This window comes from Microcaecilia unicolor, chromosome 12 (genome assembly GCF_901765095.1).
Source record: "Microcaecilia unicolor chromosome 12, aMicUni1.1, whole genome shotgun sequence".
Taxonomy (NCBI): domain Eukaryota; kingdom Metazoa; phylum Chordata; class Amphibia; order Gymnophiona; family Siphonopidae; genus Microcaecilia; species Microcaecilia unicolor.
Genome location: NC_044042.1, coordinates 17,606,501 through 17,750,679, shown reverse-complemented (window position 1 = coordinate 17,750,679; position 144,179 = coordinate 17,606,501). Strand labels below are relative to the sequence as shown.

The window sequence follows — 144,179 nt, the reverse complement described above, 5'->3', positions numbered from 1 at the left end:
AATAGCGCATGGTTCGGGTTAAGGTATCTTTCAAAGATATCACCAAAACAGGGAAGATAGGGTATCCTGATAGTGAGGTTGCAAAAGAGACCGTAGTAGATCAGGTGTCCTTAAATAAAAATAAAAATCAGACAAAAGATTGTAAATTAATACTGTCAAGTACTAAGCATGATGTAAATAGGAACAACAAATGTACTATGAAATGTCTATATGCGAATGCCAGGAGCCTAAGAAATAAGATGGGAGAGTTAAAATATATTGCACTAAATGAAAAAATTAGATATAATAGGCATCTCTGAGACCTGGTGGAAGGAGGATAACCAGTGGGACACTGTCATACCGGGGTACAAATTATATCGTAGTGATAGGGTGGATCAAATTGGTGGAGGTGTAGCATTGCATATTAATGAGAGCCTTCAATCAAATAGATTGAAAATTCTGCAGGAAACAAAACACTTCTTGGAATCACTGTGGATTGAAATTCCATGTGTAAAGGGGAAAAGGATAGTGATAGGAGTGTACTACCATCCGCCTGGCCAGGATGAACAGACAGATGCAGAAATGGTGAGGCCCCACCTGGAGTATTGTGTTCAGTTTTGGAGGCCGTACCTTGCGAAGGATGTTAAAAAAATGGAAGCGGTGCAAAGAAAAGCTACGAGAATGGTATGGGATTTGCGTTCCAAGATGTATGAGCAGAGACTTGCTGACCTGAACATGTATACCCTGGAGGAAAGGAGGAACAGGGGTGATATGATACAGACGTTCAAATACTTGAAAGGTATTAATCCGCAAAAAAATCTTTTCTGGAGATGGGAAGGCGGTAGAACGAGAGGACATGAAATGAGATTGAAGGGGGGCAGACTCCAAAAAGATGTCAGGAAGTATTTTTTCACGGAGAGGGTGGTGGATGCTTGGAATGCCCTCCCGCGGGAGGTGGTGGAGATGAAAACGGTAACGGAATTCAAACATGCGTGAGATGTGCATAAAGGAATCCTGTGCAGTAGGAATGGATCCTCAGAAGCTTAGCCGAAATTGGGTGGCGGAGCAGGTGGGGGAAGAGAGGTTGATAGTTGGGAGGCGAGGATAGTGGAGGGCAGACTTATACGGTCTGTGCCAGAGCCGGAGGTGGGAGGCGGAACTGGTGGTTGGGAGGCGGGAAATACTGCTGGGCAGACTTGTACGGTCTGTGCCCTGAAAAAGGCAGGTACAAATCAAGGTAAGGTATACACATATGAGTTTATCTTGTTGGGCAGACTGGATGGACCACGCAGGTCTTTTTCTGCCGTCATCTACTATGTTACTATGTTAAAGGAAATTAGGGACGCAAACAAACTGGGCAACACAATAATAATGGGTGATTTCAATTACCCCGATATTGAATGGGTAAATGTAACATCGGGGCACACTAGGGAGGTAAAATTCTTTGATGAAATCAAGGACAGCTTTATGGAGCAGCTGGTACAGGAGCCGACAAGAAAAGGAGAAATTCTAGACCTAGTCCTTAGTGGAGCGCATGATCTGGTGCGGGAGGTAATGGTGCTGGGGCCGCTTGATAACAGTGATGATAATATGATCGGATTTGATATTAGCTTTGATGTAATTATACATAGGAAATCAAATACGTTAGCGTTTAACTTTAAGAAAGGAGACTATGATAAAATGAGAAGAACGGTGAAAAAAAACTTAAGAGGAGCGACTGCGAGGGTCAAAAATTTACATCAGGCGTGGATGCTGTTCAAAATCACCATCCTGGAAGCCCAGGCCAAATATATTCCACGATTTAAAAAAAGGAGGACGGAAGACCAAACAACAGACGGCGTGGCTAAAAAGTGAGGTGAAGGAAGCTATTAGAGCTAAAAGAAAATCCTTCAAAAAATGAAAGAAGGAACCGACTGAAAATAATAAGAAACAGCATAAGGAATGTCAAGTCAAATGCAAAGCGCTGATAAGGAAGGCTAAGAGGGACTTCAAAAAAAAGATTGCATTGGAGACAAAATCACATAGTAAAAATTTTTTTAGGTATATTAAAAGCAGGAAGCCGGCAAAAGAATCGGTTGGACCGCTAGATGACCGAGGAGTAAAAGGGGTGATCAGGGAAGACAAAGCCGTAGCTGAGAAATTAAGTGAATTCTTTGCTTCAGTCTTCACCGAGGAAACTTTGGGTGGGATACCGGTGCCAGAAATGGTATTCGAAGCTCACGAGTCGGAGAAGCTAAATGAATTCTCTGTAAACCTGGAGGATGTAATAGGGCAGTTCTACAAACTGAAGAGTAGCAAATCTCCTGGACTGGATGGTATTCATCCCAGAGTACTGATAGAACTGAAAAAGGAGCTTGCGGAGCTATTGTTAGTAATATGTAATTTATCCTTAAAATTGAGCGTGGTACCAGAAGATTGAAGGGTGGCCAATATAACGCCGATTTTTAAAAAAGGTTCCAGAGGAGATCCGGGAAATTATAGACCGGTGAGTCTGACGTTGCTGCCAGGCAAAATGGTAGAGACTATTATTAAGAACAAAATTACAGAGCATATTCAAAAGCATGGATTAATGAGACAAAGTGAACATGGATTTAGTGAAGGGAAATCTTGCCTCACCAATCTACTACATTTCTTTAAAGGGGTGAACAAACATGTGGATAAAGGGGAGCCGGTTGATATTGTGTATCTGGATTTTCAGAAGGCGTCTGACAAAGTACCTCATGAAAGACTCCAGAGGAAATTGAAGAGTCATGGGATAGGAGGTAATGTTCTATTGTGGATTAAAAACTGGTTAAAAGATAGAAAACAGAGAGTAGGGTTAAATGGTCAGTATTCTCAATGGAGAAGGGTAGATAGTGGGGTTCCCCAGGGGTCTGTGCTGGGACCGCTGCTTTTTAACATATTTATAAATGACCTAGAGATGAGAGTAACTAGTGAGGTAATTAAATTTGCTGATGACACAAAGTTATTCAAAGTCGTTAAATCGCGGGAGGATTGTGAAATATTACAAGAGGACCTTACGAGACTGGGAGACTGGGCGTCTAAATGGCTGATGACGTTTAATGTGAGTAAGTGCAAAGTGATGCATGTGGGAAAGAGGAACCCGAATTATAGTTTTGTCATGCCAGGTTCCACGTTAGCAGTCACGGACCAAGAAAGGGATCTAGGTGTCATCGTTGATGATACGTTGAAACCTTCTGCTCAGTGTGCTTCTGCGGCTAAGAAAGCAAATAGAATGTTAGGTATTATTAGGAAAGGAATGGAAAACAAAAATGAGGATGTTATAATGCCTTTGTATCGCTCCATGGTGCGACCGCACCTCAAATATTGTGTTCAATTCTGGTCGCCGCATCTCAAAAAAGATATAGTGGAATTTAAAAAGGTGCAGAGACAGCTGGGTGCAATTTTCTTTCTTAGATTTCCTTGTAAATGTGTGGTAAAATACCAATCCCTGTCATCTTCCCCTTAGATATAGATAAACTTATAACACCGAATAGTGTAACCTGTAAACTTCTCAAATCAATGTTCTTAGAAATGTATTTCTGTCTGAAGAATTCCATTTTCTATCATCTTGAATCTCATAATGTGGACTTGAGTGGGGATTTCAATTTAATAATTTTCTTTTTTTCTTTTTGATTTAGTTGTTACTTAAATTTGAATATATGACGTGAAATGTACCACTTTTCAAATAAGTTGAATACTTGATTACATGTGTAAAATTGCTATAAATAAATTTTTAAAAAAAGGTGCAGAGAAGGGCAATGAAAATGATAAAGGGGATGGGACGACTTCCCTATGAGGAAAGGCTAAAGCTGCTAGGGCTCTTCAGCTTGGAGAAAAGGTGTCTGAGGGGAGATATGATAGAGGTCTATAAAATAATGAGTGGAGTTGAACGGGTAGATGTAAAGCATCTGTTTACGCTTTCCAAAAATATTAGGACTAGGGGGCATGCGATGAAGCTACAATATAGTAAATTTAAAACGAATCGGAAAACATTTTCTTCACTCAACATGTAATTAAACTCTGGAATTCATTGCCAGAGAATGTGGTAAAGGCAGTTAGCTTAGCGGAGTTTTAAAAAGGTTTGGACGGCTTCCTAAAGGAAAAGTCCATAGACCATTATTAAATGGACTTGGGGAAAATCCACTATTTCTGGGATAAGCAGTATAAAATGTTTTGTACATTTTTGGGATCTTGCCGGGTATCTGTGACCTGGATTGGCCACTGTTGGAAACAGGATGCTGGGCTTGATGGACTTTTGGTGTTTCCCAGTATGGCAATACGTATGTACTTATGAGGTTAACAAAAATGTGGGGTCAAATGCATGCATTTGTATTGTGCATATTCTGAAAACCTGATCTGTATTCTGTTCATGGTCCTATGAAGAGCAAGGCTGAATATCCCCCCCCCCCCCCCCCCCCCCCCCGCAACATTATAACCCTAGACCACTTTCACAACCAGTTGGAAACTAACACCTCTTTCCCTTTCCCTAGATACTGTTTGGGGGGAGGGGAGACCAAGTCAAGCCAATGCTCAGTTCCCCAACAGAAGCCAGGTCATTGTCTGGTGAATTAGATCTCCCTTGTTAAGAGAGTCTCGGCTTTCTTTGCCATGTAATTGATAGAGGTCTCCACTTTGTTGAGCTTGGAACCAGACAGGTATCCCTTATCACTTGAAACTAATGGTTTTTGCTTGAAAGGTTAATTACCCTACAACTTCATGGCCTCTGGTCTTCCGTGAAGACAGAGCCCATCAGAAAATCACAGTGAGGTTGTATACTGAACACACTGTCAACTAACTAAAATAAAATTGAAGAGGAATAAAAGGTGAAAAATCTATCCGGCCGATAATCGGCCAGCGGCAGAGAGCAGGTTTTTTTTCTCCACCACCGGCACTAAAAACATTGAATTTCTGTTTTTTTAAACGCCGACTAGCGCATGACCGGTTAAGTTAATATTTATTTATTTATTTATTGCATTTGTATCCCACATTTTCCCACCTTTTTGCGGGCTCAGTGTGGCTTACAATACATTATGAATGATGGAAATACAGTTTGTTACAATTCGGTTATGGATTACATTGTGAAGAGTTATACGAGACAAAATCAAAGTATCGTTAAGGAATATATCAATGGAAAAGAACATTGAGACATTGGAAGGAAAACAGCAGGAAACTAGAGGGTCTGAGGACAATATATAATATATAATAACGAAAAACATATGGTATACATTTTCTGTGATTAAAGGTGTGAGTGTGGTGAGATTTCAGGATTGAGAATTCATAAGTGGATGTGTTGATGTATAACTGAACAGTGAGTGTGGATTTTATATGTTTTGGTTCTTTCCGTAGATTTTATCAAAAAGATGTGTTTTCAGTAATTTGTGGAAGTTGGTTTGTTCGTAGATCGTTTTCAGGTTGCGCGGAAGTGTGTTCCAGAAATGCATGCTCATGTAGGAAAAGGTTGACGCGTGTAGCGCCTTGTATTTCAGGCCCTTGCAGTTAGGGAAGTGGAGGTTGAGGAAGGTTCGGGATGATCTTTTAGCGTTTCTGGGTGGTAAGTCGATTAACTCAGACATGTAGGCTGGGGCTTCGCCGTGAATGATTTTGTGGACTAATGTGCATACTTTAAAAGTAATGTGTTCCTTGAGTGGGAGCCAGTGTAGCTTCTCTCGTAATGGTTTTGCGCTTTCATATTTTGGTTTTCCGAATATGAGTCTGGCTGCTGTATTCTGGGCTGTTTGAAGTTTCCTCAGTATTTGTTCTTTACAACCTGCGTATAGTGAGTTGCAGTAATCCAGATGGCTGAGTACGAGGGATTGCACTAGGCTGCGAAAGACGGATCTTGGGAAGAATGGTCTTATTCTTTTCAGTTTCCACATGCAGTAGAACATCTTTTTGGTTGTGTTGTTTGCATGAGTTTCAAGTGTTAGGTGGCGGTCAATAGTGACTCCAAGGATTTTTAAAGTTTCTGAGATTGGAAGGTTTAGTTTTGGTGTATTTATAGCAGCAAATTCCTTCGTGTTGTATTGGGAAGTGAGTATCAGACTTAATATTCAGACTTAACCAGCCTTGAGCTAGCACATAAAGATAGGGCAGCTGTTTATATCCAGTTCTTTATGCTCAGTGTGCGGTGGCAGCCAAAAAAGCAAACAGGATGCTAGGAATTATTAGGAAAGGGATGCAAAATAAGATCAAGTATATTATAATGCCATGGTGCAACCTCACTTTGAGTATTGCGTTCAATTCTGTTCAACATATCTAAATAAAAGATATAGTGGGATTAGAAAAGGTTAAAAGAACAGCGACCAAAATGGTAAAGGGGATGGAACTCCTCCCATATGAGGAAAGGCTAAAGAGGTTAGGGCTCTTCAGCTTGGAAAAGAGAGGACTGAGGGAGGATATGATTCAGGTCTACAAAATCCTGAGTGGTGTTTAACAGGTAGAGGTGAAGTGATTTTTCACTCTTTCAAAAAGTACGAAGACCAGGGGACACTCAATGAAATTACACGGAAATACTTTTAAAACAAATAGGAGGAAATATTTTTTCACTCAAAGAATAGTTAAGCTCTGGAATTCATTGCCAGAGATAATAGGAGTTAGTGCATCTGGGTTTAAAAAAAAGGTTTGGACAATTTCCTGGAGGAAAAGTCTATAGTCTGCTATTGAGACAGACATGGGGAAGCCACTGCTTGTCCCGGGATTGATAGCATGGAATGTTGCTACTAATTGGGTTTCTGTCAGGTACTTGTGACCTGGATTGGTCACTGTTTGATGCAAGATACTGGGCTAGATGGACCATTGGTTTGACCCAGTATGGCCATTACTATGTTCTTATGTCCTATGTATGTGCTAAACATGATCGGTTTATTTATTTATTTGGATTTACTAACTGCCTTTGTGAAGAGATTCACCCAAGGCGGTGTACAGCAGGTACAATTTAACATAAAACTTACAATTTTGTTAACAGCATAACAATAATAAAATGACCAAATATAAACATAAACCAGCAAATTGAAAGCAAATAACAGGACTACATGAAACAGTATCAAAAACATACACATTTAACAGCACTGAAATTCAAATAACAAATATATAATAGAATGCCAGCATAATACCAACAAAATATCTAGTAAGCACACATTAAAACATTCAACTAACAGATATGATGCTAAAGATTTTTTACAATACAACGTACCATATAGCTGAGGGACCAAGAGCAGATATATGATGGGAACAAGATGTGTGGAACAGAGTCAGTACCCTTCTCCACCACCGCCAACTCCAGGCTCTGCCCTTTCTGCCTCGCCTCACCCTATGCTTGGCATAAACTCCCTGAGCCCATACGTCAAGCCCCCTCCCTGCCCATCTTCAAATCCTTACTCAAAGCCCACCTCTTCGATGTCGCCTTCGGCACATAACCATTACACCTCCATTGAGGAAATCTAGACTACCCCAACTTGACATTTCGTCCTTTAGATTGTAAGCTCCTTTGAGCAGGGACTGTCCTTCTTTGTTTAAACTGTACAGCGCTGCGTAACCCTAGTAGTGCTATAGAAATGTTAAGTAGTAGTAGTAGTTAGTTAAAGTCAAGGCAAGTTTGTTGTATAGTTAAGCATGAGATAAGGAACTGATCTAAGTTACAGTGTGTGTAGCAAGCTAGTTCAGGTGAACAATGAGTGTATAGTCAGTCGCCCTATGTATTAAAGGCTTGGGAGAAGAGCCAGGCTTTCACTTGCTTCTTGAAGTAGAGGCAGTGTTGAGTTAGACGTAGCCCCTCTGGGAGTAAGTTCCAGAGCGTGGGGGCTAAGCCTGAGAAGCTATGAATGCTGGGAGCTAACCGGACTCCACCTCTGAAACACCCCCGGAATGTCCCCAATGTAGCCGGCTTTCACTTCGACGCTAATCGGTCATTTTCAGCACCACTGAAAAGGGCCAGATGGCTGCATACAAGCGAGTTAACCAGTCGGCAGCTGTTCATGGCCAGTTAACTCAGTTTGAATATCAGCTGGTATTTGTTTGAAGAGTAAAACAGGTGCAGGCTTGACTTCTACAGTCTGTGCCCTGATCGTGACTGAATAGATATGGATGGGCTGGAGTGTAAATTTTAAGGGGCTTCAACGTTAACTTCAGAAATCTTAGTACAAGAACAGTGCTGGGCAGACTTCTATGGTCTGTGCCCGGAGAATGGCAAAGACAAATCAAACTCAAGTATACATATAAAGTATCACATACCATGTAAAATGAGTTTATCTTGTTGGGCAGACTGGATGGACTGTTCAAGTCTTTATCTGTCGTCATTTACTATGTTACTCTTTAGGGTTCTACATGGAATGTTGCTACTAATTGGGATTCCAGAATCTGGTAACTCTTTAGGATTCTAGAATCTTCAGAACTTTTAGTACAAGAAGAGTCATGGGCAGACTTCTACGGTCTGTGCCCTGAGAAAGGCAAGGATAAATCAAACTCAGGTATACATATAAAGTATCACATACCATGTAAAATGAGTTTATCTTGTTGGGCAGACTGGATGGACCGTTCAGGTCTTTATCTACCATCATTTACTATGTTACTCTTTGGGGTTCTACATGGAATGTTGCTACTTATTGGGATTCCAGAATCTGGTAACTCTTTAGGATTCTAGAATCTTCAGAACTTTTAGTACAAGAAGAGTCATGGGCAGACTTCTACGGTCTGTGCCCTGAGAATGGCAAGGACAAATCAAACTCAGGTATACATATAAAGTATCACATACCATGTAAAATGAGTTTATCTTGTTGGGCAGACTGGATGGACCGTTCAGGTCTTTATCTGTCATCATTTACTATGTTGCTATGATCCAGTTGCTTGACAAATAACATATGAGGAAAGACTAAAGAGGTTAAAGCTTTTAGGTTGGGGAAGAGAGGGTTCAGAGGAAATATGATAGAGGAAGTGGAGTGGAATAGGTAAATGCAAATCGTCTTTGAAAAAAATCCAAAAACTAGAGGATACACCATGAAATTATAAAATGGTACATTTAAAACAGATATAAGAAAATATTTTTTCACTCGGCACAAAATTAAGCTCTGGAATTTGTCGCCGAAGGATGTGGTAAAAGCAGTTAATGTAGCTGGGTTTTAGAAAAGGTTTGGACATGTTCCTGGAAATGAAATCCATAAACCATTATTAAAGGAGACCCAGGGCAAGTCATTGTTTATTTCTGAGGGTGAACAGGATAGAATCATGTTACTGTTTGGGATCCTACCAGGTGCTTGTCAGCCTGATTGGCCATGCTTAAAAACAGGATACTGGAGTAGACGGACCTTTGCGCTGACCTAATACGGCAACTCTTATGTTCTTCGATAAAATGGACCTAGTTTGTTGAAGGCAGATAGGTCTCAGTACACCCGCAGGCTTTATATTACTCAGTATACAGGGAATAACAGAGAATTGCTATGTTGGAACTGGATTGGATTATTTTTAACCCACCCTTATTCAGGATGACTTATAAAAACAATATACATAAAATCACATAAAAAGAAAAAATCTTCATAATACACACACAAAAAAAGGAAAAAAAACAAAACAATGTCCAGGTCTCTCAAATAGATCGTAACGTAACATTTGCAGGCACATAATATCCCAGGCATAACAACTGTGCTTTCAGTAGGCGTTTAAATGTTTGTACTAGACGTTCATTTTGACGATAATTAGGAAACTTATTCCACAAAGATGGTCCTGTTATTAAGAAAATTCCTCTCCTAGTCGGGTCCAGGCATACTCGATTTAAAGCAGGCATTACAAGATCACAGGACATCAGTGATCATAACTGATGAGATGGTACATATATTTGAAGAGCATGTGTCAAATACATAGAAGATTCCTGATACGAGACTATTATGTAACAACAAAAATAGGTTAAATTTTATATGATAGGCAATTGGCAACCACTTCAAGCTTTTCAAAAATACTGTTATATGTTCAGATTTCAGTAGAAAGGTGTGGTAGCCATGTTAGTCCACTTTTAAAGGTAATCAATAGAAATCAAACAAAATAAAACATGGAAAAGAAAATAAGATGATACCTTTTTTATTGGACATAATACATTTCTTGATTAGCTTTCGAAAGTTGCCCTTCTTCGTCAGATCGGAAATAAGCAAATGTTGGTAGAAGACAGTATATATAAGTGAAACCTCAAAGCATTTCAGTGACAGTCTAACAGGATGGGGGTGGATAGGTGAGAGACAGGAAGAGTCGGGTGGATGAGGGACAGGGAGATATGCATGGAGATAGGAGGGTGGCAAAGCAGTACAGTAGGAAAAAGCACATTTGCTTATTTCCGATCTGAGGAAGAAGGGCAACCTTCGAAAGCTAATCAAGAAATGTATTAAGTTATGTCCAATAAAAAAGGTATCATCTTATTTTCTTTTCCATGTTTTATTTTGTTTGATTTCTATAGATTCTACATGGAATGTTGCTATTCCACTAGCAACATTCCATGTAGAAGTCGGCCCTTGCGGATCACCAATGTGGCCGCGCAGGCTTCTGCTTCTGTGAGTCTGACGTCCTGCACGTACGTGCAGGACGTCAGACTCACAGAAACAGAAGCCTGCGCAGCCTTCTACATGGAATGTTGCTAGTGGAATAGCAACATTCCATGTAGAATCTCCAATAGTAGCAACATTCCATGTAGAATCTCCAGTGGTATCTATTTTACTGTCATAGTAATGCTTGAATGTTTTCACTTATATACACTGTCAGCTAGCACATTTGCTTATTTCCGATCTGAGGAAGAAGGGCAACCTTCGAAAGCTAATCAAGAAATGTATTAAGTTATGTCCAATAAAAAAGGTATCATCTTATTTTCTTTTCCATGTTTTATTTTGTTTGATTTCTATAGATTCTACATGGAATGTTGCTATTCCACTAGCAACATTCCATGTAGAAGTCGGCCCTTGTAGATCAGCAATGTGGCCGCGCAGGCTTCTGCTTCTGTGAGTCTGACGTCCTGCACGTACGTGCAGGACGTCAGACTCACAGAAACAGAAGCCTGCGCAGCCTTCTACATGGAATGTTGCTAGTGGAATAGCAACATTCCATGTAGAATGTCCAATAGTAGCAACATTCCATGTAGAATCTCCAATGGTATCTATTTTACTGTCATAGTAATGCTTGAATGTTTTCACTTATATACACTGTCAGCTAGCACATTTGCTTATTTCCGATCTGAGGAAGAAGGGCAACCTTCGAAAGCTAATCAAGAAATGTATTAAGTTATGTCCAATAAAAAACGGTATCATCTTATTTTCTTTTCCATGTTTTATTCCACTCTTCCTGTATAAAGAAAGCAGGCTCGTTTTTGAATCCAAGCTTTGGAACAGGATTGACTTTTTCCTGGATCTTAGCGCAGAGTAACCTGCTGTACAGGGACAATTGGTCACTCTTATTTTAAGTGAGAGGTTTCCATTAGAAATGTGATTTCATTTGAAGTGAACTAAATGAAGTGTCATGAATTTTTCTTTTGTTTTATTTTCAAAGTTCCAGTCCTCCCTGCTGCCATCAAAACTGAAACAAAGTCCACCTTCCGGTCTTTCTCATATCACCCAGTGCCGGATACCCCAGCTCACCTACAATGACAGAGAACCCCCCAGGTGCAAAAACTACTGGTCACTCCTGATTCACCAGTGCAGTATTTCACAATGGCACCGGTTGGCCCAAGGAAGGTGACAGTTTTGTGCAACAGAATAATGGAGACATCAGGTCAGTCAATGCCATGTTAAAATATCTCACATGAAAGCAAAATAAAATAAATACCTCTCCTACACCCCTTCCCCCCTCCAGCCACCAACAAAATCAAAATGAAATTTTAAAAATCTCATCCTGAAGACTTCTATTCATTACAGGCTAGACCTAATGAATATGTATAAGATAGATTTGCATACCTGAAAGACCAACCTGTTTGTGATCCTCAAGGACATAAGACATAAGCATCGCCATGCTGGGACAGACCAAGGGTCCATCGAGCCCAGCACCCTGTCTCCGCCAGTGGCCAAAAGAACAAGCATTTCATCCTGCCCATCCCAGAAATAGTGGATTATTCCTACGTCCATTCAACAACGTTCTATGTCCTTTTCCTCCAGGAAGCCATCTAACCTTTTTTTAAACTCCACTAAGCCAACCGCCCCAACCTCCTTATCCGGCAATGAATTCCAGAGTCTAACCACGCGTTGAGTGAAGAAAAACTTCCTCCGATTGCACTATATTGCACCACATCATCTAACACCCAAATTCTTGTGACCAATATATCAGTAACTTAATGGTCTTATGACTAATAATAGATGTGTCCACGATACATATAACCACAAGGTCCTATGACCAAAAGCCATATGACCAGAAGGCGCTGTGATTAAAGACCCTATGGCCAAATGTCCTATGGCCAAGTAGATATGACCAATTGTCCTATGATCAATAGTCCGTACACCCAACATAAATAAAAAAAACGTCTCTAACTGTGATGACCCCTGACAGAAACCCAGGATTCGCCTAGTTAAATCAAGATTTTGCTTTTAAGAAAAAAAGAAGTGCTGATAGCCATTAATACTGCTAATTAATATTATTGATATCTGATCGTTGATTTCTGAAATTGATTCACCTGGTTCCTCTGAACTCCTAGAACAAACAGCATCCAAGATTTGGAAGAGTGTCATTAGATTCTTTCACCTGGAATGGGATCTTGGTTGAGTTTAAGTACCGAATGTGACGACCTTTGTACCACTTTGTTCTTGTTATCGTACTGTGTAGCTACAGACTCCCCTCCCCCCCACCACCACCACCACACACACATACATATACATTGGGTTCGTGAGGAATTCCAGGAGAAAAGTAGAAGATTTTAAAACAAATTGACTGCCACAAAACATTTTTAATTGATATAAGGTAGATATTTACTACATGGCTGTATTAAAGTGAAACATTGGAAGTCCACTGTATATGCAGGGGGATTGTATCTTATTACACAAGACAACTCTCCAGTGAGACAAAGTGGGATAAAAATATATAAAGGGGAGACTCCATTATACCCAAGAAGGATTAGTAATCCCTGCATGGTACAGGATAAGGTTCCTTCAGAGAGGCGCCGCAGTCATACACACCATTTCATCATCAATACTAGGGCAAGTGAGATAAGGAAAATTCCCTCCTTGTCCTTCCTCCTGAGGCTACTTAAAGGCTACTTGGGTCTTGACCTGCCCTCTGCTGACAGGTATGGCTTATTGCAAGGAGATTCACTTGTGCTTAGGAAACCGAGTGAAAATATAATTAGAGCTACAGAGAGCATGAAAGAATGTAAATATTCTGTACAAGACACTGACTGTTAGTTATCAACATACACATAAGGATATAAACATGATTTCCTGTGTGTTCTCTCTCGCATGGAGGGGCATTTTTGACAGAACGTCTAAATCAGAATTTGGACGTTTTACAAAAACGTCCTAATTCTGAACAGGAAAGATCATTTTCGAAAAAGATAAACGTCTATCTTTTGTGTTCGAAAATGCTGTACGTCTTGTGATTTGGACGTTTTGTGATTTGGGCATCCTTTTTTTTTTTTGGTCCATTTTCGAACAAAAGACGTCCAAATGCAAGACGTCCAAAACAGAGGAGGAGTGGCTTAATAGTGCACTGGGCTTTGATCCTGGCAACATGGGTTCAATCCCCAGCGTTGCTCCTTGTGACTTTGGGCAAGTCAAACGCACAAGGGACATTTTTGGATATGACATCTAAGTCTGAATTTGGACGTTCTTTGTAAAACGTCCAAAATCAGAACAGGAAAGGTCATTTTCTACAAAAAAAAAGTCTATCTTTTCCTTTTGAAAATGCTGTTTGGACAAATGTTTTGTGATTTGGGGGAGAAATTTTATGTACTTATTTAGTCATCATACTTATGTATTACTGTTAAACAACATTAATTATCTTAAGCTGTATTGATGTTACTGACATTTTAGTGTAACTCTAGCGATTTCTGAGCATTAAAAATGTTCAAACTAAAACACAGTAAAATAACATCATTAAAATGATACAATTAACAATGTGTCAGAATTTCTCAGTCACTATGAATGCTCAAAGTGTCCATCCCCAGCTTTAACACCGGCCTTCGGTCGCTTTGGGAAGCTCTTAGAAACATAGAAACATGACGGCAGATAAGGGCCGCAAGACCCACCCAGTCTGCCCTTTCTCAGCACCACTAAATTCTCCTCTTCCTAAGGGATCCCACTGCCTGCCCCACGCTTTCTTAAATTTTGACACAGCCCTCATCTCCTTGACCTCCACCGGGAGGACATTCCACGCTTCCACCACCCTTTCCATGAAAGAATATTTCCTTAGTCTCCTCCTAAGCCTCTTATCTACATCCTATGCCCTCTCATTCCAGCCTTGTCGATTTGTCCCTGTGGCCAGGGCCAGCCCACGGCAAGATGCCACCTGAGGCAGAGCTTGCATGCTGCCCCCTCATGGGCAGAGATGTCCGTTTCCCCCCCCCCCCCCCCCCCCCAAGGTGTTTTACCTGGTCACTGTGACTTTCCAAACCTGGCAGCTGCCGGCACCCGCCTCTTCCCTTTACTGCAGCTGCCTGAGCGAAACAGGAAGTTACTTCAGGTGGCCGCAGTAAAGGGAAGAGGTGGGTGCCGGCAGTGGCAGGGCATTATGGGAATCGCTGCTGGGTTTGGAAAGTCACCATGACCAGATAAAATGCTGCGAATCTGCCCCCCGAGATGCTGCTCTTAAAGAGTGCCACTGAGGCCCCCGCCTCAGGTGGCCTAATGGTCAGGCTGCCCCAAATCATCTGCAGCGCTTCCTGTGATGTCATTAACAGTAAGCTGCTACCCCAGGGTTTTTTTTTTATTTTTTAAATAATGGTAGTTTTACAGTGCAAACATTTTTGAACACATGAAAATCACTGTGTGGTTGCACTAAAAAGTCTGTAACTTCATCATGTTTAAATTTAATCTCATTCCACTCAGCACATAAATGTAGCTAGTAAGAACAAATAAAGCTGCAAAATTTCACTTTGAAATTCCAAGCGGTTGCTGAGAAAACAGCAAAAAACTCTAGGGGGTTACTTTTTTTCGCTTTACCCTGCACATTGAAAACTTCCACATTTTCTTGACTCTGAAGTTGTTATGACTCTGCCCCAGTATCATGCTCTCATTCATCTCGCCCCCTGGTGGTCAGACCTGGTGGTCGCAATGGACTGTCTGTTGATGGTTTTCCCGGTTCCAGAAGTCATGCCGGTCCGGTCCGGATTTTCTAGCCTGCCAGATGGTCTTGAGACTTTTTGGAACTATGCTGTTTCCATACCTGGTGAACTCCTTGGCTGTTGGCCTTTATTAACCACCTGGAAGTGTTTCTAGTTTGCCTTGCAACAGAGGTCCTCAGAGGTGTGTCTTCTGCGGTTGTTTGTTGCTGTGCTTTCCCTGCTACTTTCAGTTTCTGTCTTTGAACCTTTGTTTGGACCTGGACTTTGACTTTGCTTGCCGCCTGCCTTTGAACCTTTGCCTGAACCTGGACTTTGACTTTGCTTGCCGCCTACCTTTAAACCTTTGCCTGGACCTGGACTCTGACCTTGCTTGCCGCCTGCCTTGGAACCTGTGCCTGGAGCTGGACCTTGACTTTGTTTGCCTGGCCCCGGTTCTTCTGGGTTCGTGGACTATCTTCCTGCTCCCTGCTGCGGCTTCTGTTCTGCTGGGTGTTCCTCCTGCCGCTGCCGCCCTCGGCAGTAGCCCAAGGACTCACTACCCAGTGATTCGTGTGAAGCGTGACAGAAGTTATGGCTCAGATCTGATCAATAGGTCAAATCAGATCCTGCAATACTATATGTTTATTTACTAACATTCTTCCACTACTCATGATGTATTGTAAGCCACTTTGAGCCTGCAAAGAGGTGGGATAAGGTGGGATACAAATGCAACAAATAATAATAATAATAATAATAATCATCAATCAGAAGAGCTGCAATCAGTCATGAGCCGAGATGGCGTCTCTTCAGATAGGTAGAGACAGTGGCGTAGCCACAGGTGGGCTTGGGTGGGCCAGGGCCCACTCATTTATGGCTCAGGCCCACCCAACAGTAGCACATGTTCAGTGGCAACTGGTGGGAATCCCAAGCTCCGCCAACTGAAGATTTTCCCCTGATGGTAATGAAAACGCTACTCTCCATGACACCGGCACCTGCGCATGTTCAGTTTTCAGTGCATGCCTGCTGCCAAGGTGGAAAGAAGCATTTTCCCACCAGCTGAGATAATTTTTTTTTTTTGGGGGGGGGGGGGGGCTAGAACACTTGCAGGATGTCAGACTCACAGAAACAGAAGCCTGCGTGGCCGCATTGCTGATCTGCAAGGGAAGGCTTCTACATGGAATGTTGCTAGTGGAGGAGTAGCATAGTGGTTAGTGCAGTGGAACATCAAACGTTGCTACTATTTGAGATTCCATTGCTACTATTTGAGATTCTACATGGAATGTTGCTATTATTGGTTATTCTACATGGACTGTTGCTGAGTGGCCTAGTGGTTAGAGCACCGGTCTTGCAATCCAGAGGTGGCCAGTTCAAATCCCACTGCTGCTCCTTGTAATCTTGGGCAAATCACTTAACCCTCCACTGCCTCGGGTACAAACTTAGAGGCCCTTTTACTAGGCCACGTAGGCACCTACACGCATCCTAAGCACGTCAATTTTGAACTACCGCGTGGCCCAGGCGGTAATTTCATTTTTTTTACGCATGTCCACTAAGCACACCAGAAAATAAAATATAACCAGGCATTGTATGCCCGGTTAACGCGTGAGACTGTACCACTAGGTCAATGGGTGACGGTAAGGTCTCAGGCCCAAAATGGACGTGCGGCAATTTTTGGCCCCAAAAAAGGCCTTTTTTGCAGGTGCACTGAAAATTGGACCTGCGTGCATCCAATACACATGTCTACACCGGCGTAGGCCTCGTTTTGGCACACCTTAGTAAAAGGACCCCTTAGATTGTGAGCTCTCCAGGGAAAGGGAAATTCACAGCGTATTTGAATCTAAGTCAGCTGCTACTGAAACAAGTGTGAGCAAAATCCAAACAAATAAATAGTACTGTTTAAATATATTCCATACATTCAGCAATGTCATGCAGATATCTAGAAGCACTGAATACACATGGACAGCGGTGACTACTGTTGACTCTATGAACAGCAATGATATTCAATCGCTAGCAATATAGCTATGTGGTTTAAGTTAGGACTGAATATCGCCAACTATCAGTACAATTAGGCATTACATCTAGGCTCTGCCCTTGGTCCACCTCAGACAGTGTCAGGATGGTCTGCAAGAATTTCCGATCGGAACCACAGGAAGGGGAAAGAACACAACTGTCCCATGGAGAATAACAGGAGAAGGAACGGAGTGGGGACAGAGTCAGGCTCTTCAAAACAGACCACAAACGCAAAGATATCAATTAGAATCTTTATTGGAGGATGGCTCAACAGGGTACCGTGTTTCAGCACACACGGTGCCTTCCTCAGGAGTCTTGTTGTCTGTGTGTAGGAATATGAATTCTCGGTGTTGAGATCCTGAGTGGCTGTGATCTTTAAAAAGACCCTTGTGTAGATAAGAATACGTAGTTTAGAGCGTCACTGTTTGGCCATAATCTCAACACCGAGGATGTCTTTGCGTCTCTGGTCTGTTTTGAAGAGCCTGACTCTGTTCCCACTCCTTTCCTTCTCCTGCAAGAATTTCCAGCAGCACTATCTGGATAGGGCACTTATCTATAAGGTTGCTGCTCCATGAATAATTTTTTTTGAATATTGGCCTGAAAAAGTTTGTTCCATCACGAGACTAGCTGATGGGATCAGATGGCCAGCACATGATAAAACTGGTAAAGTACTGTAATACAGAATTTCTAAAGAGTCTCTCTGCCAAGTGACCATTAATTTATGTGGTGTAGGTATCATTGTTTACCATAGGAGCTCTTCATGGGATACCCAATAAGCAATGTTTTATTCTAATGAATATTTCATCAACAGTTCTAGGGGGTCTTTCACATCAACCTGAACCTTCAATATGAAAGTCTGTGAATTGGATTCAGAGCTAAGCTTGGTACGCTGAACCCAAAAGGAAAAAAAAGCAAACCGAGAAAGTGGTGTGTTAGTGAAAGCCAAAGAGGGAGAAGATGTAGTCGGAAAAAATATGACATTCTTGAGTCTTGTCCAGCTAGTGTAGGATAAAAATAGTTGGAAAGATTCTTGCTGCAAACTTGCCTTTGCTATGAAATCTATATTTTAATTAGAGGTCTACTTGGTAGTAATGGAGATGTGAAAAATGCTGAGAGAGCAGATGTTTTCTTGTTCCCAGCCTACAGGTTAAACTTTATAGACAGATCTAAGCCCCCAATGGTAGGCCGCACTTGACTGGGTCAGAACGAAAGGTTAGTTGAGTGGTACAAATGTGCTTTTAACCCCTCCATTTAAGTCCTCCCTCTGTTGTCCTGCCACTCAAGAATCCTTGCCGTGTTCCTGTAGCTTTCATTCTACTCGGGCTAATGCATGCAAGTTGCCATCACTGTCATGAGAAAATATCTTAGAAACTTCAAGCAGACTTGGTTCGCTGGCGCAAAACACACAGAGAATAACAAGGAAGAAATGAAGTCTATCCAATCAGTAGTTTAAGTTTGCCTTGCTGGCAGTCCCTCTCTCTTTCCCTTTCCCTTATCAGTGGTGTACATACATGCAGATTTCCTCTCCGACTAACCCAGGAGAGAAGGGAAGGATCCCATTGCCTGTGTAGGAGAGGCAGCCTTCATTCTTTGGGATGACGCTAGCTAAATTATATTCATGACAGTGTTGACTCCTTGTAGGATTCTTGTAAAAAAAACTGCGAGGCCTGCAACAAATTATGCATTGGACAAAATTTCTGCTGGACAGAGCTGAATATCTCTACAGGTCAACCTGAGTTATCTCTGTTTTCAACTATTCAACCATTTGTGCAACACAGAATTTTGTAGACTGGAGTTGTTACTGGTGTGCAGACAGGCTTAACGATTTTTTGCTCTGCTTGTTTACGTCAACTGTGCTATTTTTATCCATCCCAAGGTGCTCTACTGCCTCAGAGATAACCTTGGGGGGCAGGGGGTAATATTCAGGACTGGTTCACCAGGCAGTAGAGGATCCTACCCTAGTGACTAGTGTTGGTCAGGTCTACACCGGATGTTCAGCGGCACATAACCAGATAATACCACTGATTATCCCATCTTCACCACGACACTATCCGAGTGAAGGGCACTTCTATAACTAAGCACCCATGGTTATGCACCCCTTGCACATATAAACACACAGTATCCTAAACATTATTCTATAAGGGCATTGCATAAGTGCTAAAGCTCGTAACTGCAAGGCGGCATCCAAACGGGAAGAGTATGAGCAGGACATGGGTGAGGCTTCCACTTATGTAACTTACAGAATACTTTAAATGGTTTAATTCATTTCTGTCTCAGTGATCATCTAAGACATCATTAAATTCAGATGTTCACAACACTATTTCCTTTTTCCAGAGTTCAATCTTGTCAGACAAATTTTGTTCAGCCTCTTCGTTAGGCCATTGGCATTGTTGATTCAGCCTCTAGGTATCAGCAGTATTTTTTTTGTGTAGATGATATACAAAGTGCATATTTTCTAGCGAAAAAGGTGCCGGTACTCAAACGGCAGGCCACCCGTCAGGGGTGGGAGTGATCACTGAGGGACCCACCCCACAATAGCCAGGCCCCCTGCAGCCAGTAACTGAACCTATGATAAGGCAGAATTGTTGTGTAGAGCCTGAGCTCTTTCATTAAAACAAGGAGACTATGGGTCAATTTTAGCAGAGAATGGAAAAGGTACCCCCTCAAAAAAAGCCCTGGATATATATCTGATTACATATGTGGATACCAATGAACTAGACTTATCTGCTTTTAATAATTGTCTGAATGCAGGAACTTCTTGGCTGGAAAATAATTATCTGAAACTTAACCCAGGCAAATCTAAGGCAATGTGGACAGTCGATAATAACTTCCATATCTCCTATTCTTGCGGACATACACTTCCTTTAGTTTTATCCCTTAAGATTTTGGGCAGTTATTGGGATCCTCAGCTGCCATTTGAAACTTAGATTTTCACTACAGATACATTCTGTTTTATGGTAGCAATCAAACGATCCATTTGATTCTCAACATCTTGGCATTAGACATTGGTATTTGCTCTGGTTGTTAGTCATCCAGACTGTAATTCATTATATAACGGTCTGCCTGCATCTTTAGCACTGCCATTAAACTTATTACCTATTCTCATAAGTTTCACCATATCATCCAATACTTAGGGAGGCCCATTGGCTCCCATTTCCATACTGTATTAAGTTCAAGATTTTGCTATTGGCTCATAAGACTTTCTATTTTGGTCTCCCTAGCTATGTGTTTAATTTACTAATCCCATATGTACCTAGCAGGGCATTATGTTCTGAAAAGCACAATCTCCTTGTGATCCCTTCTATGGAACAATTCAGGCTTGAGTCCACTCTGCAGTCTGCCTTTTATCTTCTGGCACCTGCTCTGTGACGTTCTCTTCTCTCCTGATTCAGAACGGAGACTAATGCTGGCCAGTTCAAGAAAGACTTTTGTTCATAGTTAACTATAGTATGTAGCCTAGTGGTTAGAACGCTGGTCTTGACATCCAGAGGTGCCCGGTTCATATCCTACCGCTACTCCTTGTGATCTTGAGTAAGTCCCTCAACCCTCCGTTGCCTCAGGTACAAAATTAGATTGTGAGCCCTCCAGGGACAGGGAAATACCTAGTGTACTTGAATGTAACTCAGTATGAGCTACTTCTGAAAAAGGTGTGAGCAAAATCCAGATAAATATGCAGGGGGCTCAGTGGCATACCAAGGGGGGGGCGAGGGGCGGTAGGGCTGGGTGCACACTGCTGGGGGGGGGGTGTGCTGCGCGCTGGTCAGCGTCGTTCGTTTTCGTGCTCACTCTGCCCCAGAACAGGAACCTGTTCCAGGGCAGAGGGAGCATGGAAACGAACGACGCTGACCAGCGCCCGGCACCCCCCCAGCGGCATGCACCCGGGGGGGGGGGAGGGCGCTGTTTCGCTGGGGGGGGGGGTGTCCTTTCGCCGGGGTGGGGGTCGCACTGCACGGGGGGGGGGGGCGCTGCACCCCGGGGGCGGGGCGCATCATCGATCCGCCCCGGGTGTCAGCGCCCCTAGGAACACCACTGAGGGGGCTAGATGGCATTATGCATGGCCGGGACCATGGGAATAATTTTTTTCCTCTCTCTGCACTTTGTGCTTTGCTTTCACCCATTTCTTTCTGTTTATTATAAAGCCACATGTTTTGTAAGCCACTTTGATTGTTTTTAAATGAAAGGCAGTATAGCAACTGACAGAACAAACAATAAACAATATACTGAGGGGGAAAAAAAAAGTACAAATAAAGACCTTACAACAAAGAATGAAAAATTCTGCACAGATCTTCTCTGCCAGCTAGACAAACATACACCAGAAATCCCATCTAAGCAGGATGCTCAGAAGAAGAGGGTTGCACGGGGGAGGAAATTTCACCCATCTCTGCCCATCCCCAATGGAATCTAACCCATATCTTACATACCCGCTATTCCATCCCCACAATTAATCTCCTCCATCCCCACAGGAATTGATGCTATTATTTACTTCCTCTCAGCCCTGTTTCTTCCCAACCCCAACAGCCTCCTGTGGTGTTTTGGATGTTACTCACTCTTCAACCAATAAGCGTTCCAAGCCTCAGTCTGGTGTTCCAGCTGCCTCTCTGTACGTTCCGAGCCTCATTCTGGTGTTCCAATTGCTTTTGTTTTAATGCATTCCAAGCCTCATTCTAGAGTCACCATTGATTTTGACTATGCACCCGTGGGAATCCCATGGCAACTTCTTCCATCTGCACAGGAACCCCGTGGAACTTCTTCCATAGCCGCAGGAATCCCACAAGGTTCTGCAGGATTCCCACAATCCCCCGTTCCCGTGCAGCTCTCTACTCAGAAGTTAATGCTAAAGGACAATAAGGCATTTTACCATTTACTGTGGGTGCTACTAAGAATGGTATCTCAGAACTACAAATTAATGGCTTCCATGGTGAATATAAATTGATGTTGCTGGAGCCAGGAGTATTGTACATTCCTGGCCACGGCGACAGTGAGATAGAATTGGCAGCCACAGAAGATTTTTGTCTTTGCAAAGACGTACACTTAGAGGGGCATTTTCGAACGGGGACGCCCATCGCTAAGGGCGCCCATCTCTGAGGATGGCGCGGCGAAGGGGCGGGGCCAACCGTATTTTCGAACAAGATGGGCATCCATCTTTCATTTCGAAAATACGGTTGGGGGTGCCCAAATCTCAACCTAAATGCTGAGATCGCCGGATTTAGAGATGGGCGCCCTCGGATTTCCCCCATAATGGAAACCGATGGCGCCCATCTCAAAAACAAACCAATCCAAGGCATTTGGTTGTGGGAGGGGCCAGGATTCGTAGTGCACTGGTCCCCCTCACATGACAGGGCACCAACCGGGTACCCTAGGGGGCGCTACAGTGGACTTGGCAAATTGCTCCCAGGTGCATAGCTCCCTTACCTTTGGTGCTGAGCCCCCAACCTCCCCCCCCCCCCAAACCAAGTCCCTGCAACTAGACTACCATAGCCCTAAGGGGTGAAGGGGGGTACCTACATGTGGGTACAGTGGGTTTTGGGTGGGTTTTGAAGGGCTCCCATTTTCCACCACAAGTGTAACACGTGGGGGGGGGGATGGGCCTGGGTCCACATGCCTGAAGTCCACTGCACCCACAAAAACTGCTCCAGGGACCTGTATACTGCTGCGGTGGACCCAACTATGACATTTGAGGCTGGCAAAAAAAAGTTTTTCAAGTGGTTTTTTGAGGGTGGGAGGGGGTTAATGACCACTGGGGGAGTCAGGGGAGGTCATCCCTGATTCCCTCCGGTGGTCATCTGGGCAGTTCAGGCACTTTTTTGTGACTTGGACCTAAAAAAAAAAGGGACCAAAAAAGTGGACCAAATTCTCGCCAGGGACGCCCATTGTTTTTCCATTGTCGGCCGAAGCCGGCCATCTCTTAACCACGCCCCGGCACGCCCCTGTCCCACCTTCACTACCCTTCTGACAAGCCCCCGGGAACTTCAGCCGTCCTGGCGACGGAAAGCAGTTGGGGACGCCCAAAATTGGCTTTCGATTATGCCGATTCTGGCGCCCCTGAGAGAAGGGCACCCATCTCCCAATTTGTGTCGAAAGATGGGCGCCCTTCTCTTTCGAAAATGAGCTGGTTATTCAATAAAAAGTGCACACTATGGGCCAGAATCTGTAAACGGTATCTAAAAAAAGGTGCATTCAAAAATAGCACTATTCTATAAACTATGCCTAAAGTTAGGCGCGGTTTATAGAATAGCACAAAGGGCCGGGGAACGCGCCTACATTTCAGTGGAGCCATTCGTGCCACTGAAAACCTGGTGTAAATACCCGCGCCTACATTAGGCACAGTTCCCCTGAATTCTATAACCATGCATGTAAATTTGAGGGATACCCCTGACATGCTCACAGTCCTCTCATGGCCACGCCCCCTTTTCAGCTATGCACGTGCCTCTTTTTAGAATACGTCTAAAGAGATGTGCGCGTAAATTCCAATTATTGCCGATTAGTGCTGATAATTGGCTGCATCAGCGGGAGAGTTGTCAGGCAGATGAAGTTTGTTTCAGAGGTGAGGTGCTGAATGGTACAGTATTGTGAGGTGAAAAGGTAAGTTCACTCCAGGGGAACAGAGGCGTGTGCTTCTGAGACAAGACGGAAAATGTCTGAGCTCTTAGGGACAGAGTGACCAAGAAGAACACCTACAAGCAGGGCCGCCGAGAGACTAGGCCGGGCCCGGGGCAAGGCCGCCCCGCCTCTGCCCTCCTGCCGCTCCCCCCACCGCTGCAGTCCGCGGTCTCACCTGCCTGCCTCCACAGCTCCGGGCCTCCTGCATTCAAGGCGGCAGTCGAAGATCGCCTCTCTTCTGGCCTTTTAATGATGTGCAATTGGCGGATAGAAATAGGTTTAGTTTAGTTTTCTGCCAGGCAATTTTGTCAGTAGGCCTGTATTTCCCCTCTTTTCCCCAGTATATATGTGATTGTATGAATGTTATACTGTCCTGTTTTTAATGACGTTCCTTTCCGTGCTTTTGATTGTACATCGCTCTGGTTTGCATCTGCAGTAAGGGCAGTTTTACCAAGTGGCATAAACATGTGGGTACATAAGTACATAAGTATTGCCATACTGGGACAGACCGAAGGTCCATCAAGCTCAGCATCCTGTTTCCAACAGTGGCCAATCGAGGTCACAAGTACCTGGCAGAAAAACAAAGAATAGCAACATTGCATGTAGAACCCCAAAGAGTAGCAAGATTCTAGAATTCTAAAGAACAACAAGATTCCATGCAGAATTTCAAAGTGTATAGCAACATTCCATTCAGAACCCTAAAGAGTAGCAAGATTCCATTCAGAATCCTAAGTACATAAGTGTTGCCATACTGGGAAAGACCAAAGGTCCATCAAGCCCAGCATCCTGTTTCCAACAGTGGCCAATCCAGGTCACAAATACCTGGCAAGATCCCAAAACAGTACAATACATTTTATGCTACTTATTCTAGAAATAAGCAGTGGATTTTCCCCGAGTCCATTTTAATAATGATCTACGGACCTTTAGGAAGCCACCCAAACCTTTTTTAAACCCGCTAAGCTAAATGCTTTTACTACATTCTCCGGCAACGGATTCCAGAGTTTAATTGCACGTTGAGTGAAGAAATGTTTTCTCCAATTTGTTTTAAATGTACTACTTTGTAGCCTCATCGCGTGCCCCCTAGTCCTAGTATTCTTGGAAAGAGTAAGCAAGCGATTCATGGCTACCCGTTCCACTCCACTCATTTTATAGACCTCTATCATAACTCCCCTCAGTCGTCTTTTCTCCAAGCTGAAGAGCCCTAGCCGCTTTAGCCATTCCTCATAGGGAAGTCGTCCCATCTCCTTTATCATTTTCATCGCCCTTCTCTGTACCTTTTCTAATTTCACCATATCTTTTCTGAGTGGCGGCGACCAGAATTGGGCATAAGTACAAAACGTATCTTTTATTGAAAGCACCAGTACTGAGGACCTGACACGGGCTGTATTTCGATGGAAGCAGCCACCTGCTTCAGGGGTCACAAGTCAGGCTTTTACCAGAAGCTGATAAAGGCATCTGGTGCACAGGATCAACAAACAGATAAAACACTTAGAAGCTTAGTCAAGATCGGGAGGCGGGGCTGGTGGTTGGGAGGCGGGGATAGTGCTGGGCAGACTTATATGGTCTGTGCCAGAGCCGGTGGTTGGGAGGCGGAGCTGGTGGTTGGGAGGCGGGGATAGTGCTGGGCAAACTTATACGGTCTGTGCCAGAGCCGGTGGTTGGGAGGCGGGGCTGGTGGTTGGGAGGCGGGGATAGTGCTGGGCAGACTTATACGGTCTGTGCCAGAGCCGGTGGTGGGAGGCAGGGCTGGTGGTTGGGAGGCAAGGATAGTGCTGGGCAGACTTATATGGTCTGTGCCAGAGCCGGTGGTTGGGAGGCGGAGCTGGTGGTTGGGAGGCGGGGAAAGTGCTTGGCAGACTTATACGGTCTGTGCCAGAGTCGGTGGTTGGGAGGCGGGGATAGTGCTGGGCAGACTTATACAGTCTGTGCCAGAGCCGGTGGTGGGAACTGGGACTGGTGGTTGGGAGGCGGGGATAGTGCTGGGCAAACTTATATGGTCTGTGCCAGAGCTGGTGGTGGGAGGCGGGGCTGGTGATTGGGAGGCAGGGATAGTGCTGGGCAGACTTATACGGTCTGTGCCCTGAAGAGGACAGGTACAAATCAAAGTAGGGTATACACAAAAAGTAGCACATATGAGTTATCTTGTTGGGCAGACTGGATGGACCGTGCAGGTCTTTTTCTGCCTTCATCTACTATGTTACTATCCACCTTATAATTGAAAGAGAAGAACGCCTAGATTTCAACCCAAATTGGGAGATAGATGTTTATCTCACAAAAACGAATAAATCGGTATAATGGAAAGGCGATTTTGGACGTTTTCAACTGCACTCCATCGCGGAAGCGTACAAAGTTGACGGGGGCGTGTCGGAGGTGTGGCGAAGGTGGAACTGGGGCGTGGTTATCGGCCGAGGAGAGATGGGTGCCTTTCGCCGATAATGGAAAAAAAGTATGCGTTTGTAGCTAGAATTTAGGGCACTTTTCCTGGACCCTGTTTTTTCACGAATAAGGCCCCAAAAAGTGCCCTAAATGACCAGATTACCCCCAGAGGGAATCGGCGATGACCTCCCCTGACTCCCCCAGTGGTCACTAACCCCCTCCCACCACAAAAAATGATGTTTCACAACTTTTTATTTTCACCATCAAATGTCATACCCACCTCCCTGGCAGCAGTATGCAGGTCCCTGGAGCAGTTGTTAGGGGGTGCAGTGGACTTCAGGCAGGTGGACCCAGGCCCATCCCCCCCCCACCTGTTACAATTGTGCTGCTTAATGCTTAGTCATCCAACCCCCCAAACCCACTGTACTCACATGTAGGTGCCCCCCTTCACCCCTTAGGGCTATAGTAATGGTGTAGACTTGTGGGCAGTGGGTTTTGAGGGGGATTTGGGGGGCTCAACACACAAGGGAAGGGTGCTATGCACCTGGGAGCTCTTTTACCTTTTTTTTTGTTTTTGTAAAAGTGCCCCCTAGGGTGCCCGGTTGGTGTCCTGGCATGTGAGGGGGACCAGTGCACTACGAATCCTGGCCCCTCCCACGAACAAATGCCTTGGATTTATTCGTTTTTGAGCTGGGAGCTTTCATTTTCCATTATCGCTGAAAAACAAAAATGCCCAGCTCACAAATTGTCGAATAAAACATGGACGTCTATTTTTTTCGAAAATACGGTTCAGTCCGCCCCTTCACGGACCCGTTCTCGGAGATAAACGCCCATGGAGATAGACGTTTTCGTTCGATTATGCCCCTCCACGTTACTTGCCTACACTCCAATCTCAATACATAGACTGAAAAACACCATCCAAGTAGTGTCCTCTGTACTGGTGCTTTCAATAAAGGGTACCTTTCTACTTATGTCCATCACTGGTCATCATTGGTGTCTTCCTCTACTCTGATTTTATTGTTCATTGTGGCGTAGAGGCTTTTTCCTGTTTTTACTTTTGACCCTGCTCGCACTCCAATAAACCACAGGTCTGTGAAGTATTGCCACAGCAAAAACTTCACATGTACAATGTACTATGAATATTTTACATGCCTGCTCCAAAGCTGGCGGTAAATGCACGCCTGTACTTGCGGATTTTGTAAAATGCGCGTGTGCATTGCAACTCCACCCTCGCTCCGCTCTCACACACAAGGGTAAGCATTACACTGGCTGAGAATATGTCCCTGCTGTCATTCATAGCAGTGTGCTCTACTGCACCTGCAGGATACTCCGCAATCCGAGGGATAAATCAAGTCCGTCTAATTTCCTTTCCCTAAGGCAGTGTTTCCCAAGTCCAATCCTAGAGAACCCCTTGCCAGTCAGGTGTTCAGGATATCCACAGTTAATATGCATGAACTTGATTTGCATACATTGCCTCCATTATATGCAAATCTCTTTCATGCATATTCATTGTGGATAGCCTGAAAACCTGACTGGCAAGGGCTACTCCAGGCCCGGACTCGGGGAAACACTGCTCTAAGTCATGGCTTCCCAAACTGTGAGTTATGACCCCCACATGGAGTCACAAGCTAGGTGGGTGGGAAAAGCAGTTTCCTCAGCTTATGCCTCTCGATGAGGCAGCGCTAGAATTAGGCATTGTGGGCTCCACAGATGGCAGCGTTGGCCGTGACACTATAAGAGGACTGACAGCAGTGGCATGGATGGAAAGGTAGCCTTCCTGCAGTGAAATGTTTTCTGTGGCCAAAATAATGGCATTGCAGTCATAGATAGTTTGATAAAGAGTGTTCTAAGGTCATACCCCTGAGCTCACTCTCATTGTGAGGATAATATTTATATATTTTAATTATTTATTTATTTGTAACATTTGTATCCCGCATTTTCCCCACATATTAGCAGGCTCAATGTGGCTTACAAAATACCGTAATGGTGGACGTCAAGTACGGTAGGTTTTAAACAAATACAATTTTAAAAAGGGACAGGTAAGGTAGGGAGAAATGGGTACAATAAGGGACAAGGAAATAAGAAATAAAATGTCCATTGCAATGTATGTATAGATGCATTGTAGGGTTGAGGTAATTAAGTAGAATCAATAGGGTAGGCCTTGCAAAACAGGTAGTTCTTTAAAGTTCGCTTGAAGGTTTGATGGTCGTTCGTCGTTTTCACACTCTTTGGTAAGGCATTCCACATTTGCGTATTTAAGTAACAAAAATTGGATGCATAGGTTGATTTTGTATCTGAGTCCAATGCAGCTTGGATAGTGAAGGTTCAGATAAGTACGTGATGAACTGATTCTGTTTGTGGCTGGAAGATCTATTAATTCAATCATATATCCTGGGGCATCACCGTAGATTATCTTGTGGACCAGAGAGCAAATTTTGAAAGTAATGCGGTCCTTGATAGGGAGCCAGTGTAGTTTCAATCGAAGTGGTTTAGCGCTATCAACTCTTTTTTTGTTGAATATCAGTCTGGCAGCTGTGTTTTGGGCTGTCTGGAGTTTTTTAATAAGCTGTACTTTACAACTTTACAATATCTATTCGCTCACTCCCTTGGCCAAGTCAGTTATCTCGGTTATTTTTAATAGCAAACTCCTCTTGAATGATGTCTTTCCCCTTATCATTTGCCTCCCACAAATGTCTTCATCACGCTTGCAGTACATAAGTCTCTAAATTTCCCCCCTTGGTGACTTAGGAGGTTGCACGAATCCTCAAACGAAGGAAAAGCACGACAGGATGTTGGAATGTGTGCTGTCCACAATGATTAGGGATCCGATTCTGTTTCTAGGGCCTGCCGTCTGCATGATGCTTACAGAGTTCCATGCATGTGGGCAACCCCTTCCTGCCACAGGAAGCCCAGGCTTTCCCATTTAAAAGATATCTAGGTCAGGCAAGCTGAATGACATTTTGGTTGACGTTTGAGGGTCTTTTATTTCCAAGGGCAGCAGGCGACTGAAGAAACTGAACAGAACCTGTGTGGGGTGCCTTTGTGCACATGTTGACAGAAGAAAACAAGGAATCCTCCTGCCCATTACGTTAGCTGAGGAAAGGACTTTTTTTATGCTCCTTTGCTCACAAACCTACATTTAACAGAAACGCACAGTCATTCTTTTTCTGTAGCTGGCCTTGACCTCCGGAAGCTCTACCGCTTGAGCTTCAACAGGAAATTGATTATCTGACTTTCCAGAAGTGGGTTCAAACATACCTTTCCTTTTGTGTGCCAAGAAAAATACCCCTGTTTTCATTCCTTTTACACCTGCCTATTTACTTTGATCTGCTACAGGGGTAGTCACTCACAATGGGTCAGGTTTTCAGGATAGCTAAGAAATATGCATGAGAAGGATTTGCATACAATGGATGCTAGCGATTGTAAAGAAATCGTAAACCGCTTAGGTCTGGGCAGTATATAAATACTGACAATAAAATAAATATTAGGGATATCCTGAAACCTGATCTGTTGACGGCCCTTGAGGGCCGGGAGCAAATCCCACTAATCTTCTAAAAATGGCAGGCACTTTGTACTCGCTGGTCTATCCTTATAGTCAAACGTCCAAATAAGTGGAGGATGACACAAGTGACGACCAGCCGTGGGACTTAAGTCAGGAAAACTTTATTCAGAGCGCCAACAATAGACATGGGCCCTGTTTCGGTGGACACAGCCACCTGCGTCAGGGGTCACAAATTGCACTGTTTTTTTTTATACTGCTGTGTGCAGGAGCCCTTATCACCACCTCAGTGGTAAGAGTTATTCAAAGTCGTTAACTCACAACAGGATCGTGAAGAATTACAGAAGGACCTTACGAGACTGGGAGACTGGGCGGCTAAATGGCAGATGACGTTTAATGTGAGCAAGTGCAAGGTGATGCATGTGGGAAAAAAGAACCTGAATTATAGCTACGTCATGCAAGGTTCCACGTTAGAAGTTACGGACCAAGAAAGGGATCTGGGTGTCGTCGTCGTTAATACACTGAAACCTTCTGTTCAGTGTGCTGTTGTGGCTAGGAAAGCGAATAGAATGTTGGGTATTATTAGGAAAGGTATGGAAAACAGGTGTGAGGATGTTATAATGCCGTTGTATCGCTCCATGGTGCGACCGCACCTTGAGTATTGTATTCAATTCTGGTCGCCGCATCTCAAGAAAGATATAGTAGAATTGGAAAAGGTGCAGCAAAGGGCGACGAAAATGATAGCGGGGATGGGACGACTTCCCTATGAAGAAAGACTAAGGAGGCTAAGGCTTTTCAGCTTGGAGAAGAGATGGCTGAGGGGAGACATGATAGAGGTATATAAAATAATGAGTGGAGTGGAACAGGTGGATGTGAAGCGTCTGTTCACGCTTTCCAAAAATATAAGGACTAGGGGGCATGCGATGAAACTACAGTGTAGTAAATTTAAAACAAATCGGAGAAAATCTTTCTTCACCCAACGCATAATTAAACTCTGGAATTCATTGCCAGAGAACATGGTGAAGGCGGTTAGCTTAGCATAGTTTAAAAAGGGGTTAGACGGTTTCCTAAAGAACAAGTCCATAAACCACTACTAAATGGACTTGGGAAAAATCCACAATTCCAGGAATAACATGTATAGAACGTTTGTACGTTTGGGAAGCTCGCCAGGTGCCCTTGGCCTGGATTGGCCGCTGTCGTGGACAGGATGCTGGGCTCGATGGACCCTTGGTCTTTTCCCAGTGTAGCATTACTTATGTACTTATGTAAGGGGTGGGGGCTTTTACCAACTGTGGAAAAAAAAGGTTCTGGCGCGCAGGAAAAACAGCCCCCACCGCTGACACAGGACCCCTTTTCCCGCAGCTTGGTTAAAGGGCCCCATTTAACATATTCATAAATGATCTGGAAACAGGAATAATGAGTGAGCTGATCAAATTTGCTGACAATGTAAAATTATTCAAAGTTGTTAAATCACAAGAGGATTGTGAAAAATTGCAAGAGGACCTTACGAGACTTGATGACTGGGGTATCCATATGACAAATAAGATTTCATGTGAGCAAATGCAAAGTAATGCATTTAGGGAAGAAGAGCCCAAACTATAGCTACATGTTGCAAGGTTCCACGTTAGCAGTCACTTCCCAGGTAAAGAACCTAGGTGTTATTGTGGATGATACACCGAAACCCTCTACTCAGTATACAGTGACTAAGAAAGCAAATAAAGTGTTAGGAATTGTTAGGAAAGGAATGTGATTGGTGCTAATTTACTAGTTACTTTTGTTGCCACATTTTCACTACTCCTACTTGTTCAATGTGGTAAAAGCAATTAGCTTAGCAGGGTTTAAAAAAAAGTTTGGACACGTTCCTAAAAGAAAAATCCATAAACCATCATTAAGGTGAACTTCAGAAAACCCACTGCTTATATCTGGGATAAGCAGCATAAAATCTGTTTTACTCTTTTTGCATCTTGCCAGGTACTTGTGAGCTGGATTGGCCAATGTCCAAAACAAGATTCTGGGCTTGATGGACCTTCAGCTTTCCCATTATTGCGATGTCTATGTCCTTTACTTATGTATTTATTTTCCAGGGTATATTTCGTAGGTCTTCCTAGGGATGGAGGCTGGGCAGAGATGTTGCAAGATACACACATATGTTAGAAATACACATGTGACTGCACAAAGGTAGGCAGAAGAGTTATGCCCACCTTGGAGCCGGTGTGATTATTTTGTGGGAGTTTTTAAGGAAGCGATTTTTAAGGACACGATAGGCCCACATGTTGTCTTTGTAAAATTACCCTCTAGGTGTTGACTTCTCCTAGATCCCTTCTTCAAATGTTTTTCAGCTGTGAGAGATTTCTTACTTGGAGAGGCACCCATTTCCTTAACATTCCTCATATGTTACTTAAAACAGTGATCAGCAACAGACAGATGTTACTGGGTGTGTGTGAAGAGAGAGATCAGGAGGAAAGGGGAGGAGAGACAACTGGGAAAACCAAAGAGTCTCTTATTGGATACAATATGAGGAATTAGCCTACTCTGAAACCTAAAGTAGACGTATTACATAACAATGTTCAAAAAGCACTTATACATTCATCGCCACACTGAATATCTAAGTGCTTTTTTTTTTTTAAATTAATTAATTGTCTAAAATATGGCAACTACTAAGAGGCGTATGTGGCCAGGCTCACATCAGCTTAATGGACTTCTCCGTTATCTATCCTCCCTGTCTTTTCCTAGTACATTAGAGAATAAGTTGTTGGCGATATTGTAACATGTCTGTGCCAAACAAGCAAGCAGAAAAAGGAGTGGTCAACCTCACGGGTGGGGAATAGTCAGAAAAAGAACTGAGGTCCACTAAACGGGATATGCAAACAAGTCAATGTATTAGCAACAATCAAGGAAAGGTATAACAGTTTGTCATGTCCCCTATCTCAACGCAAGCGGCGTCCTCGGGCTGCGCGGGGTCCCGTCGACATGCACACTGGACTGGCACTGCCTGAGCCATGTGTGTGTAGTCCTCTCTGGGTTTGTTCAGAGCGGTGGTTGCAGGCTCTTTAATTGCTTTGCTTCCATGCACCTGTTTCTGCTCTCTCTCTCTCTCTCTCTCTCTCTCTCTCTCTCTCTCTCTCTCTCTCTCTCTGCCTGGCTTCCAGGCTCCTTGATTGCTTTGCTTCCACCCACCTGGGTCTGCTCTTCCTCTGCCTGGCTTCCCTTGCTTCTCTCCTATTGGTTCCTCCTTCCCCTGCTCTTGTCCTATGGCTGTGCTCCTTCTCCCTGCTGGTTCTTGCTGATGTCAGACACCGGCACTTTATCAGCTGAGCTCTTCCTGGACTCCATGCTTCGGCTTCTACTTTGGTAGGTGTTTCTAACTCTTTAGTCTGCTTCTTATCTACTGGTCCCTCGTTGCTGGCTTTGCCTGTACCTGGATTATTCTTATGCCTACTGCCTGCCTACTGACTTGCCTGTACCTGGATTACTCTCTTGCCTGCCTACTGACTTTCGCCTGCATCTGGATTACTCTCTTGCCTGCCGCCTGCCTACTGACTTTCGCTTGTGCCTGGATTACACTCTTGACCTGCTGCCTGCCTGGTCGATACATTCATCACCCCGCTTCCAGCTCCGTCCCGTAAGTCCTGCAGGCCGCCTGCACTTAGGGGCTCAACCTCTGGGGAATGGCGGTCAGCGCAGGTGAAACCCGGGGTTGTCCAGCCGCCAAGCAGAACCTGGTCTGAGTACCGGGCTCAGCAGCACTCTGCTTGGTACAAGAACTCACAAATCTGACACAGTTGGACTCAAATGGACTCGACACGGCTGTGTTTCGGGGATTGTGTCTGCGTCAGGAGTCAAACCATTTGTCCTTAGGGTCCACATAACACGGATAGAGACCTTGAAAACTGGAATGAGAGCAAAGAAAAGTGCTAATATAAGTCCCGAGTGCAGGACAGCTAGTCTAAGTCAGATAGCAATCAGTTATATCACCATTCAGATGGAAATCCTCTTCACTGTAATTTTGTTCTTTTACATATGTTTAGAATTATAGAGCAGGACATGTTTATTCACTCCTACTCTAAGATAATATTCAAGCGCCTTTCTGACCCCCTTTTTTTCTTAGGGGCCTTTTTATAAAGGCGCGCTGAAAAATGGCCTGCAGTAGTGTAGACGCGTGTTTTGGGCGCACGCAGAATCATTTTTCAGTGCACCTGTAAAAAATGCCTTTTAAGAAAAAGATAAAAGCAGATCAATAAGATAAAAATGGACTTTTATTCATGCAAGTAGCAATCTCCTCGTATACGAAAATGAAAATTGCCGCATGTCCATTTGGGGTCTGAGACCTTACCGCCAGCCATTGACCTAGCGGTAAAGTCTCATGCGGTAACCGGGCGGTAATGACCTATGCGTGCCAAATGTAACTTGTCGCGTGTCCGATATGCGCGGCAGAAAATAAAAATTATTTTTTTTTGGCCCTGCTTATCAGATGCGTGTCAAAAATGAAATTCCCACAAGTGCCACATGGTAGCCGTGCGGTAACTCCATTTTGGCATGCATTGGGCGTGCGTAGACACTTATGCAGCATAGTAAAAGGACCCCTTACTCCTGTTACTCTATTTGATCTATCTATATGTTCCATCTTTGCTTATACCCTATGCTGTCTATTAAAATGTTTTCTTGTGTATTATGCTGACATTGTAATGTACCATGCGATACTTTGTATTATTATTTGAATAGTTTTACTGCTGTAATTGTCTACTGCTTTTGTTTGACTTATTCTTGCTGTACACCACCTTGAGTGAATTCCTTCAAAAAGGTGATAAATAAATCCTAATAAATAATTGTATACTTTTATATTCAGCAGTGCTGCCTAAAGATATAGCACTGCTTAAAAAATACATATAATTTTGTATTAGATATTTCAAATTAAAGGACTTTTTGATAAAGTGTAATAGGATTTTGTATTTACTGCACTTATATAAGAACATAAGCATTGCCATACTGGGACAGACTAAAGGTCCATCAAGCCCAGTATCCCGTTTCCAACAGTGGCCAATCCAGGTCACAAGTACCTGGCAAGATCCCCAAACAGTAAAATACATTTTATGCTTCTTATTCTAGAAATAACCAGTAGATTTTCTTAAGTCCGTCTTAATAATGGCTTATGGACTTTTCTTTTAGGAAAGCAGCCAAACCTTTTTTTTTAAACCCTGCTAAGCTAACTCCTTTCATTGCATTCTTTCGCAATGAAGTCCAGAGTTTAATTGCACGTTGGGTGAAGAAATATTTTCTTGGGTTTGTTTTAAATTTACTACTTAGTATCTTCATTGCATTCCCCCTAGTCTTAGTATTTGTGTTTCCTTGTTGATTCAAACCGCAATCAGTGTGCTAGTAGGGGAAAGCCTGTGTGGTAAATGCATTTAACATAGTAATATAGTAGATGATGGCAGAAAAAGACCTGCACGGTCCATCTAGTCTGCCCAACAAGATCAACTCATATGTGCTACTTTTTGTGTATATCCTACCTTGATTTGTACCTTACCACACAAGACAGACACCTACCACACTAGGCTGTGTTACATGTCCTGGTAGATATCACAGATGCACCTGCATTGCCGGTGCCTATAATGTGGACCCTGGCATTGCCCCAACTTTACAAAAATTGAGAAAGTCATGGAGGCAACAGGTTAGCCTCTTATCCATCCAGTCCCCCGCCACAGTGCCACACTTCCTCAAAATACATCCCCCAACATCAGTTCCCCAACACTTGCCCTCCCAACAATATTACACCCCAACAGTACACCTCAACTCTCCCCCCCCCCAACCTTTCCCCCCTCATAGGGCTCACCTAGGTGTTCCCTGGTAGTCTACTGGCATGGGACATGAGTGATCCCCCTCTGCTCCTACCAGTCTGGCTCCTGGTTTTAAAAATGGCACTTATTGCCCCCTAGCAGTACTTTGGCAGTACTACTGCTAGAAGATCATCCTTCCATATAAGGGCAATTGCTAGTGGTTATACCACCACACTACTGCTACGGCCACCAGGTCCATTTTGAAACCTGAAGCCAAGCAAGGTGGGAGAGGAGGGGTCTGCTCCAATTTCATACCATTAGACTATAGAGAATGCCTGGGTGAATCCTGTGGGGGAGGTCAGAGGATGGTGGAGAGGGTCAGGGTGTGCTCGGGGACGGGGCTTGCTTGGGATGGGGTCTGCTGGGGGAGCTGCTATTAAGGGGTTGTTGGGAGGGATTGTGATACCGGAGATACCAGTACCTGATTCTGTCAGAAATTTAGGAGTACACATATGTACCTTTTTTTTTCCCCCAGCTGTTGAAAATATATCCATTTGGCAGCTGAGAAGAAGTATTCAATCTCTGATTTTGCCATTCCTCACCTCACCCCAGCCACCACCACACCCCTTCTTTGGCCTGGGAATTTCGAACTGTAAAGCTGCCCATTGCGTACTTGGTACATAAGCCAAACTATGCAGAGCAAGCTTAATATTAATTTTTTTTCTTGACCATGATCCCAGAACATTTCGCATCAGAAATCAAAGGAATCCAGGGAGCGTGCAGCACACTCTGCTGCAGACCTGTTCAAAGGTATCTATCGGTCACTGCTCCAGGGCGTTCCAGTCCACTTTGCCTGCATTTTTTTAATGCAATGGCAATGAATTTTTGGAGCGTCCTTTCTTGCTGTTACGCTTTCTTGCTGTTCCTTCAAAGACGGCTTTTGAAAATGTAATTGTCTTTCATCTGTCTTAGTGCCCCTAGACTTTATTTATTCATGTATCCATGTGCTGTCAAACATTTCAGGGGCCTGGAGCTCTTTTGAAAAGATGTCACAATTAAGGTAACCTTCTCATCACGGTTGTTTGGTTTCGGCATTGTTTATACATTAGAGCCTCAGCACTGACAAGGTGGTCCCAGCATCGCCTGCATTCTCCAGGTGGTATTCATTAGTCACGTTCCGATTCGCTCCACGGCAGACAATTTACATTTATATCCATAGTTCAGCAAGCGAGAATGCCGGCCTGCTTTTATTAAAAACAAATATTTAATCATTAAAAAATAACTTGAACTTAAAGCTGAAGTTCACACCGGCTGATCATTTTGTGACGTTACCTGGACCGCTGAATGCTGCTCAGGTGGTCAGTTTTTCTGAGTTCGGAGAATATAGCTTCGATTGAAGTGTATCAATCGGAAAATGATGCACTTGTCACAGTGTTCCTTACCGCCACCTACTAAACACTGGAAATGACAACGATCAAGCCCATTTCTTTGTGTACATTGCTAATGTTATATTTATTTAATTAATTTATTATTTGTTACATTTGTATCCCACATTTTCCCACCTACTTGCAGGCTCAATGTGGCTTACATAGTATCATAAAGGCGATCGCCAATTCCGGTATAAACAGTTACACAGTGATGTTGTGGTAGAATGAGGTTCATGTGGAACAGACGTATTAGGGAATCGTATAGAGGAAGAGTTATTATATGTCCATTACGTGCTTTGGTTTCGTAGTGTTGCAGGGTTCAGGCATTTAAGTTGGGTCGGTAGAGTATGCCTTTTAGAACAGGTACGTTTTTAGTGATTTCCGGAAGTTTAGGTGGTTATACGTTGTTTTCACAGATTTTGGTAATGCGTTCCATAGTTGTGTGCTTATACCCCGAATACTCCACCCACATATAAAATTACTTTACCTTAAGGTTTTCGTGCTATTGTTCTATCGCCCTATCTTTTCCCCATTGTAACATTCCATAGTTTCTACGCTCTAAATGTTGTTTTGACTTGACTTTGTCTTCCCACAACTCCTCATAATGTAACCCATAATTGTACTGTAACACATTGTATTTCCATCATTCACAATGTATTGTAAGCCACACTGAGCCCGCAAATAGGTGGGAAAATGTGGGATACAAATGCAATAAAATAAATAAATAAATAAATATGTAGGAAAAGCTGGATGCATGAGTTGATTTGTATTTGAGTCCTTTGCAGCTTGGATAGTGGAGGTTTAGATATGTCCGTGTTGATCCGGTTGTATTTCTGATTGGTAGGTCTATGAGGTCTGTCATGTATCCCAGGGCCTCGCCGTAGATAATTTTATGAACCAGGGTGCAGATTTTGAAAGCAATACGTTCTTTGATTGGGAGCCAGTGCAATTTTTCTCGGAGGGGTTTGGCGCTTTCAAATCGCGTTTTTTCAAATATAAGCCTGGCTGCCGTGTTTTGAGCGGTCTGAAGTTTCTTTATGAGTTGTTCTTTGCATCCCGCATAAATTCCATTGCAGTAGTCTACTTGGCTTAGTACCATTGATTGTATCAGGTTGCGAAATGTTTCCCTCAGGAAGAATGGTTTCACGTGTTTGAGTTTCCACATTGAGTGGAACATGTTAATTGGATGTCAGAAATGTGCCTTCTCTCAATATGGCTAAAATTCATGCTGACCTTGCTTCCTGACTGCCGCCTGCCTTGACCTCTGCTTGGACCTGACTGTGCTTCCTGCTTGCTGACTGTCTGGATCTCTGCCTCACTCCCTTACTGCCTAGTCTGGTTCCCTTCCTGGTAGTCCTTCCTGTCCAGATCCTCCAGAAGTCCTGCCGGCTGCCTGCTCCCAGGGGCTCAACCTTTGGGGAATGGCGGCTATCGCAGATGAAGCACTGGGCTTTCCAACTGCCTATTCTAGAACTGATCCCACGCCTTCAGGCCTGCTCTAGGATCAGCACAAAGGCTCACAACTGGTGGCTGTGCCCAGGTTGCTCGCGACAGCCCGTGACATCCTGCATTATTCTGAATAGCACCATAAAAATACCGCTGCAACAGCGCCGAAGAAGAACGCCCTAATGCTCAAAGCTAATGAGATGCAAATATAGGCGAGCTCACAGCTTTGAGCATTAGGCTTGTGATTGGTGCATGTGCAGAAGAGTTTGGCGGTAAGCTCAGCTCCCGTGCGAATGTGCCTAGTAAAACACAAATGTGAAGCAGACATTGGTGTCTGATTTCTGCAGTTTAAATCTAAGCGTTTTAATTTTTTTTCTTGACAAGGTGTTCTTTGGGTTTCTTTTTAAGCATGGCTGCTTTAAATTTAGATGCAGGACAAACATGTCAATGTGTACTTCACGTTCAGGTCTGCTGTTTCTCACAACCGGTGCTCAAGGGCTTGCATGAGCTTCCTTCTGCTTCTAAAAGAAATGAGAGAAGCATGGGAAATCTTCTCTTACCACATCCTAAAGCCTGCTCGGACCTGGCGTTATTTTGTATAGCTCCTTTCTGATCATTGGGGAGGAATACAAAATGACCTCATTTAAATGAGCTTGACTATATTTGCATGTTATCTGCCCTAAGACCTGCACGCCTGCTGTTTGCCATGCTAGACCCCTCTGATCATTCTGCGCTGGTACATATAAGTACATAAGTGTTGCCATACTGGGACAGACCGAAGGTCCATCAAGCCCAGTATCCTGTTTCCAACAGTGGCCAATCCAGGTCACAAGTACCTGGCAAGATCCCAAAACAGTACAATAATACATTTTAAGCTGCTTATCACAAACATCCATCTTAAATACTAAATAATAAGACTATACACGACCTAGACACAACCGAGCAGGTGGGGGGAAGAGGGGGTGGTGGTTGGGAGGCGAGGATAGGGGAGGGCAGACTTATACGGTCTGTACCAGAGCCGGTGATGGGAGGCGGGACTGGTGGTTGGGAGGCGGGAAATACTGCTGGGCAGACTTATATGGTCTGTGCCCTGAAAAGGACAAGTACAAATTCAAGGTAAGGTATACACATATGAGTTTGTCTTGGGCAGACTGGATGGACCATGCAGGTCTTTTTCTGCCGTCATCTACTATGTTACTATGTTACTATGAAATCTTATCACTTGACTGATTAACCTCTTTGCTATTAGTGAACAAGCACTATCACTTCTATCCTTATATCGAACATGGTCTCTCCATAGTCGATGACACACTGTATGTTATAATCCAATCATCACTCAGGAACCTTCATGCAATACCATAATGTATTCTTCTCTACCATGTAACATAGTAACATAGTAGATGACAGCAGAAAAAGACCTGCACGGTCCATTCAGTCTGCCCAACAAGATAAACTCATATGTGTATACCTTACCTTGATTTGTACCTGTCTTTTTCAGGGCACAGACCGTACAAGTCTGCCCAGCAGTATTTCCCGCCTCCCAACCACCAGTCCCGCCTCCCATCACCGGCTCCGGCACAGACCGTATAAGTCTGCCCTCCACTATCCTCGCCTCCCAACCACCAACCCCTCTTCCCCCCACCTGCTCCGCCACCCAATTTCGGCTAAGCTTCTGAGGATCCATTCCTTCTGCACAGGATTCCTTTATGCATATCCCACGCATGTTTGAATTCCGTTACCGTTTTCATCTCCACCACCTCCCGCGGGAGGGCATTCCAAGTATCTACCACTCTCTCCGTGAAAAAATACTTCCTGACATCTTTCCTGAGGCTGCCCCCCTTCAACCTCATTTCATGTCCTCTCGTTCTACCGCCTTCCCATCCATCCCATCCATGTATGTTATGTTCCATCTATGTTACCATGTATGTATGCACCTTAACGCAACACCATTTGTAATTCTGTTACCCGGAAATGGCAACCGCCATTACGGGAAATGTAAGCCACATTGAGCCTGCAAATTGGTGGGAAAATGTGGGATACAAATGCTACAAATAAATAAATAAATAAATAAATAAGCAGTGGGTTTTCCCAAGTCCATTTTAATAATGGTTTATGGACTTTTCTTTTAGGAAGGTAGCCAAACCTTTTTTAAACCCTGCTAAGCTAACTGGTAAATGCAGGCGCTAGTACGGTGCTAATGGCCCCTAGCACCCATGTTTACTTTTGATCATCAGCACATTAGAGATTTTGTATACTTTTATTTTTAGAGTTGATATTCAGCATGGTTTTTAACCAGGTAGGAGAAGCTTTCTCCTGGTTTAGCCACACCTACTGGGCCACGAGCATCACTCATCTGTTAGTCCAAGAAAACAGCAGAGGTGGTCCAGGAAAGAAGGAACTAACAAAGAGGCCTTTTACAAAATCACAGTGGGCCTACCGCCAGCTTGCCATTCGGCGATTCGACAGTAGTTCCGGCTCCCACCATGTGCCATTTCTGGCACTAGAAAATAATTTTGAATTTTCTAGTGCCGGGGGATTTTCTGGTGGCAATCGGGCACCCCATGCATTGCCTGGTTACTGCCTGAGCCCTTACTGCTTCCTAGACCCCTGACGAAAGCTACTGTCAAAATTTGATCGAGTAGTGAAGGCGGTTAGCTTGGCAGAATTTAAAAAGGGGTTGGACGGTTTCCTAAAGGACAAGTCCATAGGCTGCTACTAAATGGACTTGGGAAAAATCCACAATTTCGGGAATAACTTGTATAAAATGTCTGTACGTTTGGGTAGCTTGCCAGGTGCCCTTGACCTGGATTGGCCGCTGTCAGGGACAGGATGATGGGCTTGATGGACCTTTGGTCTTTTCCCAGTATGGCATTACTTATGAGCAGGGTCACTCTTCAACAAAAGCCTGTTTTTGAACCCTTTGTTAATTCTTCTTTCCTGGACCACCTCTGCTGTTTGTGTGGAGGTTTTCTCCTTTTTCTTTGCCCCGTACTCTTCAGTTAGTGCCAGGGTAGTCTGGGAGCAGAGTCAGGGTGGGGCAGAGGTTATCCAGCACCTCTGAGAAAAGGCTGTCCTGTTAACCAGGTAGCTCTGAAGTAATGCCGCTGAATATCAAAAATACTCCTGTAACTCCCAGCAGCTGACCTATACCTGGATATTCAGTGCTGGTACCCAGATAAGGACTGGCACAGAGTACCCAGGTCTAATTCAGCCAGAGGTGGCCATTTAAAAAAAAAAAAATGCTGACTGCCTCCAGCTGTTTTTAATGCATCTCTTAGGACCATGGTACCCATTCCAGCTGCAAACAAGCTAGCGCATGTCGACAAAGCTAATATGTAAGAACTCATGCAAATAACTTGGGAAATGATCGCCAGCAACCAATTGGCTTGATACGTCTGCCATCCCCCACGATATCATTCATATCTGATAGCCGTAGAGGATTTGGTGTCTCGGTGAATCCTGATCCCACAACGGTGTTCAGAGTTGTTTGAGGCTATCGTCAAGTGGTCCTTAAGCATCTTTCAGAAAGACCGAGAAGTTGAGATGCCCACCGTGGGACTCAAGAGATAAAGCAAGGAGGAGACATAACGAGAGGAACTAGTCTGTACCGTGACTAAGGGACCAGGGAAGAGTCCACCTGGTAAGAACAGAATGAGAGGACAGAACTAACTCCTACAAAGAAAGTTTCATTTCGCTTTCTTTAACTGGCAAACATACTTCGGAGAAGACACCGTGCTAAGAAGTAAATACATTCTATTTTAATGGCCATACTGAAATGCAATTTGCGCAGTCATTAATAAACATAATGGCTCTCTCCATGTCACTTGAATTGTATACTGTGGTCTAACATAGAAACAAAAAAACAAGAATTATTGGCTGAGTTGTACGGTGATGTTGTTACTGCCTTCTGAGAAGACATTACTCCATTAACCTGTGATTACGATTACCAAGTGACTTCATCGTGTAAGCTCCGCTTTTACTTTAATGCATGTACTGACTTGTAATCCTGTTTTCCCTTGGGCAATCTGAGCTACTGGCCCATGTACGTAGTCAGAATAAACCCAGGACTGGACCAGCCTGTTCTGGAAAACAGTAAAAGTTGGCAAACGTACCACCGATAAACCATGTGCTCTACGGCCTACTCGACGCATAGCGAACCAAGGGGATCTTTTTCTAAGGCGTGCTAGCGTTTTTAGTATGCGCTAGAGACGCCCATAGGAATACGTTGGCTTCTCTAGTGTTTAGCAAACGCCTATTTTTAGTGCGTGCTAAAAACGCCTAGCGCACCTCAGTAAAAGACCTTCATGTGACCAAGAACAAAATGTTGAGGTGTCAATCCTCTACTTATCTCCATATGCTATTAGAGATTGTGCTCACATTCGCTGCGAAGGTTCTAAATTATAGCAGGGCAGTCCGTGTGGCGTGTTACAGCAGATCTGGAAGTTGTGCGTGAGGCAGGTTGGAATGTGTGGTACATGTGTGCCGTCCGAGCCCATCCGACCAGTGGAATTTCCCTTTGGACATTTTCTTTTGAATTCTCCCCTCTTCTCTGGGCTGGCACAGTATAGGTTAACTGTTGTTGTTCGGGGTGGGGGGGGGGTTGTGTTTTTTGACAGCAAGGCTTCCAAAGCCTCAGCCAGCTTCAGCCAATCAGAATGTTGTTTCTTTTCTTCCCTCCCTTCCCTCTCTCTTTTTAGAGACCTTGGATCCAGGAGAGGTGAACAGTAGGCTATGTGCGCCTCAGTAGGAAAAATATAGCCCTTTAGCAAAGGAAAGGCCATTTCTGAAAAATTCTGGCTCACAAGTGTGGATTCTGCACCAGGGAGGCAAGGAAGGAAATTCTGGAAATAGTTCAGCAGCTTCTTGTCTTTTTTTTTCTTTCTTGGATGCTTTTGCTTCATTTTGAAACCTTGACCTGGAGTGCTGGGACACTAATCTGAAGGTCGAGCTTTTCTGTCAGCTAAGGTAAGTCCAATGGAGTTCCCACCTTCATAAATGTTTTGAGTCTATGAATTTCCCATCATGATCACCATGTATTTCCTGCGGTGGCGGCGATGAATGATTATTCCAGCCCGTGATAAAGTCCACTTTGGAGACGAATCACCTTTGGGTCATTTCAATGGCCAAAAGTTTACTTTCTTGAGCTTCTGTACCTATTGTATAATCTTATTAAAACAGAGACCGTGTGATAGGCTATGACTGTTTGCGTGTGAATTCCCTTTAGATAAAGCAATCTTACAGGGTCTGAAGTGATAGAAATAACCGTATCTAACATCCAGAGAAGGGGTCAAGTTGTCTGGGATTGATCTCTTCACCATGCTCAGCAGCCTGGTTCACAATGCGGATGGGGCACTGTCCTCTCTCTGGTTGGAGTGATTCTTTTAAGCACTCTGCTCTCAGATTTTGTACTTGTTTTCTTGAATTTGGTCGCAGTATGGAAAGTGGCAACTTGCGGTGAACACAGTCAGGATAAGCGAATGACTGGGTGCTACGTGAAGCGCAGTCACACTCAGTGTCTGCGGAGCCTAAGCCATGCAGGGCCGCTAGATTTTGCGAGCAAGCAGGCATGACAATGTCAGAGGGGAAAATCATATAGATTCATGCCAGCCCCCCCCCCCCCCCCGACACCTTTCCCTCTAATATTTGATGGACTGTGGAGTGGAGTGGAGTGGAGTGGAGGAGAGGAGGAGTGGCGGCCTAATGGTTAGAGTGGTGGATTTTGGTCCTGGGGAACTGAGTTCAATTCCCACTGCAGGCACAAGCAGCTCCTTGTGACTCTGGGCAAGTCACTTAACCCTTCATTGCCCCATGTAAGCCGCATTGAGCCTGCCATGAGTGGGAAAGCGCAGGGTACAAATGTAACAAAAATAAAAATAGATACTATTGGAGATTCTACATGGAATGTTGCTACTATTGGAGATTCTACATGGAATGTTGCTATTCCACTAGCAACATTCCATGTAGAAGGCTGCGCAGGCTTCTGTTTCTGTGAGTCTGACGTCCTGCACGTACGTGCAGGACGTCAGACTCACAGAAGCAGAAGCCTGCGCGGCCACATTGGTGATCTGCAAGGGCCGACTTCTACATGGAATGTTGCTAGTGGAATAGCAACATTCCATGTAGAATCTCAAATAGTAGCAACAGTGGAGGAGTGGCCTAGGGCTTAGGGTGGTGGACTTTGGTCCTGAGGAACTGAGTTTGATTCCCACTTCAGGCACAGGCAGTGCCTTGTGACTCTGGGCAAGTCACTTAACCCTCCATTGCCCCAGGTACAAATAAGCTCCTAAGCCACATTGAGCCTGCCATGAGTGGGGAAAGCACGGGGTACAAATAAATAAAAAAAAGTGCATTTGTACAACATTTTATGAGCTGAGTTCAGATTTGGATGCTACCAGCGCAAGTACAGTGGTGGAAATAAGTATTTGATCCCTTGCTGATTTTGTAAGTTTGCCCACTGACAAAGACATGAGCAGCCCATAATTGAAGGGTAGGTTATTGGTAACAGTGAGAGATAGCACATCACAAATTAAATCCGGAAAATCACATTGTGGAAAGTATATGAATTTATTTGCATTCTGCAGAGGGAAATAAGTATTTAATCCCTCTGGCAAACAAGACCTAATACTTGGTGGCAAAACCCTTGTTGGCAAGCACAGCGGTCAGACGTCTTCTGTAGTTGATGATGAGGTTTGCACACATGTCAGGAGGAATTTTGGTCCACTCCTCTTTGCAGATCATCTCTAAATCATTAAGAGTTCTGGGCTGTCGCTTGGCAACTCGCAGCTTCAGCTCCCTCCATAAGTTTTCAATGGGATTAAGGTCTGGTGACTGGCTAGGCCACTCCATGACCCTAATGTGCTTCTTCCTGAGCCACTCCTTTGTTGCCTTGGCTGTATGTTTTGGGTCATTGTCGTGCTGGAAGACCCAGCCACGACCCATTTTTAAGGCCCTGGCGGAGGGAAGGAGGTTGTCACTCAGAATTGTACGGTACATGGCCCCATCCATTCTCCCATTGATGCGGTGAAGTAGTCCTGTGCCCTTAGCAGAGAAACACCCCCAAAACATAACATTTCCACCTCCATGCTTGACAGTGGGGATGGTGTTCTTTGGGTCATAGGCAGCATTTCTCTTCCTCCAAACACGGCGAGTTGAGTTCATGCCAAAGAGCTCAATTTTTGTCTCATCTGACCACAGCACCTTCTCCCAATCACTCTCGGCATCATCCAGGTGTTCACTGGCAAACTTCAGACGGGCCGTCACATGTGCCTTCCGGAGCAGGGGGACCTTGCGGGCACTGCAGGATTGCAATCCGTTATGTCGTAATGTGTTACCAATGGTTTTCGTGGTGACAGTGGTCCCAGCTGCCTTGAGATCATTGACAAGTTCCCCCCTTGTAGTTGTAGGCTGATTTCTAACCTTCCTCATGATCAAGGATACCCCACGAGGTGAGATTTTGCGTGGAGCCCCAGATCTTTGTCGATTGACAGTCATTTTGTACTTCTTCCATTTTCTTACTATGGCACCAACAGTTGTCTCCTTCTCGCCCAGCGTCTTACTGATGGTTTTGTAGCCCATTCCAGCCTTGTGCAGGTGTATGATCTTGTCCCTGACATCCTTAGACAGCTCCTTGCTCTTGGCCATTTTGTAGAGGTTAGAGTCTGACTGATTCACTGAGTCTGTGGACAGGTGTCTTTCATACAGGTGACCATTGCCGACAGCTGTCTGTCATGCAGGTAACGAGTTGATTTGGAGCATCTACCTGGTCTGTAGGGGCCAGATCTCTTACTGGTTGGTGGGGGATCAAATACTTATTTCCCTCTGCAGAATGCAAATAAATTCATATACTTTCCACAATGTGATTTTCCGGATTTAATTTGTGATGTGCTATCTCTCACTGTTACCAATAACCTACCCTTCAATTATGGGCTGCTCATGTCTTTGTCAGTGGGCAAACTTACAAAATCAGCAAGGGATCAAATACTTATTTCCACCACTGTATATAATGCAAATAATACTGGGATTTCAAAAGTAAATGTTTCAATGAAAGTAAACTCTACATTACATTAGTTTAGCACATCATGTGTTTTAAATAATTAGAAAACAGCAGCAGATGCCAATAGTTTGGTTTCTCTGTGCTGCTTTATACCCCCTAATTAAAATGTGTCATGCTATTTTTTCTTCTATGCACTGCACATGGCATTCATGATCTTTCTTGCACATACATACAGATTCAAGGGAAGACTGAATGCCCACTACTCCCCGATTCAAATGTTTAACTGAATGAAATCGGGAGGGTAAGAAAATAGTCACTTAAAAAGGGGTTGTTTTTGCCAAGCAGGAGCTCTACCCACATTATGCCCCCCCCCCCCCCCCACTTTAGAACAGAAGGAATTTTGAAAGCTGCTGCTGCATCCTGGACAAGGAGATAGGTCAGTTCCAGTGATAAGGGTAGACTTGCTGGTGGGTGAAGACCTGCACTGTGGTGTTCCCCAAACAACCCAAGGATTTCACCCCTCCCTACTAATACGCATACCCTGCTAGAAGAAAAAAAAAACTTACATAATGTCTCATCTATGTGCGGCTAGTTCAAATAGTAGCAACAGTGGAGGAGTGGCCTAGTGGTTAGGGTGATGGACTTTGGTCCTGAGGAACCGAGTTCGATCCCCACTTCAGGCACAGGTAGCTCCTTGTGACTCTGGGCAAGTCACTTAAACCCTCCATTGCCCCATGTAAGCCGCATTGAGCCTGGAAAGCGCAGGGTACAAATGTAACAAAAATAAAATAGATACTATTGGAGATTCTACATGGAATGTTGCTATTCCACTAGCAACATTCCATGTAGAAGGCTGCGCAGGCTTCTGTTTCTGTGAGTCTGACGTGCAGGACGACGGACTCGCAGAAGCCTGCGCGGCCACATTGGTGATCTGCAAGGGGCCGACTTCTACATGGAATGTTGCTAGTGGAATAGCAACATTCCATGTAGAATCTCCAATAGTAGCAACAGTGGAGGAGTAGCCTAGTGGTCAGGGTGGTGGACTTTGGTCCTGAGGAACTGAGTTCAATTCTCACTTCAGGCACAGGCAGCTCCTTGTGACTCTGTGCAAGTCACTTAACCCTCCATTGCCCCATGTAAGCCGCATTGAGCCTGCCATGAGTGGGAAAGCGCGGGGTACGAATGTAACAAAAAAAAAAGCAGCTGTTAAAACCTAGACGGATTCCATATCTTCAGACGTTTGCTGAAGACAGCTTGTTCTATGCAGAGTGAGAAGGTGCAATCGTGTTTTTTGTCTTATGTTTCTTTTGCTCAGGTGTCCCAAATCAGAAACGTGGTGCCCTTGAGCGCTTGGGGCAAGTGTTTACGTGCTACACCTGCCCTGGTCGGGGAGGCGCTAGGACCTTGTAGGCGGTGGCCCGACTTATGAGTCAGACTAGGCTTGAAGCTCCCTCAGCGCGGCTGGGAAGAGTCAATGAGGGGAGACATGTGAATGGCTCACCAAGGTTTGAATGCAGTTCGTGGACTGGGCTGCCAGAGGCTGGGAACCAAGTTGGAAAGTGGGGATTTCACCTTTGGGGAGCCTGTCAGAAGTGGGAGCACAGCAAGGTGAGTAGGTCTTCTGCTTTTTGGGCAGCAAGCGTCGATTTTAGAAATTAAGCCTTTTGTTGTTATTTATAGGGAGTGAGACTTGTTTAGGTTTGGGGGGTGGGGGTGGAATGATATGAATAATAGCAAAAAAAAAAAGTTTATAATGCTGAGTTGCAAGCTCAGAAAACAGGTGGACGTGTTTGGGAAAAAAAACTGCATTCATGTACAGACATCACGAGGAGTCGTTTGTTCCCAGGTCCATTTGGGGCTGCTGTGGAAAGTGGCTACAGAAAGATCCCTGAAGGAGTTGCAGGGTTTGTTTCGTTCCCACATTAAAGGTGTGGTGAGCCTGACAGAACAGCAGCACTTATGGCTGCTCAGAGAGCTCAGGGCAACTGTCTGCCAAAGCCAGTCTCCTAAGATCTGGTGCATGTGCCCTCCAGCCTGATCTCTTGCCTGTAGGCAGCAGCCGAGTTACCGGACTGAGACTCTGCTAGAGGCACCTTCAGACTAGTCCCTTTGCTTTAAAACAATTGCAAGGTCCCTGAGTTTGCAGACTGGGAGCTGTCAGGGACCTTGGAGGGAGCGACGCAGCTCTTAACAAGAGAAAACACCCAGGAATTATCTTCTTAAGAAGTATTACCTGGAAGCCACTTGGGTGTTTAGGTATAAACTCAGGGAAAAGTGCTCGGCTGCTCTGCTGCCCTCTCTCCATTGTACCATAGGAGCCAACTTTTTCAAAACGATTAGGAGTGCTAAACCCAACAATTCGGGGGGGGGGGGGTGCACAAGCACCCACAGAGCTGCTTCTGTGGCTGTTTTGATCAACCCTTTTTACCTCTCCCTCTTATCACCTAACTTAAGTGGTTAAGACATTTCTTTTTATGATTCTTTCTCGGTATGGAAGGACTAAATTTGAAGCTTGAACCTGCTTGAGCATCCCCAGTATTGAGGAAAGTCCATTACTTTGACCTTGTATTGAGTTTACCCCCCCCCCCCCCCCCCAAATATAATTTTGAAAAGTTGACTCCTATGCAGTGCACTGGGCCAATCTCTCCTCCTGCAAGTGCACGGGTACATTGATTTATTTTTGGCAGGAGGGCTATAAAGAAACCCCTTCTGATCAAGTGAGTGTTTGCAAAGCTCCCTATTCAGAGCATGGCAGCCTGGCTGGATCGCAGGGGTTGCCTGTTTGAATTACTCTTTCAATGACTCTCAGCCCGAGCCGGGGAAACCTCGATGAGTAAACGTGAGAGTGGCTTGGGGGAACTTTCCTACCCTCTGACTAACTCTTATCCATGCATTCACTCACCAGTGATATCCTGGCCACTTTCCCTTCGGGGATGCCGTTGTGGGTTCGTTGTGAGTAGGTGAAAAGGAGAAGCAATCGGGAAAAAAAAATTGTTGAGTCGTTTGAGATCTCTTTGTGCCGGCGTTGGCTGCCCATGGGGGTTATTTGTCTCCCCCACCCCCGAATTTTAAATGATTTGTAAGCATTTCTGTGACTTTGTTTTTATCCAAGCCCTGTTTTCGTTTTAATATTGTTCATTCCCTCCCAACTGTGCTAACTTGCTGTTTTTCATCCTAATAGGCTGCTCTGTATTGCAGTAAATCTTGGCTTTTTTAATTAGCATCTATCCTATTTCCAGAGGCCAATCAGAACTGTGATTTTCTCCTAAATTGTGGGGAGGGGGGTTAGGCTTCCAATTATAAAATATTGTGGCATTCTTTAGAACTCTGGCCCCTTTCTCCCCTAAAATGTCATGGAATCTTTTAGGGATACTGGCGGACCCCCTGTTGTGTGCCTGACCACTTTCTGTAAAACTCTGGTACCAGGAATTGTAGGAAAAGGGGTGCTCTCCAGTGGCCCAGACTCTTGATGGAACTGTGGTAGAGAACAAAAGTTGAATCAGGTTTTTTTTATTAGAATTGACTGCAAGTGGTTTGCAGCAAGTTCTCAAACCCTGCTGACCAGACTTTAGAAAGCAAGGTATGGATTCAATTTACAAGCGATAAGAGGGGGCTGCTGTAATTTTGTGACACATAGAGATGTAATTATAAAGCGACCTGCATTTCTTGTTAGACTGAGAAATAAATCAGAAAGAGAAAAAAAATTGGTTTTACTATTTATGAGCCATAAATTCTAGTTAGTCCTCTCTGTCAAAAGATCTGGGTATGTATCATATTACAGTTTAATATTTACTGCTCAAGAACAACAAATGTGAGCCATGTGATTCGTTATATCGTAGCATTCATAGCACAGCCTCCTGAAATGTTTTTAGAAATACCATGGCGAAGGTATTGTGGCCAGCTATGAAATAAGTTGCATCTGTTCTCCAAATGTAGTGACATGAGCCTGCAGTTGTAAAGCACAAATATATCATTTTTTTTTAGCAGCAAAAATCTTTGCTCTGTGGGACCTTTCTATGCTGTGTAGACTGACTATCTCTGCAGAGCAAGTTAAGCCAACAGTGACCTCTACTGGCCACTGTCGCCCAACTCGGTAGAAGTATCTGGTAGATGGACATGGACATGCCTAACAGAATGCAGGAATTTGTGCCAAAAATGGATGCTAGGAAATGAAATATTTTTTTAACATAAAATACACGCAGCACTAAAAGCCACATCCCTTTTCAGATTAGTCAATGACTACATGTAGGTTTCTTAATTATGTTTAAGGGGACTAAAGTTCCAAGGATTCACACTGACGTGCTGACTTGTGACCTTGGGTGGGAGAGAGGGGGGAAAAGGAAGAGACATAACCCGGGAAACAAATCCAGGACCCATTGCAATTCACTGAGCTACCAGGCTGGCCTTTAAAATGTGTTGGTCCTTTTTCTGTTTTGTAGTGTAGAAAAACCTCTCTAAGGATTGAGTAATGCATCTGTGCTTTCTATAAACTTCAGTCTCTTCGGCACAAGCAAAAGGGCAATCGCTTAATAAGTGACCTAATGTTTAGGCATCAAGTATGACAGAGGTTGGGTTTGGGTATTCATGCTTTATGCCTCTAGGGTTGGGATGGGAACCCAATCTCTGAAGCTTGGGGCTGGATTTTAGCTCAAGTTCTTGGAAAAGGTGCAGCGAAGGGCGACTAAAATGATAGGGATGGGACAACTTCCCTAAAGGCTAAAGTGGCTAGGGCTTTTCAGCTTGGAGAAGAGACGGCTGAGGGGAGACATGATAGAGGTATATAAAATAATGAGTGGAGTGGAGCAGGTGGATGTGAAGCGTTTGTTCACGCTTTCCAAAAATATTAGGACTAGGGGGCATGCGATGAAACTACAGTGTAGTACATTTAAAACCAGAGAAATTTTTTCTTCACCCAATTCATAATTAAACTCTGGAATTCGTTGCCAGAGAACGTGGTGAAGGCGGTTAGCTTAGCAGAGTTTAAAAAGGGGTTAAACGGTTTCTTAAAAGGACAAGTCCATAAACCACTATTAAATGGACTTGGGAAAAATCCACAATTCCAGGAATAACATGTATAGAATGTTTGTACGTTTGAGAAGCTTGCCAGGTGCCCTTGGCCTGGATTGGCCGCTGTCGTGGACAGGATGCTGGGCTCGATGGAACCTTGATCTTTTCCCAGTGTGGCATCACTTATGTACTTATGTCCTCTACTTGGCTCACTTTTATTACATAGAGCAGTGATTTAACCTATTGTGATGTCATAGTGGCTCATTCCACCAATAAGAGCCAACCTCATTAGTGATGTCACAATGGCTTGATTGTATAGAATGTACGTTTGGGAAGCTCGCCAGGTGCCCTTGGCCTGGATTGGCCGCTGTCGTGGACAGGATGCTAGGCTCGATGGACCCTTGGCCTTTTCCCAGTGTGGCATTACTTATGTACTTATGTACGGAATCTTCCAGGTCTTCATAAACTCTCGGATGGCAGGTCAAGCCCCTATTCTCTTCACTACCCTTTCTGTCCACCACAGTAGTAGTGGCAGTTCTTAACATAAAGTTGGAGGAGGGGAAGATTTTGCTCCTTACATGTTTGTTTGAACTGTAGCTCCCCTCGACCAGTATGAGAAATAAAAGGGAAAGGACGCAGAAGACTTCGGGATCATTCTATCTACCTGTGAATTACATTAGATTCTATTCTACCAACTTGTACTTTAAATCAGTGTTAAGATAAATAGTTTGCAAACCATTCGTGGGCGTGAGAGATCTGCAGGCAATTTTCCAAGGGCTTGTAGAATTCAGTGAGGACTCTGCCAGCCAGTCGGAAGCAAGCTTTGAAATACTCATCACAAACATTAATGGTGATCTGGAATATTTACAAACAAGGAAAAGAGCCCTAGGGTAAACCCACAGAGGTAAAAGATGTAGGAGGGAGGGGATGATGATCACCAGTCACTTTGGAACCCAACCTTAAAGACCTAAAGCACTACTACTACTATTTAACACTTCTATAGCGCTACAAGGCATACACAGCGCTGTACACCATACATGAAAAGACAGTCCCTGCTCAAAGAGCTCACAATCTAAATATGGAATGTTGCTAGTGGAATAGCAACATTCCATGTAGAATCTCAAGTAATAGCAACATTCCAGAATCTCAAATAGTAACAACATTCCATGTTCCACTAGGCAACTCCTTCACTACCAACATTCCATGTAGAAGCCTACCCTTGCACATCAGCAACGCGGCCGCACAGGCTTCTGTTTCTGTGAGTCTGACGTCCTGCACATATGTGCAGGACGTCAGACTCGCAGAAACAGAAGCCTACGCGGCCGCGTTGCTGATCTGCAAGGGCAGGCTTCTACATTACTACTACTACTTATCACTTCTATAGCGCTACAAGGCATACGCAGCGCTGTACACCATACACATAAAGACAATCCCTGCTCAAAGAGCTTACAATCTAAATAAGACAGGTAAAAGAACAATTAAGGGGTAAGGGGAATTAAAGAGGAGAAGATAAAAGGTACAGGCAAGTGAGCAGTGGTTAGGACTCAAAAGCGGCGTCAAAGAGGTGGGCTTTTAGCCTGGACTTGAAAACGGCCAAAGACTGGGCTAGACGTACATGCTCGGGAAGTCTATTCCAGGCGTGTGGTGCAGCGAGATAGAAGGAACGGAGTCTGGAATTAGCAGTAGAAGAGAAGGGGACAGACAAGAGAGATTTGTCAACAGAACAGAGTGCTCGAGTGGGGGTGTAGGGAGAGACAAGAGTACAGTGTTCTGCCTTTCACCCTCCTCTTACATGTACCGTCTTGCCTCTCAAAGTAGCCAGATGAGAAGGTGCAGCTGCAAAAGCCATGTCCGACACAGAACGGTAATTACCGAATGAGACCTGAGAAGCCCCCTTGCCTCAAAAACTGAATGCGTTAAGGGTAACTAGAGCTGGTTAATCCCAGTGTTTAGAGAGTATAGTGTACTTGATATAATTCTTTACTCTTGTTGGAATCCAGGAAGGTTTAATATCCAGAGATCATTTTTAAGAAGAAAGAGCTAGAATAGCAAAGAATCTTCCCTGTGGGGGGTACTGTGCATGGATATGTTTGTTTTTTAAGGTGGCAACTTCCTGAGTGTCCTAAAAGAAGAATATAGGAATCCTAAAGACTCATCTGAAGGCTATCGTACATGTGGCCATAAAATAAAAAGGCTGGAACAGTAGGTCCACTGTGGGTGGGTTTGGCTATTTGGGATCGCTTGACATGGAGTCAGAGGAGCCGGAAAACGACGTGCCCGTCACCATCTGGGACGTGGGCGAACAGGACAAGCTGCGGCCCAGCTGGAAGAATTACCCGCAACCCAGCCAGCAGCAAACAGCAACCAAGGACAGCACAGCACATCCCCCAACCCCCAAGCAAAAAACAAAACAAAAAAAGACACACATCAACAACCTGCACACACACCGCACCCTCACACACACACACACACACACACACACAAAATAACTGTGTGACACATACACACACACAAAAAGACACATGCTAGCGCCCGTTTCATTGGTTTCGGAAACGGGCCTTTTTTACTAGTTTCTAAATAACAAGACTGATCACGAACTAGACGGAACAGAACTCTTATCACTTGACTGACTAACCTCACTGCTATTAATGAACAAGCACTACCACTTTAATCCTAATGTTTTCTCTTAGATTGGATTGTAACATATGTTGAGTCATCAATTAATTACTCAGGAACTTATATGCAATACCATAACATATTCTACTTTGCCATGTATGTCCGCACCTTATGCAATTCCACTTTAATCCTTATGTCGAAAACGATCTTTCTATAATTGATGACCTAACATATGTCACAATCCAATCTACCACTCAGGAACCTATATGCAAAACCATAATGTATTATTCTTTACCATATATGTACGCACCTTAATGCAATACCATTTGTAATTCTGTTAACCGGAAATGGCAATCGCCATTTCGGCAAATGTAAGCCACATTGAGCCTGCAAATTGGTGGGAAAATGTGGGATACAAATGCTATAAATAAAATAAATATATATATCCTGATTAACTTTCCGTTCTCTTTGTACAGCTGTAATTTGTGTGCAGCATGTGAAGGCCATTAAAAGAGAAACGTAACAAATTTTTTATAGAGCGCTTTTTCATTTTGCAAACATGGACTGTTTACAGAAAGGTGCCTTAAGTGTCTTAGGGCCAGTGACTTGCTGTGCAATAAATCTAAAATGTAAACAGGATTATTGATTGAGGTGCAAACTTCTTTCACTCATTCTCCCTTTAAAAAAAAAAAAAAAAAGGTGTGCGTGATAAATCCCTTTTAGGGCTTGTTTGATATTTGCACTGGACATGCATTTCCCACCCACAAGAGAGATGCTTCCCAATAAAACTGAATGAGCCAATCGGATGTGTTTGTTTGGCATTTTTCCCAGCATGCCTAGGCCTTCCGTGCCAGAGCCATATACAGGGCCGGCCTAACCATTAAGCAAGACTAGGTGATTGCCTAGGACAGCCTGAGCAGTAAAAGAAAATAAATCAATGGTCTTGATAGCCACACAGGCTCAAAAGAGCCATCACCCTGTACTTTACACACTGGGAGTGAACTCGGATTTCCAAATGCCCATTTATGCAGCTAAATGGTTTTGGAGATTACCTTCCTTACTGCATGTATATATTTAAATGTATAATGCTCAATTGTGCTTTTTGTTTTATGACCCTGGGTGAGTCAATTAACCCTCTAGGGACAGAGAAAGTACCTGCTTCATAGACTATGTAATGATCCAGAAAACAATGTGCTTCATAGGAAAGGAACTCCATTGATATTTATTTTATTGCATTTGTATCCCACATTTTCCCACCTTTTTGCAGGCTCAATGTGGCTTACAATACATCAGGAATGGTGGAAATATATTAGGAAATAGACATTTAGTGTTACAGAAGAATCATGGGTAACATGATAGTAATACAACAAACAGATATTATAAGACAGTTCTGACTATATGTGGAGGAGTGGTGTGTGTTCACATTTGTTGATCTTTGTGGTATGCTTTTTTTTTTTGTTTGTTTGTTTGTTTGTTACACTTGTACCCCGCGCTTTCCCGCTCATGGCAGGCTCAATGCGGCAATGGAGGGTTAAGTGACTTGCCCAGAGTCACAAGGAGCTGCCTGTGTTTGAAGTGGGAATCGAACTCAGTTCCCCAGGACCAAAGTCCACCACCCTAACCACTAGGCCACTCCACTGTGGCTACTATTTGAGATTCTACATGGAATGTTGCTATTCCACTAGCAACATTCCATGTAGAAATCGGCCCTTGCAGATCACCAATGTGGCCGCGCAGGCTTCTGCTTCTGTGAGTCTGACGTCCTGCACGTCAGACTCCCAGAAACAGAAGCCTGCGCAGCCTTCTACATGGAATGTTGCTAGTGGAATAGCAACATTCCATGTAGAATCTCCAATAGTAGCAACATTCCATGGAGGGTTAAGTGACTTGCCTAGAGTCACAAGGAGCTGCCTGTGCCTGAAGTGGGAATCAATGGGTCTTCAGTAGTTTTCGGAAGTTGGTTAGTTCGTAAATCGTTTTTAAGTTGCGCGGCAGTCTGTGTACTCAAGTAGGTAAAGTTCGACGCATGCATTAATTTGTATTTTAGACCTTTGCAGTTGGGGAAGTGCAAGTTAAGGAATGTGCGGGATGATCATTTAGCATTCCTGGGTGGTAAGTCTATCAGGTCTGACATGTAGGCTGGCAGTTCTCCTTGAATGATAAGGATAGGCAGATAAGCATGCCAGATGTAATAAAGTATTTCTAAACATTAGCATTGACAACAGGTGATGCCTGCTTAGCCCTAGCTAGCTCCGGTCATTAAGACAAACGCACGTTTGCCTGCCTATCTTATCATATCAATTGAGTTCCTTTCCCATGTGTTTTTTTTTTTTTAAGCCATTGAGGTGGTGGTAAGGGCTCCTGGCGATAACCGCGTAGCACATGGCGCTGCCCAATTACCACCGGGTTACACCATGCTAAACTATGGGCCAATTTTCCCTAGTGCGGGAAATGGCACATATTGACGCCTGCGCTTGCCCGGCGGTAGGTTCCAGATTAGCATATGGTAAAGCCCATGTTGGGCTCAAATTGGCTTTTATAAAATTGCATCACACTTTAAAAAAATGACACGTGGGACTAGGGGGCCCTTTTTACTAAGGAGCACCAAAAAATGGCCTGCGCTGGTGTAGGCGCTTGTTTCGGATGTACGCGGGTCCATTTTTCAGTGCGCCTGGGGAAAAAAGGCCCTTTTTTTTGTGTGGCCAAAAATGGACATGCGGCAAAATTAAAACCAGCGCATGTCCGAGACCTTACTGTCACTCACTGACTTAGCGGTAAGGTCTCAATAATAATAATAATAATAAAGATGCGTCTAATATAGAAACTATCTTTTGATTATTATTCTTGTTCTTATACAAGCATATAGTTTTACTTCTGCTAATTAATCCCAATATTGTTGTTTGTATTTTTTTTTCTAATCCTTTTTGGTGTCTTTTTAACCGGTTTTGGCATCTTGACCTTGTAACCGACTATTTCCTTGCACATAAGCACCGCCACGCTGGGAAAAGACCAAAGGTCCATCAAGCCCAGCACTCTGTCTCAGACAGCGGCCAATCCAGGCCCCAAGAACCTGGCAAAAACCCCAAATTTAATAATGATCAATGGACTTTTCCTTCAGGAATCTGTCCAGACCCCCTTTGAGCTCAGCAAGGCCAGCTGCCGTCACTACCTTCTCTGGCAATGAGTTCCAGAGTCTGTCTACGCGCCGAGTAAAGAAAAACTTTCTCCGATTTGTTTTAAACCTACCACATTCTAATTTCATCTTGTGTCCCCTGGTTCTATTATTGTTACTTATTTAAGAATGCCGATTAATCTATTTTAACATCCAAGAGTGCTCTGTATGATATTTACTGTGGTGTCCCTCGTAGACATATGAACTTTTCATTCAAACAGCTGACACTGTTGTCAGATTGACCAGATACTACTCCCTGTGGAGCTAACTTCTAGAGGTAGGCTTTACATACATGTCTGTTCATAGCACATTCCACATCTTGGTATATTTTATTACGTTACTGAACCTGGTGACAACAGGGCGTCAATCTATTCAGAACGTTTCTTCATGTAAGTAAAGATGAGCAGGATTCCTTGGTATTGTTCATACTTTGGAACAATATCCCCAGCATTCTATATATCGCACGGAAATCATCGTGTATTCCATAACCATGCACATAAGTTAATTGGTTAACAAGCATTGATAATTACATGTTAACCAATTATCAACTTAATTGGCAAAACATGCTAATCAGCATTGATTAGATGTTAACAACCAATTAGCACTAATTGGCATTAATTAGAATTTAAGCACGGAACTAAGTCATGTAGTTGAAAAGTGGGCGTGAGCATAGAATGGGCAGGTCATGGACATTTTCTAAAATCTCTGCACATTGTTATAGAATACACCTAGTCCACGCATAATATGGCGTAACTGCCTACGACTAAATTTAGTCATGTGGAGCAGTGCTTGGCGTATTCTATATACAGTGCAGAAATTTAGGTTTATTTTATAAGGTATACCTAATTAAGGTGTACTTTGTAGAATATATTTAAGCAAATTTCATTTTGGTGCTGATTTTTTTTTAATGTTTGATATATAAAATCTGGTTGTATGTGTGCACTCATTAAAAAAAAAAAAAAAAAAGTTTAGTAGACTGGTTTCCTTATTTATTAGGATTTATTTGCCATCTTTTTGAAGGAATTCACTCAAGGTGGTGTACAGTAAGAATAGATCAAACATGAGCAGGAGGCAATTAGAGCAGTAAAAATATTCGAACAACAATACAAAGTATGGCATGGTATACTACTTGCAATGACAACATAATATGTACTAGAACATTATAATTGGTAGTGAAGGGTAAGGCAAAGTTGTAACATACAGATGAGTAAGAAAGTAGGAAGAATTAGAAAGTAAGGTGATGGATTTGAAGAAAGTTGCACTTGAGGTCAGAGAGACGGTTAAATATTATCTCAGCTAGGGTAGGAGTGGATAAACATGTCCCGCTGCAGTATGTGCAGCCCAAGTCAATCCTTGTGTGAGTGAGACTAACAAGTTAGTTACTTATTGTGTCTTGTCCCTTTTACTCATGTAATACACTCACTATTTATATATATATATTTTTTTTAATACTTTTTCATAGAAATAAAAAAAATCATGTTTTTTATGTGTACAGTATGGCCGAGTTCCTACATTGCACTGACTGCACTCTTTCATACTATTTTATACTTATTCGGTTATCTTTAATATGTTTGTATGATATTTATTTATATGTGCTGTTTATGTATAGTGTTTGTGACCCCTGAGGTGAAACACAGCCCATGCCAGGTCCTTTTTCTGGTGAGTCGTCATTGTATCATCCTCTACTCCTCCTTGGTTCGTGTTGGATTCTCGTAGAGGCTTCTTTTCCTGTTTTCGTTGTGGATGTTTTCTGAAATCCACATCGCCAATTAACACCAATAATAGCACCCAATTATTGGTGCTAATTAGCTCATTAGGCATTTTAGTTGTGTGTATGCAAATTTGAACACCATTTATAGAATCCAGGGGATGATGTAATTAGACATAGACATGTAAGCGACATTGGAGTAGACATATTCAGGGAAGGAGTCTGGACAGAACATCAGTGGAGTTGACAATTTACATATGAAGTTTACGTGCTAACATTTACATCTGCTCCTGAGCAGGTGTAAAATGTCGACACCTTCATGATTTTCTGTTGAATTTGTGCTATGATTTTATAAATAGGTACCCTCCTGTCCAATAAACCTAGACAGCCTCCGGGTGCAGCACTGACAATGTATTCTGTCTACAGAGTTTGTTCAGTTACTGCATAATTTATTTATTTAGATTTTGCTCACACCTTTTTTCAGTAGTAGTAGCTCAAGGTGAGTTATATTCAGATACTCTGATATTTCTCTGGGACAGGAGGGCTCCCCAGGAGGGCTCACAATCTAAGAAGCAGCAGTGGGATTTGAACTGGCCACCTCTGGATTGCAAGACCGGTGCTCTAACCACTAGGCCACTCCTCCACTAGCAACATTCCATCTAGAATCTCAAAAAGTGGCAACGTTCCATGTGGAATCTTTAATAGTAGCAACATTCCATATATTTATTTAGATTTTGCTCACACCTTTTTCAGTAGTAGCTCAAGGCAAGTTACATTCAGGTACTCTGGATATTTCTCTGTCCCAGGAGGGCTCCCATTCTAAGTTTGTACCTGAGGCAACGGAGGGTTAGGTGACTTGCCCAAGATCACAAGGAGCAGCAGCGGGATTTGAACTGGTCACCTCTGGATTGCAAGACCGGTGCTCTAACCACTAGGCCAATCCTCCACTCTCATCTGAGGGCAAGAAGACTCGAAATACTCGACCTCAACTACCTACCCTAATCATCCAGTTCATGAGAATGTCTTTACTTCTCCCGTCTATGTCCTAAGACTTGCACGCTAAACATTTACGTCCCAGCGTAGGACTGGCTCTCTTCCAAAATGCACACAGCTCTTCCTCAGGCTGCAAATAGTATACTAGATTTATGGCCATGTAAAAGTTATCAGATAACAAAGGGCTTTATTCAGCTGACGTGATTTCATAGCTTCTCACCCACTAAAGAGATGAAAAGCCATTTCAGACATAGCGACACGGTAGCTTTCAAAGCCATAAAAGTGGTGGTTTACTCACAGAGATGGGGGGAGGGGTGTGTCTGAAAACTTCCCACCCTGTAATGTTGCATCATAGTAACATATAGTAACATAGTAAATGACGGCAGAAAAAGACCTGCACGGTCCATCCAGTCTGCCCAACAAGATAAACTCATATGTGTTACTTTTTGTGTATACCTTACCTTGATTTGTACCTGTCCTTTTCAGGGCACAGACCGTGTAAGTCTGCCCCGCCTCCCACCACATCATCATTTAGGAAATGTATTTTTGTTATTCGTGAACATAACAAATGTATATCAATGGGCATCCTTGGTTCCAGCTTACCTTATTCCTCTGGTCTGAATGCTTAGTGGTCTCCAAGTCTGCTATGTTGATTCTTGATAACCATACATGAGCTGAGCCAGTGGCTGCCATGCGAAAGTGCTCATTTGCTTCTAAGTCTGGATTCTGCTCTCCAGGCCAACCAGAGCTTACGGACAGGGCTGACCCTAAGGTAATGTGGGAGCTGGGAAAATCACCTTCTGGGTGCACTCATCTCCCCTCTTGGGGCAGGACACTTCCCCTAGCAGACAGCAGAATGTCTTTTGAACTGAAGTTTGAACTTCATAGGGCTGGTCAACCTCATTCAGACTTTAAAATTGTAGCTCGCAGAGGAGGCAGTTGCGGGTAAGAAACATTGCTCACAGATTTCTCCTGTCAATGAAAGGGGCTTTTGACAGTGCCAGGGACTGGAGGGAGAATTGTACTTGGGGAAGAGAGAGAAAGAGGCTGCCGGTGATACCATGTATCTGCAGCACCCCAAGGAGAGATTTTGCTATGAGCGAGCAGCAGCTGGTTGGTTTTTTTTTTTTTTTTTTTTAACTTGTTGGCTGCAGCCCAAAGCTAGTAATGTGGCACATGGAATCCCAAAGTGCAAAGCCTGGAATAATTGCCCCATTCTTCCCTTTAAACCTTCCTTCCAGCCTTGGGGTTGAGGAGGGGGAGTCTCCACCACTGCAAAATAACACCTCGTAGCCAAATTGGAGTGCAGGTGTACTAGGTTCTGGAGAGAATTGTAGTGTGTGGTCTGTAGTCTAGGACCATTACCCTGATAGTTGGGTTCAAAAGGAGAATGTTATAAAGCAAACATTGAGGAAAAACCCAAGACGGTTGCAAATGAAGACTTAACGTCCCAGGTCCCGGAAGAGACTTGTTCTAATCCAAGCTGAAAATCTAAAGGATTAGGAAAAATTTGCCAGCTCAAAAAAACAAATATGAGAGGAGATATAAGGTGCTGTTGGGCTCTTGATAAGCTTGTGGTCTGCCTCGTCCTCTGTGACTGAATCTAGACTAAACGTTGCTATTACTGAAGGGGGCTGAAGTGCTGTAAGACGGTACTGGTCCCACAAACTGCTAGAGAAATCTGTTTTGCAAAACTGAGTGTCCATCACAGTTTGCATGTAATCTTTTTTTGGCCTTTATAAGAAGAGTCAAAACAGATGTCCAACAAGTGGAATTTATTTGTGTGTAGGGGGGGAGGATGATATCATAAAAGTGGCAACATCTGGAACTTTTCTATGGGTCGTTATTGCAGCATTTGTATAAAAAGCCTCTGCTGTTTAGTTCCACAGGGGTCCCTGTGAAGATATCAACGCAAAAGGCGGGCTTCCAGCTGAATGGGGCCATGATTAAGGTGGTTCAGCACCTTGACTGAGCGCGTTCGCCTCGCGATTGGCCCTGTAAGTAGTTTAGTAACTTTTCTAAGCTCATTTACCAAAACATTGTGTAGCCATCTAGAGCATTTCAGCACAACCAGCTTATGGATGTGGTACACAAATAAGCTGCTAACCCAAAGACAGACAGCACAGAGTTAATTTTTCTATTTGTATCCAGATTTATGGCTGCCTACCAAGGTACTCGTGTCTTGGAAACCAACAGCTAAGTAGGTCTCTGTTAACCTTTTTTTTTTTTTCCTTTTGGTAAAACAGATTGTCTCATGCTGAAATAATGTGTTGAAGGCCAACGGTCAGTTGTGAAAGACACGTCCAGTTCATGCCGTCATTGTCACTATATTGCAGCGGTGCGTGGCCTGATATTCAAAAGTGCTTATACATAAATGGGGTAACCTAGTATAGAGACACTAATGTTTACCTGTCCATTACACATGTAATGCGGCATTTGTGTAACTGCCAAATTTATGCCTTTAAATGCTGTTCTGTAATCCTTCTTAATTAACTTAGTGCGTATTTGGAAGAGGGTGTGCACATGTTCAGAACTCACACATGGTGGTGAAGGCGGTTAGCTTGGCAGAGTTTAAAAAGGGGTTAGACGGTTTCCTAAAGGACAAGCCCATAAACCACTACTAAATGGACTTGGGGAAAAATCCACAATTCCAGAAATAACATGGATAGAATGTTTGTACGTTTGGGAAGCTCGCCAGGTGCCCTTGGCCTGGATTGGCCACTGTCGGGGACAGGATGCTGGGCTCGATGGATCCTTGGTCTTTTCCCAGTGTGGCATTACTAATGTACTTATGGGTAACACAGAATACTACGGAGTCCGATATCCAAAGTGGTTTAACTGGCCAGAAATGGCTCCTGGCTGGTTAAGTCGCCTATTCAGGGCTAAGCACTAATTTTCAGTGGTACTTAACTGGTTAGCAAGGCCACCTTAACTATTGGACCGAGTAAGGCTTTGTCCCAAGGCATCGGTGATTAAGGGTGCCAAAATACCCAGTCTCTGATCTCCCCTGGTCTACAAACGACGATGCCTAAATTAGATATGGACTGGGTGTATTGTATAACTACCGCATAGATGTTAGAAATGCCCATGACTGCCCATTCCACACCCGTGGCCATGCCCCCTTTCAACTATACAACTTAGAATTTACGTGCATCACATTACAGAGTACGCTTAAACAGTACTGCGCATAAATTCTAATTAATGCCAGGGAAGACAAGGCCATAGTACCAGGGTCTCTTGTATCAGCGAGTGATCCTCCGATCTGCTATGATGACTAGTCAAGTTGTGTTCCGAATATCGCCCCTCAATAGAAGAGACCCTGAAGGGTCAGTTGACTCGCTTGTACCATGGGTGCAGCATTGTGCAGAAAGCTGTCGTGGGGGTACACCAGTGAAGAAACCACATCCAGACTGGTACAGTTTAAGGTTACTGTTACGTGGCTCTGGTGCGACTCAGTTGGACCTTACGTACAGGTGAAAGTTTTTGAAATTCCAGAGACTTTTTCTCTCTGTTTGTGCTGTCCTTCTGTCTATGCTTTTGTTTCAGATCCTCCGGAGAGGAGAACCTTCCTGCGAAACTTGCTGATTTTTAGCTTTTTTTTCATTTTTATAATCGCTAATCCTGTTATGCTGTTAATCCTGTTTGGAAGTTATGACTGTGAGAAAGTTGTTATCCTAGTCAGCGATACAATAGAGTAGTGAGGTGTCCTTCGTTCCCAGGCCTGGAGGGCATAGCAACCCCCATTGACCCTAAGTCAGTGGCTCCCTGACTCTTCCTCCTGTGTACAATCTCTCCCCACTGTTTTCACAGACTTGCTGCTGGCATACTTACGTTATTCTATTTTAATATCTGTACCATGCAGCACTCGGTGAGTTTGAGCTAAGAGCTGTCCAAAGTTGTACAGTTGTACAGTGTCCTCACAAGACACAGAGAGCACTGCAAGCTATGTGGTGCCGGAAGGCAGGGCCGGTCTTGGCAATTGTAGAGCCCTGTGCAGACCAGTTCAGTGGGGCCCCGCACCTGCACCCCCTCTCCTGCACCCGCCACCATAAGCCATAATTTATCAGAGTTTTTAAAAGGAGGTTTAGAGCTCTCGGAACCCCACCTCACCCCATACCTTGATGTGTATCCACCACATTTCAGTAGAGAGTGGCAAACAGCGGCATCGATTTTCATATCCTGTCGCCCAGATCCTCCTCACTGCTGCATCTTGTCATTGTGGAAGCAGGAAGTGACATCAAGAGGGGGCGGGACGCAGCAGCTGACGGGATATGAAAATCGCTGCGGCTGCCTGATGCTCTCTACTGAAATGTGGATGCACATTAAGGTGCGGAGCAGGGAGGTGTTCTGAGACAGGAGGACAGACGTGCCAGAGATGCGGGGCCCTGTGCGACTGCCCCTGTCGCCCATGCCTAAGACCGACCCTGCTTGGAGGGGGAGGGGGGACAGAATAGCTGTTCAAAAGATTGGAACAAGATGGTAGACGGTGACAGGTTGTCTGCCTCCTTGTCTGGTAAAGGTCTTGGATCTTGCATAGAATTATTTTCGTTTTTTTTTTTACAAACTGGCCCCCCACTTGAAAAATAGTGAAGATCTGGAGGAGTGGCCTAGTGGTAAGAGTGGTGGACTTTGGTCCTGGGGAACTGGGTTTGATTCCCACTGCAGGCACAGGCAGCTCCTTGTGACTCTGGGCAAGTCACTTAACCCTCCATTGCCCCATGTAAGCCGCATTGAGCCTGCCATGAGTGGGAAAGCACGGGGTACAAATAAAAACAAAATCTCTGATATAGTGGATGTCCTTCTGTTCAAATCTATTGTAGTTGCTTCCTTTTTATTTCTTGTAATTTGGCAACGGCTTAATATGACCTTTATGTATCGGTTAACCCTGTTAATTACATTTCTTGTGTTTTTACTCGTCCTTATGGCACAGGTTCAATTTTGGAGACTTTAGCCAAAAATGTTTGTTTAAAAATTCCATCATATTCCTGGGGGAGGTTGTGGTGGGAGTCACTAAACTTCCCCTTTAATTAGAATGGCCCAGTTATCACTGTCTCTGGTAGCTGTAAGTACAGTGGGAGTTTTAATGTTAAAAAAAAAAACAAACCTTGTTTTATAGGGGAGGGATTAGTAATGGCAAAAAAAGGTATAACAACTCACGGGGCAATATTTAACCAGTAACAGGACTGTGTTTCATTAAATGTTGACTACATCAGTCTGAAGTAGATGCAAATATTCAATGTTGGATCCTATATGGGACAGTGACGTAGCCAAGAATTTTCAGTGGGGGGGGGGGGGGGGGTGGTGTCTGCATTTCCTTCCCTTCTTCCTCCTGCTGCATCTGTCCCCTCCCAGCCCAGCAGCAAAAAGATCTGGCAATTCCTTCCCTCTCTTCCCCCCCCCCCCCCCCCCAGGTACCTTAAAATCACCTTCAGCGGCTGCCTCCACCCTGCACTGGGGCTTTCTCTGAACTGCCCCACCCTTTGCGGCATCAGAAGGGGTAGGACAGCTCAGAAAGAGGGTCCCAGTGCAGGCTGCAGGCAGTCTATGAGTACCCCTGGCCTGCCCATGAATGGAGGTGATTTTAAGGCATGGGGGGGAGGGGGAGGGGGGGAATTGTGAGATCTTTGCCAGGCCGGAAAGTGAAGAGAGATGCTGCAGGAGGGAGAAGGGGGGGACTGAGAGGGGGTGCGTACAGAACACACATACCTTGATTGGATATGCTACTGGTCAGGGGCAGCTACTGGGAGTTACCCAGGTACCACTGACAATCAGGGCTGGTACTCACGGTAACTTTAGACAGCCTTTTTAGATGAATGAGATTAGCCAGAAGTACAGCTTTGAAAGTCTATTTGTTCCTCTTGCCCAACACATGCCCCAGGGCTAAGGGGTGAGGTGTTTTTAGCCCAACAGTACCCCAGGGGCCTTGTAATATCTGTTAGATAGTGCTAATTGTTTTAGTGAAACACCTCTCCAAGGGCCAGATGTGCTAAGCATTTTTCCCAGAAATACAATTTGCAAGAAATCCCTTAGTGCATCTGGCTCTAAGTCTTTTCATCTGTTTCATGGTCCAGTTGAACCTGCAAACATAACAAAACTCACAATTACATTGCATCAAGGAGATCGAAAGGGACGGAAATACTTGGCTGTAATCTTTCATTGTATATAGCTGGCATAGATAATTATTCTCTTGTACATGCTACAGGGTAGACTGTTATGTTTTCATACAGTGAAAGCATCAATTGCATTGACAGAACATCTGAATCAACTGCTCTCCTGATGACTTTTTTTTAGTTACATTTGTACCCCGCGCTTTCCCACTCATGGCAGGCTCAATGCGGCTTACATGGGGCAATGGAGGGTTAAGTGACTTGCCCAGAGTCACAAGGAGCTGCCTGTGCCTGAAGTGGGAATTGAACTCAGTCCCTCAGTTCCCCAGAACCAAAGAGGCCACTCCTCCACTCAGCTTCACTGAGTATGTATAGTCCAAAAGTAATTCATTTATTGCTGCACTGGTATGATTGCCAAGACACTGCTGGTTTGTAGTAGATATTCAATTTCTGGTTTCACTAGGGGATGCGCCAACAGATCGAAAAACAAAATCGTGTACAGTTTTTCTTATGGAGCACATCATTAAAGCTGTAGAATCTGTTGCCGGAAGATGTGGTCAAGGCGATCAACATTGTGGGATTCAAAAGAGGACTGGGCAACTTCCTGGAGAAAAAGCCCGTTAAAAAAATATTAGCCAGGTACACTTGAGAGAGGCATTGTTCATCCCTGGAAATGAACTGTGGGAGACAGATTTACTTCTGGGACCTGACCTGTTGAGTGTTGTTTGCCCAGACTGGCCACAGTTGGAGACAGGATGCTGGGCCTGAAGGAACGTGGTCTGACTTGGTATGGCTTTTTCCTGTGTTCTTATGGAGGAGTAGCCTGGTGGTTAGTGCAGTGGACTTTGATCCTGGGGAACTGGGTTCAATTCCCACTGTAGCTTCTTTTGACTCTGGGCAAGTCACTTAACTCTCCATTGCCCCAGGTACAAATAAAATATCTGTATATATTATGTAAACCGATTTGAATGTAGTTGCAAAAACCACAGATAGAGGGTAAATCAAGTCCCTTTCCCTATTTGAGATTCTACTTGGAATGTTGCTACTATTGGAGATTCTAGATGGAATGTTGCTACTATTTGAAAATTCTACATGGAATGTTGCTATTCCACTAGCAACATTCCATGTAGAAGCCTGCCCTTGCAGACATTGGAGCTGACTCTGTGGGTGCTGTGGGTGCTTGAGCACCCCCAATATTGAGAAAAATTCCTTGTATGTGTCCAGGGAGGGGTAATTTTTATTGGGCTTAGCACCCCCAATAATTTGAAAAGTTGGCTCCTATGCTTGCAGATCAGCCATGCGGCCGCGCAGGCTTCTGTTTCTGTGAGTGACGTCCTGCACGTATGTGCAGGACATCAGGCTCACAGAAACAGAAGCCTGCGCGGCTGCATGGCTGATCTGCAAGGGCAGGCTTCTACATGGAATGTTGCTAGTGGAGGAGTAGCCTAGTGGTTAGTGCAGTGGACTTTGATCCTGGGGAACTGGGTTCAATTCCCACTGCAGTGCCTTGTGACTGTGGGCAAGTCACTTAACCCTGTGTTGTCCCAGGTACAAATAAGTATCTATATATACCATCTAAACCACTTTGAATGTAGTTGCAAAAAACCATAGAAAGGCAGTATATCAAGTCCCAATCCTTTTCCCTTTTTATGGAATTTGCCAGCCTTTCCCATTGGGGGGAGGAAACTGCTATACTGATGAATTCGGTGGGCCCATGGTACCATCTAGTACAGTTTCTCTTGAAACATTATTGTACTCTAATGTACTTTCCATTGCGAGAAGAGGGCTGTCTCATTCTTCAGCACTTCTCAAACACAGGCATGTTCTGGACCTTTCCCTTCACCTGGACACTTGGCCTCTTTTATAAATCCGGCTGCTGAACATTTTGTTGCGTCTTCAGGTAAGTGCGCTCATGTTTATCGGCATGTGGCGAAGTCCTCGTCTTCACCGTGGGACTGCCACGTTCTCAGCAATTTCTCACTCATGCACTCGACTGACCCCATTTAGAGATTTGGTTTGGCAGAATGAGTCACAGAAAAAACTGAGCGTATAAAATAGTTTATAAAGGCCTTGGATTATTCAATTAGTCCCTCAAATTTTGACAGCATTGTTCAGTACCGGTACAAGCTAATTATGATCTTGGCACCGTGGCAGGGTTTCTATGGTATAACACGATTTACCGTGACCGAAACTGCATTGCTTCCTTTGAGAACAATGACTTCCTTTCTAAATCAATTTAACGTGCTGTGTCGCAGGATAATATGCTGCATATCATGCTGATTTGCTAATTGCCCCTTTGTCGCCACTGTAGATCTGATGACCTCTGCGCTCAGAATACTGTCCAGCTGTGAAAAGACTCTATTTCATAAGACTCTGGTGTTTTAAGGGTTTTTTTGGTACTTTTTCTTACCATTTCAAATCTATTTTGACCCTTCTTATCCTAACATCTAATTCTAGCCCATGTAGCTTTCATGTGTGTCTTTCTCTAATCCCGCTTGGCATTTTCTCGGTTACCTCTCCCCTGTGCTTGCTAGGCCCATTCGGATCTGACGGGCTTGGGAAGGTGGCCAGAAAGTGTCAACTGAAGGAGACATTTGACTAGTTTCTGCTGTTGAAGCAATGAGCCCTTTTCCTGATTGTTGAGGTTGTCTGGGTCTTGCAGCGTCTGAATAAGTTGAACCGGCGTTTCAGCCATCCTGCTGTGGTTTTCTTCAGGGTGTAACATCATGACAGTTTTAACAGCAGTTTGTGCTGTCTTGACTTCTCCTTGCTGTACACAGTTCATTAAATCTGTTGAGCTAGCGCTTCCATTGCTGGCCTTTGGCAACCCTGACAGCCAATAGGAAGGAAGAGGCTGTCTGCATTTTATTTCAGCTCTCATCCCTAGGCCTCTATCCTTGATCAGATAGGCCACAACTAAAGCTGGCTCCAAGTTCTGTGAACCTGTTGTTTTTCCCTGTTCAAACACCTGTCAGGAAATCACATGTTCACCCGAAGTTTCCAGAGAGGGTAGAATCCTTTGGAAACAGAAGGCAAGGTAGGAGTGTTTATGATAATTTGGGGAAAGGTTTGGTGGTAGCAGTTAACCTTTCCCCCCCCCACCATGTGTGCTCTCTGCTTGCCTGCCAAATTTGTCTTGGGTTCCATCTCCCACCTTTGACCCATACCAAGAGGGAGAGCCAGCCTGATGCAGTAATCCTGAATGCAGAATCAGCCTGTTATACTCCCATGGGTTGGCATTTATAAAGTACTCACTAAAGGATCAAACTTGAAACCCAGTTGCTGGCTTGTTTTGGCAGGACGGTTTGGGGGGAACCTTTCCATCCCTATGTAGTCTAGGGAAGGAGGATTCATGCAGGGTACCTGTTTTAGTTATCTAGGCATCCATAGCAGGCAGGAGGAGAAAGGAACTGTTTATCATCTGATAATTTCATCACTGCAGAACCACATTACTTAGGAGCCTGTAAGTGTTCACCAAGCAATTAAATCTTGATCACGGTTATCATCATTTTAAGTGTACCAGCAAGTGAACTGTGTAAAGCCAAGCCCTCACCAAACCGGTGTGTGGCTTGAGTAACAAGGAGAATAAAGCTGTAATTTTTGTGCTTGATTGGAGGAGAGGAGAAAGCTTGTATAAATAGTTGGCCATCTCTGTTGAAGCACTGGAAGCTGTACCCTCATCAGTTGAAGGACAGAAAAAGTACTGGTGTGGTCTCCATCATTGTGTGAATTCAGGTGCGAAGCTTGCTCGATTTCCTAAGTAAAATCTAGTCCCTATAAATTTAGTGTGCACCCCTTTTCGTCTACCTATCCTAGGCATAGTCTAGGAAGCTGTACTAACCACATATAGGCAATTATATGATGCAGTCTTGGAACACAATACCACAACGTCTTGCCAATAGTCTGAAGAGTGGTTTATTATCATGCAGTCTAGACATATCCATTATTCCATACATGATTAAACCAACAGTCCAATGATATTGTTAACTTTTTAATTGCTAATATCATATTAACTTAAAAGATGTCGTCGTCCCCATTGATATACATAGTACCTATACTCATAGCAAATGATATGAATATGATTTTTTTAAATAAAATGTGCATACTTGATTCCGATCTGTCTTGTCCATAGATTCCTGTCTCATCTCTCCATTAGAACCTTTATTTTTCTGAGGTTTTCCAAATAGTTTTGTGTACGTTCTGAAGTTGGCACCTCGGTGAGATTCAGGTTACACTATTGTATTTATGACTATATTGAAGCCCTCTTAAGAGTTGTGACTTTTTTTTCCTCTGCTGCTTTAAATGCTTGTCGTACCATTGGATGGACCCTCTTGAATAGCACAATTTAACACGCAGTAGCTAAAATTTCTGGCAATATAATCGTTGCAGGAAAAGATTCTTCTGAATTTTTTCTAGGCATGAATAATTGCTGAGCAGCAAGGTAATCTTCATAGAAATGCCCTTTTCAGCAAAGTCTTTAGTAAAAGACTACCCCAATGATTCAACTTAACTAAAGCCTACCCACGTGATTTGTACCGATGATTGTTATACATTGACCGTGTCTCCCATTCTCCTTATTGCTACCCCCTATCTTTTTCAGCTCCATCCTCCCTACGCCTACCTTCTAATGTTTAATTCCTTCTACATTCAATTCCAACTATGTTCAATTTACTTATTCGTTAACCCCATTATTATTACGTTTACTACAAATTGTAATTCTTCTTAAAGACTGTAATTCTTTTTACTGTTACTATGTAAGCCGCATTGAGCCTGCTATATGTGGGAAAGCGCGAGGTACAAATGTAATAAATAAAATGATTTTACACATTCTTTAGGAACCGTTTTACCTGTAGAGAATAACTGAATAAACTTCAGCAGTCTCTTTGACTTTCCTCTGAGTTTTCACAAGTTTGACGAAGAAGGGCAACCTTCGAAAGCTAATCAAGAAATGTATTAAGTTATGTCCAATAAAAAAGGTATCATCTTATTTTCTTTTCCAGGTTTTATTTTGTTTGATTTCTATAGATTCTACATGGAATGTTGCTATTCCACTAGCAACATTCCATGTAGAAGTCGGCCCTTGTAGATCAGCAATGTGGCCGCGCAGGCTTCTGCTTCTGTGAGTCTGACGTCCTGCACGTACGTGCAGGACGTCAGACTCACAGAAACAGAAGCCTGCGCAGCCTTCTACATGGAATGTTGCTAGTGGAATAGCAACATTCCATGTAGAATCTCCAATAGTAGCAACATTCCATGTAGAATCTCCAATAGTATCTATTTTACTGTCATAGTAATGCTTGAATGTTTTCACTTATATACACTGTCAGCTAGCACATTTGCTTATTTCCGATCTGACGAAGAAGGGCAACCTTCGAAAGCTAATCAAGAAATGTATTAAGTTATGTCCAATAAAAAAGGTATTATCTTATTTTCTTTTCCATGTTTTATTTTGTTTGATTTCTATAGATTCTACATGGAATGTTGCTATTCCACTAGCAACATTCCATGTAGAAGTCGGCCCTTGTAGATCAGCAATGTGGCCGCGCAGGCTTCTGCTTCTGTGAGTCTGACGTCCTGCACGTACGTGCAGGACGTCAGACTCGCAGAAACAGAAGCCTGCGCAGCCTTCTACATGGAATGTTGCTAGTGGAATAGCAACATTCCATGTAGAATCTCCAATAGTAGCAACATTCCATGTAGAATCTCCAATAGTATCTATTTTACTGTCATAGTAATGCTTGAATGTTTTCACTTATATACACTGTCAGCTAGCACATTTGCTTATTTCCGATCTGACGAAGAAGGGCAACCTTCGAAAGCTAATCAAGAAATGTATTAAGTTATGTCCAATAAAAAACGGTATCATCTTATTTTCTTTTCCATGTTTTATTTTGTTTGATTTCTATTGATTACCTTTAAGAGTGGACTAACACGGCTACCACACCTCTCTACACAAACATATAATCATGGGATATTTGGAATTAGTGGACTGATCCTTGACTGTATATATTGGTGTAATAATGTCTAAAACCCTCCTTCCCCCCCCCCCCTTTGTTCACATGGTGAAGGGGCCCCAGGACTAGATTAGTGCGAGCAGAGGAGGAAGGTTGCCTTTCAGGCCCGTGGGGTTTATTCTCTCAGATTTGAATAAAAGTCGTCATGCACCGACTTGTGTTCCAGATCAAAATATGTGATAGAAAATGTAGTCTGTGCCAGACTTGCAGATGTCTTTCTTTCATTCACACAGTCGCAAAACTCACTTACCGGATCCCCTTGGCTTGCAGGATTTCTCAATAGATGGGCTTTGGGATATCCTGGTACCTAATCTCTAATGGCCATTTTTTTGCTTTTCAGCAGGATGATCTCTTCTGTCCCCTTTGTAACATGCACGTGTGTGTGTGTGTGTGAATGTATATATTTATGTAGCTTATTTACTTTGATCAATTTGGCAGTGTATATATAGATTTTTCTTTTTAAAATAAGCCATTCTAAGTGGTTCAACAGTATAAAGCAAAACACAGCATCTGGTTGGCATCGTAGCTGCTGAGAGGAGGGGCAGGGGAGCAAAATTACCTGGGCCTCCGGGGGGGGGGGGCAGAGGCTGGCACAGGGGTCGCTGTCTCGCTCCTGCTCCTGACGGGACCTGGGTGATTGCGTCCCGACACGAGCAGGAGAGAGAACTCCGGCGCCGGGCCCCCCTTGCACTGCCTGCCTAGCAGCCGCTGGACCCTCAGGCCGCGCATCCTCAGGTTTGAGACTGATCATATGCGAGCTGAGGAAAGCAGGGGCAGGCAATGCTGGGCAGAGGAAGGAGCCATGCCTCCTGCAGCTGGCGGGGCCAGCCAAGGTACTTTGGGTGGGAAGGAAGGGCGGTGGCGATGACGACAATTATTTGGGGGAGGGGGCGGCAGTGATGACTATTGTGCCCCGGGCCCAGCTCAGTCTCTCGGTGGCCCTGGTTGGCATCAATATCTTTCCTCCCCAGTTGTTAGAATGGCTATGTGGTCTCAACATCAGACTTGTGCACTTGTCTTTGAGTTCTTCTCTATCCTTGACCTTAGAACTGCAAAGAAAAATAAATGAAATGTATTTACAGACTCCTGACGTAAGCAGGAACAAATACAGAATGAACTGCTTTAGTTCCGCCTGTATGACGGACTGCAACTTCCAGCAGAGAGTGAAACTCTCCTCTTGAAAACTGTAGGGGTCTGGATATATTCTGACCAGCTCCCAAAGGGGTGGTGTTAGAAACGGACCATACCACCTCCTTACTAACAATGTTGCATTTAAAGGGGGCATGTTTAACTTAGCGGGCAATGTAAGCAGGACTGTCGGAAGGCATGAGTGAGGTTGGTGTAGGGCTGATGGTCTTGCATGCTGCTTGTAACTTGTAAGTGTATGATCAAAGGTGGGCCCTGGGGATCCAGTCCTATCCCATATTCCCCACCACTAGTAATCCCACGACTGCCTGGTTGACCAAGTGATAGATAGGAATCCTACAATCATAATACAGTATGGCTCTCGAGGTGTGCTCCTATTAAAATGCAGAGATCCACCTTAGAAGACAGCCATCCGCATGAAGTTCTAACCTCCTCCTGGGAATGGTCAATGAGTGGAGTATTATTACCAAAGGGAGAACTGGGAGAATGCAGAAGTCAGCCTGACAAAGATATCAAAGTCACACCAAGCATTTCACTTGTGTCTTTCTGACTATTCATAAAGTGCAGTGTCCTGTTTTTCATAAAATTATATGAGAAACTTTTATCTCCTTTATATTAGAAAAAAAAAGCCCTTAAGTCCCACTGTACTGTATAATCCCAGAGATGCCAGAGAGAACCATCCCACAGAGTGAGACTTTCCACCCCAATGAGTGATGTGTTCAGATGGTGCATGCAGGGTATGAACCTAGAAAGATTTTAAGTGTGTAATACTCAGGGCTTTTTTTGAGGGGGTACTTGGGGGTACTGAGTAATGGCACCTTTTCCATTGTCTGCTAAAATTGACCCATGGACCCCAAGATTTAATGAAAGAGCTCAGGCCCTGCATGCCAATTCTGCCTTGTCATAGATTCTTTGACTGACTGGTTGCAGAAGGCCTGTCTGTTGTGGAGTGGGTCCTTCAGTGATCACCCCACCCCTGAAGGGTGACCTAGCATTTGAGTACCGGCACCTTTTTTGCTAGAAAACATGCACTGGTAATATTGCTTTGTACGTGAAAAAGCAGCATTACATGATATCTGTTGTTCTTTGGAGCCTCTGAAAGGCAGTGCATTTTTTCTTTCAAAAAAGGTGTTGGTACTCAAATGCTAAGCCACCCTTCAGGGGTGAGGTGATCACTGATGGACCCATCCCACAATAGCCAGGCCCCCTGCAACCAGTCACAGAATGTATGACAAGGCAGAATTGGTGTGTATAGGGTTACCATATGTCCGGATTTACCCGGACATGTCCTCTTTTTGAGGACATGTCCGGGCAACCGGGCGGGTTTTGCGAATCTGCCTGTTTGTCCGGATTTCTGGACAAACGGGCAGATTGCTAGCCTCCCCTTAGTTACTACTGCAGGGCAGCGCTCCGGGCAGGAAAGAGGGGGCTCTTTCCTGTTCCGAAGAGGTCACTAGACCTTATGAGGAAAGGCTAAAGCGGCTAGGGCTCTTCAGCTTGGAGAAAAGGCAGCTGAGGGGAGATACGAGAGAGGTCTATAAAATGAGTGAGTGGAACGGGTAGATGTGAAGCGTCTGTTTTACGCTTTCCAAAAATACTAGGACTAGGGGGCATTCGGTGAAGCTACAAAGTAGTAAATTTTAAAACGAATCGGAAAGAGGTTTTCTTCACTCAATGTATAATTAAACTCTGGAATTCGTTGCCAGAGAATGTGGTAAAGGTGGTTAGCTTAGAAGGGTTTAAAAAAGGTTTGGACGGCTTCCTAAAAGAAAAGTCCGTAGACCATTATTATAATGGACTTGGGGAAACTCCACTGCTTATTTCTGGGATATTGTACTATTTGAGATCTTGCCAGGTATTTGTGACCTGGATTGGCCAGTGTTCGAAACAGGATGCTGGGCTTGATAGACCTTTTGGTCTGTCCCAGTATGGCAATACTTATGTACTTATGATTGACATGCACCATGAGGGCCTGGGCTGAGTGATGGGTGATAGTAAGCACTTGGGAGTACCCTATCTTACAATCGGTTAGTTACTACTACTACTATTTAGCATTTCTATAGCGCTACAAGGCATACGCAGCGCTGTACAAACATAGAAGAAAGACAGTCCCTGCTCAAAGAGCTTACAATCTAATAGTACTGCTACCTCTCTCTTAGCTGTGACCTCATTTTCTTTTCTTTTAAGTCTTCCATATTTACTTGGAAGAGAAGATTTGTAGATCTTGCTATTATCCTTGTCCCCCAACATTTATGACATCTATTTTGTTCTACATCAACTCTGGGTTTTTTTTTGTAACTTCTTTTAGATACAGAAACAATGCTGACGGAATAGTTAAGATTTACATTGCTGCACTGGAACCACTTTCTGCAGATTCTATTGTCATTCCTCGAGGTGTTCCCCCGACGCAAAGTTTGCATGCTCAAGACGAGGCGTTCACGTCAACGCCAGGTGTTTTTCTGCAAGAGTGACAATAAAAAAAAAAGAGGAAAGGGACATTACAGCCTCCTTAAAAAGTCGATGAGATGCTGTTTCATGCTTTACGAAGGCGGAAAGTTGAGGAGAAACTGATCCTAGAAGCAAGCTTTATACTTGTTTTTCTTTCTATTTCAACATTTGTGTGTCTGGGCAGCAGTTCTTTCTTTCAGTAGAAATTGGGGACTTAGCTGAAGTCTGCAAAAATAAGGATAAAGAATAACTATCTGGATAATGAGAAATACGCACCTAAGAATTGCCAGAATGACTCAACCTAAAGATGTGGAGGGGCATAATCGAACGGAAACGCCTATCTCCATGGGTGTTTATCTCCGAGAACGGGTCCGTGAAGGGGCGGGCCGAACCGTATTTTCGAAAAAATGGACGTTTTTCAGCTGGGCGTTTGTTTTTTTTTTTAGCGATAATGGAAACTAAAAACGCCCAGCTCAAAAACGTCCTAATCCGAGCCATTTGATCGTGGGAGGGGCCACGGATCGTAGTACACTCGCCTCCTGACATGCCAGGACACCAACTGGGCACCCTAGAGGTCCGTGCGGTGGACTTCAGACAACGCTCCTACATGCATAGCACCCAACCCCCTCCCCCAAAACCCACTACCCACAAATGTACAACACTACCATAGCTCTTAGGGGTGAAGGGGGCACCTACATGTGGGTACAGTGGGTTTTGGAGGCCTCCCATTTACCAGCACAAGTGTTACAGGTAGAGGGGATGGGCCTGGGTCCACCTGGCTGAAGTGCACTGCGGTACCCACTAAAAGTGATCCAGAGACCTGCATACACGCAGGCCTCTAGGACTGGTTGCTGCTATATAACATTGGCACACCAGTTGACACCTTAAGACTGATCTCTCCAAAAACGTCCTTTATTGGAATAACCACCTTTACTCACAGTTAACTGCAGATCAGAGGTTGTGCCCCACTGGCAATGAGTCTCCCTGGTACTGAGATTAGCAGTAGGTCAGAGCTGGCAGAATGCTGTACAATGCCCTCTTTCAGCCACATTCAAGGTAAGAACTAAGTTGTCTAATGTGGCTACCACAGGAAAGGGAACTAAAACTGGCTTACAAAAATGGCCACTACCGCATGGACTACAACAGGAAACACAAGAGGGCACACTCTGACCCAGTAGGCAGGGGGGAAAAGCACCATGGGAGAAGAGCCTACCAACTACCAACATCGTGAGACTGTAACACAAGCTAATGAAATCACGGAGCCCAATACCCTACACCCACCACAATGCAATGCTGATGTGACCCTGTAGTGTACCCGAGAGCCACATCTGACCCAGGGAAAGGCTGTGAGAGGATCGAACATATTCTGCTGTCATGGAGGTGGGTACGGCATTTGAGGCTGGCATAGAGGCTGGAAAAAAGTTTTTAAAGTGGGTTTTTTTTGGTGGGAGGGGGTTAGTGACCACTGGGGGAGTCAGGTGAGGTCATCCTCGATTCCCTCCAGTGGTCATCTGGGCAGTTAGGGCACTTTTTTGGGACTTGTTCGTGAAAAAAAAGTGACCCAAAAACGCCTTTTTTTTTTTTTTTTTCGATTATCAGCTAAAGACGCCCATCTCTCCTCGGCTGATAACCATGCCCCAGTCCCGCCTCCACAACGCCTCCGACATGCCCCCGTCAACTTTACCCGTTTCCGCGACGGATTGAAGTTGGAAACGCCCAAAATCGGCTTTTGATTATACCGATTTGGGCGCCTTTGCGAGAAAAACGCCCATCTCCCGATTTGGGTCGAAATATAGGTGTTTTTCTCTTTCGATTATAAGCTAGATAGTCAACTGAGCGTCTTGCTTTTGACCAAGAATTTAGAGGGTGTGTATAAGCTAAGGGGGCCCATCCCACTCTCTTGGCTGTATACTGCATGCAAAATCTCTTCTTGGCTCTTCATCTGCCACCCACCCCCAAAAAAATAAACAGATGGAGCATCTGCCTGTTCAAATCATGGTCCTCTTTATCCCATATCCCCTTTCTTCCAAATCAAATGCAGACTATGAGGTAAATAGCCGGTGGTGGTGAGCAATTTTTTTTTTTAGCCGCTGTCTGCTTTTATTCTCAGATTTTCCATGCCAGGCCATGTGTGGGCACAGATATCGACTATCCAGGTATGTGCGGACAGGCGGCATTTATCTGGTTAAGGCCATTATTCAGCCCTTAACTGGATAGTGGCCTAATGGTTAGGGTGGTGGGCTTTGGTCCTGAGGAACTGAGTTTGATTCCCGGCACAGGCAGCTCCTTGTGACTCTGGGCAAGTCACTTAACCCTCCATTGCCCCATGTAAGCCGCATTGAGCCTGCCATGAGTGGGAAAGCGCAGAGTACAAATGTAACAAAAATAAAATAGATACTATTGGAGATTCTACATGGAATGTTGCTACTATTGGAGATTCTACATGGAATGTTGCTATTCCACTAGCAACATTCCATGTAGAAGGCTGTGCAGGCTTCTGTTTCTGTGAGTCTGACGTCCTGCACGTACGTGCAGGACGTCAGACTCACAGAAGCAGAAACCTGCGCGGCCACATTGGTGATCTGCAAGGGCTGACTTCTACATGGAATGTTGCTAGTGGAATAGCAACATTCCATGTAGAATCTCAAATAGTAGCAACAGTGGAGGAGTGGCCTAGTGGTTAGGGTGGTGGACTTTGGTCCTGAGGAACTGAGTTCGATTCCCACTTCAGGCACAGGCAGCTCCTTGTGACTGGACTGCCCATAACGTATCTGGTTTCAGCTTAGGTGGTTGGAGGGGTTATTGAGCGGCACTATTCAGTGAAGTGCCATTGACTATTGGTGGACAGCTCCGCACTGGGCAGGAGAGGCTCCGCTTTGAATAGCGACCCCAATGTAAATGAGCGCTCCTGTGTTGATGCAGTATTACCTGAATCCCACTGAAGTTTGGAGAATCCACCTTGAGTTTTTTAATTCATTCAGCAAGTTTGGTTGCAGTGCTGTATCTCAGGGAGGCTCTAGTATTCCTGAGTGAGATCTGCAGCAGCTCATTGAACTTGCCCGTGAGAGGTGATTGTGTTACATGCACAAGCACGAACACAGCTCGCACTGAGACAGGTGGAGCAGTCTGCATGCAGCACACACCCATCCCCTTCTGTGAAATCGTAATGCTCCTGGGCTAACACCAAGGAGTTTTGTTTTTGCCTGGTCTTCAGAGTTTACAGTATAGTGTGATTTGCCAAGTCCTGGAGGTCTCACTGCTCCAAATCCTCCTGTTTTTTTTTTTTTATACAATTTCCAACTCTATAATTACAAAAATCATTTCATCACAGTTACTTTACGCTTTGATTCCCATGCTGAAAGGAACCCAATAAAGTAAACTAAACTGTTATGTTTGTTTCATTATGAAGCAGCTCACCTAAACAGATTCCTGAACATGTCAGCACCTCCGACACCTCTGGTGCTCATAACCAGATAACCACTGTTTTTTCACAATGGTTATAAGTGGAACTGCCGAACAACTCCTAAACGAAGCAAGGAGGAGCATGGTAACACTACAGCGATTATGGTTTTAAATTTTATTTGATATAATGCCCTTTCATGGGGACATAGCAAGACATGAACGGTCAAAACTAAGAGTAAGGAAGGGACTTCCATTATTTCATAGAGGAGAGATGGTGAATGCTCAGTTTTTCTGAGGAGACGCAAACGCTAAAGAAACACAAGGTGGGCATTAAAATTGACAAGTTTAATAGGCAGGGGTAACTTCCTCCTGGAATCCCTAGTGCTACAAGGACTACTATTAAAGGCCTTGACTACTGCAACCTACTCCTCACTGGCCTCCCACTTAGCCATCTATCCCCCCTTCAATCCATTCAGAACTCTGCTGCACGTCTTATCTTCTGCCTGGACCGATATGCTCATATCACCCCTCTCCTCAAGTCACTTCACTGGCTTCCGATCAGGTACCGCATACAGTTCAAGCTTCTCCTACTAACCTACAAATGCACTCAATCTGCAGCCCCTCATTACCTCTCTACCCTCATCTCCTCTTACGCTCCTACCCGAAACCTCCGCTCACAGGACAAATCCCTCCTCTCTGTACCCTTCTCCACCACCGCCAATTCCAGGCTCCGCCCTTTCTGCCTCGCCTCTCCCTATGCTTGGAATAAACTTCCTGAGCCCATACGCCAAGCCCCCTCCCTGCCCATCTTCAAATCCTTGCTCAAAGCCCACCTCTTCAATGTCACCTTCGACACCTAACCATTATACCTCTATTCAAGAAATCTAGACTGCCCCAATTTGACTGACTGCACATGTTGTCCTTTAGATTGTAAGCTCCTTTGAGCAGGGACTGTCCTTCTTTGTTAAACTGTACAGCACTGCGTAACCCTAGTAGCGCTTTAGAAGTGTTAAGTAGTAGTAGTAAATGGGTGGGTTTTCAGGGCTACCTTAAGCTTAGGGAACGACAGCATAGTGAAGGCGGCAGTGCATTCCACAGGGATGGAGCAGTAAAGTGGAAAGCAAAGATTCTTGAAGAATATAGTTGAACCACGAACAACCGAAGTTGTCTAGGTGGGGCATAAGTATCAAGGGTTACCCGTATGAAAGACTTTAGGGACTCCTTTTCAAAGCACTTCGACTTACAAAGTTCCCTAGGTTACAATGCAACCTTTGTAAGTCTTACGTGCTTTGAAAATACACCTCGCACTTGTGTCAAATTGAGAATTTTGTACCGAATGGATAATGCTATAGGGAGCCAATGGTATTTAATGAAAAGAGGGAGTTATGTTCTCTGATTTATGAGCATGTGGAAGAAGTTGCTATGCTGTGTTTTGGACTGATTTTGGATATGCCAGAGAAAGGTTTGTGGCAGACCGGAGTAAACAATGTTACAGTAGTCCAATTGTGGCTTGGCCTAACAGTTTAGCTTCCTAAGTGTCGGGTGTTTAGACGTCTGTTCTGATTGTGAGGGAGGGGACTAGAAGGTGGTGTTTTGGAACTGACAACTCATCACAGGACAGATACAGGATTTTCTTGGCTGCCTGAGCAGTGAAATGTTACTTTGTACTTGGTCATGGACTCTGGTACAGGGTTCTGTGCTGCTTTTGAAAAGTAGATCGTATCCCTACTGGTCAGAAGTATTATGCAATACGCCTGAAGCCAAATCCAGCAGAGATGGAGAACCTGCTGACCTGGGAAAGTTTCTTCTCCCCCCCCCCCCCCCCCCCCCGCAAGGTCCTGGAGCCCTTCATTACACTTGCCTCAGTTCAATCCACTTTAGCTCATTTCTCAACATTCTAAACTGAGCTAGTGAAAGAGAGATTGATTGATTGATTTTGTTACATTTGTATCCCACATTTTCGCACTTATTTGCAGGCTCATTGTGGCTTACATAGTACCGTAAAGGCGATCGTCAAGTCCAGTATGGAAACAAATACAATTTGATGTTAGGTCGGGTAGGTTCAGGTACATAGGGATCGAGGGTTGGAAGGAATATATAGTGTCCAGTACAGTCTAAGGTTTTGCTGTGTTGCAGAGTTTTGATGCATCTAATTTATGTCTGTGGGGAATACTTTTCTGAATAAGTAGGTCTTTAATGATCTCCTGAAGTTTAGATGGTCGTAGATTGTTTTCACGGACTTTGGCAGTGCATTCCACAATTTACCCACTCTGAAAGGCAGCCTTCATAATCCCCAAGATTGATTCTTAATAGACCTGTTCTTTGGAGAGCCACTCAAAGAAAAGAATATATTTAGGGGGTAATATTCAGCTTCCCTGACTCCACATTCCCCCCCCCCCCCCCCGATCACCCTCACATTAACGGGATACTACCATGGTAGTCTTTCTTTCTCTCTTTCTCTCTAATAGACATGTAGTTCCATTTTACAATGAGAACTACACTTGTCTTCTCTACATTTTTTTTTCACCTGTTCAGAGGCATTGCACAAGTGGCAGTTTAAAGCTGGGGCAAGTGTAAAAGCCAATGGCATTGCCCTTTCCTGACACCCCCCCCCCCCCCGGGTCTAGTTGTGGGCATAGGAGCCAACTCTGTGGGTGCTTGAGCACCCCCAATATTGAGAACATTCCTTGTATGTGTCCAAGGAGGGGTTATTTCCATTGGGCTTAGCACCCCCAATAATTTTGAAAAGTTTTGGCTCCTATGGTTGTGGGCAGAGAGGAAGGAGAAGCAATCCCTAGTCACTGTTGGGTGCTTAGATTCTCTGACCCCTAGTGGGAGTCTCAAGGTACTACTGCTAGGAATCAAGCTGCCAAAAAGGGCTGCACACCAAAACAGAAAACTAGACAAATTTTTAAATGGGTAATCATAATAATGTCTACAGTGATCCATGGAACAAACCCATCTCCCTTCCAGTAAATTCCAGTAATATGCTGGCAAAAGGTACAATTTTAACTTTTTTTTTTTTCTCTCAAACATTCACAAGATTTAATTCAGCCCATATGTGAAATGGCAGAGAATTCTGCAAACTCAGCTCTGCAATTGAAAATGCTCATCCACGTCTTTCACATCACGTTTGGCAAAGGCACGCATAATGGACAACTTTGGATGGATCGCAAGGTTCTTGGTGACACATACCATTGTAAATGGTCCTTCAATACTTAGATTTTTGACAAAGCGCCTTCTTAAAATTAGAATGATGAACTTAAACTGAGCACTCCTGCCTTGCCAGGCACTCTCCCTTCCTTTCATACCTTCCACTATTCTAGCTGCTATATTTAATTTAACTTAATTTAAACTAGTTACTTATAATCTGCTTAGTCATTTAATTCAAAGCGGATTACATAAACAAATGCAGTATTAATAATATGTAACATAAAAGTTCATCAATTTATAGAACATTATTCTTACATAAAACAGTATCATTAACAAAGAAGAAAAAGCACTGCAAAAAAATCCCTTGAATTCAAAATTTCAAAAAAGAACTTTCTGACCGATTTATTCAAAACCAAATTAACTGGTTGGGAGTGGCTGCCGACTGGTTAACTCACTTGTTCACAGCCATCTGATCATTTTCAACGGCGCTTGACCGGTTAGCCCTGAACTTCAATCTGGCTATGTCAGAGGTGTTCCTGTGGGGGGGGGGGGGGGGGGGGGGGGGAGTCTAGTTACATCCTGATATTCAGACATAACCAGCCAGATTTAGTGAATAAGACCGCATAAATAAATATCCTATCTTTATCCACTAATCCATGGCCAGTTAAGTCTGAATATAACCGGACATATGCTAGCCAGCTTGAAAGAAAAAAAAAATGGAAATTGAATGCCGAAGCCTGGGAAATTGTTTTTAAACTTGGGGAAAGGTAGACTTAGAATAAAATAGGAAACCTCGAGGACTTTATTTTAAGGACTAGTTTTTCTTAGCATATAAAGTCCCTGTTACAGTTCTATAGTCTAGCATTTAAGGGGACTATTTTACAGTTACTATAGTATTGGTATAAAGCATAGCTAATAGGCACAGGAAGCCTAGTTTAGGGGTAAAAGGGGCACTCGGGGAAGACAAGGCCATAGTGTAGAACAGTAGTTCCCAAACCTGGTCCTGGAGTCACCCCAGCCAGTCAGGATTTCAGGTTACTCGCAGTGAATATTCATGAGAGAGATTTGCATACAGTGTAGGCGGTGCTTGTATATCTCTTTCATGAATATTCACTGTGGGTAACCTGAAGACCTGGCTGGGGTGACTCCAGGACCAGGTTTGGAACCACTGGTGTACAGATTAAATGAATTCTCTGCTTCAGACTGATCCCAGCGCCAGAAATAGTATTCAATGCTGATGAGTTGGAGAAAGTGAAACAAATTCCTGTAATCATGGAAGATGTAATGGGGCAATTTAACAAATTGAAGAGTAGCAAATCACCTGGACCAGTTGGTATACAATCCCAGAGTACTGATAGAATTTTTTTTAAAAATGAACTTTCAGAGCTATTGTTAGTAATATATAATTTATCTTTAAAATCAAGCATGGTACCAGAAGGTTGGAGGGTGTCCAATGTAACGCCAATTTTTAAAAATGGTTCCAGAGTTGATCTGTGAAATTTATAGACCAGTGAGCCTGATGTCAGTGAAGGGCAAAATGGTAGAGAATAAAATTACCGAGCATATACTTAAACATAGATTAATGAGACAAAGCAAAATAGATTTAGTCAAGGCAAATCTTGCCTCACCAATCTACTACATTTCTTTGAAGGCGTAAATAAGCATGTGAATAAAGGTGAGCCGGTCTGTGCTTGGATTGCTGCTTTTTAACATATATATGATCTACAGATGGGAATAACTACTGAGGTAATTAAATTTGTGATGACGCAAAGTTATACAAAGTAGTTAAATTGCAAGAGGACCTTATGAGACTGGGCATCCAAATGGCAAATGTTTAATGTGAGCTAGTGCAAGTGATGCATGTGGGAAAGAAGAACCCAAATTATAGCTATGTGATACAAGGTTCCACATTAGGAGTCGCCATCCAGGAAAAAGATCTAGATGTCATCGTTGATGATTCTTTGAAATCCTCTGCTCAGTGTGCAGCGGCGGCTAAGAAAGCAAATAGAATTATAGGAATTATTAGGAAAGGAATGGAAAACAAAAATGAGAATGTTCCAATGCCTTTGTATCACTCCATGGTGTGATTGCACCTTGAATACTGTGTGCAATTTATTTATTATCTCATTTGTACCCCACAGTTTCCCAACAGTGTCAGGCTCAATGTGGCTTACAATGCACCATAGAGGCAGACGCCAATGCAATAAAACGAAGCTAATACAGCAGAAAACCTACAAGAGATAATGGGGAAGAGTAGGAATGGACGGAAAGTGAAGGGAAACTTTGAGGGAAGGGGGATGTGTCCAAATGTCTCTAGATCGATGCACTTCCAGCAGTGGAGACACTGGAAGAGGCCGTGGGATAAGCACTGGTCACATCTGAAAAAAAATACAGTGGAATTAGAAGAGGTACAGTGAAGAGCAATGAAAATGATAAAGGGGATGGGACGACTTCCCTATGAAGAAAGGCTGAAGCGGCTAAGGCTCTTCAGCTTGGAGAAGAGATGGTTGAAGGGAAATAGGATAATAGAGGTCTATAAAATACTGAGTGGAGTGGAACAGTTAAGACATGGGTTGCTGGCTTACTCTTTCCAAAATACTAGGACTAAGGGACATGCAATTTAAAACAAATCTGAGCAAATATTTCTTCACTTGGTGTATAATTAAGCTCTGGAATTCGTTGCCGAAGAACGTGGTGAAGGCGGTTGGCTTAGAGTTTAGAAAGGGGTTAGACGGTTTCCTGAAGGACAAGTCCATAAACCGCTACTAAATGGACCTGGGAAAAATCCACAATTCCAGGAATAACATGGATAGAATGTTTGTACGTTTGGGAAGCTCGCCAGGTACCCTTGGCCTGGATTGGCCGCTGTCGTGGACAGGATGCTGGGCTCGATGGACCCTTGGTCTTTTCCCAGTGTGGCATTACTTACGTACTCAGTATATGTGTTTCCTTGTACCAATCCTCTTGGGGTAAATTTCTCCAAATGGGTTTGCTAACAACAAGTCTCTGAAAGCCCTTTTGCATGGTCACGATGTGGCAGGCTATGCTATTCGAGTGGAGAGAAACAAAAACTGGATACTTCTTTTGCCCCCCAGGGGTTCATTTTTTTTTTTTTTTCCTGTGCTCTACTTTTGCTCAGACATAATCAGTGAAACACCCCAGTGTTTTCAATGGAGAACAGCAGCAACACAAAGCCGTCAGGGAATGTTTACACTGGAGCAAAAACTGAACAAAAGCATTTAGAGGAAAGTTCCCTCCTTGTTCTTTTAATCACAATTTTGATATGCTGCTGCGTCAAGTTAAATGAAACTGCCTGGGCCTTTGTGTATCAATTGACAACTTAGCAGGGCACAATTAAGAAAAGTGCTCAAATGATTATTTAAAAAGTTCTCTGACCCATTTTCAGAGGAAGGGGATCTTTCTACAAATGCACCTCAACTAGGCAAACACATTCCTCTAAAGGAGACTTAACTACAGACACTGCACTTAAACAAGAGAGAGGATATGCAACACCACTGTCCTGCCCGGAGAAATTCAACACATTCCATATCTTCACTTTTCAAGCACAACATGTATCCTGTTTTTGAAAGGAGCCGGCAAAAAAATCACACTCTCAATCAAAACCCCAAAACACAAACTCCCTCTACTCACCCCTGGGCAGAACGAAATCTTCAAGGTCTGAACCAATAACTGGCTGTTGGGATCAAGAGGATCATGGAAGCTTGCGAATTACTCATGAAGAAAAGGTAACACAGTAGATGACGGCAGAAAAAGACCTGCATGGTCCATCCAGTCTGCCCAAGACAAACTCATATGTGTATACCTTACCTTGAATTTGTACCTGTCCTTTTCAGGGCACAGACCGTATAAGTCTGCCCAGCAGTATTTCCCGCCTCCCAACCACCAGTCCCGCCTCCCATCACCGGCTCTGGTACAGACCGTATAAGTCTGCCCTCCCCTATCCTCGCCTCCCAACCACCACCCCCTCTTCCCCCCAACTGCTCCGCCACCCAATTTCAGCTAAACTTCTGAGGATCCATTCCTGCTGCACAGGATTCCTTTATGCATATCCCACGCATGTTTGAATTCCGTTACCGTTTTCATCTCCACCACATCCCGCGGGAGGGCATTCCAAGCATCCACCACCCTCTCCGTGAAAAAATACTTCCTGACATCTTTCCTGAGTCTGCCCCCCTTCAATCTCATTTCATGTCCTCTCGTTCTACCGCCTTCCCATCTCCGGAAAAGGTGCGTTTGCGGATTTATACCTTTCAAATATTTGAACGTCTGTATCATATCACCCCTGTTCCTCCTTTCCTCTGCCTTCTCTTTTTACCCCACATGAATAACTGTGGCTCAATTATGCAGATTCACACAAAATATATCGTAGGATTTACTATCCTGCTTATAATCGAACGAGAATAACGCCCAAGTTCCGACCTAAATCGGGAGATGGGCGTTCTTCTCACAAAAACAAATAAAGCGGCATAATCGAAAGCCGAACTTTGGACGCTTTCAACTGCACTCCGTCGCGGATGCGGACAAAGTTGACGGGGGAGTGTCGGAGGCGTGGTGAAGGCGGAACTGGGGCGTGCTTATCACCCGAACAGAGATGGGCGCCCTTCGCCGATAATGGATGCGTTTGTAGCTAGAATTTAGGGCACTTTTCCTGGACCCTGTTTTTTGACGAATAAGGCCCCAAAAAGTGCCCTAAATGACCAGATGACCCCCAGAGGGAGTCGGGGATGACCTCCCCTGACTCCCCCAGTGGTCACTAACCCCCTCCCACCACAACAAATGATGTTTCACAACTTTTTACTTTCACCCTCAAATGTCATACCCTCCTCCCAAGCAGCAGTATGCAGGTCCCTGGAACAGTTGTTAGGGGGTGCAGTGGACGTCAGGCAGGTGGACCCAGGCCCATCCCCCCCCTACCTGTTACAATTGTGCTGCTTAATGCTACTAGTCGTCCAACCCCCCCAAACCCCTGTACCCACATGTAGGTGCCCCCCTTCACCGCTTAGGGCTATAGTACTGGTGTAGACTTGTGGGCAGTGGGTTTTGAGGGGGATTTGGGGGGCTCAACACCCAAGGGAAGGGTGCTATGCACCTGGGAGCTCTTTTACCTTTTTTTTTGTTTTTGTAAAAGTGCCCCCTAGGGTGCCCGGTTGGTGTCCTGGCATGTGAGGGGGACCAGTGCACTATGAATCCTGGCCCCTCCCACGAACAAATGCCTTGCATTTATTCGTTTTTGAGCTGGGCGATTTCATTTTCCATTATCGGTGAAAAGCAAAAACGCCCAGCTCACACCTTGGCGAATAAAGCATGGGCGTCTATTTTTTTTAAAAAATACGGTTCACTCCGCCCCTTCACGGACCCGTTCTCAGAGATTAACGCCCATGGAGATAGGCGTTTCTGGTCGATTATGCCCCTCCATGGGTTCCACGGAGTTTCTGATTATTGGACCAGCTTGTTAAGTGCTGTCCAAAGTTGATGATTCTGACCTTTGAAGAGCACATAGGTCCCTACTACAGATGAGAAAAGGGAGGTGGAACTCGGTCCAAAAGGTTAGAGAACTGTCTTGATCACAGAAGAGGAAACTTCCACCTGCCATTTCAGGTTCTCTCTGCAACGACTCCCCACTGCTGTAGGCGGCTATGACGCTGCTATCGCCCACTCCATCTGTGGCCAGCTGAGCCAGTGGGCTCTCTGAAGCCTGGACATTTCCAGGCATCAGGATTCTAATAAAACAACTTAAGCATTGCAAGGCGAGACCGAAGGTCCATCAAGCCCACTATCCCGTTTTCGGCAGTGGCCAATCCAGGTCACAAGTACCTGGCCAAGATCCCACAAAAGTAAAACAGATTTTATAATGCTTATCCTAGAAATAAAGCAGTGGATTTTCTCCAAGTCCATCTTAATAATGGCTTATGGACTTTTAAGAATTTATCCAAACCCTTTTTTTAAACCCTTACCTAATTGCTGTTACCACTTTCTCTGGCAATGAATTTCAGAGCTTAATTATACAGCAAGTGAAGAAATATTTGCTCAGATTTGTTTTAAATTTCCCCCCCCCCCCCCCCAATATTCAAAAGCATTTACCCGAAATGCCCATAACCAGCTATCTAGCAATATTCAGTGGGGGTAGCCGGCTATCCCGTGCTGAATATTGCTGGTTAGCGGGTAGCAGATAGCTGGTTATATCCGCTGACATAACCGGCTATCCGCCATTATTTTCCCCAGACCCACTTTAGTGGCTATGTTTGGCCGCGTGAGTGTTGGCGGGAAGAAGTGGGAAACTACAAACCAGTAAGTCTCATGTCGGTGGCGGGAAAAATAATGGAGTCGCTGCTGAAAGAAAGGATAGTTAACTTTGTAGAAGACAACGGGTTACAGGACCAGAGGCAACATGACTTTACCAACGGAAAATCCTGCCAAACGAATCTCATTGACGTCTTTGGGTGACAAAAGAAACAGATGAAGGCCATGCTCTAGATGTAATCTACTTGGATTTCAGCAAAGCCTTTGATACGGTCCCCCACAGAAGACTCATGAATAAGCTGAAAGGGCTGAACTTAGGACCGGAAGTGGTGAACTGGATAGAAAACTGGTTTGTGAGGGATATTGCTGAGGGGTGGAAGGAAAGGTTTGCCTTTCTGCAGATGGCACGAAGATAGCCAATAGAATGGATACCCTGGAGGGAGTAGAAACGATGAGAAGGGATCTCCGAAAGTTAGAATGGTTGAGGGTCTGGCAGTTAAAATTTAATATACAAATGCAACAGGGGAGTACTATCTTTGATTAGAGTACAGAAACTTAACCCAACTACTGCAAGCGTACTCTAAATTTTTGGTTAAGCACAAATTTTATTTTGTTAATACATGTACATATAGTAACATTACCTAATCGGATTTCCAGTGTTTACTCGTTCAGTCTACCTGCCTCACTATCACGTATTCATCATGTTTTCACAAACCAATACTCCTTCCAAATTCAATAGATAATGGATATACATTAATTGTAATTAATGGCATCTTATACAGCTTCTCATCATTTTACCCGCCCTAACGGGCATCATGATTCAAAATCCATTTTCAATGTAAGTTCTTTTTCCTTATCTTAGAGAAGCAGTCATTATGATAGAAAGTCAAACAGTACGCCGTAACTCAACTTCCAACCATCTATAAAGAATTTTTCATCCGTATGGAACTCAATTCAAACAGATGTAGGTCCAAATTTTTTCCGTGTTAGGCAGTTCAATTGGACTGAAGGTGAAACTCTGTGAGACCCATTCAAACCCAGCTGGTGCGCGTGAGTTTATAATTCCGGTTCCTCAATGTGAAACCGCATTTCGGTATTCCTTCATCAGAAGGAACTTGTTCTCGAATCCTAAAGCATTAGTCATACCATATCTCAACTTACAAGTATCAAAAGAGTCTTACAATTAATTCTCATAATCTTATGCTTTATATTTAGTCTTTTATGGCTGCTTACCTTCGAGATTTCTGTCTAAGCGTGGTGTCCCAGGTACCGCCCCTAAACGTCCCTATTGCATCTGCGTGAATGCCAAGTTTAAATATCCAAAATGCTCCTCCCCCTTAAAATCGAGGCCGGTACTAGATCCACTCTACTTCAAGATTAAGTCCGCTAGTGACCACCGTTCCCCATGTGAAAATAAAGCGTTGTTCCATATTGAATAGCTGGACGCTAATATCGCCTCCTCTGGTTGAGGGGGCAATTTGCACTAATACTAGGCATTTAAGATCATCTAATGTGTGGCCCTGTTCAGTCCAATGGGCTACTAGTGGAGCCTCTCGTTTCTGAATTCCGAGATTACTGGTGTGTTCAGCGAGACGATGTTTAAGTTGTCTCTTAGTATGGCCTATATAGTATAGCCAGCATGGACAATATATACAATACACTATGCATTCACTTCTACATGAGGTATTGGTTCTAAGATAATATTTGCTTGTGGATCTCAAAGGTCACGTCAACTCTCGGTGGCCATTTTGAATCGGCACCGAGATCAGCAACAGAATGCAGGGCAGCGCTCCGGGCAGGAAAGAGGGGGCTCTTTCCTGCCCCGAAGGCGGAAGAGGTCACTAGACCACCAGGGCAGTAGTAAGGGGAGGCTAGCAATCTGCCCGTTTGTCCGGATTTCTGGACAAACGGGCAGGCTGGTGGGCGGGCCGTCCTGGACAGCCCACCCACCAGCCTGCCCGTTCGTCCAGAAATCCGGACAAACGGGCAGATTGGCAAAACCCGCCCGGTTGCCCGGACAAGTCCTCAAAAAGAGGACATGTCCGGGTAAATCCGGACATATGGTAACCCTAAGAAAGAGCAAGGGGTAAAAACATACAGAAACCTGTTCCTCTCATAAGTTGTTAGCTCAGGATTATACAAATAGTAGCGTAGAATTCAATAGCAAAAAAAAGGGGGTCTGGCACTTTTATCAGACCACATAAGAGTGTCGGTGTTCACAGATTTTGTAAATAAAAAAACTGTTCCTTCATGCTACCCCTCTGGTACTTCAAATGTATATTTTGTGGATGTACGCTGGAGATCTGCTTCTTCCTGCTATGGGCCTCTGTCTGTCTTTCTCTAGCCCTGGGCTTTGATTTCCCTCCGGCTGAACCACATCCTCAAGGCTGAGCTTCCCAGGCCTAGACCTCTGGTCGTGGGCTCAGATGGGGGTGGCAGCTAGTTCTGTGGGTGTTTTGCACATCTGGGAGCTGCTCAGCCTTAATACATGCCGTGGGGCTCCCTGGATTTCCTGCAATGGAGGAAGGAGGGTGGCAGAATTCTTCACAATATAAGCGCTTGGGGACATTCTTTGAGAGTTTTAAGGACAAAGACAACTCCACACTGGATTGTTTACTGAGAAACAGTTGACGGTGCATTTTCTTCTGGTAAATATCCATAAAGAATGCATTTGCCCTGTATTCTGTGAATACAGCTGCCATCTTGGCCTCTATAAAACACACTTGTTCATCCAGACTTTTGGAGAATACACAGCTGGCAAGGGGGGGGGGGGGTGGGGAGTTCTAAGGCAGAACAGCTTGCATTTGATCTGCCCTTCTCTTTGAAGTATGCTCTATTGTGTATGATGATTTCTTTGATTTCTTTTTAATGTCTTTTCCTCTCCTGTTCATTTGATATTCTGTTCTATTAGCCCAGTGGTTCACAAATCTGTGCCACGGCATTCCAGGGCACTGCAACAAATTCACAAGGGAGCCATGGCATATTTTAAGGCCCCCCTTCAAAGCTGTGGCACCTATGGAGTGGCTGGCAGGAATGCTGAAGAGGTCCACTGCCTGAGCCTTGAGCTCCATGTTGCCTGAGGAAGTTAGCGGCATGCTTCAGTTCAGTGGTGTAGCGCAGGGGGGGCAGTCCGCCCTGGGTGTCAGCTCAAGGGGGTGCTCCCTGCCAGCTCCCCCCCCCCGGGTGCAGCACGATGACACCTCCCCCCCCCCTCGGTGCATCAACACCCCCAGACCCAGTGCCTACCCTCAGCTCCGTCCAACCAGCTCCCGCACCCTACCTTTAAAGAAATCTCGGAAGCCAAGGCGAGGCGCAGCGCCTCGCGCCTGCATGTAAAAGAAGTGTGGATCATCTCGTTGGGCCTTCCCTCTGTCTGTCCCGCCCTCCGCTGATGCAACTTTCTATTTCCGCAAGGGCGAGACAGAGTGAGGGAAGGCCCGATGAGACGATCCACACTTCTTTTTACATGCAGGCGCGAGGCGCTGCGCCTCGCTTCGCCATGGCTTCTGAGATTTCTTTAAAGGTAGGGCGTGGGAGCTGGTTGGATGGAGTTGAGGAGGGTAGGCACTGGGTGGGGGGGTGTTGATGTGCCAAGGGGGGGGATGTCATTGTGCTGCACCCAGGGGGGTTGCAACGGTGAACCGCCCCGGGTGGCAGCCCCCCCTTTGCTACGCCACTGCTTCAGTTGCCAATGCCGGTAGTCCTGCTTGCATGCTCAGTCTGGCGTTGGCAGCTGAAGCATGCCACTGACTTCCTGGGGCAGCATGGAGCTCGGGGCTTAAACACAGCAGCCAGGCTTATATTTGGAAAAACGCGTTTCAAAAGCGCCAAACCCCTCCGAGAAAAGCTGCACTGGCTCCCAATCAAAGAACGTATCGCCTTCAAAATCTGCACCACGGTTCACAAAATTATCTACGGCGAAGCCCCGGGATACATGACAGATCTCATAGACCTACCAAACCAGAAATACAATCGGATCAACAAGACCATACTTAAATCTTCAGTACCCAAGCTGCAAAGGCCTCAAATACAAATCAACTTATTTATTGCATTTGCACCCCACATTATCCCACCTTTTTGCAGGCTCAATGTGGCTTACAGGGTGTTAATATGATATAGTCATTACATAATCTTAGATACAGTCGATAATAAGCTGAAGGTAGATGAGGATTTAGATGGAGAGGTGTTAGGTAAGGTCGTGTGAGAGGTGTTTTAAAGCACTTGGGTGGTATAAGGAGTGATTTGTTTCATTAAGGATGACTTTTGTAGGCCTTGTTGAAGAGATGTGTCTTCAAAGATTTGCGAAAGCTGGTTAAGTTGTCTGTGGTTTTCAGGGCCATGGGGAGTGCGTTCCATATCTGTGTGCTTTTGTACGCAAAGGTAGTAGAGTATGCCTGTTTACAGCTGGGGAAGTTCAAATGGGGGAACTTGCGGGCTGATCTTGTGGCGTTTCTGGGCAGTAAGTCTACTAGGTTTAGCATGTATAGTGGGGCATCTGCATGAATGATTTTGTGTACGGTCGTGCAGATCTTGAACTCAATTCGTTCCTTGAGCGGGAGCCAGTGCAGTTTCTCTCTTAGGGGCTTTGCACTTTCGTATTTGGTCTTTCCAACCAAAAAAAAAGCAACCAGCTTTTCCTATATTAGCACACAACTGTGGAACGCATTACCAAAAGCCGTGAAAACAACGTACGGCCATCTAAACTTCAGGAAATCCACTAAAAACCAACCTATTCAAAAAGGCATACCCTACTGACACAACCTAATCGCCTGAACCCTGCTACACAAGTAACTAAAACTAGTAATGGACATAACACAACTCTTCCTCTCTACGATTCCCAAATGTGTCTGTAACACCTGAACCTTATTCTACCATAATACCATTTTGTATTTGTTCTCTACCGGCTTGGCGAACGCCGACGGTACTATGTAAGCCACATTGAGCCTGCAAATAGGTGGGAAAATGTGGGATGCAAATGCAACAAAAAATATAATACTAAGGGCACCCATGAACCGAGAAAGTTAGGGAGCCATTTTATTGGCTTATGAACTGCTTTTTTTTTTAATGTATTAGCAGGAAAGGTGGTATAGAAAACTTAATAGTGAAACACTATGCAGAAACTGCAAGGTCACTTAAACAATTGGAGTGACCTAGTGGTTAGGGTGGTGGACTTTGGTCCTGGGGAACTGAGTTCGATTCCCACTTCAGGCACAGGCAGCTCCTTGTGACCCTGGGCAAGTCACTTAACCCTCCATTGTCCCCATGTAAGCCGCATTGAGCCTGCCATAAGTGGGAAAGCGCAGGGTACAAATGTAACAAAAATAAAATAGATACTATTGGAGATTCCACATGGAATGTTGCTACTATTGGAGATTCTACATGGAATGTTGCTATTCCACTAGCAACGTTCCATGTAGAAGGCTGCGCAGGCTTCTGTTTCTGTGAAGCCTGCGCGGCCACGTTGGTGATCTGTAAGGGCCGACTTCTACATGGAATGTTGCTAGTGGAATCGCAACATTCCATGTAGAATCTCCAATAGTAGCAACAGTGGAGGAGTGGCCTAGTGGTTAGGGTGGTGGACTTTGGTCCTGAGGAACTGAGTTTGATTCCCACTTCAGGCACAGGCAGCTCCTTGTGACTCTGGGCAAGTCACTTAACCCTCCATTGCCCCATGTAAGCCGCACTGAGCCTGCCATGAGTGGGAAAGCGCAGGGTACAAATGTAACAAAAATAAAATAGATACTATTGGAGATTCTACATGGAATGTTGCTACTATTGGAGATTCTACATGGAATGTTGCTATTCCACTAGCAACATTCCATGTAGAAGGCTGCGCAGGCTTCTGTTTCTGTGAGTCTGACGTCCTGCACGTACGTGCAGGACGTCAGACTCACAGAAGCAGAAGCCTGCGCGGCCACATTGGTGATCTGCAAGGGCCGACTTCTACATGGAATGTTGCTAGTGGAATAGCAACATTCCATGTAGAATCTCCAATAGTAGCAACAGTGGAGGAGTGGCCTAGTGGTTAGGGTGGTGGACTTTGGTCCTGTGGAACTGAGTTTGATTCCCACTTCAGGCACAGGCAGCTCCTTGTGACTCTGGGCAAGTCACTTAACCCTCCATTGCCCCATGTAAGCCGCACTGAGCCTGCCATGAGTGGGAAAGCGCAGGGTACAAATGTAACAAAAATAAAATAGATACTATTGGAGATTCTACATGGAATGTTGCTGCTATTGAGATTCTGTTGATACTATTGGAGATTCTACATGGAATGTTGCTATTCCATGTAGAAGGCTGCGCAGGCTTCTGTTTCTGTGAGTCTGACGTCCTGCAGGACGTCAGACTCACAGAAGCAGAAGCCTGCACGGCCACATTGGTGATCTGCAAGGGCCGACTTCTACATGGAATGTTGCTAGTGGAATAGCAACATTCCATGTAGAATCTCCAATAGTAGCAACAGTGGAGGAGTGGCCTAGTGGTTAGGGTGGTGGACTTTGGTCCTGGGGAACTGAGTTGGATTCCCACTTCAGGCACAGGCAGCTCCTTGTGACTCTGGGCAAGTTACTTAACCCTCCATTGCCTGCCGCATTGAGCCTGCCATGAGTGGGAAAGCGCGGGGTACAAATGTAACAAAAAAAATTCACACCTATCCTAGACTCCAGCTATCCATCACACTCCCGGGCGTTCTAATTGGTCAGGCTGCTCTGCCACTTCTCCATTTCTGTGGGCATTTTAGACCTCCGGTACAGGTGCATAAAATGAACCCCTTCTAAAATCCCACTCAGGAACTGCATTGCTTGTCTTTAACATTTAACATTTATTTTATTTATTATTTATTTATTTACTTACTTACTTACTAACTAACCAACTAACTACCTTTTATAAAGAGATTCACCCAAGGTGTTATACAGTAGGTATAGTTTAACATCAAACTTACAATTTTGTTAACTGCATAACAATAGTAAAATGTACAAGTATAAACAAAATTACAATGAAAGAGGAAAACTTGAAAACGGCAAATTGAGGGAGACTTTTACAAAGCGTATCCCCATGTAATCCCCCATTATATGGAGATTACGGAGTGTAGTCGGCCTTTCCCTGGAGTCGCTGGCGGGGGGAGAGCATGGAATGTACCTGGGTGGGAGGGAAGCCCAGCCCAAAGGGAAATGGTTTTGGTAAATGATTGGCAGTGGAGGTGGAGTTTGAAGGTAATAAAAGTTTGTTTGTGTGAGCACATAGTCTTTGGTTGCCTTCATCCCCGCCAAGACCCTAGAAGGAGAGTGGGGGTATCCTGAAGCGGCAGGATAAACTAAGGCTGAAATAAAGGGGAAATTGGACTTGATATACCGCCTTGCTGAGGTTTTTGCAACTACATTCAAAGCGGTTTACATATATTCAGGTACTTATTTTGTACCAGGGGCAATGGAGGGTTAAGTGACTTGCCCAGGGTCACAAGGAGCTGCCGTGGGAATCAAACTCAGTTCCCCAGGATCAAAGTCCACTGCACTAACCACTAGGCTACTCCTTCACTAAAGGAGCAGTCCTGCCCTAAGAGCAGTAACTGTGAGGGTGAAAACAGCTACTGGTGGGTAACGGGAACAGCTGGAGCAGGGGAAGCCTGTTCTAGGCCAGGGTGCATCGCTGGAAGGAGGACAGATGGGGAGGTCTGGTGCTGAGTGAAATGGATGGTGATCAGAGATGTTGGGAGCAGCCTTGGATTATAAAGCCCAAAGGGATGGGTATGTGATTGGAGGAGTTGTACATAATTTTGGATTGCAGAAAGAAATGTTAAGTAATGGATAAGACTGTACCAAATATATAAAGAGCTGAAGGTTGCATTAACTGCCTGTTACAGAGTTCAGTAAAGTTTTTGCATAAAATTACAATTCTTGGCGTACGGATTATTCTTTGAGAGAGAAACGAAACTGCTCCTGGACTGTTGTAGGACACTCAGGAGTAAGCCTAGCTTAACATTCCTGCAACCTTCCAGATCTCTATCCGTAGGGTTACCATATGGCTCCAGAACAAGGAGGACACATTGATCCAGTCCAGGTTTTGCTTCCATTGAAAGCAATGGAAGTAAAACCCAGGCTGGCTCAATCTGTCCTCCTTTTTCTGGAGCCATATGCAAGCCCTATCTATCCGGCCCTGGCCTAGGCCCAAACTCGACTCTGGAGGACTGGATGAAGTGTGAGGAGCTAGATGGTGAAAGGAGGAGGAGAGAGATTTTGGGTTGTGGCCTAGGTCTGAGAGGGACAACTGAGCTGATCGGTGAGACCTGGGCCCGGCTTAAATCTATATGACAACATCTGAAGCACCCATTAGAACCAGGTAGAGCAAAATAGGACTTAATTTCTGGGGGAAGGGCCTGGAACTGGTGCTGACTCTTCTTTTCAGATTCCAGAGCAGCAGGGGTGCTCTGTTGCAGCCCCTCTTTTTCATATACCCAGCATGGAACAGGAGGGGAGGAGGAGCCTGGAGCAGAACAGAGAATAGTCACTCTGCTCCCTAATCCAGCCCCTCTTCTCCTGTTGCACTTTTCCCTGGCCCGCCTGTCCCCCCTCCCCCCCCATTCTCCGGGGCCTTAGTTCCACAGTTTCACTTCCTCTTCCTCTACAAATTAAGCCCTGGAGCAGAGGCAGGCTTTATGCTATATTATTCCCACACTTCCGGTTTTTAAGGCTTGCTCAAAGAAACCTTACGCTATAATTAATGACTTCACTTCCTATGAACCCAGGTTTCCTGAGGTGAATAATTTACACTTACATTTTCCTTTTATTTGATATACAGGTATTAAAATGGTTTACAATAAATTATATAAAAATGGCAAAAAGATGATGATTTGGCAACTCCCAGTACTGGGGAACTAAGGCCAATGTCGGATAGACTTCTATGATCTGCATCGCATAGATGACAAACGACATAAGAATATTTGGCAGCTCAGTCATTATATATATATCACTTTATTATCATGATGTGAATGAGGATACTGTACAACTCAAGGAGGAGGGAAAACATTTTAATAGCAAGTTAAATACTTTTAGCAATATTTGTATAACATGTGGAGGTGTGTTGTCAAAGCACTTAGACTTGACTTAACGTTTCATAGCAAATAAGTATTGCCACACTGGGACAGACCAAAGGTCCATCAAGCCCAGCATCCTGTTTCCAACAGTGGCCAATCCAGGTCACAAATACCTGGTAGAAACCCAAACAATAGCAACATTCCATGTAGAACCCCAAAGAGTAGCAAGATTCTAGAATTCTAAAGAATAACAAGATTCCATGCAGAATTTCAAAAGTGTAGCAACATTCCACTTGGAACCCTAAAGAGTAGCAAGATTCCATTCAGAATCCTAAGTACATAAGTGTTGCCATACTGGGACAGACCAAAGGCCCATCAAGCCCAGCGTCCTGTTTCCAACAGTGGCCAATCCAGGTCACAAGTACCTGGCAGAAACCCAAACAATAGCAACATTCCATGTAGAACCCCAAAGAGTAGCAAGATTCTAGAATTCTAAAGAATAACAAGATTCCATGCAGAATTTCAAAAGTGTAGCAACATTCCACTTGGAACCCTAAAGAGTAGCAAGATTCCATTCAGAATCCTAAGTACATAAGTGTTGCCATACTGGGACAGACCAAAGGCCCATCAAGCCCAGCGTCCTGTTTCCAACAGTGGCCAATCCAGGTCACAAATACCTGGCAAGATCCCCCCCAAAAAAGTACAAAACATTTTATGCTGCTTATCCCAGAAATAGGCAGTGGATTTTCCCCAAGTCATTTTAATCATGGTCTATGGACTTTTTCTTTAGGAAGCCGTTCAAACCTTTTTTTAAACCCTGCTAAGCTGACCGCCTTTACCACATTGTCTGGCAACGAATTCCAGAGTTTAATTACACGTAGACTGAAGAAAACTTTTCTCCGAGTCGTTTTAGATTTACTACTTTGTAGCTTCATCGCATGCCCCTAGTCCTAGTATTATAACGTAACCTATGGAACTTTTTAAGTCTCAGTGCTTTGAAAATGAGCCCCGTATTGTGCCAAGAGACTGTCATATTTAACAGCCTATATGTGGTTGGCGTGATGGCAAATTGCCAAGCGGTGTTTAAGCATGAATGACTGACTTTAACCTGCAGAGAGTGGTGGGTGCAGCTCTTTCCGCCATGTTGGGTCATGCAGGTCTTTATGTGAACTGTGTTACTGTGAATAAGGGGTTAAGATTTAAAAGCTGCCTTAATCCTTTATTTGCCTGTTTAACACCCATGTGTTTAATTATTGTCCTAATAAATGAAACTCCCTAATCTCTTGTCCTGTTTGTTCATCTAGTAAAGATTATAAACTCCCTCCTGTGGAATATGGACGGTCTTTTACCGGTTTGTGTTCAGCACTATGTACGTCTAGCAGTGCTATAGAAATGATTAATCACAGCAGTAGAAGTAGGAAAGGGCAGATCCTCAGAATTAAGAAGAGGTCTTTGGAGAATCCTGATGGAGTAGCGAGAGTCTAAGTAGGCCCCGTTTTGCACGGGATTTATGGTTTATTAAACACTCTATACCGTTGGGCTTAACCAGAAAACAGCAGTTTACAAAGAAGAAAAACATTTAAATAAAGTTATTGATAGGAGCTCTGTTTTTTTTTAATAGGAAAGGTAACGGGTCACTTGCTGAAATGACGACTGTTTTTAATTTATAGAAACACAGAAAAATGTAGACAGATGAAGACCATTTGACCTATGCAGTCTGTCCATCCATGATATCTACGCTCCCAAAACACTAACCAGAATCACCCACAGTGGGAGTCAAACTTACATCCCCTGCATTGAGAAGCCCTGATAGAAATCAGGGCCGCTGAGAGCAGGGGCGTAGCCAGACAACAGATTTTGGGTGGGCCTAGGTAAGAATTGGGTGGGCACCAAGTGTTCTCCTCCCCCCCCCCCCCAAAAAAAAATTATCTCAGCTGGTGTGAAAACGCTTCTTTCCACCTTGGCAGCAGGCATGCCGGTGTCAGAAAGAGTAATGTTTTCGTTACCATCAGGGGAAAATCTTCAGCTGGCGGAGCTTGGGATTCCCACCAGTTATCACTAAACATTTGCTACTGTTGGGTGGGCCTGAGCCATAAATGGGTGGGCCCTGGCCCACCCAAGCCCACCTGTGGCTACGCCACTGGCTGAGAGACTGGGCCAGGCCCGGGACAAGGCCGCCCCCCCCCCCCCCACCCGAGGTCACCGGGCCCTCTTTCCACCCCCCCAGGCCCTCTGCACTGACCTTAAGCGCCTCACCTTCGAAAGCGCAGCAAGCAGCGGCAGACCACTCCTTCCTTCTGTGTCCCGCCCTCGCGGAAGTTACGTCAGGTGAGGGCGGGCCACGGAAGGAAGGAGTGGTCTGCCGCTGCTTGAGGCTCTTAAATTCAATGCCAGGGAGCGACGGAGGGTGGGCGGGCGGGCTGGACTGCGGTGGCGCCCCCCCCCCCCCCCCCCCCGGAGGCCCGGGCCTGGGGAATTTTGTCCCCCCTGTCCCCACCTCTCGGCGGCCCTGATAGAAATGATTAGTAGGAGGGAAAGGAGAAGTCCTGAATTTTCCTGGGTATACAGAGCAGGACATGCCAGCTGTGGCTCATCTCTTCTGCTCTGTTGCAGGGTCCCCTCTTATTTCCAGTGATTAATACCACCTTTGCCCACCTGCCCTAGCAGCAGAAACAGATGCCCAGGCAAATTCAGCTCTTCTCAAGGGCTGCCATCTGACTTGGTTTTCAGGGTAACCCAAAGTATGCAAATTTGAATCCAAAACTAACACCCTTGTGTTGAAGTAGGCCACCATATTCACTTGCTACAGTTATCCTGCAATCAGCCCGCATGGTGGGCCTCAAGGACTGGAGGTTGACACCACTGCTTTGCAAGCTGTATGGGGTATTATGTTATAATAGAGGGACACAGTAACAGCTACTCTTGTATATGTAAATACTTGTGTGTTGTGTTGTGGGGTATTTTTTGTCTTATGTTTTGTTTTGTTTTTAGTTTCAGTTCTCTCAATGCACGTGTATTACTAGTTGGACTACTCACTGCTGAAGCAATTATATAGGGTTGATCTACTCCTGTGTTTACCCCATTGCATGCATAGACTTGTCCTGCTTTTCTTAGGGCAGCGCATGCCAAACCTGTCCTGCTGATCCTACAGCCAGGCAGGTTTTCAGGATATCCGCAATGAATATGCAAGAGAGAGATATTTGCATATAATGGAACCTAGTAGATGCCGATTTGTCACAAGGGTATTCTGAAAACTTGACTGACAATGGGGATCTCGAGGCAAACTTTGCATTCTCTTTCTTAGGGTTATCAATAGAAATCAAACAAAATAAAACATGGAAAAGAAAATAAGATGATACCTTTTTTTATTGGACATAACTTAATACATTTCTTGATTAGCTTTCGAAGGTTGCCCTTCTTCGTCAGATCGGAAATAAGCAAATGTGCTAGCTGACAGTGTATATATATATAAGTGAAAACATTCAAGCATTACTATGACAGTCTGACAGGGTGGGATTTCTATTGATAACCTTAAGAGTGGACTAACACGGCTACCACACTCCTCTTTCTTAGGGGAATGCAAGTGGGGAAATTAGTCAACATTTCCAAAGCTTTAAAGCTCCACGGGAGTCCTCCACTGGCATTCCTACTGGTTGGGGTGGTGGTATTATATTTTACTTTCAACGGTAAAGGACAGGGAGGTGCTTTACAATTGAAAGTGCGGCATTGTAGCAGCACCCCCATCACGGGACTACCAGAAGAGGAATGGGAACTTTAATCAGAACGTCAAATCCCAACATGCAGTAGGGTATGCCCAGACTGGATCAGCGTCATCAGGCGACTCTAGAGCCAGTTGCTAGCCCCATAGTTAATGGGTTGAGATAACCAAAACACAATCTCTCCACAATACTCAACAGAGAGGGAGAGGGGTAGATGTTCTTGAAATTTCCCTGCTTACTTTGGTGCTTAATCGTTCATAGCTGCTCACCAAGTACAATAACTCTCACGTTCTCACATTCTTGCATCTTTGCAAAGGCAAAATCTGGCATGAGGAACTCTTGCAGTGCGTAACTTAATCTTACAGAGCAAATAAGTCATTTCTCGAAATGGAGAAATGAACTTATCACATTACAACCTGGAAGCGCCATTCTTAGCTCAACAAGAGCTTTGTGGCCATTTTACGCTTCTGTAGTCCGTCTATTGACTTATCAGTTGGGTGCCTTTCCCCCCACCCCCTCAAAAAAAACATTTTATTATGCGTCAGTTCCTTGACTTAGCTGGCAAGGATGAACAAGAGATTGAGTTGTATATTTTGTTTTCTAGTTGGTAACCTAAACCAGTAGGAAGAAAAGCAGTTGGGTGTTGCGGTTGACTTGGCAGACTGGCATATCGCAGGTAATGAGAAAACGAGAGATGCAGTTGAATTTTTAAAGCCATATTATTTTTAGTGTAAATACATACAGCTGCTCTTCTTGAACACCCTTCTGCACAGTAACAATTAGTGAGGATTTTCGGCTCTGCTACATTAGATATAATATTTCATCTTTTGTTTAAGCCAGGTCTGGGAACTTGTCCCAGAATCATCGCAGCAAGCATGTGGTTGAAGATATGAAATTGGCTAAATTTCTCCACAATTTTTGACTTGACTTCTTTGGTAGGCTAGCGTTGCATTTATAAATTCTGCTCTGAAAACATTTTTCAAATGCCCTTTTCTAAGAGCAGCAGAATCTTTGGAAGGCTACATCCCTCTTATCTCACCTGTTTTTGATCCATGATCAACTAATTCTACTTTTAATTTTTTTTTTTTTTTTAAACTGAGCTTGAGTGAGGAAGTCTAAAGAACAGTGCCAGCAACTTCCCTCGACCACCATCCTCTGAATGACTTTGGGAAGACGGTATGTGATATGGCTCCTTCAGCACTACTCTGTTCTCATCAAAACCTGCCCGGGTGTTTTAAGTTCTTGATGTTTTCACTCAGGTTGACACATTGGACCTGTTTCCTAAGCCGGGTTATAGATGCGTTAGCGTTTTTAACGTGCGTTAACCATGTATTCGCATTAACTGTGTCTGCACCTACAGTATCCTTATAGGTGCCTACACGGTTAGCACATGCACTGATTGTAGGTGCGTTAAAACACTAACGTGCCTTAGTAAACGGGGCCCTGTGGGTTTTTTACCATTGGCTGTTTGTAATCGGAGTTTGGGACTCCTGAGGCAGGCGTGTATGCTGAAATGTGGCCGCATCAGGTCATTGGAAGTTTACAAGATAGGCTATATCGTTGGATTCCAATAAGGTATCCTTGTTTGGAACTTCTGTGGTCTTGGTGTCCCTCCTTGGCTATCGCTGTTCCTTTGCTAGTTTGGCTCCTGCCATTCTATAACCCAGCCCTCGTGTCTGCCGCATTCATCTCATCAGGCTCTGTTAACTGTACTGAAATTGACTAGTCATGATGATACAGGAGTTGAGCCTTTTTCAAGTGAAGGAAAACCCTGGAATGAGAGGAACATAGGAAGAAGCTGAGAGGACATTTGCTTAGGAGAAATCTAAGGAAATACTCCTTCACGGAAAGGATGGTGGATGCATGGAATGGCCTCCCAGTGGCCAAGAAAGTGTGGGACAGGCATGTGGGGGATCCCGTGGGAAAAGGAGGAGTTGGTGGTTACTGAGGAAGGGCAGACTGGATGGGCCATTTGGCCCTTATTTGCCGTCATGCTTCTATGTTTCTATCTACTGGGCAGCCCAGGAATTTGCGAAATCTTTATTGAACAGTTTGTGTCGTGAGCTTGATATTGGGAAGAAATTGAAGGCATTTATATTTAGGGAGGCTTCTGGTCTTAGTGAGTAATGCATTATGATGACTGTTTTAATGGATGTTCTGTTTCTGAAGTTATTCTGTACCCTGCTTAAAGGTTTTGATTAGCAGTATATAAATAAATTTCAACGTGTAATTAGTGGGTCATGAAATACTAGAGTACTCTTGTTTCCAGTAAAAATAAGATAGTGTGGAATTGATTGGTGCTTTTAATATATGCTTTCTGGGGGTATATAATAAACTGGGAGTACTGGTGCACTCCACAGGCACTTTCCCCATGCGGTTTGCATGAGTTAGCTGGATTATTGCCTAAGGAAGATGTACGCGCGTAGATTTGGACCTGCTTTCTCTGCACATAGGGGATAATTCTATAAGAAGCCATCTAGCTTTAGTTAGCAAGCATGCATATAAATTCTGTTATACTAATTTGCACACACGTGAGCACATAAGTGTGCAAATGACAAATCCAGCTGCATGCTGTTCTGTAAGTACACGTCCATCTTCAACGGCATGTACTCTGCAGGTATGTGTCACGTGGGTGGAATTTGAGAGGGTACATAATTATATGGATGCTCTTTAATAATCTATTCACAAGGGAGAGATAAAGCCAATTAAAATCTAATAAGGAAATCAATCCCGTACAAAAATATTTACTATAACTCAGTAGATGGGAACTTGCTGACAAATGCAAAACAAAATGTATAGAGAGGGGAATAGGAGAATTCAGTATAGGCTGTAACCAAGAGTGGAGCTCAATTTCAGTGAGAATGCCGACACTTTTGGCTAACAAACACCTCTATACATCATCAAGACTCCTTGACATCCCCCCAAGATTATTACTTTATTTAATATTTTTGTCTTGATATCTTTATATTTTTAGCTGATATCTTTTTAAAGATTTTTTTTTTTTTACAAAACCAACAGGTCCTCAAAGGAACTAACAAGTGAAAACAAATAACATAAAATCCGCTACAGAATCAGGATTGATCAATTCAAAAACAAATAGGCTGGAATGTTCATAATCCTCTAAAGTTAATGTAGCACCAATGTTTCAAAGAGCAGAAGAAAGTGTAGCTTGTCTTTTTGCTTTAATAATCTAATAATCTAAGCATGAGCATGTGCGCCATCTCTACGGCTGGTATAACACTGCTCACACCTAAAAATATATGTGCAAATACGACCAGCTACACTAGGATTCAATAAAGTAGGTACCTATTTTTCTTTATAGAATAGTCTCTGCATAGGTGTGTTTGAACCATGAAATGACTGACGTGTGCCTAGCAATGAGAGGTATGACTAGAGTACTCGCGCATTTTTGAAAAAATTTATCGAAAGGATCAAAACACATGAAGTCCACACACACTGTTAGCAAGCCGTAGCGGAGAAATTAAATGAATTCTTTGCTTCGGTCTTCACCGAGGAGGATTTGGGGGGGACACCGGTGCCGGAAAGAATATTTGAAGCGGGGGAGTCGGAGAAACTAAACAAATTCTCTGTAACCTTGGAGGATGTAATGGGTCAGTTCAGCAAGCTGAAGAGTAGTAAATCACCGGGACCTGATGGTATTCATCCCAGAGTATTAATAGAACTAAAAATGAACTTGCGGAGCTACTGTTAGAAATATGCAATCTGTCCCTAAAATCGAGTGTAGTACCGGAAGACTGGAGGGTAGCCAATGTTACTCCGATTTTTAAGAAGGGTTCCAGAGGAGATCCGGGAAATTATAGACCGGTGAGTCTGACGTCGGTGCCGGGCAAGATGGTGGAGGCTATTATTAAGAATAAAATTGCAGAGCATATACAAAACATGGACTGATGAGACAAAGTCAGCACGGATTTAGTGAAGGGAAGTCTTGCCTCACCAATCTAATGCATTTTTTTGAGGGGGTAAGCAAACATGTGGACAATGGGGAGCCGGTTGATATTGTATATCTGGATTTCAGAAGGCGTTTGACAAAGTGCCGCACGAAAGACTCCTGAAGAAATTGCAGAGTCATGGAATCGGAGGTAGGGTATTATTATGGATTAAGAACTGGTTGAAAGATAGGAAACAGAGAGTAGGATTGCGTGGCCAGTATTCTCAGTGGAGGAGGGTAGTTAGTGGGGTCCCGCAGGGGTCTGTGCTGGGTCCGTTGCTTTTTAATGTATTTATAAATGACCTAGAGATGGGAATAACTAGTGAGGTAATTAAATTCGCCGATGACACAAAATTATTCAGGGTCGTCAAGTCGCAGGAGGAATGTGAACGATTACAGGAGGACCTTGCGAGACTGGGAGAATGGGCGTGCAAGTGGCAGATGAAGTTCAATGTTGACAAGTGCAAAGTGATGCATGTGGGTAAGAGGAACCCGAATTATAGCTACGTCTTGCAAGGTTCCGCGTTAGGAGTTACGGATCAAGAAAGGGATCTGGGTGTCGTCGTCGATGATACGCTGAAACCTTCTGCTCAGTGTGCTGCTGCGGCTAGGAAAGCGAATAGAATGTTGGGTGTTATTAGGAAGGGTATGGAGTCCAGGTGTGCGGATGTTATAATGCCGTTGTATCGCTCCATGGTGCGACCGCACCTGGAGTATTGTGTTCAGTACTGGTCTCCGTATCTCAAAAAAGATATAGTAGAATTGGAAAAGGTACAGCGAAGGGCGACGAAATGATAGTGGGGATGGGACGACTTTCCTATGAAGAGAGGCTGAGAAGGCTAGGGCTTTTCAGCTTGGAGAAGAGACGGCTGAGGGGAGATATGATAGAAGTGTATAAAATAATGAGTGGAATGGATCGGGTGGATGTGAAGCGACTGTTCACGCTATCCAAAAATACTAGGACTAGAGGGCATGAGTTGAAGCTACAGTGTGGTAAATTTAAAACGAATCGGAGAAAATTTTTCTTCACCCAACGTGTAATTAGACTCTGGAATTCGTTGCCGGAGAACGTGGTACGGGCGGTTAGCTTGACGGAGTTTAAAAAGGGGTTAGATAGATTCCTAAAGGACAAGTCCATAGACCGCTATTAAATGGACTTGGAAAAATTCCGCATTTTTAGGTATAACTTGTCTGGAATGTTTTTACGTTTGGGGAGCGTGCCAGGTGCCCTTGACCTGGATTGGCCACTGTCGGTGACAGGATGCTGGGCTAGATGGACCTTTGGTCTTTCCCAGTATGGCACTACTTATGTACTTATGTACTTATGTACTTATGTACATCAATACATTCTCTTCAGTACTTTTATCCCCCGCAACTTTAACACGTTTAAACCTAATTTACAGGTAAAAAAACCAAAATATTATACCCGAACGATCTCTTGCTATTGCTCTGCTGCCCAATCAGTATCCGGTGTTCTTCTATTGTTCTGTTGTTCTTTGCCATTGTTTTATTCTCCTTAACGATACTTGGACTTTGTTTTAACTTAACGCCTCATAATGTAACCATAATAATGTTGTAACAGATTGTACTTCCATCACTACAATGTATTGTAAGCCACACTGAGCCCGCAAATAGGTGGGAAAAATGTGGGATACAAATGCAATAAAATAAATAAATAAAAAAATATGAGGAAAGGCCTAGGAGGTTAGGGCTCTTCAGCTTGGAAAAGAGGAGTGGGGTAAATGTGAATCATTCTTTCAGAAAGTATTAAGACTAGGGGACACTCGAAGTTACATGGTAATACTTTTAAAATGAATAGAAGGAAATACATTTTCAGTCAACAAATAGTTAAGCTCTGGGACTTGTTGGCAGAGGATGTAGTAACGGTGGTTAACGTAACTGGGTTTAAAAAGGTTTGGAAAAGTTCATAATCAGCTATTGAAATAAAAATGGAGAATCCACTGCTGTCTCTGGGATTGGTAGCATGGAGTCTTGCTGCTCTGTGGGATTCCGGAGTCTAGCTGCTCTGTGGGATTCCGGAGTCTAGCTGCTCTGTGGGATTCCGGAGTCTAGCTGCTCTGTGGGATTCCGGAGTCTAGCTGCTCTGTGGGATTCTGGAGTCTTGCTGCTCTGTGGGATTCCACCAGGTGCTTGTGACCTGGATAGGCCACTGCTGGAAGCAGGATAGTGGGCTAGATCAGTGGTTCCCAAACCTGGTCTTGGAGGCACCCTCAATGAATATTCATGAGCGAGATTTGCACCTAATTTCTGTGTTTGCATTTGCTCAGGTTCTGGGTGCGTAAAATAGGTACATTTTTAAAATTTTGCTTTAGTTTCCTTGTTATAAAATGCCCCTCAATGTATCTTGTGTGCACTATACCGCAGCCATTGGAAATATTAGCAACAGCACTTCAGAGTCCTTTTACAAAGGCGCGCTGAAAAATGGTTTGCGAGTTTTGGGCATGCACCGCTCCATTTTTTTAGTGCACCTGTTGGAAAAAAAAAGCGCTTTTTCTTTTTTGCCGAAAATGGACGTGCGGCAAAATCAAAATTGCCACGTGTCCATTTTGGGTCCGAGACCTTACTGCCAGCCATTGACCTAGCAGTAAAGAATCCGGGTGGTAATGACCTACGCGCTTCAAATGTCACTTGGCGCGCATCCGTTACACGCGCCCGAAAATAAAAAAAATATTTTTCAAATGCACGTATCGGACTTGTGCCAAAAATGAAATTTCCGCAAGAGCCACGCGGTAGTCGGGGCAGTAACTCCATTTTGGCTCGCTTAGTAAAAAGGACCCCTTAGTGCCACAGACATTCCACAGATGCATCTGAACAAAGGACTAGTGTAGTCTCAATAGTTCATAGCCGAGATTGGGTGGCAGAGTTGGTGGTGAGAGGCGGGCTGGTGGTTGTGAGGCGGGGCTAGTGCTGGGCAGACTTCTACGGTCTGTGCCCTGAAAATGGCAGATACAAATCAAAGTCAGGTATACACAAAAAGTAGCACATATGAGCTATCTCGTTGGGCAGACTGGATGGATCATGCAGGTCTTTCTCTGCCGTCATCTACTATGTTACGACATCCTCTGGTTTGGTTTCTTATTGTTTTGTTTTTGTAGAGAGGGAAACGAGTTTCTTCCTGCTTCTTTGTACTCCCAGCAAAATGGAAATCAAGGCTAGGATCCCATAGTACGAGTCTTTAAACACCTAGGGATATTTTTGTCTATTTATATCTTTCCAGACATTGGTCCAGGCAGCACAGGCCTCTGCTCTTCCAGAATGCCCCAGGAATGGAATGCAGGTACCTCTGCATGGCAGCGTGCAGCATCGCCTCTCAGCTACTGCGACAGTGAATCTTTTAATGTTATTTATGTTAATCACTACAAATTGCCCAACCTGCAAGTAATCTGTTTCAAAATAGGAACTGTAAAGGATTTTTGAAAGGGGACTCAAAAATTAAAGTAGCTGAATAGTTCCCCTTGACCACAAACCCCTACCTTCCTGAAGGCTCCACAACTGGGTTATGATCACTGGCATTCACTTAGTTCAGGGATTGGTATATTTTAAATTCTGTGCATCTGGTAGGCCAGAGGGCAGGTTGACTTACAGATTACTAAACTGGCCAAGTTGAAACATCTCTTCAAAGTAGGCATTCTCACCCAAAAACCTACCATTGAGTGCATGATGAAAGGGGATAAAATGTTTGAACCCTGAGGGTGGCAGGTAAATGGAAAATGAATTCCTAATTAAAATGCTTGGAACAATAAGTGAAGCAGCTGAAATCCCTAGGAGTGAGCCATTCCGACTGCAACCAAGTTTTGCTGTCCTTGCCATACTGCATCATTGTGAGCTGGTTCTGAAGCATTACATAATCATCTCTGTTATGTTAACGGTATTGCTCTGAGTTTTCCCACACTGGTTCATAAATTGCAGAAAGCCAGATCGCTAAGGCCTGAGCTAAATTCAAAGAAAATTCATAGAATTATCAAAAGGATAACAACGTGTTACACAAGTAATGAACCACACTCTGCCTAATCCATAGCGTTGTTAAAGTTGTCAGTGGTTAACATGCTAATACCACAGTATTACCGAACATGTTATCTTAAGCTTAGCAAATTATAGTTTGCTAAATCCGTGGCAAGTGTTGCAAATGTGTTAAATCCAGGGTGTTTGTAATAAGAATACCAACTTAAAATATACTGAATCTATCTGTAGACTTTTATTATTCAAAAGCCAATTAAAATGTGTTAAATCTGTGGAATTAACATACCAAATAAGGTATCAGGCTGCCGAGATATCAAACTCATGTCTTGAGATAGAACTGTCCAGCTAGTTTGACCTGCAGAATTTTCAACTGCATGAAGGCCTTCATAAGTATTGCCACACTGGGACAGACCAACGGTCCATCAAGCTCAGCATCCTGTTTCCAGCAGTGGCCAATCCAGGTCACAAGTACCTGGCAAGATCCCAAAACAGTACAATACATTTTAAGCTGCTTATCCCAGAAATAAGCAGTGGGTTTTCCAAGTCCATTTTAATAATGGTTTATGGACTTTTCTTTTAGGAAGGTATCCAAACCTTTTTTAAACCCTGCTAAGCTAACTGGTAAATGCAGGTACTAGTACGGTGCTAATGGCCTCTAGCACCCATGTTTACTTTTGATCATCAGCACATTGGAGATTTTGTAATTTGGTAATTCTCAAAACCATTTAACTGGGTAAATGGGCCTGTCTGAGAATTATCCCTCAGAGAGGCTAGAATGTGGGCAATATGGTTGATGTGCCTCTTGTACATTGTGAGCCCGTTGGGGACAGCAAAAAGTACCTGTATATAATATGTAAACCACTTTGGTTATACCACAGAAAGGCGGTATATCAAATGATTAACCTTTAACCATTTTTGCTGCATTTAAAAGGGCATTTGTATGTATATTTAAGTCAAGGGAGTAACACACTGCATGCACTTGGCATTTTGCAATATGTGTTTATCCTTCTCTCTTCCCCCCCCCCCCCCCCCCCCCACCCCACCCCAATAAGAAGATGCAAAGTGAGAACATTTTCAAAGGGAAGAAGGCTAGCTATTTGATTTAAATGTTTGAAAATTAGCTACAAGGAACAATGCTAAAAGCATCCACGTACTTTTCTTTCCTTTTTTTTTCTTTCTTTCTTTAGATCTACCATTCTCAGTGATGTACAACTTAACACACACAATCCTTTGGATCCTATATAGCGCGCCTAGGCATCCACACCAAAATCCAGGTGTATTCTATAAGAATGCATGTATCTTAAATGGCTTAACAAGCTAATCCTCGTTGATAACGGCACTTAACAAGCAATAATAAGCACTAATTGGTAATGAGAATTTACGTGCACAAATCGCTAAGCGTATTCTGTAAGGAACTGCGTCTAAAATCTAATGTGTGCAGTTCAAAAGGGGTGTGGCTCCAGATGGGAAAATGGGCGTTTTGTGGGTGTTCCAAAATGTACTCATGTAGTTCTGTTTAGATTGTAAGCTCTTTTGAGCAGGTGTTCAGCGCTGTGTGCGTCTGGTAGCGCTATACAAATGCTAATAATAATAATAGAATATGGCCCAGTATGTGTAAATATACACGCAGGGATTTACACCACGTTGTCGTTGGTGTAAATGGAGGCAAGTAGTTTTAGGTGCTGAGATATCAACTAAGAGTACTCTGTGCTCTTTTGAGATCTTGCCAGGTACTTGTGACCTGGATTGGCCACTGTTGGAAACAGGATGTTGGGCTTGATGGACCTTCAGTCTGTCCCAGTATGGCAACACTTTTATGTACTTATGTACTTGGGATTCTGAATAGAATCTTGCTGCTCTTTGGGGTTCTACGTGGACTTGGGGAAAATCCGCTATTTCTGGGATAAGCAGTATAAAATGTTTTGTACTTTTTCGGGATCTTGCCGGGTATTTGTGACCTGGATTGGCCACTGTTGGAAACAGGATGCTGGGCTTGATGGACCTTCAGTCTGTCCCAGTATGGCAACACTTTTATGTACTTATGTACTTGGGATTCTGAATAGAATCTTGCTGCTCTTTGGTGTTCTACATGGAATGTTGCTACACTTTGAAATTCTGCAAAGATTCCATGCAGAATTTCAAAGTTATTCTTTAGAATTCTAGAATCTTGCTATTCTTTGGCGTTCTACATGGAATGCAGTTACTCTTTGGGTTTCTGCCAGGTACTTGTAACCTGGATTGGCCACTGTTGGAAACAGGATGCTGAGCTCGATGGACCTTCAGTCTGTCCCAGTATGGCAACACTTATGTACTTGGGATTCTGAATAGAATCTTGCTGCTCTTTGGGGTTCTACATGGACTGTTCTATTCAATATGGAAACTTAAACGAATAAAACCTTTCTTCCCGAGGGAAATCTTTTGAAACCTAAGCCATGCAGATTACTGCAATGCAATGTATGTGGGATGTAAAGAACAACTCTCAAAAAAACTCCAGACCGCCCAAAACACAGCTGCCAGGCTGATATTTGGTAAATCACGTTTCAAAAGTGCTAAACCCCTCTGAGAAAAGCTACACTGGCTCCCAATCAAAGAACGTATCATCTTCAAAATCTGCACCTTCGTCCGCAAAATTAACTACAGCTTAGTCCCAGGATACATGACAGACCTCATAGGTCTACCAACCAGAAACAGAGTCGGATCATCACGATCATACCTAAACTTACATTACCCAAATTGCAAAGGACTTAAATACAAAACAACTTAACGCATCCAGCTTCTCCTACTTAAGCGCACAACTATGGAATGGACTCCCAAAAGCTGTAAAAACAATCCATGACCATCTAAACTTCAGAAAATCACTAAAAACTGACCTCTTCAAAAAGGCTTACCCCACCGATCCAACGTAAATCCCCACATCCAGCAACACAGCATAACTAATGATCGTACAGGACAATATACAATCTTCATTCCCTTCAACCTTCACAGTGCCTGACACACACCTACCTCATTCGACCACAATGCAACCTTGTATTTGTTATCAACCGACTGGCAAACACCTTTACAGTACTATGTAAGCCACATTGAGCCTGTAAATAGATGGGGAAAATGTGGGGTACAAATGTAACAAATAAATGTTGCTACACTTTGAAATTCTGCATGGAATCTTTGCAGAATTTCAAAGTTATTCTTTAGAATTCTAGAATCTTGCTGCTATTTGGGGTTCTACATGGAATGCAGTTACTCTTTGGGTTTCTGCCAGGTACTTGTAACCTGGATTGGCCACTGTTGGAAACAGGATGCTGGGCTTGATGGACCTTCAGTCTGTCCCAGTATGGCATTACTTATGTACTTATATACCACACCTAAATCTAGGCAGCACTTCTAGAATATGCATAGGTGGAAATGCCTCCCCTTTGGATTTTTTAGGCGCCTTATTGGCCCAATATGAACAACAAAACTAAAACAAACTAAAAAATGTACAATTAAAACAAAAGTAAATGCATAAAATATCTTGAGGACCATAATCATACCAGTATCAAAGCAGAATCATGCTAAATGATCATCATCAAATGCTAGACTCAACTGAGTCTGTCCTCAAATGCCTAATATAACATAAGCATTTCCATACTGGGACAAACAGAAGGCCCATCGAACCCAGCATCCTGTTTGCAACTGTGGCCAATCCAGATCACAAGTACCTGGCAAGATCCCAAAAGAGTAAATAAATGTTTTTCAATGCCTTCTTGACAATCCAACATTTTTCATTGTTCCCATCTCCTAAGATGTAAAAGATAGAGGACCTGGATTCATGTAGTTTTACCACATGGAATGACAGCACATCCAATAATCTTTACAACCATGTGGGCCACTCAAAATTACCCCCCAAATTGGGGGCGGTCCAAGAGATTCTGCTGCCTGAAGCAAGGATTGAGCTGCTGGCCCGGCTCCTCCCTCTTCTCCCAACCTCCTTCCCCAAATTTACCTTTTCCTTTCTGTTCTTTTTTTGTTTGTTTGTTTGTTTTGTTTTTCAAAAGGCCCCAGTGGCAACAATTGCCAATTAAGTTCTTAACATTATTTAAGTTCCTAATTGGAGCTTGTTATCGCTCATTAATCCATTGAGTTGAAAAATTCCATGCCAAACTTTGAACAACCTATATAGCACCACCTTCATTGGGAAATGAAGCGATATCATCAGTGGAACAAGACACAATCTTTCTCATGGCACAGCAAAATTTGGCAGGAATACATTGAGAGAGACTGGCAAGTTTGTTTCCAGGATTTGAAAAGGACTTAACCCCTTAAAAAGTGACATTCTTTCTCGAATTGAGCAATATTCTGTACAGAGCGAAGCTCAACAGGTAAAATGTTCCACAACTTAGGACCTTTAACGTAAAAAATGGAAGATCTATATTCTTCCAAATGAATCTGCCTAAATGATGGAATATCAAGCAATTTGGGGGGAAGATCTCTGAGTGTAGAGGTTGATGACAACTTAGAACTAAATATTGGGGAAACGCAGATGCTGATGTGCTGGTCCACGTTCATACCAGCCTTTGTCCTGATCTGGTTGGTAGAATGTCGCCAATCCACCCTTTCCAGGACTTGACAGTGCTACCATAAAGAGAGGAGGGGTGCTAGTTTTTGTTCTTTTGCACGGATGCTATAGAATCGAGGACACTTGGATGTGATTTTAATTAGGAACAGTACCATAATCCTTTTGTTTACCATTCTTTTGACAAACCTGCATGCCTCCCTTTTCTGGGCTGTGACAAGCGTTCGTTTCTGTTTTGAAAGAGTTCAGAAGCTATCAGTGGTGTTATTTACTACAACAGTGGCAGAGTTATGGTATAAATGTCAAAAGAGTTTTATATATCACATGCTCCAATGATACTCCATTAGGTGTGGCTGTCTATTGAAAACGAAGCTTTCTTGATACTGGCACACACCCTGGTAATTCTAAATGTTTACATTTACATGGTTTCAGTGCTTTAAAAGTTCCCTGTCGCCGGTTTGAGGGTATATAGGACACTTGCATTGCATCCAGCCTTTTCTGATGCACTAGCAGGCAAATGTTCAAAGGTAAACGCTATTTTGAGGAGGTGGCCTGGCAGAAGAAGGGAGGAAGAGCTAGTCCCTCCTCCTTCAAGTTAGGGGGGTTGGGGGACCACTAGCCCACTAGGGCTAGCCTTCGGGGGACTGGACAAGGGTCCCACTGGACCACCAGGTTTTATTTTTTTTTTTGGGGGGGGGTTAGGTGTTTTGGGGTCTGGGGATCCACCAGACCTCCAAGCCCCTATGTGCTTTGACAGGTCCAGGCTTTTCTCCTACTGGAGAAAAGCTCAGACCTGCAAAACTTCTTGAAGCTTCTACAGGAGGATTGTGCCCGGACTGTCCTGAGTGCATGCCCAGGCACCATCCGCCTGCTTTACTTCCTCATGCTGGAAGATTTGAACACGGGGAAGTTATTATTGGGCGTTGTAGCGGTAACCTCCGGCACTGTTCCATGCTGCGCCAGAGTGTTGAGCATTGGGGCCTAGGTTGGCCAGCAACAGCCCTCAAGGGGAACATGTCAAATTGGGTTGCAGAATATCAAAACTTTTTTTAAAACCCAGCTACATTAACTACTACTACTACTACTACTATTTGACATTTCTAGAGGGCTACTAGGGTTACGCAGCACTGTACAAAAACAAAAAGGACAGTCCCTGCTCAAAGGAGCTTACAATCTAAAGGACAAGGAGAGCAGACAGTCAAGTTGGAACAGTCTAGATTACCTGGGAAAGGTACAATGGTTAGGTACCAAAAGCGACATTGAAGAGGTGGGTTTTGAGTAAGGATTTGAAGATGGATAGGGAGGGTGCTTGGCGAATGGGCTCGGGGAGTTTATTCCAGGCATAGGGTGAGGCAAGGCAGAAAGGGCGGAGCCTGGAGTTGGCGGTGGTGGAGAAGGGTACTGAGAGGAGGGATTTGTCCTGTGATCGGAGGTTACGGGTAGGGGCGTAAGGGGAGAGGAGGGTAGAGAGTTCTAGAGCTTAATTTATGCATCGAGTGAAAAAAATCTTCTCTTGTTTTAGACATGGTGGGGGCCCAGAGCAGAAATTGAGGGGACCCTGATTTCCTCCCCCCTTCTCCCTGATCTATTTCCCCACCTGTATTGCTACTACACGGTCCAGGCATCCAGTGGCGATCCTTGGTCGACTGCCACCTGGGGTGGTTCTCCGCTGCACAGTCCGTCTCCCCCCCCCCCCCCCCCCGAGTGCATTCTTACCTGCAGGGAGCAGCCGCATGGCTGTCTGCTCCGCTGGTTCCCTGCTCCCTCTTCCCTGGAACAGATTACTTCCTGTTCTGGGGCAGAGGGAGCAGGGAACCAGCAGAACCGACAGCCGCGCAGCTGCTCTCTGCACCCCTCCAGCAGCGTGCACCTGGGGCGGACTGCCCCCCACCGCCCTGCCCTCGGTACACCACTGCAGGCATCTCTTCCCCTTTTCCCCACCACAGTCTGTCTCCCTCCCTTCCCCTCACCAAAACTTTTATTTCCCTTCTCAGAGGGGCCCCAGTGCATCAGCCACCCTCACAAGCTGACTCCGGCTGTCCTGAAGCTTTCACTCTCTGCGGCGATCCGCCCAGGCGGAAACAGGAAAGTGTGTCGTAGGGGAGTGGATCGCAGCAGACAGGGAAAGTTTCGGGGCACCCGCAGGCAGTTTGTGAGAATTGCGCCAGGACCCTTCCGGGAAGGGAAATTTTAAAGAATCTCGGGAAGGGAGGAGGAGACGGACTGCGATGGGGAGAAGGGGAAGAGATGCTACAGGAGCTGTGGGGGGAGGGGGGGAGGCAATGCCAGCCCTGCCTGTTTTAAAAGTATTACTGTAACATCTTTGTACTTTTTTGAAAAGTTGATGTGCATTCTGGTCACCCATTCTGTTCCACTCCACTCAGGGTTTTGTAGACCTCTATCCTACCTCCCCTCAGCCATCTCTTCTCCAAGCTGAAGAGCCCTAACTTTTTTTTATTTTTTTTTTTTGCCTTTCCTCATGTGAGAATCGTTTCATCCCATTGATCATTTTGGACTCCCTTCTTAGTATCTTTTCTTAATCCACACTATCCTCTCTCTTGAGATGTAATGACCAGAACTGTACTCAATACTGAAGGTGCAGTTACACCACGGAGCATCACACGGACATTGTCCCTCTGAGTCTATATAGAGTTGCATCCTAAATACAGGTCGTATTCTGTATTTGCATGTGCAACTTAATTATCTTAAGTCCATCAGCGCCGATAATTGCTAATTAACAATTGACACTAGCTTTAATTAGAATTTACAAGCACAACTTGCTAAACGTATTCTATATAGTGATGCATGTAAATTCTAATGCGCGCTGCCAAATAGTGGGCGTGGCCAGGGGGGGCGAATCATGGGCATTTCTAAAAATTATGCCCGCTGCTGTAGAATTCACCAGCTCCGTGCTTAGCTAAGTCACCGGCATTGACACCAAGCTTTACGTGGTGTAAATTTCCGCAACTAGATTTAGTCGTGCAGATGGGCCCTAGACATATATTCTATAAACCAGTGTTTCCTTAGTCAGTCCTGGACAGTGGCATAGCTACGTGGGGCCGGAGGGGGCCTGGGCCCCCGTAGATTAGGCCCTGGCCCCCCGCCGTCGCCGCCTGCCCCGCTGCCGCATCAGATACCTTGTTTGCTGGCGGGGGTCCCCGAACCCCGCCAGCCAAAGAGTCTTCTTCAGCGCCGGAGTAGCGCCTAAGTTCCTGGTGTGATCAGCTGTTTCTGACGCCTTACGTCCTGCACCGTGCATGTAGCCCCGTGCATGACGTAAGGCATCAGAAACAGATGATCACACCAGGAACTTAGTTGAACGAAGGCGCTACTTCGGCGCTGAAGGAGATGCTCTTCGGCTGGCGGGGTTCAAGGACCCCTGCCAGCAAACAAGGTATCTGATGCAGCGGCAGGCGGCGACGGCGGGGGAGGGTTGGTGGCAGGAGGGGGGTTCAAGGGGATCGCCAGCAGGGGGATCCAATGTGGCGGCAGGGGGGGTGGCTAAACAGTGCCCGCTCCACCTCGGGCTCTGGACCCCCCTCCCGGCGAGGTCTGGCTATGCCCCTGGTCCTGGAGTACCCTTGCCAGTCAGGTTTTCAGGATATCCGCAAGGAATATGCATGAACTTGATTGACATATACTGCCTCCATTATATGCAGGTTCTCCAGGACTGGACTTGGGAAACGCTGCTTTAAATAGTAGGCCTAGTTTATAGAATATGCTTAAGCATATTTTTTTTAAGCACCATACATAGAATCTATCTCTGTCCTTTGTTTTTTTTTATTCTCTCTTCCTTTTCCTAATTGTTCTGTTTCCTTTTTGGCTACTGCCTCACACTGAGCATAAGATTTGAATATATTGTCCGTGCTGTTTGTTTGTAGCTGGCAATGAGTTCCAGGCTAACAGCGATATTCAGTGGCACTTAGTCTGTTATTTGCCGCTGAATATTAGCAACTAGCCCCAACCAAGCTATTTAATCTGCTAAGTCACTTTGAATGTCAGGCCCGTTGTGCTTTTTCACATTGGAAATAAGGGCCCCTGAAGGAGGCATTTGCCGAAACGCAGCTGTGTCGGGTCAAAATAAAATTGGTTAGAGTGTAGCCCCAGAGATGACCTTATTCCCCTGGATATCTCCACTTTTTGTGCTGTTGTGGTGGTGGTGGTGTTTTTTTGTTTTGTTTTGTTACATTTGTACCTTGCCCTTTCCCACTCATGGCAGGCTCAATGCGGCTTACATGGGGCAATGGAGGGTTAAGTGACTTGCCCAGAGTCACAAGGAGCTGCCTGTGCCTGAAGTGGGAATTAAACTCAGTTCCTCAGTTCCCCAGGACCAAAGTCCACCACCCTAACCACTAGGCCACTCCTCCACTGTTGCTACTATTTGAGATTCTACATGGAATGTTGCTAGTCCACTAGCAACATTCCATGTCGAAGTCGGCCCTTGCAGATCACCAACGTGGCCGCGCAGGCTTCTGCTTCTGTGAGTCACAGAACGTCAGACTCACAGAAACAGAAGCCTGCGCAGCCTTCTACATGGAATGTTGCTAGTGGAATAGCAACATTCCATGTAGAATCTCCAATAGTATCTATTTTATTTTTGTTACATTTGTACCCTGCACTTTCCCACTCACGGTAGGCTCAATGCGGCTTACATGGAGCAATGGAGGGTTAAGTGACTTGCCCAGAGTCAAAAGGAGCTGCCTGTGCCTGAAGTGGGAATCAAACTCAGTTCCTCTGTTCCCCAGGACCAACGTCCGCCACCCTAACCACTAGGCCACTCCTCCACTGTTGCTACTATTGGAGATTCTACATGGAATGTTGCTATTCCACTAGCAACATTCCATGTAGAAGTCGGCCCTTGCAGATCACCAATGTGGCCGCGCAGGCTTCTGCTTCTGTGAGTCTGACGTCCTGCACGTACGTGCAGGACGTCAGACTCACAGAAACAGAAGCCTGCGCAGCCTTCTACATGGAATGTTGCTAGTGGAATAGCAACATTCCATGTAGAACCTCCAATAGTAGCAACATTCCATGTAGAATCTCCAATAGTAGCAACATTCCATGTAGAATCTCCAATAGTATCTATTTTATTTTTGTTACATTTGTACCCTGCACTTTCCCACTCACGGTAGGCTCAATGCGGCTTACATGGAGCAATGGAGGGTTAAGTGACTTGCCCAGAGTCACAAGGAGCTGCCTGTGCCTGAAGTGGGAATCAAACTCAGTTCCTCTGTTCCCCAGGACCAACGTCCGCTACCCTAACCACCAGGCCACTCCTCCACTCAACGTAACGTTCAAGCATACACTTGAAAAAGAAGTCAGGAAAAGACAGATACAGAAAGCCCACTTAATAGAGGAAATAAACATCATTCATTTGTCCACAGTATCGCTGGAGTCAAGCAGGAAATATAAATATAGAAAAAGAAATAAAACCCTAACAACAAGGCAGATGAATCTTATACACTGATAGACAGATTACGTGCTAACCAAAGGGGAACCACCATCGCAGTCTGACCACCCTCCCGAGCCACCAAAAATTCCAACACTTGCTTAGGTTTATAAAATAAACCATCACCATTAAATTTTTACATGACACACGACAGGAAATTTTAAATATGATGCCCCCAAATCCCCGAAAAAGTCCATACGGCACCTTGGGGTCACCAAAGAAAAATCAGGAAAATATAGAAGCATTAGAACCCAGAAATTGTTTATACATATATCTGAAGTAATTATATAACGTCAAATTGCTGTCCAGTTCCAGGGCAAAAGGTAACTAACAGAGTAGATCTAAACAGCCTGTATTTCCACCTTAGCCTGGATAACCCCAGACTTCGCCAAAGATATCTTCACAGTTTGCTATAGGGACAGATCCAGCATCTTGATGGCATCACAGTTGACTACTGCTGGTTCTGTAATCAACTGAGGATGGCATTATACTTAGAGTTACCATATGTCCGGTTTTACCCGGACATGGCCGGGCAACCGGGCGGGGTTTTGCCAGCCTGCCCATTTGTCCGGATTTCCAGGTAAATGGGCAGGCTGGTGGGTGGGCCTAATGGTGTCCTATCCTTGCCTCGCCTCCCCTTACCTTACTCTACTGTCCTGGTTGTCTAGTGACCTCTTGGGGGCAGGAAAGAGCCCCCTCTTTCCTGCCCTGCATTCTGTTCCCCTTGCAATGCTGAGTGCTGATGGTCCCGGTGTCAATTCAAAATGGCCGCCGAGAGTTGACATCTCCTGAGGCCGCTTCAACTCTCGGCGGCCATTTTGAATCGACGCCAGGACCCTCAGCACTCAGCATTGCAAGGGGAACAGAATGCAGGGCAGTGCTCCGGGCAGGAAAGAAGAGGGGGCTCTTTCCTGCCCCAAAGAGGTCACTAGACCACCAGGGCAGTAGGGGAAGGGGAGGCTAGGACACCCGGGGGGGTGTGGGGGTAAAAGGGGCGGGGCGATATGCCAGAGGTAGGGTGTGAAAGGGGGTGGGGCATGTTCCCTCTTTTGGGGGGGAACAAACATGGTATCCCTATACTGTGCTGTGCTGAACCAACTTAGCAGCACCAAAAATTGTTGCCGTGTCAGGCCTTGATCCCCGATAACTTCTCTCCCAGCCACTTTTTGCTGTTTCTTTTCTTTGCAGAACATTTTTTGTTGTCCCGCTTCTCTTCAGATTGGAGCCTGCACCATGTACATCAGCATCCTGGGGTCTTACTGCAGCTGATTTATCCCAGACCTCATGCCCTTCTGAGATCAGCCCTGGCTGTAGTATATTGCCGAGGCCTTCCAGGAACATAGTAATGGAGGATTAGGTAAAAGGACAGCATGACAAACTTCAGACTAGCAAGGAAAATTAAATGCAAGAATTCAGACTTTGCAGAAAAGGAAAGCCTGCCAGGAAACTGTAAGGAACTAAAGCCTATCCCATGTTTGAGAACAGTTGGATCCGAAGAGGCATTGTGTGCATGCCTTGCGTAATCTTTCAGATTGAAATTTCATCTTTCTTGCAGTTATCTCCTGTTTACTGAGTACTGTTCAATACAAATAGTTTTTAAGGCTAAGTGATACCCTAGGGCTCTCGTGCCACGCGTGTTCAAATATTAGGCACAGGGCATGCCTGGGCACCACTTCTGGGAGATACCTCCAGCAGAAAATAGGTAAAAGCCAGATCTGGTGCATTCCACATTTAAGAGCTGCCCGACCGGCAGCTTCTGGAGGATTCAAAGGATTTGGCTTTTACTTACCCAGCTCCCTTTCAGGGAAGACCATGTTGCAATCTGTTGTAGGGGGCGCTCTTCCTACTGAAACTGTACTAAAAGTACACCCTGTGGCATAATGGTACTGGACCTCCATGAAGATCTGAGCATGAAATTTGCTTTATTGTAGTTTGCAAAATTCAGGGATACCTCCTCCTTGCCCCCCCCCCCCCCCCACCTCTTTTGAAATAATATCAAACCAAATCTTTAAGGGTACACTTCCCTTGGAGTCACCGTTGACCCGCTGTCATGTTCACATGCTTCTCTGGGTCAGTACAGAAAGCTCAAAAGTCATGTAAAGGAGCCCAGGCTGTCCTAGTTGAGGTGAACCAAGTTGCTGACTGACTCGTGTGAGTCTGAACAGTCCCACTGCACGCTCAGTAACAGAACTGTTTCACTTGTGTTCATTTTTCATCTCAGACTGTTAACTTAAGTTGTGATAATTTGAAATAGACTTTTCTTTACTTTCGGAGTGGAGGAGTGACCTGGTAGTTAGAGCACCAGTCTTGACATCCAGAGATGGCCATTTCAAATCCCCCTGCTGCTCCTTGTGATCTTGGACAAGTCACTTAACCCTTCATTGCCTCAGGGACAGGGAAATACTCAGTGTACCTGAATGTAACTCATCTTGAGCGACTACTGAAAAAGGTGTGAGCAAAATCTAAATAAATAAATTATATGTACGTATTTATTTTCTTTTTGTGTTTATAGTACAGAAAGGGAGATATAGACACTAGACATTATTTTGAATTCGGCAGCAAAACTGGTCAGATTAGCATCCTGGGCCTAGGGGCGTAGCTACAGGGGGCCACGGGGGCCTGGGCCCCTGGTTTGGCTGGCGGGGGTCCCCAACCCCCGCCAGCAAAGGTATTTGTTTGGGGGGGGGGAAGTGGCGAGGCGGTGGGGGGGTGCGGCGGGGTGCGGCGGGGTGCGGCGGGGCAGCACTCAAAATATGCCCCCAACCTCGGGCTCTGGCCCCCTCCCACCGTGAGGTCTGGCTATGCCCCTGCCTGGGCCAGAGCTCTGCTTGTGTCTAATAAAGGCCACCTGGGAATGCCTGGTTTTACCTTCAGTTTACCTAGACGCCAATGAGACCATGCTGAGAACTTGGAAAGAAAACGGGCAAAAAGTGACCAAGGAGTGGGTTGGGAAAAAAAAGAGAAGATTGCATTATTCACAACCACACTATGGTGGTTTCTGTTTGTGTTTTCTGAAGATTTTCTTTTCTTTTCCCCAATCAAGAGGCAGCCTTTCCAGCAGGAGACTGTAGAGTTGAATGAGATCGCAGTTCAGATGCCTGACGTTCAAGAATGTTGCAAGGAATATGGTAGAGATACAGTAAACGAGAACCACTTGCGAATACTTCAAAAAGCAGGCAGTGCAGGTAATGGGGCCCATGAGGCAGTGTTTCTGGATCAACACTGATAACTCTGTTACACCTAAGTTTTAGTGGCTATTAAATAAACACATCTTAGGGCTCCTTTTACAAAGCTGCTGTACTGATTACCCCACGGTAAATTCAACTTAAGCCCATAAGAATTGAATGGGCTTCGTTGCATTTGCCCTGTGGGAATTAGTACCGTAACGTTCTAAAAGGAGCCCTGAGAGACATTTTTCAGAGAGACATAAGCACGTAGAAGGGCCATTTTTACTAAACCGCGTAGGCGTCTACACGCGACCAATGTACATCAATTTGGAGGTACCATGTGCCCCGGCAGTAATTTTGATTTTTACGCGTGTTCGCTATGTGCACAGGAAAGTTTTTCTTTTCTGGCACGTGGCGGACACCGAGCGGTAATCATCATTCTAAGCGCATAGACCATAACCGCCCGGTTAACACATGAGACCTTACCGTTAAGTCAACGGGTGGTGGTAAGGTCTCAGGCCCAAAACGGACCCACACCAATTTTTATTTTGCTGCACATCCATTTTTGCCCCCCCCCCCCCCCCCCAAAAAGGCATTTTTTTGCAGGTGCGCTGAAAAATGGACCTACACGCGTCTGCACCAGCACAGGCCATTTTTCAGCTCACCTTAGTAAAAGGACCTCAGGGTGATTTACAAGTGTACATTGCATATATGAAAGTTCCCCCCCCCCCCCCCCCCCCTTCAAGGCAATTGAAAGTTCACATATTATCCCAAGGCAGACAGCCTGAAAATCACTCTTAACATAAAAAGTCAACCAACAATGTTCTAAACTTTTATTTTAGAAAGTGGCAGCTATAATATTAGCATAAAAGAATTATTTTGTAGGACTCATTAAATCAGCTGATAACACTTATAGGGATTTGCATGTATTTGTGATGACATTGGAAATGTCTGTATTTCCTGTGGTTTTAGCTCTGATATTCTAGGAAACGATCTAGAACATTTTCAGGCTTTTTTTTCTTGGGTCGCAAAGAGTGCACAATAAATGTATTTATTAGAATTTATTTACTGTCCTTTTTAAAGCAATTCACTCAGGTTGGTGTACAGCAAGAACAAGTCAAAACATAAGCAATAAACAACGACAGCAGTAAAAATATTCACATAACATGTACAAAAGGTTAAGCATTAATTCTCAATATCAAGAAATAGTGGGACCAATTTTCAATGGAAGATAATTAGGTAAGAGAGGCTCCTGTTGCCTGGGTGATTCCCAGATTTTTAGCAGGACATAACTAGGTAGCTCCACTGAAAATCTGGGGAGATCATTGCATTTCTAGCACTGTTCCCTCTAAGCTTAAGCAGAAGTTCTCCACCTACAGTCCTTACAGTGGGAGGCGCTATTTCACTATCACATTTTCATCGGTGAAGGACAGGCAAGCTCGGCAAGACTTCAGGGAACCTGCCTGTCCCTAGTGACTGAAAACCCAATATTGAAGCACTGCTCCCCGCTGGCAGGAATGCAGTTGGAGGACTCCCGCTCGGCTTAGAGGGAACAGTGATCTCTAGCCATTTACCCCCAGATTCTACATAGTGTGACTTAAGATGCGTGCACAAATATAGTTGTATTCTGTATTTGCATGTGCAAGTTAATTAGTTAATGAGCCAATCAGCGCTGATAATTGCCTATTAACAAGCAATTATTGACACTACAGTGATACCTCAGTTTTCGTCGATAATCCGTCCGAAAACAATCGGCGAAAACCGAGGCAATTATTCAATGAGCAGGAGAATGCGTGGGTCGCCCTTTTGTTTTCACAAAATTAGCAGCGAGGTCGTGTGGGCACGCTGACGAAATCCGAGACAAATTTTTCACGGAAAAAAATTGACAAAAACCGAAGTCAACGAAAACCGAGGTATTACTGTAATTGGCATTGGAATTTACACACACAAATGTCTAAGCGTATTCTATAATGAGATGCATGTAAATCCTAAGTCGCATAGTTGAAAAGGGGGCATGGAATGGACGGGTCATGGACGTTTCTAAAATCTTTTTCGCGTGGCTATAGGATACACCTGGTTCAGGTTTAATTTAGGCATTGGCCAAGTAAATATAACTGCCTGCAACTAAATTTAGTCACGTAGACAGCCACTCGGCGCATTCTGTAAACTGCGTGGAAATTTAGGCTTATTCTTTAAAGTGCGCCTAAATTAAGGCATACTTTATAGAATATGATTAAGGGAGGAGTGGCCTAATGGTTAGCGCAGCAGGCTTTGATCCTGGCAATCTGGGTTCAATTCCCACTGCAGCTCCTTGTGACCTTGGGCAAGTCACTTAACCCTCCATTGCCTCAGGTACAAAAACTTAGATTATGAGCCCTCTAGGGACAGAGAAAGTACCTGCATATAATATGTACAGTGCTGCGTAAGTCTAGTAGCACTATAGAAATGATTAGTAGTATTTAATTTTGGTGCCGATTTTTTAGGCGTGATGTACAGAATCTAGTCCTTAATGCGAGGGAGGAGTCGGTGGTTACCTAGACACAACCGCTATTCAGCAGGAGTGCCTGGATAGCTATCTCAATTAACTTAGGACAGACTTTTGCTTTCCTGTCTCAAACTAAGTAGCTGTCTGGGTATTAGTGGTACCCGGGTAACTCTCATCAGGCCACCGAGTGCCTGGTAAGCAAATAGGATTTGACACTGAATGTCCAATTCAACTGGCAGCAGCAGGCATGTAAGAAAACGCTGACCACTGCCAGCTCAGTATTGACACCCCCCCCCCCCCCCCCCCCAGTGTGTACTTACTATTTGAGAAGCGTGCATGATATATCAAAAATAGTGTGTAGAGTTGCAGACGCTCTGCAAATAGTAAGTGCACATCTTTCCCTGATAGTAGCACATCTGTGAATAATGCACATTGCTTACAATTAAAAAAAAAAATTTTAAACAGAATAAAAACAAAATTTTTTATAAATTAAGCAAAACACATACTTTGAACCTTCATATCCTAAAAACTAAAAACAGCTTCTTTTGTTAGTTGGCCAGGAACAACATTAGATCAATGTAATACATTTTTCTCAGTTTTACGGAAAAAGCAGAAACTATATTGATACCTTTCGAAACTCATCATTGGGTACTAAGTTCAGTTGTGGAAGGTAAGCTGTTCGTCCTGCTGGGCATTCTGAAGAATTTGTTTTTGATTGTATGTTTCTCATTGAAGCAAGTAATGATTTCAACATGTCCAGATATTAGACTCCCATCTTAGCCTCTGGATTTCCTCTATTCTTCTTCTTTGATGGAAGAGAGATTTCCAAGCACTGTGGGAGCAGGCATTGATGAAGTTAGTTTTAATGAAGCCTTTGGGTGCAACTCAGAATTCAAGTGGAATGGAGAAGTAGCCTAGTGGTTACTGTAGCAGGCTTTGATCCTGGTGAACTGGGTTCAATTCCCACTGCAACTCCTTGTGACTCTGAACAAGTCGCTTAACTCTCCATTGCCCCAGGTACAAAATAAGCACCTGTATATAATATGTAGACCGCTTTGATTGTAACCATAGAGAAGAGTATATCAAGGCCCATCACCCTTTCAAGTCTAGGTGGTTGGTAAGCTACTGTATCTAGATAAGCTGCTTGAAGTGATTTGCATGCAAACCCTTTAGGATTTAGATGATGTAGAATAGATTTTCTGGTTGATCACTAATCTGGTTTTAGAGTTAAAAGATTAAAACTTTGACTTATGGTTGGCACACTTGGAACAAGATGTAATGGAGCCGTATGTTGCATAATATGTGTACTGTTTATATTGCTCAATAAAGACTTCGACAAATTAAAAAAAGAGGTACAGAACCTGTGTTATTCCATCAAAGTAAGAACACGATGAGAACTGAATTCTGAAGGTGTTGTGGCTGTAATTTTATTAATTAGGAGTGCAAGATTAGATACAATTGATGTGTAGCTATTGTCTGTAAGAATTGAGTCTAGAGTGATTTGTGTTGGCTTGGTTTGTCTTTCCTTTAACAAAGTGTACAGCAACTAATTTTGGGGTGATCGTTTCTGAGCCCTTGCCCCTAGGTTATGGAGTGCCACAGGGCTCAAGTTCTAGTCCTTGTACCATCGTTAAGAAGGATCAGTTGGATTTTCATTCTTTTGTCAATGACTTGCAGCTATGACTTCCATGGGCACTAGAATGGAATATTATGTAGACAGTCCATTACAAGAGAAATCCTCTACGACAACGAAACAAAGCAGGCAAAAGTAGAGGCTGATCAAAGACGAGTCACCACTGGCGATATGAACCCAACCGTCTTTATTATAATGAAAAGCTAAAGGTTTAGCTTTTCATTATAATAAAGACGGTTGGATTCATATCTCCAGTGGTGACTCGTCTTTGATCAGCCTCTACTTTTGCCTGCTCTGTAGACTAGTCATTAAACACCTAGCAAATGCTGGCATGTGATTTGATCAAACAAAGCTAAAAGGCCAACGTTCTTATTTTGTGTAACAGATCGTGGAATGGGGATCACCAGTTTGTTTTGGGTGAAACAACCCTTCCTGTGAGGGCAGAAGTATAGTATTAGCGTATTTCGACAATACCCTATCCCTTGAGTCTCAGATCAAGGATATTGAATCTACACCTAGTTATCTTCCTCTGCTGGATCTGTCATCCATGATACCATAAGGACCTGGTTTCATTGGTGAAGACCTTTATAATTATCCTCCTTGATTACTGTAACTTGCTACTGGTGGGTTTGCCACAAAATTTCTTAAAATATTACAACAGTTTCAGTATGTGGTTGTGGAGTTGGTAATCAGTATAGCTTGCTTTGACCACATAATTAAAGTCTTGAGATCCTTGCACTAGCTACCATTAGAGGGATTTTGTATGTTTAGGTTCATACTGTATGTGCTGACCTTCAATATGAAACCTGGCCTCTTTCCTCAGTACCTCCAGGAAAGGGTACCTGTACTTGTATATACCTTTTACATATCTTGTTGTGATCCTTCCATGAGAGTTCATTTCTTCAGTTTTGCAAGCTAAGTTGTCAAGAACTAAAACTGGGAGATTTTTTTTTCAATAGCTGCCCAAAGGATTTTACCATTTTTGATAAATTTTCTAAAATAACTGGAAACATGCCTATTTATACAAGCTCTCCTGGATGTAGATTGTGTTATTAAGAACATATGCATTGCCATACTGGGACAGACCAAAGGTCCGTCAAGCCCAGCATCCTGTTTCAAACAGTGGCCAATCCAGGTTACAAGTACCTGGCAAGATCCCAAAACAGTACAATACATTTTAAATCTTCTTATCCCAGAAATAAGCAGTGGGTTTTCCCAAGTCTATCTTAATAATGGCTTATGGACTTTTCATTTAGGAAGTTATCCAAACCTTTTTTTTTTTAAACACCGCTAAGCTAATTGTGCGGAGAGTTTGAAAAGTGATTTTATAAACACAATAAATGAATAAAATGTTAACTTTATTTTTACGTTAGGGAGCAAATTTCCAGACTATCTGCTTTGGGATAGTCAACCAACAATGTTATAAAATTTATTTGGAAAGTGACTACTAGTTGTGTTACCATATATGTCAGGTTGACTACATTTTAGACCATCTGAGCTAGAACGTCAGCACTGATTTTCAGTGGTCTGATAGTTAATGTCCTTTTCCACCACCCCAGGAAGTAGCCAGATAATCTTTCAAATCCACCCTGGTATCTAGACGTTAGTAGATGTGGTTCACCTAGAGGGGCATAATCGAAAGGGGCGCCCAAGTTTTCCTGAGGACGTCCTTGCAGGACGTCCCGGCGAAGGGGCGGGGAAACCCGTATTATCGAAACAAGATGGGCATCTATCTTTCATTTCAATAATACAGTCAGGGACGCCCAAATCGAGAAATTTAGGTTGTCCTTAGAGATGGTCATCCTCGATTTTCGGTGATAATGGAAACTGAGGACGCCCATCTCAGAAACAACCAAATCCTTTGGTCATGGGAGGAGCCAGCATTCATAGTGCACTGGTCCCCCTAACATGCCAGGACACCAACCGGGCACCCTAGGGGGCACTGCAGTGGACTTCACAAATTGCTCCCAGGTGCAATTTGTGCTGAGCCCCGCAACCCCCCCCCCCCCCCCCCGCCCCCCAAAAAAATCCCACTACCCACAACACTACCATAGCCCTAAGGAGTGAAGGGGGCACCTACATGTGGGTACAGTGGGTTTTGAAGTACTCCTCATATTTACCACCACAAGTGTAACAGGTAGGAGGGGGGATGGGCCTGGGTCCGCCTGCCTGAAGTGCACTGCACCCACTAAAACTGCTCCAGGGAGCTGCATACTGCTGTCAGGGAGCTGGGTATGACATTTGAGGCTGGCAAAAAATATTAAAAAAAAACTTTTAGGGTGGGAGGGGGCTAGTGACCACTGGGGGTGTAAGGGGAGGCCATCCCCGATTCCCTTCGGTGGTCATCTGGTCAGTCCGGGCACTTTTTTGAGGCTTGATCGCAAGAAAAAATGGACCAAGTAAAGTCACCCAAGTGCTTGTCAGGACGCCTTCTTTATTCCATTATCGGTTGAGGACACCTATGTGTTAGGCACGCCGCAGTCCCGCCTTCGCTATGCTTCCGACAGGCCCCTGTGAACTTTGGCCATCCCCGCGACGGAAAGCAGTCGAGGATGCCGATTTGGGCGACCCTGGGAGAAGGACGCCCATCTCCCGATTTGTGTCGAAAGATGGGCGCCCTTCTCTTTCAAAAATAAGCCTGCTAGTCTCTGACAACTTAGAATCTGTTTCCCTCCAGCACCCTGTATATGTAAGCCAACATACTTGAATTCTGCCACTGGCTTTATTAGCATTCCTTAGCTGGGAAGTAGTTCCAGGTGTGTGACTAGGCCCAGGTACCTTCTTCAGTGCTTTGAACCAGCTTGAACTTAAATTTGTGCTTAGGTAATGCACCTTATCTTGGCTGCAAACTTACCAGTAACTGGCACAGGACGGAGAAACAGTAATCAGTGAAATGTACTTTTCAGACTGCTTTGTGTCTGGAAGGAATGCATTTCATCCAAAAAATACGTCTATTTAGTTTTGCCCTATTTTCAGAAAGTGTGGCTCATGGTACTGCAGGAATTCTTCCGAAATAAAATTTTATTGTAGATCTGCAATAGTTCTACAGAATGTTTTCTACAGACTTGTTTGATGGCAATTGTCTGGCTAAACTTATTTCCAGGGCAGTCATTTAAAAATTGTACAAGTAGAATGACTTGCAAACTACTTATCTCTTTCTCTCCCCATTATATCCCTCTCCTTCCAACCCTCACCCTAGATGGCAGGTCCAGGTGGCTTGGAAAACCCTCACCAGCACTGGCAATCACGTAACTGAGCATACTACCTCCATGGTTGGGAGGCAGGGATAGTGCTGGGCAGACTTATACGGACTGTGCCAGAGCCGGTGGTAGGAGGCGGGGCTGGTGGTTGGGAGGCGGGGATAGTGCTGGGCAGACTCATACGGTCTGTGCCAGAGCCGGTGGTGGAAGGCGGGGATAGTGCTGGGATAGTGCTGGGCAGACTTATACGGTCTGTGCCAGAGCCGGTGGTGGGAGGCAGGGATAGTGCTGGGCAGACTTATACAGTCTGTGCCAGAGCCGGTGGTGGGAGGCGGGGCCGGTGGTTGGGAGGCGGGGATAGTGCTGGGCAGACTTATACGGTCTGTGCCAGAGCCGGTGGTTGGGAGGCGGGGCTGGTGGTTGGGAGGCGGGGATAGTGCTGGGCAGACTTATACGGTCTGTGCCAGAGCCGGTGGTTGGATGCGGGCTGGTGGTTGGGAGGCGGGGATAGTGCTGGGCAGACTTATACGGTCTGTGCCAAAGCCGGTGGTTGGGAGGCGGGGAAAGTGCTGGGCAGACTTATACAGTCTGTGCCAGAGCCGGTGGTGGGAGGCGGGGCTGGTGGTTGGGAGGCGGGGATAGTGCTGGGCAGACTTATACGGTCTGTGCCCTGAAGAGGACAGGTACAAATCAAAGTAGGATATACACAAAAAGTAGCACACATGAGTTGTCTTGTTGGGCAGACTGGATGGACCGTGCAGGTCTTTTTCTGCCGTCATCTACTATGTTACTATGCCATGCCAAAGCCAGGCTGGTCCTGAGGGCTGGGGAATGTGAACCCAAATCAGCTGAACAGTGTGTGTGTGTGCTTTAAGGATGGGCAGCCCAACAATTTTTGTTTTGTCATGTTCCATGTCGTTTATGGGAATTTTTTTCATTTTGTTTTTGCGTGGCGGTTTTGGCATTCTGTTTCAGAACGAGAGTGCACTTTTTTTTTTTTTTTTTTTTTTTTTTTTGCAATGGGCCACTAATCACGCATGCATGGTGGTTGAACTATTAGGAAACAGTGTGACGCATTTGATAAACTGCCTTTCTGTGAAAAGCCCTTTTTTCCATACAGTTTGCAATATAATCAGTGAATGACAAGACACGTGTATTTCTGGTTTGTTTTCATTTGGTAACAACGTGCAATGACATGAGATATGTCAAGACATTGTATATGGTTACAAACCACAGCCCATATCTTAGTACGTTAGGCCTAGATCACAGGGATAGACTACATCGTTTCCCCAAGCCTTTATTTTTTCCTCTCCTTTCCGCTCCTGTGTACCGAGCAAAGGTTGAACAGTTTTGTTGAATATCCCCATGAAGGAGCCGTTGGCTCTTGGATTCAGCCTCTTCCCTGGTAGTACTTTGTTGCTGTAGATGCTTGCCGAGACTTTTCCCCGGACGTCCCAGAGCAGAGAATGAAGGCTGTTCAGTGTTTCCAATTTCAAGGAGATTCAGTTTCCTCCAAAACTGAAATCGATACAGTACGAAGCACCTCGTGTAAAATCGCTAGAAGGGAGATAGGCCTTGCTCTGAAGTCTGCTGCATTCCGGGACAGGCCCTATTACACTACACAGGGAAAAGGGAACACTAAAGCTGGTTTTTATTGGCCTTGTAGTAAGTGTGACAAGGTGCCTGAAACAGGGCTGGTTCTTGCTTAGCAGCGGTCTTCTCAACTGCATCTGTTTAATAAGTTGATAGGCCAAGGTGGGTCAAAGGGTTATTTCTAATTTGGTGGTGGGTGAATGACAAAACAGGAGTTTGCTCCCCAGCCCTGCACAAACAGTTGTGGGGCAGAAGATTTCGCCCACTGCTTTCAAGTGAGGTGGAGTGAAAGGTTAGGCAAACTCTGGCATTTGTGTTGCCCCCAAGTCAGTTGTACAGCGTTTAGTTAATGAAAAACAGATTTTGTTTTCCCCACCTCACAAACTCTAGATAATAAAGACTTGGGGGCAGGGAGGGTAAAGGGTAAGGTTACAACCCTCTTCTAAAAGGAGGTGTTCTATTTCGCCGTGTCTAGTACAGCAGCAAGAGAATTCCTGAGACTTAGAAATAGTGCAATAATTTAAAAAAGAGAGATGGTTAACCCATGATAATCGAGATGTCGATCTCTCGTTTCAAACTAGCCACATTAAAAGAATGAACTTCCTTCTCATCTCTATGTAGTCTGCTGTCTGTCTTCATTCCAGCAAACTGTGTATTTCAGACGGTTTATTAACGATTCATTTCTCAAATTCTTCACGAAATTCATCTAAGGCAATGTGCAGCAGTGTAACTTGACATGGGTGATTTACTTTTATAGTGACTGTTTTCTGAGACAGGGGGAGTTAGATCGGATAACTCCTGCTGTCGCCGGCGAACTCAGAAATTCAATGCTGGGGCCGTATTTGGCCACCGGAACTGAATTTCCTTGGGGTTTTTTGGCACTGCAAACCTAGCTGGTTAAGCCGATTTATTCTTCGGCTGACTGGCTAGGTTCTAGCAGCCAAAGATAGGCTCACGTAAATAAGTAGGTCTATCTGGCTGCTAAACTTGACTGGTCAGCCGCTGAAAATCAGAGGTAACCGATTATGTTACGCGACATAGTGGCTGACCAGGATATTCAGTGGGAGATTGCATAGTACTTTGGAAGTCCATTCTAGCGGCCAAAGATAGGCCCACGTAAATAAGTAGGTCTATCTGGCCACTAAACTTTGACTGGTCAGCCGCTGAAAATCAGAGGTAACCGATTATGTTATGCGACATAGTGGCTGACCAGGATATTCAGTGGGAGATTGCATAGTACTTTGAAAGTCCGTTCCCTATCAGCTATGCCTATAACCACTTTTTCTTTTGTTTTCTTTTCCCAGGTGCATAGAGTAATGTCCATGTTCTACACTCTGATTATAGTTTTCCTGATTGGCACACAGGCTGCACCAAAGATAGAGGACAATGCTCCAGGGGGTTCTACAACAGAACCCACTATTCCACATTCTCACCGGACTAAAACACCGCAGGACAACAAAGAGGTTGAGGGTCCGTTTTCACACCACCACACCCACAAAAAGCAAGGCTGGCATGGAATAGCCCATTCGCACAACGTCACCGTGGACCCCAAGCTCTTCAAAAAGAGGCGATTCCGCTCGCCCAGGGTCTTGTTCAGCACACAGCCGCCTCCGTTGTCGGGGGATTTACAAAACTTGGAGTACCTGGACAGCAATGAATCTCTCAACAGGACTAGCCGGGCCAAGCGGAACGCACACCCCGTGGTGCACTTCGGGGAGTATTCTGTCTGTGACAGCGTCAGCATGTGGGTGGGCGAGAAGACCACAGCCACTGACATCAAGGGGAAGGAGGTGACCGTCCTGGGAGAGGTGAATATAAATAATAGTGTCTTTAAACAGTACTTCTTTGAGACCAAGTGCAGGGATTCCAAACCGGTATCCAGTGGATGCCGGGGGATTGACTCCAAACACTGGAACTCGTACTGCACCACCACCCACACTTTTGTAAAAGCATTGACGATGGAAGGCAAGCAGGCCGCATGGAGGTTCATCCGTATTGATACTGCCTGCGTGTGTGTTCTCAGCAGGAAAACGGGGCGATGCTGACAAAATGGATTTCTTCTCCCTGCCCTGCCTCTCGCTCCCCTCCAGTTCCCCTCCCCTTCCCTACCTCAGCCTGTAAATTATTTTAAATTATATGGACTGCATGGTATATTTATAGTTTATACAGTACAAAACAAACCAAAAATGCAAACAAAAAAATTACAGAGCCTCATTATTTATTAAACTGGTTTGGAAACTTTACATTGTGTGCTTTTATTTGAACTGGCTTAGCTGATCGGCAAATTGAGTTTGTTCTGGTGTTAGTCAGATGGAAGAAACAGCCATTAGGTAATATAAGATGAAACTAAAAAAAAAAAAAAAAAAAAACACGAGAACTACTTAAGTCAAAAGGCAGCTCAACTTTTTATCAACAACTTTTTAAAAATGACAAAAATTGAAGAAAGTCCTCATCAAAATATTTTTAACCTTATCCAACAACCAGTACTGAATTTGGGGTCATCGGCGGTCACTAGAAATTGTTTGGCTCTGGCCAATATTCAGTGCTGGTACCAGGATAACTATTCGGGCATCATTAGGCCAGTTTTTTGTGGAATCCTACTTACCCACTTAGTTATTCTGGAAATGGGCCTGGATAACTTTCAGGCCTGCCCCAGCGCTAACTGGATAGTGCCACTAAAGTCAGGTATGAGTCCATATTTACCTGGCAGCGATCAGCGTTTTTTGGCTGCCACTAGCAATGTCCCCAGATATTTAATGATGGGGCAAGTATGGGCACTGGCATTGCATATCCAGTTATGCATAGCCAGATAACATAACCACTTATCTTATAAATGAGTACTCATAAAGACACATGAAAATAATCACCTGAGGCAGCTTAAGCGAAACAAGGTATCCCTGTTAGGTTATTTGGAGAAAACTTCACATGCCTTAAGAGTAAAATGACAGCAGATAAAGACCTGAATCATCCATCCAGTCTGCTCCACAATCACACTCATCAAGTCATGATTAAACCAACGATGAATGTGAGTATTCGTGTATAAGAGAAGTGCAAACTTTGAAATTTTGAGCCAAGTTATTCCCTTTGGCATTAATTATGGTAAGGTGAAGCACAAATTGATGACATATGTCAATTAAAGGTCCAACATTCAACTGGTAGCGGTAAGCATTTTGCTCACTGCCGACAGAGCTATGCCTGAATATTCAAAGCCGGGCCCTGTTCGGTCGTCAGCTTTGAATATCCAGTTATGTTTGAGCCCATAAGTTAATACTGTGAATCTTGTGGGTAGAGGCCTAGAATGGCAGGACAGGAGTTCTATGGATGATGCCCAACACTATTTTTTACTTGATCTGTTCTTTCGCTGGCAGAGAACTCTAGCTATGGACAAACACTGGGTTCGAGCGTTCTAAGGGGACTGGGGAGGCACATGTATCAGATCTGGAAGTGCAAAGGAAAGGGAGCAGAGTACCAAGCTAAATACACCCATGTATTCTGGAAAAGTACTGCATTTTGAGATTCATAGCTCCTGCCTTCTCATGGAAGATTATCTCTGGAAAGATCCTGTGCGGTGTGTAATATTAGTCTCTGCTGCAAAAGCATTGGATATGAACTTCTGACACTCTGTAATTACCAATTCCACTAGTTAGATTATACAAAACAGTGGGGTGGTGACCCTTCCCCCTAGCATTATGGTAACTGCCCCAGGGGATGTGGAGTGCATTATTCACTGAGCCATTTACAGATAGATGGAAGTAACAGTAGCTTCAATATATATCTTTAATATAAGTAGTACATTTAAAACAAACCAGAGAAAAAATATTTCTTCACTCATCGTGTAATTAAACTCATGAATTCAAGCCAATAGTCAGATTTTTCCAGCTTGGTTTCAGGAGTATAAATTGATATGCACACAGCCCTCCCCCCCCCCTTACTTTTTGGTCTTCGTCAATTTCCATCCTCCAACATCCTCACCATTGACTTCAAATACCCCGGTTCCCCTTCCCTCCTCTGCAAACCTCCCTTGACCTCTAAAGTCCTTTCTCCCCTCCCCACCCCCCACACATACACGTGTCTCCTCTCTGGCTCCTCCATGGCCACCACCCTCCCTTATCTCTTTTCCTTCCAGGTTCCTTATGCACATCCAGGCCTGCTTTTCATGTCTTGGGGGGGGGGGGGGGGGGGGAGGGAGAGTCAGGGTCTGGGGAATTCCATGATCTGAACTCAGTGCCACAGCTCTGGGTATCTCTCTTTCTTTCTTTGTGATGTTCCCACTCCAGTGCTTGTGACCTGAACTCAGCATCACAGTTCTGGGACTCTGTCTTGCATTCTGCTGTTCTCCCACTACAATTGGGTGGCTGAGGGGCCTAGGGATCCCCATGGACACTCAGGGCTACTCTGCTGCTGGCTTCCAGTATGCATGAGAGGAGTTTTGTATGTGTGCATGGGATCCTCTCCAATCACATGTGTCACATTCACAATGCATGTGCCTTGGTATCTGAGTTTGGAAGCCTTGTTACAGCTAGGGAACTATGTGTTGTGGTTATAGCGAGATGATTGGTGTTGATTTCTGTGAAAAAGGAACAACTTTCATCTACCAAAGCCATGGCCTGATGTTCCCAGGCCCTTCTTAAAGAGGCCAGTAAGTGTACCCTTCCAAAAGACCCCTCTGATGTGAAACACCCCCCCCCCCCCTCCTCAGTCAAGGCCTGTTGACCTAACCCCCCTCTCAAATCATCCAAGGCCCTCCATGAGCCTGCTTTAAAAATCCCTGGTATCTTGTTGGGTCTAGGCAGGAGCATTTTCCAGTTGCTCCTGCCTTTAACAGCATCAGGTTCAAAATGGCACCAGTGACCCCTAGTGGTAGTCTAATGATACTACAGCTAGAGGGTCAGGGTTTTTTTTTTTTTTTTAAATATAAGGGCCTTTGCCAAACCCTTAGTGATTAGTACTGCAAAACTACATTTAGGGTTCCCCAGCACCATTTTGAACCTGGTGCTAGCATGAGCAGAAATGACTGGGGATCCTTCCTGTCTGGACTCCAGTAGACACCAAGGTTCTTCAAGATAGGCCTGGAGGGGGGGGGGGGGGGGGGAAGCAGGGAGCCTTAGGGAGGAGAAGACATCTTTGGAGAACTCACTGGCTTGGCCCTTTAAAAATGCCCTTAAGAATTGGGCCACAGCTTTGCAGCCTGATGCTCCTGAATAGGTAGACAAATGCTGCTCACCCGAGGTGGCTCACAAGGAGTGTTATTCATGTAATATGTGTCTCAGCCATGGGCTAGCTCCGCCTAGCTCCTGCCCCAGGTCACAAAACGGAGTTCAGTTTCACATTCAGGGCCAATCTCCCCTCACTCATCAGTTCCAGCACATATGCAGTAGAGCTTGGGAGTGGGTCAATGGGCCGGAATAGCGATTTTGGGGGTTTAAGAGGTTATGCTTTGTCCTCTGGAGTTGATTGGTTCCCTCAGCTTTCTCTTCCACACCCCAGGCAGCACTCAAAAAAAAAAAAAATCTCAAACAAGTGCAAAACCTTTAGCTGAACTCTTACCACTGGCAAATTACCAATCCAAAGTATTCCTTGTGGTTATTCCCAAAAATGAACTCCCTTTTTCCACTTCTTCCCTGCATTATATTTACAAGACACTTGGTGTTGTATTTACAGCTTCTCCTGACCCAGCCTTTCCTGTCAAGCAGTGGTATTTTCCATGGCTGTTTCTCCTCCGCTCAGCACAAATTCAATCTCTGCAGGCTCGGACCCTCTGCTGACCTGACCCTCTTCCAGTGGTGATCCCCCTCTAACTCCACCCTGGTCTCAGGACCAAGCTCTCCCTGGTGCCAATTCCCTGCTCTCAGGCTGGGTCTCTCTTGTGCCCAACCTCAACACACACAAACTCCCAGTTGCCAGTTTCAGCATCCGCAACCCTCCTTTACAGCCAGCGATCGTACTCCCCACTTAGGATTCCCCCTTTCTCCTCCTGGTTTCTTGGCAGGAGCCCATCGGGCAACCAAAGAAGATTCCCCCCTCCCCTAAAGGGCATAATTCTAGCTTTATCCCCTCCCAAACTCCTCCCCCATCACTCATCAGTACCAGGGCACTATTTCTCTGCTTTTTATTTCAAAACTACTCCTCCCCCCTAGGGACATCCTACCACTCTACCCCTCTGCCAGGGACCTCCCCCCCCCCCCCCCCCCCCCCCCCCCCCCCCCCCCCAGGGCTCTGGTAAAATCTATCACTCTAGTAATGCCCATTCCATGGAGTATTAGATTCATACATCACAGGCAGCAGTAAATTGCAGTACTAAGCCACAGCTAGCTGCTGATTCCCTCGGTAAATTAAGGTATGCTTAAAGCCCTACTTTAACAGCACCTTTGACAACTTCCACTGTAACGTGTTCTCGTATATGGAAGTGGTTTAGTGCAGTGGGCTCCGAACCAGGGAAGCCCGGGTAGCAAGGCTGCTTCTTCCTCTGACAGGCCTTTCATCTTAGGCCAGTTATTCTATCTCTTCTTGCCTCAGGAAGCCACTTACTCTGATGTCAATTATGTTTGTTTGCATATGATGGGGCTGGTGATAATAGTGCCATGTGCAGTCAGCCAACAGCAGCCTTGTTATCGCTATGAAGTGCTGCCAACCCACCCTCCACCCAGGTGAGCAGATAGGCATCGACGACATGAGACATTGCAGTTTTCTGTAATTGCACAGGTCACTGTTTCCCAGCGCTTGAGGCAGGATCTGCAGTGACCCTGTCCTGTCTGGAAGCAGGTGCGGAGCAACGCTGTCAGCTCCTTGGGGAAAGCATGTATTGTACTTGACTATTTTTTTTTATTTTTATTGAATTAAAAAAAAAATACAACAAACATTTTCAAAACAGAAAAACATGTGCAATAATACAATATATAATAAACCAAGCTGAGTTTTAGAACAACGCGATATGGCTAAGTAACAGAAGAGAGAAAAAGATTTAAAGTTTTCCATTTCTTAAGGGCAGCTGGAGGACTAAGCGAGGAATAAGTAATAGACTGTTCATATTTTTTTATATAATAAAATCCAGTTCCACCAAAGCTAAACATTCACTTGACAGTTGTCTTTCCGATGCGAGATTATTAATTTTAGAGTGACAGATATTAGAAAATCAAACAATAATTTATCATCATCCAAAAGAAAGAATGGCATACAAATGCACTTCCAGATTTATATATTTTGGTAAAAAAAGGATTCTTGGAAACCAAAAATCTCTATCAATTTATCCCCAGACATCTGACCAAAATAAAACTAGATTAGGACATTCTAGTAAAAGATGCGTAAGAGTTCCAGTGTATTTTTTTCCATGACCAACATAGGTCATGATTTGAGGAACTAGACAACTTACTCTTTCTAGGCATCCAAAGTAGAGGAGTGTGGTAGCCGTGTTAGTCCACTCTTAAGGTTATCAATAGAAATCAAACAAAATAAAACATGGAAAAGAAAATAAGATGATACCTTTTTTATTGGACATAACTTAATACATTTCTTGATTAGCTTTCGAAGGTTGCCCTTCTTCGTCAGATCGGAGTTAGCACATTTGCTTATTTCCGATCTGACGACGAAGGGCAACCTTCGAAAGCTAATCAAGAAATGTATTAAGTTATGTCCAATAAAAAAAGGTATCATCTTATTTTCTTTTCCATGTTTTATTTTGTTTGATTTCTATTGATAACATGTAGAATCTCAAATAGTAGCAACAGAATCTCCAATAGTAGCAACATTCCATGTAGAATCTCAAGTAATAGCAACATTCCAGAATCTCAAATAGTAACAACATTCCATGTTCCACTACACTAACCACTAGGCTACTCCTCCACTACCAACATTCCATGTAGAAGCCTGCCCTTGCAGATCAGCAACGCGGCCGCGCAGGCTTCTGTTTCTGTGAGTCTGACGTCCTGCACGTACGTGCAGGACGTCAGACTCACAGAAACAGAAGCCTGCGCGGCCGCGTTGCTGATCTGCAAGGGCAGGCTTCTACATTACTACTACTACTTATCACTTCTATAGCGCTACAAGGCATAGGCAGCGCTGTACACCATACACAAAAGACAGTCCCTGCTCAAAGAGCTCACAATCTAAATATGGAATGTTGCTAGTGGAATAGCAACATTCCATGTAGAATCTTAAGTAGAGGAGTGTGGTAGCCGTGTTAGTCTACTCTTAAGGTTATCAATAGAAATCAAACAAAATAAAACATGGAAAAGAAAATAAGATGATACCTTTTTTATTGGACATAACTTAATACATTTCTTGATTAGCTTTCGAAGGTTGCCCTTCTTCGTCAGATCGGAGCACATTTGCTTATTTCCGATCTGACGAAGAAGGGCAACCTTCGAAAGCTAATCAAGAAATGTATTAAGTTATGTCCAATAAAAAAGGTATCATCTTATTTTCTTTTCTATGTTTTATTTTGTTTGATTTCTATTGATAGGCATCCAAAGAACCCTATGATACATAAAGAAAAGAGGTTGTATTAAAGCAGGTGATAAAGAGGCTCATGGGCCAGTCAACCAAACATGAGACCATTGAGTATCTGATAATGAGTCATTGAGATCTAATTCTCATACTTGTTGAGTAGAACTACAAGAAGTAACAGTGTTGGATTGCATTGTTTTATAAAATAAAGAGGCCCTATGCTTTAATCTACAGTGACTTTCAACAAGGCTAGTAAGAACCAGGGCATGATTGGCAGAATTGAGATTCCATTTTTGGGGATTTAATTACCCTATGCAGTTGATACCATTGTAATATTTGAGAATTAGGAATATTAAACTCAGCTTGTAATTGAGCAAAAGTTTTAAGACAACCAACCATCAGATACCAATTGATTCAAAAAAGAGATATTACAATTCTGCCAAATAGGCCAGTTTATGGTCTTACTGTTAATCGTTCATTTCGTATTATTCTACAAAATTATATTTGAGAGAAAATTGGAAGAGTTTGGGGAAGAGTTTGACAAAACTGAAAAAGCTGCAATAGTTATAGTTATAACAAGTCTATTGCTAGGGACTGGAAACCTACAACTTTCAGGGTCTGATTCTGCTAAAACATTCAGAGGAATAGGGTGAGGTAATGTCCGTTCCCAATGCAACCATGAAGGAGCACAAAAAGAATAGTCATCAAGAAACCAATAATATCCCTTAGAGAGAATGAAAGAATTATGATAAACAATAAAATCAGGAAAATTGACTCCACCTTTCTGTTTAGGTAACTTAAGGGTGTGAATAGAAATTCAGGGAGGCTTGGAGTTCCACAAAACCTGCAAAAGAATTCTATCAATTAAAAAAAATTTGACAGGAAATGTAACTAATTCCAGGGGCCAAAGTCATTTTAATAGTGTCTAGTCTACCCCACCAACTTAGGGACAATGGAGACCATTTTGAAATTGAGGACTTAATTGAATTGAATATTTATCCCACGGTGCAGTGCTGTTATATTAGTGTGGCTCAGCTCACCAAATAGTTTGGTTTGATAAATCTGCATAGTCATCACACTGATCTACTTTCTCTGATGACTAGTTTGAGGAAAACATTTGCATAGCTCATTCTTTTCAGGATGGCTGAGTCTGTAATGAACCACAGATTTACGAAACTTTTTTCACTGGGACAGACAACACAGAGAGGCTCATTTTCAAAGCACATAGACTTACAAAGTTACACATGCTAGTATGTAACTTTGTAAGTAAGTCCATGTGCTTTGAAAATGAGCACCTAAATGAATAAATAAAAGCTTAGAAAATCCAAGCGCTAACTCACTGACAGCCTGCCCAGTGTTTAGTTACATCCACCTCCCCTCCCTCACCCCACAAGCCCTCTCAGAACCAGGGGAAACTTAACAGATAAATCCCAATCCTGAACCAAGGTGGAAGCCACAGACATTTGTGCCCCACAAAACACTGTAGCGGGGCGGCAGGGCAGCGGCACTCAAAATGTGCCCCCAACCTCGGGCTCTCGCCCCCTCCGACCATAAGGTCTGGCTACGCCCCTGCTTCAGCTGCTGCAGGATTTGAGTTCCGCGGGGCAAAATAGCTTGAAAATGCCGATATGGGAGAACATTGTCGGTGGTCAACTGTGTACTCTAGAGGGAATGTTGCTAAGGATCATTTCCCGTGTTTTCTTAAATTCCGATACCATTTAACATTTTGGGTTGACAAGCCTTCATTGTTTAATTTTATTTTTTTAACGATGGGAGGCACCCATTTTTATGGGTGCTACAGTGAATGGGTTCTACCAGTTAAGAAATGTTTCAATTACCAGTCTATTTTTAGAGTCATTTCACTGACATACTGTCACAGGGATCCCATTAAAATCCCACAGAAAGTCTCCAGGTCACCACGGCCCTGAGACCTAATGGAGATTACTGCCGTCACCTGCCATGGTGGGCTTCCAGTCCAGAAGCAGTACTTTGCAATTTTGTATTTTTAAATTATTGATATATAAAAATTCTGTACTCTTATATCCCTGGATATATTATTATTATTATTATATTTCCAGTTTCTGTAGTGTTTTTGTGTTGTTTCCAGGCCTAGTGGCTGATGAGTCGACTGTGGAACACCACTTTCCTCGCCAAATTCAAACTTTAGCCTTTGGCTATGCTGTATCCTCTTTAGGTGGTAAACATTGTCGCAACCTCCCTATAAAAAGCAACGATCTGGCATGCAGTTAATGACATCCTAGCCCAAATGTGAAAAAAAAAAAAATAACAGTTTTACAATGTTGGCAACTATGCAACAATTTATACCACTGTAGGGTTTTAGCATTGAACATGGCATGAGAGATGGAGCTTTTTGGAATAAAATAGAGGGGCAAAGTAAATAAAGTTCTTTAAAAAAAGAAAAACAAGGAAGCAAAGTTTATAAGAAGCAGGAGATGTAAGCTAACGTGCAACAGATGTTGAGGTATTTTTGACAAGAGGCCTCAGGGGATGCTGAAGTTCATTATGTGCATAGCCTTGGAGTCAAAGCACCTGCTTTCACTTTATTCTTTTAAGTCTGCTGTTACTGTCACTTGCCTTGCCAGCTATCACTATATTAAAGAGCTCTGCTGTTCTTCCTCTTTCTAACATCCTCCCTGGTCGCTGGTCTCACCCCTCCCTTGGAGAAAGGCACCCACTGCTTTCAGACAACACATGTGACAAAAAGATTTGGGCACATTAAGGGGTGAATTCTATATAGGGAGCCCAAAAAAGTGCTATTTTAAAGCCATGTTTAAAGTTAGGCGGGGCTTATAGAACAGCGCTTATGCCCCAGAATCACACCTAAATTTAGGCCTGGCCATTTGCACCAACTGAAATGTAACAACACATGTAAATGTTAGGAACGTCCCTGTTCCAATCCAAGAGCCGTAGGCGCCGACTCCATGGGTGCTGTGGGTGCTCGAGCACCCCCAATATTTTGACCCGCCGGAAGTTCCCTTCCCAGCCGGCCCGACCTGCCCGATGCCCGCCCTCCCTCAACAGTCCTCCGCCTTCACCTTCCTGCCAGTGCCACCCAGAATTTAAAATTCATCTTACCTTGGGGTCCCAGCAACAGCAGTGAAAGGGGAGCAGGCTCGGCGCTTCAGCCTTCCCTTCTCTCTCAGCTCTGGTTCCGCCCTTGTGGAAACAGAAAATGAGGGCAAAATCCCGAGGTGAGATGAGTTTTAAATTCTGGACGGCATGCAGAAAGGCGAGGGCGGGCTGGGGTTGGGACTGGCACTCAGAGGAGAGGGGGGCCTGGAACTCGGAGGAGAGGAAGGGGGCCTGGAACTCGGAGGAGAGGGGGGCCTGGAACTCAGAGGAGAGGAGGGGGCCTGGAAGTCGGAGGGAGGGGGCCTGGAACTCGGAGGAGAGGTGGGGGCTGAAAAGGGACAGGTGGTGTTTGGGGCGAGTTACTGGACATGGAGTGGAGGGGAGGGAGGAGACATCGTTGGACATGGAAGAGAGGACATGGGAGAGATGAGACTTGTTGGACATGGATGGAGGGAGGGGAGGGCAGGGGAGAGAGGAGCATTCGCTGGACATGGATGAGAGGGGAGGGTAGGGGAGAGAGGAGAATTGCTGGATATGAATGGAGGGGGAGGGGAGGAGGGGGAATGGGAGGGGGAGAGTGGGGAGGGGGAAGGAGGAATGCACCACCTGTAAAAAAAAAAAATGTCAGCACCCTCAATCATTTTGAAAAGTTGGCTCCTCTGCCATAAACCTCTCATTTCCATGCCCCATTTTTGAACTTGCATGTAAGATTTGTATATTTCAATGAAATCTAATTACTGCCAATCATCGATGCTAATTAGTTCATTCAATGAAATTGCACTCACAAATTGGACATGTGCCTAAATTTGTATGCGCAATGTTTACCAACATTTATCAAATTCAGGGGTAAGTGGCGTGGGTAACCTTGGAATGGAGGGGTAGCCTAATGGTTAATGCAGTGGACTCTGATCCTGGGGAACTGGGTTCAATTCCCATTGCAACTCCTTGTGACTCTGGGCAAGTCACTTAACCCTCCATTGCCCCTGGTACAAAATAAGTACCTGAATATATGTAAACCACTGTGAATGTAGTTGCAAAAACCACAGAGAGGCAGTATATAAGTCCCATTCCCTTTACCCCTTGTCACGTGCAATGCCCCTCCCAGCAAATATCCAATGTAAACCCACAAATTGTTATTATTAGGTAAAAACCAAAAACCTTTAGCAGGCAGCACATCTCCCCTCCCCTTTCCACCCTCCCCCCCACACACTTCCATTATACTCAAGGACTGCGGATGCCTCCCCCAGCCCTAAATGAGTTATTCTGTCCATCATGGGCTGAATTAGACCAGGATAATCAGTGCTGGGCCATATCCAGCTACCAGCATTGAATATTTGGGTCATTGGTGGTCACTGAAAGTTGTCTAGTTGCGGCCCATATTCAGTGTTGGTACCAGGATAACTAACCAGGCATAGTTAGGACTGTTTCTTATGGAGTCCTATCTATCCAGTTAGTTATTCTGGAAACAGGCACGGATAACTTTCAGATCTATTCCTGCACTAACCAGCTAGTGTTGTGGAAGTCAGATATGAGTCAATATTTAGCCAGT

The 144,179-nt window shown here is 44.3% G+C and overlaps 1 protein-coding gene across 3 annotated transcripts; it reads left to right on the top strand.

Annotated features, from left to right (window-relative positions):
• Positions 1-47,685: 47,685 nt before the first annotated feature.
• NGF (nerve growth factor) lies at positions 47,686-133,338 on the top strand. Of its 3 annotated transcripts, none has more exons than XM_030221080.1 (3): positions 47,841-47,923; positions 122,061-122,202; positions 132,400-133,338. In XM_030221080.1, exon 3 carries the CDS (start codon positions 132,412-132,414, stop codon positions 133,138-133,140), a length of 729 nt encoding a protein of 242 aa, XP_030076940.1. In that variant the 5' UTR covers positions 47,841-47,923; positions 122,061-122,202; positions 132,400-132,411; the 3' UTR covers positions 133,141-133,338. The 3 variants fall into 3 exon arrangements, with proteins under 3 accessions (XP_030076938.1, XP_030076940.1, XP_030076941.1); XM_030221081.1 differs by lacking the exon at positions 47,841-47,923 and adding an exon at positions 120,228-120,374; XM_030221078.1 differs by lacking the exon at positions 122,061-122,202 and having other exon boundaries at positions 47,686-47,923.
• The last annotated feature ends 10,841 nt before the right edge of the window (positions 133,339-144,179 follow it).

What these genes read in the sequence shown, in the direction of transcription:
- NGF (XM_030221078.1), top strand. Translation starts at nt 47,741, where the DNA reads ATGAGTCAGACTAGGCTTGAAGCTCCCTCAGCGCGGCTGGGAAGAGTC. An exon ending in AGAAGTGGGAGCACAGCAAG is followed by an intron (nt 47,924 to 132,399) that starts GTGAGTAGGTCT and finishes TTCTTTTCCCAG; the next exon opens with GTGCATAGAGTAATGTCCAT.